This window comes from Magnolia sinica, chromosome 19 (assembly GCF_029962835.1).
Source record: "Magnolia sinica isolate HGM2019 chromosome 19, MsV1, whole genome shotgun sequence".
NCBI classification, from domain to species: Eukaryota; Viridiplantae; Streptophyta; class Magnoliopsida; order Magnoliales; family Magnoliaceae; genus Magnolia; species Magnolia sinica.
Genome location: NC_080591.1, coordinates 64,249,826 through 64,394,004, shown reverse-complemented (window position 1 = coordinate 64,394,004; position 144,179 = coordinate 64,249,826). Strand labels below are relative to the sequence as shown.

The 144,179-nt window shown below is 40.0% G+C and overlaps 2 protein-coding genes across 2 annotated transcripts; one reads left to right on the top strand and one right to left on the bottom strand.

Moving 5' to 3' along the window:
• The first annotated feature begins 24,218 nt into the window (after nt 1-24,218).
• On the top strand, nt 24,219-59,349 carry LOC131235720 (protein LEAD-SENSITIVE 1). Its single transcript, XM_058233039.1, has 3 exons — nt 24,219-24,372; nt 24,568-24,641; nt 58,461-59,349. The coding sequence occupies exons 1-3, from the start codon at nt 24,353-24,355 to the stop codon at nt 59,144-59,146; spliced, it is 780 nt and encodes a 259-aa protein (XP_058089022.1). The 5' UTR covers nt 24,219-24,352; the 3' UTR covers nt 59,147-59,349.
• A 903-nt stretch (nt 59,350-60,252) lies between these two features.
• Nucleotides 60,253-63,529, bottom strand: LOC131235718 (secoisolariciresinol dehydrogenase-like). Its single transcript, XM_058233038.1, has 2 exons — nt 63,213-63,529; nt 60,253-61,186 (listed from the first exon to the last, which is right to left on the bottom strand). Exons 1-2 carry the CDS (start codon nt 63,248-63,250, stop codon nt 60,400-60,402), a joined length of 825 nt encoding a protein of 274 aa, XP_058089021.1. The 5' UTR covers nt 63,251-63,529; the 3' UTR covers nt 60,253-60,399.
• Nucleotides 63,530-144,179: the final 80,650 nt, after the last annotated feature.

Genomic DNA, 144,179 nt, shown 5'->3' with positions numbered 1-144,179 from the left:
TTTTAGGGTTTGAACTCTAGGTGGTGTGCACTAAATTTTATTAATTAAAAACTATTGTTAGCATTAGTGTTATAATTTATATTAGCTAAAGTGATGCTAACAATTATTTTGGTGAAAATGCATAGTATGCCCTATCATCAATGATAATGTCTAGTAATGACAAAATAAGACACTAATATTTAATAATGATAGTTCTTATATGTAATAACTAACATCAATATAGATAGTTTATCAGCTGCCATTCATTTATAATAGTCATGATTCTAATAATGATGGAAATGGTAATAATGATAAATTTTAATCAAAAGAATTTCATTCAGGAAGGAGAAGGTGAACTCACCTTAGTCGACTTGGGTTGAGTCAACTCAACTCACCACCACTCGCTCTCCTTCACTTCCTTCTTCTCTCTTCTTCCACTCCCTCTTTCCCTCATGAAAGAAATCCAGCAAGAGTCTGGACAGTCCAAACCCAACTTAACTCGGCTGGATTCGGTTTCGGTCGAGTCAAACTCAACAGCCTTGGTTTCCATCTCTCTCTCTCTCTCTCTCTCTCTCTACTCTTCTCTTCTCTCCATTTCCTTCCTCTTCTTTCTTTTCCCTCATTTCTTTCTTATTTCTTCTTTTTCTCTTATTCATCTTTCTTCCATTCCTTTCCTCCCTGCTGCGCTCAGAACGCGGTCTAGCAGCAAGTCAGCGACCAATGATTGCCGAGGGAGACGATCGCCATTAATGGCAGATCGGAAATGGAGCTCCATCCCTTCGAAACGGTGCTGCTGGAGGGTCTGTATCATCCCTTTGGAGCTTGTGGATGCCTCAAATCGAAGCTCTAGGAAGGTTTTCCTGGTGGGTTCGGATGAGGAAGATGGCGACCGTTTTTTAGTGCAACTACAAGGAATGCATTTGGATCTCACCACTGCTCAACCCTCCCACTTTTATTTGCTCGCCCTAGCCTCCCAAAGCCGTCGAATCATCAACAAGTGGTTCAAATTTTCCCTGGCCAAGACCGGTTATGAAACCGTGGGTAGAAAACCACCGGTTTGTCTTTTGGTTTGCTAGGAAAACCCTAAGTAATGGATGGCTGAGATGTGTTGCATCTCACGGCTGAGATTGAGAGAAGCCAGCTGTGAGGGTTGCCAGCTCGACACTACGAAAATAGGATTTCCATTTTTAGAAAGATCCACCGCAAGTCATACCCTTGCTCATGTTGCTGTGGACATGAGTGTGTTCCTGAATGAGAACATATGACATGGTCTTGGTCAGGACGTCCAGCCCAACACGATGGACGGTTTGGATCATTGAGATGGCCCCTTATGGTGGGCCACCAATCCAAACGGACAGACGTCTGCCCGCCCGCTGTATAAACCAGAGAGAGAGAGACCTCTTTATTTCGGGAAGGGAGCTCTGACCCGCTCGAGGTGGTACGGTGCACAGCAGGTGTGCCAAGCAGTGCACACACACTCTGCTAGGTAGGGTCCATCATGATGTTTGTGGGAAATCCACCCCGTCCAATCTATTTCTTTGTCCCAAGCAGGGCCTCCTACCAAAAATCATGAAGATATAAGCTTTAGGTGGGCCATACGGGTTGATTCCTAGCTCTAACAGTAGATTCTCGTTGATCTAATGGTCAGATTATTCTGAAATTGAATGTCAACAGCTAAAATAGTCCCTGGAATTTACCGGACAATTGGGTCCACATGTTGTAGGGACATGGTGGTGGAAACCACGGTCACTTCCAGTTTCTGAATGTTTCTTCACGCTGCTGTTCAAAATAGGTGGGGTCCACCTGTGATGATCTTCCAGAAGATCAACTCCATTCACCGTCTTTGGCACACCGTGCTAACCCATGGTCCAAAATTAGAAGTAGATCCGAACTTTAGGTGGACCGTACGATCTGTTAACGCATTAATTGGTATTTACCGTCAAATCTCGTGCACGTAGAAATTTGAATGAATTGAGATATTTTTTGAGAAGTCCACTTTACTACTTGTAGTTGTACGATCCGCTCTGTTCATTGTTTTTAACATGCTCTACTAGGATTAAGGTCAAAAAATGGGGCAGATCTGTTGATCAGGTGGGCCGCACAGTATGTTTTAGCTTCAACGGTAATATCTAATTACATTAATGAATATTTACTATCTTACCATTCATTTCTCAACCAGCTTCCGACGTCCATTACGTCGAAGTGCGCCGTCTGAATTTCTTGAATTTTGGCAGGCATTCTTTAATTTTCGTGCTCTTTCTCTTAGTCCAATTTAGACCCCAATCTGCCAAGGATGTCCAAGATGCTCCTTTAGTGGCTTGCATACTCCGTAATTCAAAATAACATTTGTACACCTCCGATTGACAAGTTACCAGGTAGTTGGGACTTAAACCCGAAGATCTTCACAATGACTGATTCATCCTGATATTCAGATGGCCCATTTGGCGGATCCAAACCCGATGGACGGTCAGGTGACTTGTTAAAAATAAGGAAGCTTTATGGTTAGCACTCTAACCATACATATGGGTGGATGTATGGTCAGTTTTGTGAATAGGTAAACACAAAGTGGGTTTCCAGAGTGATTAGGGGTAAGACTTATATAACGTTAGATTCGAGTGACTTTCTTATACATGAAAGTTTCTCAGATTCTGATCCTAATGGTGGGCTAAGCATATTCATATAGTGTGAATAAGATGGACGGATCAGAATCTTGATCTGATAAGTGTACGAACGGATGTAGAGGTCAAGCAGTTGATTTACTGTGATTTAAGGCCTGAAATTCGACGTGTATGGTTAATTTTTAGTAATTAGGCATGTTATAAAATTTTGCATCAAACGGATAGTGAAAACCACATGATCTAGAATCAAGTGGCCTAGGCAATGGCGTTTTCGTAATTATTACTGATATGAGAGTTTTGTGAAATCTAATGGCTCCACATGGTTTTAGGCATGCTTCTAAGCAATTCTTAGAAAAGAATGTATATCTAAATTGTTATGGATAGGGTGTTATTTGTCAATTCCTTTAAGGGAAGACACATACGTTAGATCTCATGATAGGGAGTCTTACCTTGAACTCTACGGTCAGACGGCTTGATCTATGAAAGAAGATCATTCCCAATGGTTCAATTTTTGTTGGGGAATGGATGTAGGGTTAGGATAGCTAAGTTAGTGTCGTACACATGTACGTATCAAGTTAAACTTCATGTTAACACTCGAGGATTTTCAATACTTGGGTATTGAAAAGTTCGGAGTGTTACAACAAGGGACACCATGGCGAGTGCCAGCCACACCTTGAGGGATTGGATAACCCTTCTTAGGTCTTCATTTGCGATCTTCTTCACCTTCTCTGGCAGATGGGCAACGTTCGAGTTGAACTGTGCAAATGATTTATTGACTCCCCTGCCAGCACTTGATAAGAACCCAAAACCACTCTCCATGGCTAAGAAAATGGGAAGATGGCTTGTAAACTAGGTGAGAATGGAACTTGGATACAGCGTAAGGACAAATGAGCCCTTGGGTCTCTTTATGTATGAGAGAGAGAGAGGACAGCCGAGCAAAAGATCTCCGTTCCGCATACCCTTTCACATACCGTAGAAGAGATTTCTAAGAATATGGGTGTCGAACCATGATGTTGGGATGAACGTGATGAGGTTGATCACTATCTTCCTCAAGGGTAACTACTCCGAATCCACGGAGCTTCTCTGGTCTCCTCACAGAGATTCCTCGAATCCATGAGAAAAAAAAATTAGAAAAGAATAGAAATAAATTCTAATAAATTCAAAATAGATTGAATGATGAATAAAATGAGTTTACACCCCCCTACATAAGGATACTAAACCATGGAAGAAATTTCAAATTTCAACTACAACTAAAACTCTTAGAAATCGTGACTTGCAATAAATAGTAAACTTACTATTTACAGGCGTTCGTGATTCCTACTAGACCTCATGGTTTTCGGCCAAAAATAGTAAGTGTCATATTTGTCTTAACCATACTATTCTCCTAACTATTCTAAGCACTTTTCCTGTTGGACGCAACTTCTAAAACTCAAAGCACGAAGAGTAATAATCAAACTAAAACTTACTATGAATAGTAAAAATGAAAATTCGACCATCGATCTGATGGAATCTCGCAAATTTGATGTGCACAACCTAGCGTATCACGTTGGATGGCTAAAGTAACTTCTCCTATCCCAAAATCATATGGTACATTGGATAACTCTTTTCGGTTTGCGAGATACGCCCATTTTAAGGTTCTAACAGTCCAGATCACTTCTACCTCTGATCAAGCCTTTTCTCGTCCATCTTGAAGAAATTTTCCGTGACCCACTCTACAACAGATTTGTAATCAATGGTGATTTCCAACCCTTCAGTTTTGTTTGGCAGCAGAATCCCCTTGTGTCCAAAAATAGCAATGCATTAAAGTTATGTAATTTGCATTATGTAATGTATTTACAAGAGTATGAATTGAATGACTAATTCAAATTTAATATCCCTAATTAGCATACATATGTGATGTTTGATACAATGACGGTAACAAGGTCATAAAAATATATCTTTCAGCCACCGTCCTCCCCATCGTCCATTTTCTACCTACCTCACTGTCACTCAGCGACGCTGCCTCCAACCTAATGCCCCTAACCACCTCCCCCACCCCGGAAATCCTGCCCTTAACCTACTGCACCTAATCCAATAGCCCCTATTGCCCAACCAATGAACCACCTTTATCTTCGTTGGCCTTCGCCATTCACAACTTACCTCCACCTCTTCCCACCATAATCTTCCACTGATAGCAATGCCTCACTTTCTTCTTCTTTCTGTCACCAGCGGCAGCGAACCAACAGCCAGTAGCCGCGTCCAATCATCCACCAACGGTGGCTACTAATAGCCACCAGCAATGGCGTTTAGCCACCCCAAGTAGCACTCTCCCCCTGTTTTTAGATTTTAATAGAAAGTTGCTAATGGGATGTGTGATGGTCGCCGGAGATGGTGGTGGTTTGATGTGTTTTACTTGAAATCAGGAGAGAGGGAGAAGGGGGTACCATCTACATAAAGTACAATAGGAGAATGCATGCCAATTTGGAGAATAATTTATACCCACCTACGATGTATTCAAAGACGACAACGATGGTCAACACTAGCCACATGGCAAAAATTTTGAAGTTGTTGTACAAAGGCCTAAGGTATTAGACAAGGGACACCAAGGTGAGTGCTAGCCACACCTTGAGGGATTAAATAACCCTTCTTAGGTCTTCATGTGCAATCTTCTTCACCTTCTTTAGCAGATGGGCCACGTTCGAGTTTAACTGTGTAAACAATTTATTGACTTCCATGCCAGACAGTTGTTAAGAACCTAAAACCACTCTCCATGCTAAGAAAATGGGAAGATGTCTTGTGAACAGGGTGAGAATGGATGTTGGAGAAAGCCTAAGGACAAATGAGCCCTTGGGTCTCTCTATATATGAGAGAGAAAGAGGACAGCTAAGCAAAAGATCTTCGTTTCACATACCCTTTCACATATTGTGCAAGAGATTCCCAAGAATATGGGTGTCGGACCACCCACCCAAGAATATGGGTGTCGGACCATGAGCCAAGGATGAACGTGATGACATCGATCACCGTCTTCCTTAATAGTAACTACTCTAAATTCACAAAGCTTCTCTGGACTCCTAATAGAGATTCCTCGAATCCGCGAGAAAAAAAAAAAAAAAAGAACAAGAAAAGAATAGAAATAAATTCTAATAAATTTGAAATTGATTGAATGATAAATAAAATGAGTTTACAACCCTTTAAATAGGGATACTAAACCTTGGAAGAAATTTTAGAATTAAACTAAAACTAGAACTCCTAGAAATCGTGTCCTACTATAAATAGTAAACTTATTATATCTAAGCGATCATGATTCCTACTAAACCTCATGGTTTTTGGCCAAAAAATAGTAAGTGTACTATTTGGCTTAATCATGCTATTCTCATAACTATTTTAAGGACTTTTCCTGTTGGACACAACTTCTAAAATTCAAAGGATGAAGGGTTATAATCAAATTAAAACTTACTATAAATAGTAAAAATGAAAATGAAATGGAAATTCAACCATCGATCCGATTGAATTTGGCAAATGAGACATGTGCAACCTGGCATTGGGTGGCTAAAGTAGCTTCTCCCACCCCAAAATCATACATGACACATCAGATAACTCATTCCGGTTTGCGAGATACGCCCGTTTTAAGGTTTTGATGGTCTGTATCACTTCTACCACCGATCGGGTCTTTTTTGGTCCATCTTGGCAATGAAATTGCTTGTGACCCACTCTACATCAAATTCATAATCAATGGTGATTTCCAACCCTTCAGTTTTGTTTGTTAGCGAAATCCCCTTGTGATCCAAAAATAACAATGCATTAAAATTATGTAATTTGCATTATGTAATGTATTTACAAGTGTATGAATTTAATTACTAAATCAAATTTAATAGCCCTAATTAGCATACACATGTGATGTTTGATACAATGAAGGTAATAAGGTCATAGAAATATATATTTCAGCGACCATTTTCCCATCTCCCCATCACCCATTAGCCACCTCTCTCACTGTCACTCAGCGACGTTGCCCCCAACCTGACACCCTAAACCACCTCCCCCAACCCGGTAGTCCTACCCTTAACCTATTGCACTAACCTAACAACCCCTATCGCCCACCCAACAAACCACCTTTGTCTTCGTTGGCCTTCGCCATTCACCGCTTGCCTCCACCTCTTCCCACCTCCATCTTCCACTGACAACAACACCTCACTTTCTTCTTTGTTCCACTACCAACGGCGATGAACCAACAGCCAGCAGCTACATCCAATCATCCACCAACGGTGGATACCAATAGCCTTTAGCAGTGGTATTTATCCACCCTAAGTAGCACTCTTCCCCTATTTTTAGATATTAATAGAAAGTTGCTAATGGGATGTGTGATGGTTGCCTGAGATGGTGATGGTTTGATGTGTTTTACTTGAAATCAGGAGGGAGGGAGGGAGGGAGGGAGAGAGAGAGAGAGAGAGAGAGAGAGAGAGAGGCCCATCTACATAAAGACTACAAAAGCAGACTGCAGGCCAGTTTGGAGATTAATTAATACCCACCTACTTTGTATTCGAAGACGACAATGACGGTCAACACTACCCACAAGACATAAATTCTGAAGCTATTGTACAAAGACCTAATGTAATAGACAAGGGACACCAAGGTGAGTGTTGGCCACACCTTGAGGGATTAGATAACCCTTCTTAGGTCTTCATGTGCGATCTTCCTCACCTTCTTTAACAGATGGGCCACGTTCAGTTGAACTGTGCAAACGATTTTCTGAGTCCCCCGCCAAACACTTATTAAGAACCCGAAACCACTCTCCATGGCTAAGAAAATGGGAAGATGGCTTGTGAACTGGGTGAGAATGGATGTTATAGAAAGTCTAAGGACAAATGAGCCCTTGGGTCTCTCTATATATGAGAGAGAGAGAGAGACGACAATTGAGCAAAGGATCTCCGTTTCACATACCCTTTCACATACCGTGGAAGAGATTCCCAAGAATATGGGTGTCAGACCACCCACCCAATATATATGTGTCGAACCATGACCCAGGGATGATCGTGATGAGGCCGATCACCATCTTCCTCAAGGGTAACTACTCCGAATCCAGGGAGCTTCTCTGGACTCCTTATAGAGATTCCTCAAATCAACGAGAAAAAAATAGAAAAGAATAGAAATAAATGCTAATAAATTCAAAATTGATTGAATGGTGAATAAAATGAGTTTACAACCCTTTACATAGGGATACTAAACCTTGGAAGAAATTTCGAAATTAAACTACAACTAGAACTTCTAGAAATCATGACTTACTATAAATAGTAAACTTACTATTTATTGGCGGTCGTGATCCCTCCTAGACCTCATGGTTTTTGGCAAAAATTAGTAAGTGATATTTTTTGGCTTAACCATGCTATTCTCCTAACTTTTTCAAGCACTTTTCCAGTCAAACACAACTTCTAAAACTCAAAAGACGAAGAGTTATAATCAAACTAAAACTTACTATAAATAGTAAAAACGGAAATTCGACCGTCGATCTGATGGAATCTCACAAATTCGACGTCCGTAACCTGGCATAGCACATTAAGTGGCTAAATTAGCTTCTCCTATCCCAAAATCATATATGGCACATCAGATAACTCATTCTGGTTTGCGAGATGCGCGTGTTTTAAGTTTCTGACGATTCGGATCACTTCTGCTTCTTATCGGGCCTTTTCTGGTCCATATAAGTGATGAAATTGTCCACGACCTTCTCTACATCAGATTCGTAGTCAATGGTGATTTCCAGCCCTTCAATTTTGTTTGGTAGCGGAATTCCCTTGTGATCCAAAAATAATAATGCATTAAAATTACGTAATTTGCATTATGTAATGTATCTACAGGAGTATGATTTTAATTACTAAATCATATTTAATATCCCTAATATGTTTGATATAATGATGGTTATAAGGTAGTTGAAATATATATTTCATCCACCGTCTTCCCATCCCTGTCACCCTCTGTCCTCCCCATCACCCATTAGTCACCTCCCTCACTGTCACTCGGTAGTGCTGCCCTCAACCTGACGCCCAAACCACCTCCCCCAACCTAGCAATCCTGCCCTTAACTTACTGACCTAACCCAACAATCCCTATCGCCCACCCAATGAACCACCTTTATCTTCTAGTCTTCACCATTCACCGCTTGCCTTTACCTCTTACCACCTCGATCTTCCACTGATAGCAATGCCTCGTTTTCTTCTTCGTTCCGCCACCTGTGGCAGTGAACCAATAACCAACAGTCGTGTCCAATCATCCTCCAACAACGGCTACCAATAGCCACCAGCAGTGGTTTTTAGCCACCCCAAATAGCACTCTCCTCCTAATTTTGGATTTTAGTAGAAATTTGCTAATGGGCTGTGTGATGGTCGCTTGAGATGGTGGCGGTTTGACGTGTTTTACCTGTAATCAAGAGAGAGAGAGAGAGAGGCACCATCTAAATAATGCCTACAAAAGGAGAATGCAAGTTAGTTTGGAGATTCATTAATACCCACCTACGGTGTATTCGAAGATGACAACGATGGTCAGAACTACCCACATGACATAAATTCCGAAGCCATTGTACAATGGCCTAAGGTAGTAAACAAGGGACACCAAGGTGAGTGCCAGCCACACCTTGAGGGATTGGATAACTCTTCTTAGGTCTTCATGTGCGATTTTCTTCACCTTCTTTGGCAGATGGGCTAGTTTCGAGTTGAACTGTGCAAATGATTTTTGGACTCCCTGCCAGACACTTGTTAAGAACCCGAAACCACTCTCCATGACTATGAAAATGGAAAGATGGCTTGTGAAATGGGTGAGAAAAACCCTTTGTATTTTGAACTTTTAAAATGCCCATCTTGATGAATCCCCATTTGAAAACCAATTAAGCCTTTAGTTGTAGCTTTTTAACCAAACCCCTCACATTACATTGGTAGCGTCATTGGAGCATCAAGTGCAAGATAGCGGATATAAGAAGTGAAAGAAGTCTGACTTTAAAGATCGTGGGAGTACAAGAGAAGCTGATTGAAGCACAAGAGAGCATCAATCAAACATCTTAAGAAGGCATTACAAAGGGGCTCAATCTGTTAAGTTGTTAATTTTAAGAGTCCATATACTCTCTCCTTATATAGGATTGAGTATAAAGTTTATGACCTAAACTCACATAGGTTCTTGTGTAGGACCGTATTGTCACCAATATAGGTTAGTACGTGTAAGTCCTTGTGTAGGCCTCCGATGAGAATGTACATTTATCAAGTCCTTGTGTAGGCCTTCGACTGGAGTGTACGTTTGTAAGACCTTTGTAGGCCTCCTACGAGAGTATACGCTTATAAGGTTAGGGGTAAACCTATTGAAAACTCCTAAGATAGTGAATACCAATACACTCAAGGAGAGTGCGTATGTTGGGAGTGGAATAGAGAAACCAAACTACCGTATGTGTTTGTGTTTGTGAATGTCAATTAAGCACAATTTTATTCATGCTTGTGATTGTTTAGTTAAAGTATATGAATGCTTGAATTGGATTGTATGTTAGACACTTAATATGTAAAGCACACACATGTACACTATCTATATAAACTAGTTGCTTAATTAGCACATCTATTGTAGTATATGTGATTGGACTCACTTTGGCTTGAAAGTCTTCATGCTAATTGACTTAGTTTAAATTGACATGTTAGTTTAAGTAGGCATTTGTGCGTTTATTTGTAGAAATTTTTTTCCTAATCACCCCCTCTATGACTTAGCTATAATTATCTACCTCCACCAAGCTTCTGTGTGCCGTGATAAACAATCTACGCAAGTTCATACTCTTGCTAGATGCCTACATAAGGACTTACACATGTACACTCCTGTTGAAAGCCTACACAAGGACTTTCACATATACACTTCCATCGAAGGCCTACACGAGGACTTATACACGTACACACCCCGTGTTTGGTAGCGATACGATCATACACAAAGACTTTTTGGATCATAAACTCTATACTCGATACTACATAAGGAAAGAGTATGCAGACTCTAAAATAATAACCTTACTTTTTTTTTTAACAACACGCACACACACCCCACACACGCACGCCGTAGTGGAATTTCACCACCTATGGGTACTTGAACCCTTGACCCGGTGTTGAAACTCCTGAGAGTCTACCACCTGAGTAAGAGTAAGGGCCCAAATAATAACCTTACTTGTTAGATTGTGACTTGTTGATGCGCCTTGCTTGAGAGCTTATTCAATCTTGAATAGGCTTCTCGATTGCTCTCCCGATCTTTAAAGTCCATCTTCTTCCACTTCCTTGCATAGGTTACCTTGCATTTGATGCCCTAATGAGGCTACCGAGGTAATGAGAGGATGGTTGGATCTCCTACAACTAGTGAATAGTTGGTTTCCAAATGGGCATTTACCTCGATGGGTATTCTAGAGAATTTAAATAAAGATTTACATATAAGTTTAGTGTCTAATATTTAGAAAATAGGAGAGAACATGAACACTTTTATAATGGAGCTTGGAATGCTCATTAGAACGATTAATCATAAGAAGGGTGTCATGAATCTTTTTGGTTTGGAGTTAAGATAGGAATAATGAGTGGGGAATCACTTAGCATCTAATTGCATAAAAAATCCATCCATTTGCCTACAGATCAAATGCCATTTTATGGAGAAAATGTTTGTAATGACTATTTCAACGGCACTGTTGATATGATCAAACAGGCCATTGATTCGATCAAACTTCCCTTCGATAGGATCAAACAATCTCTCGATAGTATTGAAAAAACTATATTTTCAATAGATAGCTTGCTAGACTATTTCTTTGATGCTATTGAGGACGTCTTTAATTGATGAGTCTTATCAATGGCCTATCGATAGGATCAAGATTCAGTCAAAACTCTTGATTTGGGTTGTTTGTTTATCAGTAGTTTAACATCTCTAAAGCCTAATTAACTATTATCAAATAAATGCTCATAGGTTATGGGATCATCAAGTGAAGGTTTACCTATTAAGAATCACTCATCTAAAGGCTAATGTTGTTTTTGACACGAAGGGGTCTAAAGTTTGGGTTACCGAGGCACCTCAATTTACCCGTTTCTTCACTCCTCAATGCTCATAGTCTTCTTGTGTCTTCGGTCTTCAGCTTCCAAGGGCTCAAATAACTTGCTAACACACTGACATATATAATTAACAAATAAGTATGCTTACATGTATATAGACACCCCACCCTAGGCTGATAAGCTGATTAAGTTTAAATTGATTGATGGTCAACCAAAACCCTAATAAAAAACCCTAAACCCTAGGAACCCCAATTATAAACCCCAAAACTTAACATAATTATCCCATTCAACCCCAGACAACCCTGTCAACCTAGCCAACCCCAATCCTAAACCCTAGGAACCTAAAACCCTAGAACCTTGAGTCAGCTCGATGAGTCAAATCACCCAATCAACTCGCTGAGTTAACTCACCCGATCAACCTACCTAGTCGACTCACCTAGTTAAGCCCAAAACCAAGCTTGAACTAAAGCTCGAAAGCCAGCCCAATTAGAGAAATATGCAAAACCTTAAAGCAACAACCTTTTCAGCAGAGCCTCCACATCCTTAGAGGAGGCTGCCTGCCAAAGAAGGGAGTCAAAGTGGGAACCGGTAGTAACCAACTCGACACTTCCTCTCTTTGGGGTGGCGTCCCTCAAGCATGTGAAAACTCCCATTTTTAGACCCTAAATGTGCGGTTGAGGTATATTTACTCCGATGCTCATCTCCTTATCCAAAAGTACCCCTTTACCACCTCATCTAACCAATGAGATGACACCATGTGACAATCTCCAATCTTAGCCCGTCAACCACCTTTTGCCCTTAGGATCACTAACAATTACCAGAAAACTAGGTTTGGAAGCTATAAATAACCCCCTCCCCTTCCCATTTCAAGCACTCGCTTACTCCCATCTATTACATCCAGCAGATCCTTAATTATCCCTCCACTAAGGAGTTTGAGAGTGAGAGAGAGAGAATCCATTCTTAGTTTAGCCTAGCCTAGCTAGAGTCTGAGCCTCCTGAGATATATAAGTTCAGATCTGAGCCGCTCGATTTAGCCTTGCGATATTACCGTTCATTTAACAAGTTCCATTCAGTTTCATTAAAGTAACGCAATAACATTGTGCAACACTCATTCCTTTCTCAACCCCTTTGCTCATCATATACATCAATATTACATCGCATCTCATTGTTTTCTCGCATATGACTGGCGGGCATATGCTCTGTAACTTGCTGATATAATCGGAACTGGTCCACCAGAAACCTTAGCTAGTTAGCCGTAATTTTATCATAAACATTAATACAACATTATGCATCCTATACATCCCATTTCTACATACTTTGCACCTTGCATTCGATTGTTTCAAACGTATGCTCTGTAGCTTATTGATATAATCAGATCCTGCCCATCGAAAATTTGGATCGATCAATTATCATTGTCATCCCATTGCATTACATGTATGCAAGAAGTAGCCTTATTTTTTAGAAATTAGTCAGATCTTGTGAAGTAAAGACCAAACATCTGTACGGACAGAGTGGGTGCCTAACACCTTCCCTTTATGTAACCATGGTCCCTTACTCGGAATCCTTGAAATATAAACTCATGAGTTATCTTAGGGTTAAAGATCTTCGGATTTTCAATCCTAAGTATTTATATAGGTTCTAACCAACTGTAGGATCCTAATAATTGGTTAGCAATGACTCTGGTAAAATATAATACCCTCTTACCCTCAAATGAAAGTCCCCAATTGAAACAATCAATGGAAAAAGAGAGTCGATCTCCCATTTCTTGAGAAATTCACCCTCCAACGTCCATAATGTATAACCTAATTAACAAGTTGAATGTCAAATAAACATTATAATAGGCCCTAAGGAGTTTTTAATAGTGGACATTGAATCATTATTGTTTTATTGTGATGTGGTTCACTTAGACTTAGATTTGCCTTCTTATTTTTTTTTGGATCAAGCCCTAAAGTTATTTAGAAAAATAGATGGCCAATATGGATAAAACACATACATCATTGTCATGCTTACTGAGGGCTAATGGCAGTGTTGCTGACCAAATAACATATATTTTCAATGATAAGCGTTCAATCCTCACTGCCTTATGTGGTGGCCGGTGGGTTGTATTTAAGCTTTGAAGATGCTTCATTGTTTTGGTCTTATGTTCTAAATTGGTCTCCAGGCAAAAGTTGATATAATATATATCATGGTTGGGGTCATCGAACTTGGGTGGCGTCGGCCGACCACCAAGGTTGGTGGTGTGTTCCACAACACACTCGGATGAAAGTTTACTTGACCGAACGAGAAATTTACCACTGTATGACCCATTTATGGCCCATTTACCCGCTTAGGCCCACTCCTTTTTACTTGACCAGAATAAGCCCCAGCTATACGGATGACTTGCTAAAGGTCGAAAATGCCCCAGCTTTTTCCTTCAAGCAGATTGACTGGTGCTTAAAGGCTAGGTTACCTATAGCTACGGATTATAACCGTAGCCATTGAAAAAAAATTAATCTGGGCGGCAATATCGTCGACCTCTGGACATCTGTGTGATAGTGCCGCCCGATTTTTTTTTAATTGGGTGGGTCCCATTGTGGGCCCCACATAATTTTGAATGGACCCCACACTCAAGTTCATGATTTTGGTGGGCCCCATATGCACCTGTGCACTTTTTTTTAAACATGGATAACTTTATTCTACCTACATTTTTCTCTAATACATATTTATATAAATATGTATATATAAGCATATAAAAAAAATTTCTCTCTTTTTTTCATTTCTTTCTTTATTCATTTAACAAGAATATCTTCTAAACCAAAATTAGTTACTTGATGTACCCTATATGATTTTGGGGTAGGAGAAGCTACTTTAGCCAACTAACCTGTTTATTTTCTAAGATTCCATTAGGTCGATGGTTGAAAATCCATTTCATTCACTTCGCGGTCAATTTCAATTAGTTCGCGGTCAATTTCATTCATTTCATTTACTTCACGATCAATTCCATGCATTTCACGGTCAATTTCGGTGATTCCGCTTCACTTCACGGTCAATTTCATGTATGTCACGGTCAATTCCCTTCACTTCATGGTCAATTCCATTCATTTCATGGTCAATTCCCTTAACTTCACGATCATTTCCATGCATTTCACGGTCAATTCCGGCGATTCTGCTTCAATTCACGGTCAATTCTATGTATTTCACGGTTAATTCCATGCATTTCACGGTCAATTCCCTTCACTTCACGGTCATTTTCATGCATTTCACTGTCAATTCCGCCAATTTCGCTTCACTTCACAGTCAATTTTATGCATTTCATAGTCAACTCCCTTCATTTCACAGTCAATTCCATGCATTTCACGGTTAATTTTGGCGATTCCTCTTCACTTCACGGTCAAGTCAATACATTTCACAGTCAATTCCCTTCACTTCACGGTCAATTCCGTGCATTTCATGGTCAATTCCCTTCACTTCACGGTCATTTCCATGCATTTCACGGTCAATTCCGGTGATTTCGCTTCACTTCACGGTCAATTCTATGTATTTCACAGTCAATTCCCTTCATTTCATGGTCAATTCCATGCATTTCACGGTCAATTCCCTTCACTTCACGGTCATTTCCATGCATTTCATGGTCAATTCCGGCGATTCTGCTTCACTTCACGGTCAATTTCATGCATTTCATGGTCAATTCCCTTCACTTCACGGTCAATTCCATGCATTTCATGGTCAATTCCCTTCACTTCACGGTCATTTCCATGCATTTCACAGTCATTTTCGGCAATTCCGCTTCACTTCATGGTCAATTCTATGTATTTCACAGTCAATGCCCTTTATTTCACGGTCAATTCCATTCATTTCACGGTCAATTCCCTTCATTTCACGGTCATTTCCATGCATTTCATGGTCAATTCCGGTGATTCCACTTCAATTCACAGTCAATTCTATGTATTTCACGGTAAACTCCCTTCATTTCATGGTCAATTCCATGCATTTCATGGTCAATTCCAACGATTCATCTTCACTTCACAGTCAATTTAATACATTTCACGGTCAATTCCCTTCACTTCACGGTCAATTCCATGCATTTCACGGTCAATTCCCTTCACTTCACGGTCATTTCCACGTACTTCACGGTCAATTATGGCAATTCCACTTCACGATTAATTCTATACGGAAATAATATTGATATCATTGATAATATCGCTAATAACCGAAAATATCGGTATCGCTACAAGTTTCACTAGCCAGGGATACGGAAACAATGTCGATATTGTCAATAATATCGCTGATAACTGGAAATATCGGTATCGCTACAAGTTTCGCTGGCTAGGGATACAAAAACAATATGGATATTGTCGATAATATCGCTGATAACCGGAAGTATTGGTATTGCTACAAGTGAAGGGGATTGACTGTGAAATGAGTGGAATTGACCATGAAGTGAAGGGAATTGACCGTGCAATGCATGGAAAATGACCGTGAAATGTATTGAATTGACTGTGAAGTGAAGGGGAATCGCTGAAATCGACCGTGAAATGCATGGAATTGACCATGAAATGAAGGGAGTTTACCGTGAAATACATAGAATTGACCGTGAAGTGAAGCAGAATCACCGGAATTGACCGTGAAGTGAAGGGGAATCGCCGGAATTGACCGTGAAATGCATGGAATTGACCGTAAAATGAAGGGAGTTGACTATGAAATACATAGAATTGACCATGAAGTGAAGCGGAATCACTGGAATTGACTGTGAAATGCATGGGATTGGCTGTGAAGTGAAAGGAATTGACTGTGAAATGCATAGAAATGACCGTGAAGTGAAGGGAATTGTCCGTGAAATGAATGGAAATGACTGTGAAGTGAAGTGGACTCACCGGAATTGACTGTGAAATGCATGGAAATGACCGTGAAGTCAAGGGAATTGACCATGAAGTGAAGGGAATTGACCGTGAAATGAATGGAAATGACTGTGAAGTGAAGTAGAATCACCGGAATTGACCGTAAAATGCATGGAATTGATCATGAAATGAAGGGAATTGGCCGTGAAATGCACGGAATTGACCGTGAAGTGAAAGGAATTGACCGTGAAATGCATGGAAATGACTGTGAAGTGAAGCGGAATCACCGGAATTGACCGTGAAATGCATGGAATTGACCGTGAAATGAAGGGAATTGATCGTGAAATGCACGGACTTGACTGTGAAGTGGAGGGAATTGACCATGAAATGCATGGAATTGTCCGTGAAGAGAAGGGGAATCGTCGGGATTGACCGTGAAATCCATGGAATTGACCATGAAATGAAGGGAATTGACCGTGAAGTGAAGGGAATTGACCGTGAAGTGAAAGGGAATCGCCGGGATTGACCATGAAATGAATGGAAATGACCGTGAAGTGAAGGGGAATTGCCGGAATTGACCATGAAATGCATGAAATTGACTGTGAAATGAAGGGAATTGACCGTGAAATGCACGGAAATGACCGTGAAGTGAAGAGAATTGACCGTGAAGTAAAGGGGAATCGCTGGAATTGACCATGAAATGCATGAAATTGATCGTGAAATGAAGGGAATTGGCCGTGAAATGCACGGAATGGACCATGAAGCAAAGAGAATTGACCGTGAACTGCATTGAATTGACCCTGAAGTGAAAGGGAATCGCCAGGATTGACCGTGAAATGAATGGAACTGACTGTGAAGTGAAGGGAATCGACCGTGAAATACAAGGAATTGACCGTGAAGTGAAGGGAATTGACCGTGAAATGCATGGAATTGACCATGAAATGCATGAAATTGACCGTGAAGTGAAGGGAATTCACCAGGATTGACGGTGAAATGAATGGAAATGACCGTGAAGTGAAGGGGATTGATTGTGAAATGAATTGAATTGACCGTGAAGTGAAGGGGAATCATTGGAATTGACCGTAAAATGCATAAAATTGACTGTGAAATGAAGAGAGTTGACCGTGAAATGCACGTAATTGACCATGAAGTGAAGGGAATTGACTGTGAAATGAATTGAATTGACCGTGAAGTGAAGGGGAATCATCGTGAAGTGAAGGGAATTGATTGTGAAATGAATTGAATTGATGGTCAATTCCCTTCACTTCACAATCAATTCCGTGCATTTCACGGTCGATTCCCTTCACTTCACGGTCATTTCCATTCATTTCACGGTCAATCCCGACGATTCCCTTTCACTTCACGGTTAATTCAATGCATTTCACGGTCAATTCCCTTCACTTCACGGTCAATTCCCTTCATTTCACGGTCAATTCCATGCATTTCACGGTCAATCCCGACGATTCCCCTTCTCTTCACGGTCAATTCCATGCATTTCATGGTCAATTCCCTTCACTTCACAGTCAATTCCGTGCATTTCACGGTAAATTTCCTTCATTTCACGGTCAATTCCATGCGTTTCACGATCAATCTCGACGATTCCCCTTCTCTTCACGGTCAATTCCCTTTACTTCACAGTCAATTCCGTGTATTTCACGGTCAATTCCCTTCATTTCACGATAAATTCCATGCATTTCACGGTCAATCCTGGCGATTGCCCTTCACTTCACGGTCAATTCCCTTCACTTCACGGTCAATTCCGTGCATTTCACGGTCAATTCCTTTCATTTCATGGTCAATTTCATGCATTTCACGGTCAATTCTAGCGATTCCCCTTTACTTCACGTTCAATTCAATGCATTTCACGGTCAATTGACTTCACTTCACGGTCAATTCCCTTCATTTCACGGTCAATTTCATGCATTTCATGGTCAATTCCGGCAATTCCCCTTCACTTCACGGTCAATTCAATTCATTTCATGGTCAATCCTCTTCACTTCATGGTCATTTCCATTCATTTCACGGTTAATCCCGGCTATTCCCCTTCACTTCACAGTCAATCCCTTCACTTCATGGTGGTTTCCATTCATCTCACAGTCAATCCCGGCGATTCCCTTTCACTTCATGGTCAATTCAATGCATTTCACAGTCGATTCCCTTCACTTCACGGTCATTTCCATTCATTTCACGGTCAATCCTGTCGATTCACTTTCACTTCATGGTCAATTTAATGCATTTCATGGTCAATTCCCTTTAATTTTGATGATTGACCGTGAAATGTATGGAAATGACCTGAAGGGGAATCGCCGGAATTGACCGTGAAATGCATGGAATTGACCGTGAAGTGAAGGGAATTGACCATGAAATGCATTGAATTGACTGTGAAGTAAAGGGAATTGACCGTGAAATTCATGGAATTGACCGTGAAGTGAAAGGGAATCGCTGGTATTGACCATGAAATGAATGGAAATGACCGTGAAGTAAAGGGAATCGACCGTGAAATGCACGGAATTGACCGTGAAATGCATTGAATTGACCGTGAAGTGAAAGGGAATCATCGGTATTGACCGTGAAATGCATGGAATTGACCGTGAAATGCACCGAATTGACCGTGAAGTGAAGGGAATTGACCGTGAAATGCATGGAATTGACCATGAAGTAATCACCGGGAGTGACCGTGAAATGTATGGAATTGACTGTGAAGTAAAGGGAATTGACCTCGAAGTACATGGAATTGACCATGAAGTGAAGGGAATTCGCCGGAATTTACTGCGAAATGCATGGAATTGATCGCGAAGTTGATGAAATTTACTATGATCTGATTGAAATTGACCGTGAAGTGAATGAAATTGATCGCGAAGTGAATGAAATGAATGAAATTGACTGTGAATTGATTGAAATTGACCACGAAGTGAATTAAATGAATTTTCGACCATCGACTCGATGGAATCTTGGAAAAGAACTGTGTTGGTTGGCTAAATTTGCTTCTCCTAACCCAAAATCATATGTGGAACGTTAAGTAACTCATTCTAGTTTAGGAGATATGCTTGTTAAATAAATAGACAAAGAAATGAATTAAAAGATAGAAAAATATTTTTATATACTTATATATACATATTTACATAATTATGTATTAGAGAAAAACGTAAAGGGCAAAAAGTTCTCCTTGTGAAAAAAAAAATTTTGCTAGACTTCGGCGACACTACCGCCAGTGTGGAATCTTTGTTGCTTTTATGGGTCCCATCACGAGGTCTGTGTTATATCCAAACCGTCCATCTATTTGGTGAGCTCATATTAAGGCTTGAGACGAAAAATAAGACAGATCCAAGTATCAAGTGGACCACACTGTAAAAGGCAATGGGGAATTGAACGTCTACCATTGAAACACTTTTAGGGGTTACAGAAGTTTTGGATCATTATGAAATTTGTTTTTCCTCTTCATCCAGGTCTTTGTGACCTTATGAATAGATTGGATGGAAAATAAATGTTATGGTGAGCCCTACAAAATTTTTAACGGTGAAAATCAATTTTATCGCTGCTCTTTGTGGTGTGGTCTAGTTGATCTTTGGATATGATTTTTTAATTTTTTGGATAATGCTCTGAAATGATCTTGAAATATGGATGAACGTTGTGGATATAATAAATACATAACTGTGGGGCCCGTGTAATGATGATCTCTTTTGAACCGTTCGTACAACTCGGAGTTCGAGGAGCGTAGCGCTCATCTTCAAGCACCAGTTGATCCGCTTAAAGGTAAAAGCAGGGGGCATTTTTGACCTTTGGCAAGTCGTCCGTACAGCTGGGGCTTATTCTGGTGAGGTAAAAAGGAGTGGGCTTAAGCAGCTAAATGGGCCATAAATGGGTCGTGCAGTAGTAAAATTCTCTAACCGAACGGATTGGACATGACACCTCACATAGTTTGGAGAAATTTAAGACTGTGGACCCCACCTTTTATCTAGCAGGTTTTACGAAGCAATACAAACTTCCTTTGGGAACTTAGACCTACTCGTACGGACAACAAATTTGAGGACGAAAATACCCCTCCTTTCACGGAAATGGATTGGGTACTCCCCATGCCCCCAGCCAATGGCGGATGGTCAGTGGTCTGTGGGCCCCACCATGATGTATGCTTTTCATCCATGCCGTCCATATATTTTTCCACATCATTTTATGGTATGAGACCAAAAATGAGGTATATGCAAATCTCAAGTGTACCACATTACAGGAAACAATGTTGAATGAGCGTCAACCATTAAAAACTTTTTGGGGGCCCATTGTGATATTTGTGAGAAACCCTCCCCATCTAAGTTCATTCATAGGGTCACAAAGACCTGGATGAAGAGGAAAAACAAATTTCATACTGATCCAAAACTTCTATAACCCTTAAAAGGGTTTCAATGGTAGATGTTCAATTCCCCATTACCTTTTACAGTGTGGTCCACTTGATAGTTAGATCTATCTTATTTTTCGTCTCAAGCCTTAATATGAGCTCACCAAATAGATGGACGGTTTGGATATAACACAGACCTCATGATGGGACCCATAAAAGCAACAAAGTAAAAAAAAACAATCTCCCAGACAGTCTGGGAGATTTTATTTTTTTTATTTTTTACAAGGAGAACTTTTTATCCCTTACATTTTTCTCTAATACATAATTATGTAAATATGTATATAGAAGTATATAAAATATTTTTCTATCTTTTAATTCATTTCTTTGCCTATTTATTTAACAAGCATATCCCCTAAACTAGAATGATTTACTTAACGTACCACATGTGACTTTGGCTCCACTCCTTGAACTGCCTCATATTTACTCAGCCGCGTTGTGCATTGGTCAGACAGAAGTCGAGTTCGAATCACGACAGGATTCTGTTTCGGCAATTGCCCGATGTCGGTCACATTGAGCTTGGGTTCGTTCGGACTGAATTAATTCTCGGTCGAATCGAATGAACTCTGAAATTCATCGTCCGTCATAAGAGCTTTTTCTGCACTTTTGTCGGGAAATTGAGCGGGCATTTCCACCGAAATTGAATCTGCAGTAGGCTTGAATTAAGACCGCACATTTCCATCGAAATTGAGGGGGCCAAATTGGAAATTGAGCGGGACAAACTGGAAATTGAGTGGGCCAAATTGGAAAACTAGAAATTAAGCGGGACAAACTGGAAATTGAGCGGGCCAAACTGGAAAACTGGAAATTGAGCGGGCCAAACTGAAAATTAAGCAGGCCAAATTGGAAATTGAGTGGTGCAAATTGGAAATTGAGCGGGCCAAACTGGAAATTGAGCGGGCCAAACTGGAAATTGAGCAGGCCAAACTAGAAATTGAGCGAGACAAATTGAAAATATAGTGGAACAAAGTATAAAGTTCATTTCATCATCTACCAAATTACAAAGTATGCTATACATCCACCCATGCACTTCCGGCAAATATGCAGAAAAATTTCAAGTATGTGCATTTCAGTCCGAGTTCTTTATCTAATCACGATAGCCTTGAGAGGGTTAATCCGAGGGATGGGTTGATAACCCAATATAATTTTAATCGACCCTTTTATAGTCAACCCATCCCTCGAATCAACCCTCATAAGGCCATCGTGATTAGAGAAGGAACTCAGACTGAAATGCACAGACATAAAAATTTTCTGCACTCCAAGATTACTGTAAACCTCAACAATGTATATCCAATGCTTGCCTGTCGCACTCAATTTCTAGTTTTCCAGTTTGTCCCACTCAAATTCCAGTTTGTCCCGCTCAATTTCCAGTTTTCCAGTTTGGCCCGCTCAATTTCCAGTTTGTCCCACTCAATTTCTAGTTTTCCAGTTTGGCCCGTCAATTTCCAGTTTGCCCGCGAAGTGATTGAAATTGACCACGAAGTGAATGAAATGAATTTTTCACCATTGAACCCGATAGAATCTTGAAAATTAACTAGGTTGGTTGGCTAAATTAACTTCTCTTACCCCAAAATCATATGTGGTACATTAAGTAAATCATTCTAGTTAGGAGATATGCTTGTTAAATAAATAGGCAAAGAAATGAATTAAAAGATAGAAAAATATTTTTATATACTTGTATATACATATTTACATAATTATGTATTAAAGAAAAATGCAAGGGATAAAAAGTTCTCATTGTAAAAAGAAAAAAAACTCCCAGATTACCGTAGCACTACCGTTGTACCGGTGGTAGTGCCGCGGCAGCCCGATTTTTTTTTTTTTTGCTGTGTTGCTTTCATGGGTCCCATCATGAGGTTTGTGTTATATTCAAACCGTCCATCTATTGGGCGAGCTCATATTAAGGCTTGAGATGAAAAATAACATAGATAACTATCAAGTGTACCACACTGTAAAAGGCAGTGGGAATTGAACGTCTACAATTGAAACCCTTTCAAGGGTTACCGAGGTTTTGGATCATTATAAAATTTGTTTTTCCTCTTCATCTATGCCTTTGTGACCTTGTGAATAGATTGGATGGAAAATAAATGTTATGGTGGGCTCTTCAAAATTTTTAACAGGTGAAAATCAATTTTCCCATTGCTCTTTGTGGCGTGGTCCAGTTGATCTTTGGATATGATATATATATATTTTTTTTGGATAACGCTCTGAAATGATCTCGAAATATGGATGAACGTTGTGGATATAATAAATGCATAGCTGTGGGGCCATGTAACTTCGATCTCTTTTGAGCCGTTCGTACAACTCTCGGTTGGAGGAGCGTCAGCGCTCGTCTTCGAAAAGGAAGGGAGGGGTATTTTCGTCCTCAAATTCGCCGGCCGTACGAGCAGGTCTAAGTACCAAAACTAAGTTTGTATTGTTTTGTAAAAACAACTGGATAAAAGGTGGGGTCAACAGTCCTAAATTTCTCCATAGTTTGAGAAAAACCTCGATACTCTGGCAGACTTCGATCAATGATACACTAGCATTTGGAAATTATATAAAATTTAGGAATATGCTATACAAGCAGTCAAATTCATTCGTTCAAATTGTGATCCCCAGTGTAGGTGAACTGTGAACCAAACAGTAGGCATATGCGATTATCTGAATATCGGATTGCTGAACCTCTATCGAACGGCTAACAATGAAAAAAAAACTCTAACGGTCCTATTTTCAACAAAAACTGTCCACTAATCAGAGGTTAAGATTGTTCGACCAATCTGAACATAGGATTGTGACTGGGAGACAGTGGCCTGACAATCGACTCGGTTTTATTTGAGTTAATATATGCCACTGTACAATTTCTGAGTGCCTGCGTATCAATCGTCGCAAACAGCCGGAGTATCAAATAGCTCGTCATCTCGCTGATGATATATGCGTATCCGACCTGAATGCATGCGTATCTATGTGTCGTAATAAGATGCAGCCAGCGTCTAAGGTTGGTAGCGGATTGCGTGGTGTGCCACACACCACCAAACCTGGTGGTGTGTTGACGTCCCTAAATTCGGTAGCCCCGCCCATGATATATGTGTTATATCAACACTCGTTCATCTATTCCGAGAGGTCATTTTAGAGCATTAGAAAAAAAATAGGCACATCTAAAGCCCAAGTAAACCATACCATATAAAGTAATAGAGATTCAACGCCAATAATTAACAACTTTCTAAAGGGTTACAGAAGTTTTAGATCTAGCTGATATATTTGTTTTCCCTTTATTCAGATCCTTGTGAACTTATAAATAAGTTGGATTGCAAATAAACGTCGTAGTGGGCCTTAGGAAGGTTTTAAGCGGATGTTAGTGACGTCAACACACCACCGACTTCGGTGGTGTGTAGTGTAGCACACCACGCAATCCGCTTCGGCGTATCAGATAACACGCTTTTCCGTGTATTGCTTTCTTCCGTTTCTGCTATTTCCTGCCAACTTCTCTTTCCTGATCTCTCCAGAAATTTCATTTCTCATTCTCAGAGAGAGAGAGAGAGAGAGAGAGAGGGAGGGAGGGATGGGATTGCTCTCCAACAGGTACAATTTCCCGTCTTTATTTGAAATGATTTTGGGTGTGTTTGGTTGAACCAAATTTCATGAAATTTCGCATCGAATTAGACCGATTAATCAAGAAATATCACGATATTTGGTGCAACCAAAAGCACCCTTCGTTAGAATCAATATCCAATGGTGAATGAGGTTTCCTTTCATTAATTCATTTGAAATTGACAGGGTCGATAGAGGGAGTCTGAAGGCAGGGGATCATATATACTCTTGGAGGACCGCTTACGTTTATGCCCATCATGGTTCCTTTCTTTCCTTTGATTCTTCTACCTTTTTTTTTTCTCCTGTTTTGATTGCCGATTGAATCTGCAAGCTTTCGTTTTCTTCTCATTGTTGGCTTTGGGGGTTCTGTTCGGAATCGTTGCGAAATTCATGGCTTTAGGTAGCCCCTTGAGTCAACCCCTACTTGGGTCGGTCTGGTTGCGAGTCGACTCAGGTCCGAACGAGTGGATCCGAGTCACTGATGGATTTCTCGTTAGTATAGTTCTAAAACTCGGTGATCCGATTCGATCTTGGCTGAGTCAACTTGATTCGGCGGGATTTCAAGCAGAATCAATGGGAAACTTGCTGGCGAGCTCGACTTGGTTGTGAATCAGTCAAACATGTCGAGTTGGCTTGTTGACTTGGACGATGGGCTCAGCATTACTTGATCCCAGTCAGTTGCTAGGTGATCACTTTTTATTATAAAAACTGAATGGCAGACCGTAAAATTTGGATCTATGACCTCAACCTCATTAGTGAGGTCACTTGCTTTTTTATTTTTTATTTCTTACTTTGTGAAATAAAATATCTATTATTACTGCCCTGTAATAAAATTCTGTTTCAAACATATGGTTGGCAAAATAGGATTCAAAGCTGAACCTAAATTGCTAGGAGAAGGAAATTATTATAGTATTTATGAATTATGAGTAACAAACTTGTTAAAGGGAGCAAGGATCCAAAGCCGGCAACATATTGTGAACCATTAGTGATCCTTTTATCATTCTGTCCTTAGCTTACTTTGACTTTGAAATGTTTCTAAATGAGGGCTTGAGAGTGGGAACTTCTCTGAGAGAAGATTCAAGAGATTATTTTGGAGAGAGAGAGAGAGAGAGAGAGAGAGAGAGAGAGAGAGAGAGAGAGAGAGAGAGATTTTCAAAGCTCGCGACGATCTTCTCATGGGTGACATGACGGATCTTTATATCGATCCAGGAAGAAAGGGAGAGGAAAACCTTTCCTCCCTAGTAGGGGATGTGGGTCTCGATCTTACCATCAACCTAGCAGGGATGAATCAGGATTTGGCAGACGACACTTCGACTCTATAAATAGAAGTAGGAGGGAGCATTCGAGAGGAAAGGGGATAGACCACCTCTAGCTAGAACTATCGTAAGAGCGAGTTGATTGTGAATCAGCGAGGTTTTGGATCCCAATAGTCAAGGGAAGGAAAAGGGCTCAAAGGAAGAGCCATAACAAGACTTACGAATAGCTGAGGCAACTCCCTACTCTTTTCGATGATCGATTTCCAGAGGAGTAGATGAAGTTGAACTTCTCCCATGTGTTTGGTCGGTTTGATCTAGTAAGGGAAGTCGTTATCCCTTAGGTTAGGGTTGATCTTCATATTAGGGGATTTTCTTTTGTTTGTATGGATAGTGAGGAGGATCCCTCCAAAGCTATTTAGGGTCTAAAGGGACAAAGGTTTAACGGGAAAGAGATTAGGGTTCAAAAGGCCCATTATGGGCTGTTGGAGGTGAATCAGGACCCGAGGGAAGGGGGGAGTATGAGACTTGTTAGGGAGACTCCTAGGGGGTGTCCGTCATCTTCTAGGGAGTTCCACCTTTCGACTCCTATTTCCTTAATTCCTAAGGTCAAAGGTTCATGAGTTTCCTAGGAGGGCGATGGGGTTCAATAATCTTTGTAGGAGATGTTGATGGGGAAATCCTCCCTTGATAATTCCAAAGGGGACCCTGGTGTTGTCCTCCCTAACCCTTCATTGGTGGTGGAGGTGGTTTTGGTGTTAACTTTGAAGTCGACTTCTGTTGTTCTCGAGATGTAAATCCACCCTGATATGATATATGAAGCCTGGAAAAAATCTTCAATGGCGTTAGACGCTTCACCCAGATTACTTTGCCTTTGACCTCGAAGTCTAGTTCGAATTTAGATCTTTGTTACGAGTTGGGGAGGAATGATTTCATTCTAGCCACCTAAGTCCTTTCACTGTCTAGATTTGTTTTAACTAGCGAAGAATATCGATAAGGTAATCTTTTGCTCGTTAGATGAGTTGGTAGACACAATGTAGTGTGTGTGAGTTATCCAGGGTTCAATCCTTGGTAGTGTCACCTTAAAAAAAAATGAATATCGATAAGGTAGTTTTCGTTGAGTGCATCCATCGGGACGGACCGGTGGTCTCAATTTGCAAATGGGAGGAATGGCCTAGATTTAAGGTGTCGGATGTCTAGTTCTTGTTTCATGAGATTCTGTTAGAGCTCTGGTGTGAGAAGGTTTTTGTGACTTCAGGCTTGTGTTTTGGTGAGATGATTGCCATCAATGAAGCCATGAAGAAGTGGAAGGAGCTCCATTTCTCTAGGATTTGTAACTGTCTAAAAAAATTGGTAGTGGTGCCTAAGCTGATCTCAATCATTGTCGGGGAAGATAAATTTTCCGTCGGGGTCTCACGGGGGAAGGGTCATTGTGTGTTTGAGTTGTTCGGTGAGCTTCCTTCCAATGTTCATGACGGGAGCCACCCAAAGCTGCTGAGGTCCTATTGTATATGAGGGTTGTTGTTGCTCAAATCTGGTTGATCCTATCTTACCTCCAATGAGTTGCTGGGTACCTACACTTTAATGGAGAACAAGAAGACATTGGGGGCGCTGGTTGTGGCTGGGGACCCTCCGATGCCTAAGTTAGGTCTATGGACTCAAAGTAGGCGTAGTAGAATCGGGATAGTTGTGCGTACCTTTTCCTTGAAGAGGAGGATGTATTTATAGGTGCTCTTAGGCAATTCCCATATTCGAGTATATCTATAAGATACACTAGATGGACCCGTATTGGAATCGGAATTTGTTCTCAGATATTTCTTTGATTATGCCTTGATTGGCGTGATCTTCGGTTGAGTCCTCGCGGGGAACCCTTCCGGCATACAGTGCAGGATTTTCTTTAGATATTTCCGTTTTATGCTGAAGGTCGGCATCCGAGGTCGAGGTTGGCATCCGACCTTGAGGTTGGGTCGAAGGTTGAGGTCAGCAGCATCCGACCTGAGGTCGTCATATAAGGTCGGGGTCGGCAGGTCTGCGGACGAGATCGGTGCTTGTAGTTGAGATCCATAGGTTTGTTGACAAGTTTTATTCTTAAAATGGTTAAGTGTCTTAGTTTGGTCGTTGAGTCTCTTTGTTTGGCTCATCTTCCCTATCCCTTAGGTATTTCAGAGAGTCTACTCGGATGCTCTCCTTTGAATTTGGCCTTGAGGGAGGTTGTCGACCTTGAGTCGTCCCCGACCCACATGGAGGAGGAACGGGAGGCCACTGCAGCTGTGGGGCCGGAGATTGCGGCAGGGAGCAGCTCGAGGCACCATGCTCCTGAGTGGGCTGTAGGGTCAGCAGCTCCTGCACCCATTCCTCATCATATGGCGATGCTGGCTCACTAGTGCAACTGCCATGTGATTGAAGAGGAGATCGGCTCCATGCTCGCCCTATAACCCATTGGGTGGGGTGGTGTCGATGTTAATCAAGTTAAAGACATCTGCCCCCTTTTTATTTTTATATACGGTTTCTTTCTTGTTGGTTGACATCTCGTAGCTCTCCCTTTTTGTTTGCAGGGTGCTACCGGGTTTCTCGCCTCTCGCCATGCTTTCCTCGAGCTGAGAGGCTGCCTTGACGAGACAGTTCGGAAGCTTGAGTCTGCTAGGGCCGAGCTCTAGGCCATGGCTGCGGAGTTGGAAGCGGTCGTGGGGGCCCATGCCAAGGTCGAGGCCTTGCGGGAGGCCTTGAGGGTCGCTGAGGAGGACAGGACTACCAACACTGCTCTGCTGATCGCAGAGTAGCGGGAGAAGGCCGAGCTGGCGGCTTGGGTGGTGGAAGTGGAGTCTCGCCTTTTTGCAGTGGAGGGTCGAGCAGTCGATGTGGAAGCTAGATTGACGGGGGTTGAGGCCTCGATCCCTGCGAGGGAAGCAACAGCTGTGGAGACGTTCAAGGCTTTCGAGTAGTGCACGGCTGAGCTAGAGGAGATCTTCAACCTTGGCTTTCAGCGATGCCGGGAAGACGTTCGACAGAGTTATTTGGACCTGGACTTGCATTGCTTGGATGATGACGCTCTCGAGGACCCTTCTGCTGCCCCTACTGAGGCCGAGAACCCTCAGGGATAGACCTCCCTTGTATTTGTATTTGTATTTGTTTTTTGTGTTTTTGTTTTTGTTTTTGTTTTTTTGTTTTTTTGTTTTTTTGTTTTTTGTTTTTTGTTTTTTGTTTTTTGTTTTTTGTTTTTTTTTGTTTTTTGTTTTTTGTTTTTTGTTTTTTTTTTTGTTTTTGTTTTTGTTTTTGTTTTTGTTTCTTTTTTTTGGTACACTTTTCATTAAATGAAAATATATTTTTTATTAATCCAATCTTGTGGTTCCGTGTGATTGGTTTGTTCGGTAGTTACGTGCATGGACTTTTTACTTGGCATCGAGTGTGTAGAATTGGTAGGTCGAGGAAAAGAACCTTCTTCCCTTTAGCCGAGGGAGGTTTCTCATAGTTGAGCACATAGTAGGTTGAAGCAGTGTTTGAAATATCGATACTATCGGCCGATATATCGGCTTATATTATCGGTATCGTGGTCCAGCGATATGAAACCCTTTGGAAGATACTAAAAAATTGGAAAATTTTATAGAATACTTTGTATTGATCGATATATCAATAAAAATTGCATAATATCACCAAATATCGTTCGATATCGCTAAATATTGTTCTAAATATCGTGTGATATTAATGACACTATCACTTTTATTAGGATTTTATTTCTTTTTTCAAGAAATTTGCTATACAACACCTGCCCGGGGCTACTGTAGACAACTTCGGGATGTTGGGAGAGCATCATTATCTGAAAAAAATGAAAAAAAAAGAAAAACTTTCAGCAGTAGATTTCGGTACTTATAAATAATGTTCGCAATATCGATACAATTGGCCGATATATCAGCCGATATTATCGTTATCGCTGGCCAGTGACATGATATCAGCCGGAAATCCCTCAGAATTTTTTTTTTTTTAAAAAAAACAGATTTCTATGTATCGTGCGATTTATTTCATGATATTGCACCTTTTTTTGCGATATCGAAGATATTATCTATAGATTTATTCCTTTTGGCTTGCATAATTACGGAAAAAATTGAAAAAAAATGGAAGAAGAAACAGGAAAGTGCTTTTAATTCAACAATCTCGATTTCTTACCTTTTTGCTTCGAACAGAAGAAAGATTCAAATTGCGCACGAGGTTTCGGCAAGAAATTTGTCAAAAAATCCTATAGATTTGGGTTTGAACGAGGGAATTTGGGGAATTTTGAGAGATTTTAGGGTTTTGCTCCTTCCGGAACCCCTTCTATTTCGAAAATGGGATCGAATTAGCTACTAACAGGTAGAGTGGCGCAAATAAAGTGACGTCGGCAAGTTTTGTGGGCCCCACCATGATGTATGTGTTGTATCCACACCGTCCATCATTGTGGAGAGATCATTTTAGGGAATGAGACCGAATGAGGCAATCCCAAATCTCGAGTGGACCCCACCACATAAAACAGTAGAGACAATGATGTCCACCATTGAAACCTTCCTAGGGCCCATCGTGAGATTTTTTTTGTGATCCAACCTGTTAATAAGTTAACACGGACATGAACGAATGGAAAACATAAATATTAGCTTGATCGCAAACTTCTGTGGCCCCCAAGAAGTTTTTTAATAGTGGGCATTCAATCCCCATTGTTTTTTGTGGTGGGTCCACTCAAGCTTTGGATCTGCCTCATTCTTTGGCTAATGCCCTCAAATGATCTCTCCAAAATGATGGATGGTGTTGATATAACGCATACATTTTGGTGGGCCCACAGAACTTGGTGACATTACTTTAGTAGCCAATGTCTATGCAACTGGTGTGGTACGTGTCCTGCGCGCTCATGCTCCTCATCCTTGAGTTGTACGTTCCAAAGGAGATCAATGTAACATGGCCCCCAAAATGATGTATTTATTATATCCACACCGTTCATTCATTTTCCAAGATCATTTTAGAGCATTAGCCCAAAAATGAGTCATACCCAAAGCTCAAGTGGACCACACCACAAACAGAAGTAGGGACAATTATTCTCACCGTTAAAACATTTGTAGGGCCCACCATAACGTTTATTTTCCATCCAATCTGTTAATAAGGTCACACAGACCTGGATGAAGAGTAAAAACAAATATCATATTACGTGATACAAATGATATATTTCATGCGATAACCGATACGTATTTGTATCCCAAGGTTGCGATACATTGTGTGATACCGATATTTCGGACACTGGGTTGAAGAACCTTTTCCCTTTAACTGGGGGAGGTTCCTCATGGTCAAGCATGTCGGCCGCAAATTTTATTAGAAAGATAGTCAAATCGAAGAAAAAAACCTTCTTCTCTTTTATTGAGGGAGGTTCCTCATAATCGAGCATGTAGGTCACGACAATAGTAGAGAAAATAGTAGAAATGAAAGAGAGAACTTTCTTCCCTTTAATTGAGGGAGGTTTCTCATAGTCGAGCTCGAGTATCTTTTGCCGAGGCGGTCAGTCGAGCACAGTCGTTACATCTCTCATGGATAGTAGATCTTTAGATGCTCAACATTCCATGGGTGAGGTAAGAGCTGCTCATCCATTTCTTCCAGTCGAAGTCCCTGGTCGGACATACTGGCCACCCTGTGGGGTCCTTCCCAGTTCGACCCTAGGGCTTTCGAGTCGGGTTCCTTAGTATTTTGGAAAATTTCTCAAAGGACTAGGTCTCCTGCTCAGAACTTGTGTATCTTGACCCTTGAGTTGTAATGCCGAGTAGCCCTGTGTGGATAGGTGGCGACCTTCAGTCGTGCTTTTTCTCTCATTTCTTTAATTAGATCAAGGCTTAAAGTCATCTTCTCGTTGTTTTTGCCTGAGTTGAATAGCTCGGTGCGTGTTGAAGGTACTTCACTCCTATCTCTGCTAGTATGAATGCTTCTGCGCTGAAGGCCAGAGAGAACGGGGTTTCCCCAATCGTTGTTCAGGCCGTCGTTCGTTATGCCCATAGGATGTGTGGTAGCTCGTCGGCCCAGGCCCCTTTGGATTTTTTGAGTTTGGTTTTTAAGTGATTTTTTATGATTTTGTTGACGGTTTCCACTTGTCTATTAGCCTAGGGGTGTTGAGGTGAATAGAAGGCATTGCAGATGCTAAGCCTTTCACATAGTCCTTAGAAATGGGCATTATCGAACTGCCTGCCGTTTTCCTTGATGATGGTGTGAGAGATGCCATATCTGCAGATAATGTTTTTCCAGATGAAGTCGGTGGTTTTCTGCTCGGTAATTTTAGCTAAGGGCTCGGCCTTAGCCCACTTTGCGTAGTAGTCGACAACGATGATAGCAAATCTAGTTTGTCCCTTGCCCATGGGCAGGGGCCCTATGATATCAATGCCCCACTGTGCGAAGGGCCAGGGGCCGGTCATTGGGGTCAACTACTCGGGAGGTTGTCGCGGTATCGCGGCGAAAAGTTGGTACTTGTCACATCTCCTTGTGTACTGCTTCGCGTCTTTGTGGATGGTCGGCCAGTAGTATCCCTGTCGAATTACTTCATGAGCTAGAGCTCTTCCTCCTGAATGATTGCCGCAGATGCCTTCGTGAATTTCTTTTTGGACATACTCGACCTCTTCCAGTCGTAGGCATCTTAAGTATGGCAATGAAAAGCCCCTCTTGTAGAGTACATCCCCCAATATGGTATAACGAGCTGATCTATTTCTGACCTTGCTGGCTTTGAGCTTGTCGTTGGTTAGCTTGCCCTGTCGTAAGTAGCGTATGATTAGATCCATCTAGTTCAACGATTGGTTTATCGGGAGAGCCTCCTTCTGGTGGGGTTGGTTGATACTGGGCTCGGGCAATAGCTCTATCGGTACTATCTTGGCGAGGTCATCGTCGACTGCTGCGACCAGTTTTGCCAGAGCGCCTGCTTTAGAATTTTCTGACCTGGGAACTAGGATGACGTCGCACTTGTCGAACTCGCTGAGCAATTCTTTCGCTTTCTGTAGGTAGATGATCATTCTTTCTGGTATTCCATGGTGATTTGATTGACTATGAGTTGAGAATAACTGTAGACTTTCAAGGCTCGAGCTCCTATTGCCTTAGCTAGCCTGAGCCTGGTGAGGAGCGCCTCATATTCCACTTCATTATTGGAGGCTGGAAATCCGAATCTCAAGGCGTACTGTACACTGGTTTGGTCGGGTGCGATGAGGATCAGACCTGCTCCACTGCCCTTTGAGTTCGATGATCCATCGATGTAGAGAGTCCATTCCCGTAAGTTGGCTTCCAGTTCGTTCTTTGCCTCCTATGGGGGTACAGGATATGTGAACTCGATGATGAAGTCAACCACGACTTGTCTTAGAATGGCAGCTCGGGGTCGGTATATGACGTCGAACTCCGCGAGCTCGATCACCCACTTCACCAGCTGCCCTGATGCTTCGGGCTTTTGGAGCACTTGACGGAGCGGTCGATTAGTTGGGATAATGATGGTGTGAGCCTGAAAGTATGGTCGAAGACGTCGCGATGATATGATCAGTGCCAGCGCCAAATTTTCTGTGTCGAGTTATCGTGTCTCGGCCTGGACCAAAGCTTTGCTGATGTATTATATGGGGAGCTGTTTGTTCCTGACCTCTCGTATCAAGGCCGAGCTGACTGTTGTGGTCGAGAGCTAAATATAACAACAGAGGTTCTCCTGGTTTGGTTTTGGAGATTAGTGGAGGCGACGCTAGATATTCCTTAAGCTGTTGAAACGCTTGCTCGTAGTCGCTTGTTCAGGTTGGCTTCATGTTTCCTTTTAGTTACTTGAAGAACGGTAGGCACCTGTCTGTAGGTCTGGAGACGAACCTGTTCAGAGTTGCTATCCTACCTGTGAGGCATTGGATTTCTTTCGCAGTTCTCAGGGGGCTCATCTCCAGAAGTGCTTGAATTTTGTTGGGGTTTGCCTCTTTTCCTCTCTGATTGACTAGGAAGCCGAGGAACTTTCTTGAGCTGACGCTAAAAGTGCACCTATTTGGGTTCAATTTCATTTGGTATTTTCTCAGGATCATGAATATTTCTTCCAGGTCTGCCTCGTGATCTATTGCTTTAGTACTTTTGACCAACATATCACCGATGTAGACTTCCATCGTGCTACCAATCTATTTGGCGAACATTTTATTGACGAGGCATTGGTAAGTCGCCTCGGCGTTCTTCAGTACGAAGGGCATTTCTTTGTAGTAGTAAAGTCCTTTATCGGTGATGAAGGCTATCTTCTACTCGTTATGCTTATGCATGGCGATTTGATTGTACCTTGGTTACGCATCCATGAAGCTGAGGAGCGCGTGCCCGACAGTGCTATTGATCAACTGGTCTATCCTCAGGAGAGGGAAGCTGTCTTTCGGGCATGCCTTGTTCAGGATAGTATAGTCGATGCACACTCGCCATTTCCCGTTAGCCTTCTTCACCAAAACGACATTCGCCAACTAGTCGGGATAGTAGATTTCCTTAATGAACTCGGCCTCGAGGAGTTTGTCGACCTCCTCACCGATGACTGTATGCCTTTTCGGTTCGAACATGCGCCGCTTTTACTTACCGGTTTGTGGTCGGGGTCAATGTTCAGTCGGTGGACCATCACTTCCGGATCTATGCCAGACATGTCTTAGTGGGACCAGGCGAAGACATCGGCGTGTTGTCTCGACATGTCGACGATCCTAGCCCGTTGCTCTAGCTCCAACAACGAGCCGACTTGGACTGTGTGGGTCGGGTCGCTTTCGCAAAGTGATATCGACACGGGGTCTTCTATTAGCAATCCCCTTTCGGTAGATTCCTCCCGTCGATCTAAGGAGGTGATGTGCGTTGTTTACTGTCGCTGCGTTTTTGCTCGAAGCACTGTAGAGTAGCATTGTTGAGCCTCATGTTGATCACTATTGACTTGGCCAACACCGTGCTCGGTTGAGAATTTCATTGCGAGGTGATAAGTGGACACCACGGCCCTCATGGTGTTAAGAGATGGCCTGCCCAAGATTACATTGTAGACTTCCTTGCTTGGCTTCGCAGGAGAGAAGATTACCTCGATCATAGTGGTTGCGCCAGCAGTTACGGGGAGTAGTATACTCCCCTCGGAGGTAATCGTCTCTCCTGTGAAGCCAAGCAAGGGAGTCTGGACAGGTCGTAATCTGGACCTCCCGACTCGTATCTTATCGAAGGCTGCGGTGAACATAATATCGGCCGAGCTGCCGGTGTCGACCAATATCTGATGCATCTTGTGGTTAGCCACAGTCATGGTGACTACCAAGGCGTCGTTGTGCGAGTGGAGTCCTCAAGTGTCTTCCTCTGCGAAGGTCAAGCTACATGAGCTCAACCTCGTTCTTTTGTAGTCTTGCTTGTATTGTAGACATGATGCTCCTTGTCGCTGTTGCTCGTGCTGCGAGCATGTGCTCGGCATGCCCTATTTGAGTCTCCACCACCGACTGGTCCTCTGAACATGGTGCATATCTCACTTGTTGCTTCGTTGTTGTCTGATCGTCGTGTCGCTCTTCTTGCCTGGCTGTTCGGTCATCCCTTCTTTTGTTGATGAACTCTCACAGATGTTCCTTTCGGATGAGGGACTCAATCTCTTCTTTGAGGTCAAAACACTCCGTCATATTTGCGACTGTGATCTCGGTGGAAATGGCAATATATCCACTTCTCTCTTATCGGCGTCGGCCTTCATCCTACTTGGCCATTTCAAGATTCTTTTATCGCATACTTCTATGAGTACTTGCTCTGGCGTAGTGTTCAAGGAGTGTAGGAGTGGAATCGGCTCTCTGGTCGTCTGCCAGTGCGATGGCTTCTGCTATGCTCGTCCTCCTTTTTCCTCTTGTTATTAGCAGCAGACATCTCCTCTTCTTCTTTTCACTTCTTATCCTTCGCGGAGATGTTTCCACCTCGAGTAGCTCTCTGTGAGCTGAAGAGCTCCTCTACGTTTGAATACTTTTGAGCTCGGTTGAGTAGGTTGGCTAGAGTCGTTGGGGGGTTCTTACCAATCAAGAAGAGGAACTTTCCTTGCTTAAGGTCGGCGATCATGGTGGTAAGAGCTATCTAGTCAGAGTAACCGTCGACCTGGACTACTTCAATGTTGAAGCGGACGATGTAATCTCTTAGCAACTCATCCTCCCTATGAGTAATCGTAAGAAGGTGAGTAGACGGCTTTCTCCTGTCTTTCCTGCCAATGAACTGTGTGATGAAGGCCTTGCTGAGTTGAGTGAAGGAGCTCATGAAAAACTCTAGGTGTTCGGCTGGGTCTCCCGATCCCGAGTAGGGGGTGATCTGGGGCATCTAGAACCTAGACGTTAGCTAGGATCTCATGATGTCGTCCGTGAACAGGGGCTTGACTTCCTTGAGCATGGCGTCCACGGATGCTAGGGCTTTCGCCCAGCATGCTTGCTGGATGTCTCCGAGCTGATCTTGGATTTCCTTCAGTTTAGCTTCCCACGGAACTTCGCTTTCTGCAACGACCTCAGGAGCCTTCCCACGCCTTCTCTTCTCTAGAGTGGCGCAAATCGGACTCGGTGAGCTCGGTTGTTCCCATTGTTTGCGTGAGGGACCCCTTGCATCACGCTGGTCGGTCCTTTACTGCGTATGAATTGTGAGGTACTTGCGGAGATCGACATTGCTCGGTTGTCACCACCACTTTCACGCCTTGGTTGGGGAATGGATGCTGTCTCTCCAATATCCACATTATTTGATCCACATTACTGGCCAAAGTCTTGACTTGGTTCTTTAAAGAGACGAGCCGACCTCCCTATTCCGGGATCTTTGTGTGACTACTGCGGGAGGGGGGGTCGGCCTGGTGATTTGACTACGGTGCCCGAGGGTTCTTAGGCAGTTCTTCCAGCATTGGGATCGGCTCAGTAATGGTGGCCAAGGTTTTTCTTCTTTCCTTTAGCCATCGCAGGATAAAGGAAAAAGTAGATACGTAGCTTTGATGTAAAGGAAACTTTTGGATGGCTTTGCTAACATTCCCACAGACGGTACCAAACTGTTGTTGCTCAAATCTGGTTGATCCTATCTTACCTCCAATGAGCCGCTGGGTACCTACAGTTTAATGGAGAACAAGAAGACACTGAGGGTGCAAGTTGTGGCTGGGGACCCTTCGATGCCTAAGTCAGGTGTATGGACTCAAAGTAGGCGTAGTAGAATCGGGAGAGTTGTGCGTACCTTTTCTTTGAAGAGGGTTTATTTATAGGTGCTCTTAGGCAATTCCCGTATCTGAGTAGATCTGTAAGATATGCTAGAGGGACCCATATTGGAATCGGAATTTGTTCTTGGATATTTCTCCGATTATGCCTCGATTGGCGTGATCTTCGGTTGAGTCTTCGTGGGGAACCTTTCTCATATACGATGCAGGATTTTCTTTAAATATTTCTGTTCTACGCCTGAGGTTGGCATCCAACCTAGAGGTTGGGTCGGAGGTCGCGGTCGGCAGCATCCGACCTTGAGGTCATCATATAAGGTTGGGGTAAGCAGGTCTGTGGACGAGATCGGTGCTTGTAGTCGAGATTTGTAGGTTTGTTGACAAGTTTTATTCTTAAAATGGTTTAAGTGTCGTAGCTCGGTTGCTGAGTCTCTTTGTTCGGCTCATCCTCCTTAACCCCGAGGTATTCCAAAGAGTCTACTTGGATGCTCTTGTCACCACGTGTCTCATACATTAAGTTAGCTCAATTTTACCCATAACAAGGGTTATCCTAAGCTATGCTCATGCGGACTATTGGGTTGGTGAGGCACACATGCCAGATGAGGCTGGGATCCTTGGAGTGTGTGGAGGCCTCTATCTCGGATGTTCGTAACATCCTTGCATTTGACCTAGAGGCGGGACAACTATATCTTTCCGTTCATCCCTCTGTCCTCCATGATGATTCATCTTCCCGCCTTCTCCCTCTCTCAAGGTCGTCTTTGGGCAAGAATCGTTCTGTGGATCGAGGAGATCTCCCCTTCGCTTCTTCGGATGGAGGATTGGTCTGATCTCTTGCCACGTTGCCCCACTCCTGTTTTAAGCCATCATGATTTGCCTATGCTTGCACCTATCTCGATGCCAGCGGTCCCCATCTCGGTCCGAAGGGTTGATGGGATCGGACAACTATCTATGGTGGTCTCATAGCCATTATCATGTACCGCCAGTTGACCTTCTCGAGGCCCGCCTCGAGCCGTGGCCCTGCCATGTGGAATAAGGAGATCGACCTTCTGCTGTCCTTGCTTAGGAGCAGGCTTGACACCTTACTTGATGGTGATTGCTTAGGCGCCTTGATGACGCCAGTAGGCCGTCTCATTGATCGCCCTTAGGATGGTTGAATCCTAGGGAGCCTAGGTCTGCTTGTGTACCAGGTGTTCTTTTGCCCTCTGCGAAGCAGGCTATTGACATAAGTGCTTTTATGGTTTCTGATGACGATGCTCTTCTTGAGAAAAAAGGTCCCTAGTCTCTGGTCTTATTGGTCACACGTATTTGTTTCCTGTTGCGGATGGGACTTTCATGAGTGCGATTCTCCTCGTTCTTCCTTTTATACCTTTAAGGATTGCTTAACCCCTTTCTTGTCCTTTGCCTCCTTGATCTTGTCTAGTTCTCCTTCCAGGTCTCCATGGGTGTCTAGTGTCTATAGGGGTTAGGGTTTCAAAGACTTTCGGCCTTTAGCTGTGGTGGCTTATTCCTTTATGTTTATGGGGGATGTTGGTTGGGGTGAGTTGTTCGATCCTGGTATTCTAGTAGATGCTTTGGTTGTCTCTCCTTTGCACTTTTGGAAGATGCTTGAACCCCCATGGGCACCTATTGCCTTTTGTCCTTCATTTTGAGTGTGTGGAGGGTTTGGTTTAGTAGAGAAAAAAAAAAAGGGCCAGGGACACTATTTGCTTGGGATGGTGTTTGGGGATCAGGATGAGGATTACATAGCCCTTTTTCATCTTGTTGCTTAAAGAGGTTTTCAGTTATCTCAAGTTCTCTCTTAAATGGTCTTTGAAAATGGTCAAGGGTTGTAAAGAGTTGTTTAATCTTGGGGTGTAGTTGGGTGGGTAGATGGATGCCATTCCTTGTAATGAGAGGAGGGAGGGATTAGATTGGTTCCCCAATGAAGATTCTCTCATGGAATGTCCGAGAGTTAGGTTGTCCTCAAAAGTGTTTTCATGTCAAGGAAATCTGCTCCCACTCCAAAGCCCATCTTGTTGTCATTTAGGAATCCAAACTCTAGTTGGTTGATAGGGGTCTAGTTGAATCTGCCTAGGGCAGTAGTGGGGTTGAGTGGGAGTGATGAGGACATCACATCATGTACACCTTTGTCTATGTGTCAGAGGAGGCGGGCCCCGGTTTCTTTGCGTGGAAATGAATGACTAGTAGTATGGTGGTTTTTCCAATTGGGTTCTTAAGAATGATCTGGTGGATCTCCTAATGAGGGATGTTAAGTTCATGTGGTCTAATGATTAGGCCTCCCTGATCATGTCTTTGTTGGATTTTTTTGGTCTCCCTGGAGTGGATTCAGATATTTCCTCTCACTCATCAAAGAGGTCTCCCTAAAATTATTTCAGATCATTGTCATGTTATTCTTGAGGGTGATGAAATAAATTGGGGTCTTATGGCTTTCAGATTCGAGTTGGGTTGGTTCATGGTCGAAGGTTTTCATTCCTTGATCTTTGAATGGTGGTGGTCGTTTGCTTTTGGGGGTTAGCTGTTTTTAAGTTGTTCAAGACATTTCACATGCTGAAATCCAAGCTTAAATCTTGGCATCAGGAGGTCTTTGGGCAAAGGGTGCTTCAAATGTCTCCTCTCTTCAATGAGATCCAGGCCTTGGACATTAAGGAGGAAGGAGGTTAGCTTTCTGAAGCTAACAATGCATCCAGAGATAAGTTAACTTTTGACTATTGCTCTGGACTTAAAGAGGATCAAATGGCAAATTATCTCGATGGTTTGGTTAAGTTGATAAAAGCATTTTTTTATTTTTATTTTTTCATTATTTTTTTTTTTCATGGGATAGCTAGCACCACGGTTTGGGCCAATTGCATCTCTTCCCTCATGGTGGATGGTGAGAGGGTCATTAAATCTATGACTCTATTGTCAATTTCTATTCTCAATCTTCTTCTTTTGGATGAGAGTCGGAAGTGCCTGTTCTAGATGACATTGATTTCATGGGTCTTTCTTTGGAAGAGGCTGCTTCTCTTCAAAGGCCCATCCTTCTGGAGGAAGTCAAGGAGGTGGTCATGGATCTTGGAAGGGGCAAGGCATTGGGGTTGGACCGATTTCCCTTGGCAATTTTCCAGTTTTTATGGGACTTGGTTAAGTTGGATTTGTTCGGTTTTATTGAGTATTTTGTTGTTTATGGTTATCTCATTCCTGAGATGGGCTATTCTTTCTTAGCCTTATTCTAAAGCTTGAAGGTGCGGATAACTTGAAACATTTCAGCCCAATCAGTTTGATGGCAACCCCTATAAAATTGTTACTAAAAATTCTCAGTTGAAGGATAAGGTCAGTTCTTCTGAAGGCTATTTTGCCATTCCAAAGTGCTATTTATCTCCAAAAGACAGATCCTCGAATGCTCTAATGGCTCATGAATGTCTTGATTCCCGCCATGGGGTAGGCAAGCAGGGTGTTCTCTGTAAATTGGTCCTTGAGAAGGCCTATGATCATGTTCCTGGATTATATGCTTTTTTCGGTTGGGTTTGGCAAGATATGGAGAAATTGAATGTTTGCCTGTGTTTTGTTTGAATAAGTTTTGCGTCCAGATAAATGGCTCTTCGCTCAGCTTCTTTAGAGTCTTACAGGGTCTTTGGCAGGGGAATCCTTTGTCTCCCTTCCTTTTTGTTGTGGTTTTGGAGGCCTCGAGCAGAATGTTGTCTAGGGGTCAGTTTGCTGGTCTATTTAGAGGCTTTGAGGTTGCCAATTTTGCACAACGCATCTTCCATCTCCAATTTGCAGACTATATCTAGTTGTTTTATGAAATTAGCGAGGCCATGGTGGACAACTTGAGCATGATTGTTTGTTGGTTTGTGATTGTCTCTGGCCTTAAGGTGAATTGGAACAAATATGAACTTCTTGGGATATATATGCATAGGGAAACATTATCTTGGCTAGCTGGCATTTTTGGCTGCTGGGTTGGATCCCTTCTTCGTATATGGGTCTTTGCGTGGGTAACCGAGCGTCTCATTTGTCGGACAAGGTTGTTGAACGGATGGAGCGTAAGCTTTCTACTTAGAAGAGTAAGCTCCTTTCTCTTGGGGCAGGATTACTGTAATCAAGCTTCTCTATCAAATCTTCCCTTGTATTCTTGTCTCTTTTTCGGTGCCCCAATTTTGTCCTTCTCTGGGTTGGTAATCTCTGTCAGGATTTTTTTATGGCAAGGAGGTTCAGCCTCTAGGAAGTCCCTTTGTTGAATTGGAAGGAGTCTTGTCGACCTTTCCTTGGGGGGGGGGGGGGGATTTGGATGCTATTGCAGGTATGTGGGGATCATTAATTAGTGCCAAATATGGTACTTCTTAGATGGGCTGGTGGGCGAAAGCCTCATCCCTCTATTGGGTTGCCCTTCTTTGGAAGATGATGGCCTGTTGCTATTAAAGTTTTTGAGGGCTTGAGTTTTCCAGTTGGAGATGTCTTCAATTAGATTTTGGGATGATGTGTGGTGTGGAGATTCTACTCTCTGCTTGTGTTTCTTGTCTTTGGGCTGACCTCTGCCCTTATAAGAGATGTCTCTGTGACCAGTTGCTTCTCTAGCGTGGATGCTGGAGGTGTCTGGGTCCTCTTTTGCCTTAGAAATTTAAGGGATTCTAAGATAGATGACTACGCATGTTTTCTATCTCGGTTGTAGGTTTTAGTTCTTCTCCTGGAGTTTGAAACTCTCTGTGTTGGCAACTGGACAAGTCTGAGTTCTTTCTCGGTGCCGCCATTTTACTTGTTTCTTTCTTAACCTATTGGTTGTAGGGGTCCAAGTTATACGGGTGTAGCCTAGTTGTACAGTTCCCCTATGAAGCTTGCTTCATTCTCTTCTCTTGCTGGGAGAAACTGAATCCCCACCATTGATGATATTCACAAAAGAGCTATGATCTCGCTCAATGATAAAAGATGTGGAGATCGTTGATAATCTCTTTATCCACTAGGTCATGCTGAATTCTATCGAAGGTCTGTGCCAGTTGTGGCATGTGAACGATGGTGGGAGGCTGTCCAAGTCCAAATGGGGAGTCCCCTCTAGGCATTTCTTTGGGCCTTATGGGGCGAAAGGAAAAATCGTTGCTTTCATAATAAGAGTGATTTAGCTGTTGGGGTTTTTAATAGGATTTTGATGTTTATAAGGGAATGGGTCCCTCGATGTTTGGTTTGTTATTTTCTTGGGGGTGATGATGAGGACATCAGACCCTTTAAAGTTTATCAAAGACGAAAGTGGTCGACGAATACATCTTTATGGCTCGATGATGGTTCGTGGCACAACCAATGAGGATTTTGAAGACATTACACGTGTCCCTGGATTAATTGAAGGCCTTATACTAGGAGGACACACATGTAAGATAAGTTGGAAGACTGATCTATTACGCATGATTTTTTTAAAATTTATTTTTAGAAAGCTTTGTTTTGAACAAATTTTTTCTTTTGTTATAGGGGTAGTTTAGTCAGTTTCTTTATAATCCGAATTTTATAAAAAGGGTGCTTTCTACACTAAACCTAATGATGTTTTTTTAATGAAAGCTTGGTGCCTCCTCCTCCTTTCTTTTTTTAGAAAGCTTTGTTTTGAACTTTTTTTTTTCTTTTGTTATAGGGGTAGTTTAGTCATTTTCTTTTAAATCCAAATTTTATAAATAGGGTGCTTTCTACCCTAAACCTAATGATAATTTTTTAATGAAAGCTTGGTGCCTCCTTCCCCTCTCCCTCTGTGGTAAGTTCTTCTCTTCTCCTAATCTCTTCTTTTCTTCTAAATTCTATTTTTGGCCCTCCAACCTTCTTCTTTTTCAATGCCTAGTATTCTTTGATTGCTATTGACCTTGAAAATATGAGAATTGATCCCAACCATCTCTCAGATTTTCCAGCTGTCCCTATTCCAAAAATCCTTTGATTTTCTGGACTAGAGAAGCTGCATTGATTGTTGGATTGAAGCCATGCAAGATCGGGAAGTCCCATCCCTCGCTGGATCCAATCCACGCATGATTTGAATACGGTACCGCAGGATTGTGATGATGGTCTGCAACCATTTCATGTTTCCTTTGTTATTATCTTTTTTATGATGTGGAATATTGAATATTTTAATTGATTTGCTTAATTTATTTTGCTGGATAATTTCTGTGCTCACACATGCGTTCTAGTTTAAACCGTCCTGCATCAAGTGGCCTTCGGGCTTTGTTGTATATTTGTTTTCCTTTTCTGTTGTTTTCTTTTTCTTGTCGTCTGTTTTCTGTTTTCACTTGGCCTTTGGCCTTAATAAATTTCAGCATCTTTGGGGAAAAAAAAAATTTCCTCTGGTATTCTTATTAATTTAGTTATTAAATGTTGATTTGAGTTTTTGGGTTTTTGAACTATGGTTCGTAGGAACCATAGTCTCGTGATTATGTGATGCAATCACATCTCATCCGACGCATGTATGCTCCAAATAGTGTGCTGAAGAAGAGGCCAAGATGGGAGCCCACTTAAGCACACTGCACGCATGGCAGGAGTGTTAGGTGTTGCAATTTCCTCTGTTGTATAAGCTTCGGAGTTGTTTCTTTTTCTCTTTTAAAAGGTTCAGTTGTAGTAGATTAGGAATAACAATCTTTAATGACTTATAAATAGGCTCTTATGGCCATATGCATGGAGAGCTTTCTATGATTTGTTTATTTATTAATTTATTTTTTAAATAAGATTTGATGGGAGTTCTTCTTATTGTAGAAGAGGATATGTAGTTTTTGATCTCTTAGAATAAATGCTAGAGGACTGTGAGCCCTTCTCTCATTCTTCTTCTTCTTCTTCATCTTTTTTGTTTTCTTTTGTTTTTTGTTTTTTCTTTTTGTTTTTGTTTTTTTTTTTTTTTTTTGTTTTTTTTTTTTTTTGTTTTTTTGGTTTTGTTTTGTTTTGTTTTGTTTTTGTTTTTGTTTTTGTTTTTGTTTTTTGTTTTTTGTTTTTTTGTTTTTTGTTTTTTGGTTTTTTTTTTTTTTTTGGGAATCAGAAAAAGGTTAGGGATTTTATGAACTTTTCATTTTTTTCTTGCTGTAACTGTAGGTAGGTCCGGCGAATGTTTGGGTGTAGCATGGGCTATTTTTTGGGATGGATCTAGGTAGAAACATGGGATGGATTTGGCTCAAGTTATGAACAGTTGTGGCTGGAATCTGGAAAAGGTTTTTGGTTGAAATGTGGTACGGTATGGGCTCTTTTGGGGGTAGTTGATGGGATAGTTTTGGGGACTGATTACAGTGCAACTTATCTGGACTGTTCTAGTTCAGTGAATTGGACTGCAATGGGCTGAATTGCCGGTAGATTTTGGGACAGATTTCCAGGGCAGTTGGTTAAAGTTTTGAGGCTTAAAATTCGACAAGTCAAGCAAGGCTTTAGGATCTTTTATTTATTTATTGTTATTATTATTTTTTTTTTCCAGATTTGTGGCTGTGAATGGGATGAGATGTGGAACAGTTTGGGGCTCTTTTGGATGCAAAGTGGGATCTGATTTGGAGAAAAATTAAAGTATTGGTGTCTGAGAGGGCATTGTATTCTAAAGCATTCTCAGGTCACTCCATATCAGATATGAGCTTGGAAGGGCCTTCTTCAGTGTTGGCCTTGCTATCCCATCTCAGATTGACGGTGGTATGGTCCCCTCCCCCATCTGGCTGTCTCAGGATGACATTTGTGGCTTCTTTTGGGCAATTGGGCCAGACGGCAAGGCGGGCATGGGGGTGTCTTGAAAGATTCAATTGGGAGGTATTTAGGGGTTCTCTGGGTCCTCCAACTTGCACTCTCCCCCTCAGGCTGAAGCAATCACTCTTAGGGAGGGTCTGTGTATTCTTTAATTGCTTCTGTTTATTCCCCCCAAAATCTTCTAGGGGTTCTGGACAAATTTTTAGTGTTGGTTTTTTAAGGGGAAATCAAGCAGATTTGGGGGGAAAAGAAGAATAGAGAAAGACGAGAAATAAATCCCTCGTAAGAGCAGAACTTGCTCTAATACCAAAATAATGCAACTTGAATCAAATAAATTGAAAGTAATCGCAAAATAAAATTAACTTTCCAGGCTAGGCTTAGACATGCATGTGCAAAGATGCAAAGAAGAAAAAAGACTGAGAGCAGGCCTCAACAGTCACAAACCCCGTCCTCTTCTATTGCAAGAAAAATTCACCTCAAATCTTGTTGGAAGAAAATATCATAAAAAGCTCTACATACATATGGCCATAAGAGCCAATTTATAAGTGATTGAAGATTGCTATTCCCAATCTACTCCAGTTGGATTTTGTCAAACAGAAAAAGGAACAACTAAAAAGCTTAAACAGGAGAGGAAATTGCAACACGTAAGAGACTTCTGCCACTTGTTCTTAAGTGGGGCCCCATTTGGACCTCTTCTTATGTACGTGTGGCATGAGATGTGATTGCATCACTATGGGATTCTTCTACTAATGTATGATGGTGATTAAGGCTGAAAATGGGCAGGTCCTTTCTGTCTGTTTTTCCTGATCTATCCCCCATCGACCTAAGTTTGTTGCTTATTGCTGACCTATTAGGCACTCTGGAGTGGTCCTCGTCTCTAGCTTCGATAATGGGGCAGCTTGATGGTGGCAGCAGCAGTTCTATTGATTTAGTACAGAGATATGCTCCAGTGCTCCTTATTGCAATAGTACACTAGTCCATTGATCTAGACTGTTCATCAGGTCCAACACATGTTTCATGTGCTACTGTGGAAACATCAAACTGTTCTGAAAAATATTAACCATTTAATTAATGGCCTTTAATATGGATGGTCAAGACCATTTATGCAAAATAGGTCGAATTAACTTTTTGATCCATCCATGATGGGGACATCACGCGCACACACGCACGCACACCGCCCCTTACGCACGTATGCAAGGAGGAGGGCCTCACTGTCGATCTAGCTCGATGACGACGTCCAGGGAAGGCCTCCTAGTTAGAAGACGGAGTTTTGGTTCAAAAGAGTGGGTCTGATAGTCAAGTAAAGCCATCATGGGATCTCATGATCATGGCCCACTAGTCGGATTAAGTTCATATTTTAGGTTTTGATTATTTATGTTATTTAGAATATCATGAACGCTTTAGATTTCTTTGGTTAGTTTTTATTTTGGTTTACTTCATCGCCAAGTAATAGGTTGCGCACATGGCGCGAGTTTTGAAGTATAAAGTTTTCTTATAAATAGGCATCCCTTTAGTTCTTTTGATGAATGAAGATTAATACAAATTCTTGCAAGTTTTTTTCTACTCTTTGAGTTTCTGAGTTGTGGAAAAATTCAAGTGGGTGCGAAGTCCTCCATTTTCGAAGGGCTAACTACCGTGGTGCGAATCCACGTCTATCCCCATCCGCCCCTACCCTCTTCCATTCATATACCTTACCTTCTACAGCCATCCTCGCCTCGAATTCATCAGTTTTGCAGCGGATCTTCTCCCTACAGCCAGTTTCAAGAATCTGGCCCTGCAGGAGGGTTGAAACTTCGGCGGAGCATCGCGCACAGCTCGTAGCTCGGATCGCCTTGAAACTTTGGGGGTTTGGAGCCCACCCTTGGCCGACCAGGGCCAATGAATCGATTCCCGGGTGTGGGACCCACTCACACGTGCGGTCAGGCTAGTGCGCAAGTGCGCTAGGCACTGGCCCGCTCTCTGTTCGCGGGAATTGTCTCCCGATTTAGGTTTTCTCTTATTTTCCCCTTTTCATACCTATTTTCATAAACCCTAACCCTAGATTACATTATCCTTAATTTATTTACCCCCTTTTTTTTACCCTAGGATTCCTTGAGTTGAAATTAGTGAATCCCTTGGATTAGGGACTGATTATTGTGCATGTGTGGATGATTATTTCTTATCTTTGAGTATCGTCTGGTTCATAATTTTTATTGATCCATTCCTAACATGTGTAGGCCTGAACCCGCATAGATTTCCCTTAATTGAATGTTTGGACTTTCATGTGGGATATGGAATTTGTGTAATTGTTTCTGAACTACCGTTATCTTAAGCCTGAAATCTCGCACATCATATTTGAGTTTCATGTCCTGCATCAAATTTGGTATCAGAGCCTAGGGTTCTTATAGGGGAATACATTACATGTTTATGGTTAGTTTGTCTAAGTCCATGCATCCAGTTCATCACATATAGCTGTTTAGAAGACCGTATTCCCTGACATTAGTTGCTGAAATTTCTGTTAGCAGGGAGTTAGCAATTCGCATTGCTGTAAATTTCTGCTAGTCCTTTATTTCGACAACTATATTGCTGGATTTTAGTAACACTGCGTGGTTTCCCTCATATAGAGTCTTATAGGATCATTTTAGTCCCATTTAGTTGCATATAGTCGTCATAGAAAGTCCTTAGGTGGAGTTAACAAGTGTATGCCCACACGTATGGGTCATGGTTTTGGCTTGCACCCTACACTAAACATGGAGCAACTGCTAGAGTCACTAAACAAACTGTCCCAGCAGATCGAGTCTTTGGGTAAGCGCTGAGAACAACATATAGACCAATACTTTGATCAATTTGATGTGCGCATTACCCAACTAAAGGCCTCCACTGGGACAAACCCCCACAATTGGGGTAGGTGTCTAATCTCAGGCAGGTAGCCAGGAGGATAGACCAATGAATGAAGTTGGCCAAGGAATCAGTCATGGGCATGCACCCATGCACCCACCCCATTAGGGACATCAAGATCACTATTTTGAGTAGTACAACATGCACGGCCTTGTGGCTAGAGGGTGCGCCAGAGGCTAGTGTAGAGTTACCCACTGAGGCCATTCCAGTAGTGGATGAGTTCCGTAATGTCTTTCCTGATGATCTACCGGATGAGTCTCCCCCTAGGAGGGATATAGAGTACACTAGAACATGGGACACCGTGATACCTACAGCCGAGTTTGCGTTTAATAGTTCTGTCGATATGTCCACAGGTCTGTCCATATGAAGTCATTACTGGTTATAAACCTGAGAAACCTATTGATCTTCTCCCTATGTCACTGTCTCATAGGCTGTCAGAGCTTGTAGAGCCCTTTGCGCATCACATTCAATCATGGTATCAAGAATTCAGGCAGAAGATCACTACTAGTAATGAGCATTACAAATTTTCTGTAGACCAACATAAATGTTTTAAGGAATTAAATGTAAGGGACTCTGTGATGATCCGCATTAGGCCAGAGCGGTACCCTCAGGGAACCGTTAAAAAATTACACGCGCATAACGCTGGATCATCTAAAATTATAAAACGAAACAGTCTTAATGCGTATGTGGCAAATCTTTCACCCTCCATGGGAATTAGTTCCATATTCAATGTGGATGATCTAGTTGCATTTTAAGGGGCCATTGATACATTGTCCAGCCTTTCGCCTAACCATCCTAATTCTTTAGACCTTTCCCTTGATCCATGGCCCCCTCTCGACCCATTTTCCTAGCCTTTACATTCCATGCTTACCCATCCCGACCCATTTTCCTAGCCTCTACGTCCCATACCTACCCGTCCCGACCCATTTTTTCAGCCTCTATCTCCCATACCTACTCTTCCTGACCTTTCTTTCCAGCCTCTACCTCCCATACCTAACCTTCACACACCCAGAGAGGAAATAGAGGATGTCATGGACCATCAGATAGTTTCAACGTTGGACGACGAGTTTTAGAAGCACCTGGTTAAATGGAAGTCACGCCCAGCTTCAGACAACATGTGGCTCACTGAGGAGGAGCTTCAAAGACTTGATCCTAACATCCTGCAGCGGTTCAAGAGTTTTATTTCGCCAGTGGCGAAATCGTCGCAGCCGGGGAGAATTGATTGGGGCATCACGCGCACAAGCGCACCCACGCCGCCTCCCTACGCACGTACGCAAGGAGGAGGGCCCCACCGTCGATCTGGCTCGATGACGACGTCCAGGGAGGGCCTCCTAGTTAGAAGACGGAGTTTTGGTTCAAAAGAGTGGGCCCGATGGTTAAGTAAAGCCCATCATGGGATCTCATGATTGTGGCCCACTAGTCGGATTAAGTTCATATTTTAGGTTTTAATTATTTATGTTATTTAGAATATCATGAATGCTTTAGATTTCTTTAGTTAGTTTTTACTTTGGTTTACTTCATCGCCAAGTAATAGGTTGCGCACATGGCGCGAGTTTTGGGGCATAGAGTTTTCTTATAAATAGGCATCCCTTGTAGTTCTTTTGATGAATGAAGATTAATAAAAATTCCTGCAAGTTTTTTCTACTCTCTGAGTTTCTGAGTTGTGGAAAAATTCAAGTGGGTGCGAAGCCCTCCCTTTTCGAAGGGCTAACTACCGTGGTGTTAAGCCACATCTATCCCTATTTGTCCCTACCCCCTTCCATTTATATATATCTCACCTTCTACAATCATCCTTGCCTCGAATCCATCAGTTTTGCAGCGGATCTTCTCCCTACAACTAGTTTCCAGAATTTGGTCCTGCAGGAGGGCTGAAACTTTGACGGAGCACCGCGCACAGCCCGTAGCTCGGATCGCCCTGAAACTTTGGAGGTTTGGAGCCCACCCTTGGCCGACCAGGGCTAAGGAATTGGTTTCCCGGTGTGGGACCCACTCGCATGTGCGGCTAGGCTAGTGCGCACGTGCACCAGGCCCTGGCCCGTTGTCCGCTCGCAGGAATTGCCTCCTGGTGCAGGTTTTTTCTTATTTTCCCCTTTTCATACATATTCTCATAAACCCTAACCCTAGATTGCATTACCCTTAATTTATTTGCCCTTTTTTTTTTTTTTTTTTAAACCCTAGGGTTCCTTGGGTTGAAATTAGTGAATTCCTTGGATTAAGGACTGATTACTGTGCATGTGTGGATGATTATTTCTTATCTTTGAGTATTGTTTGGTTCATAATTTTTATTGATCCAGCCCTAACATGTGTAGGCCTGGACCCGCATAGATTCCCCTTAATTGAATGTTTGGACTTCCATGTGGGATATGAAATTTGTGTAATTGTTTATGAACTAACGTGATCTTAAGCCTGAAATCTTGTACATCATATTTGAATTTCATGTCCTGCATCAATCCATTTGTTCTGTCCTATCCAAGGTGTTTTGTAGTGGTAACGGTGGGCGTAATGGTGCCCACCGTTAAGGATACGCTGAATCGGTGTAACAGGCGATACGAGGGGCGTAACGGGCGATATGCCCCTGTATTTGTAAAAAGAAAATTTGTTGCTCCAAAAAATTTGGAAAAATATAAATATTCCAAATATGCATTCATTTATAACACGTTTATGCTAGTGTAACGGTCCAATCTTTGGTGAGAATGTTATATCAGGCTATCTGATGGATTTATGAACTTGACAACCCGGAATTAACTATAAACCTTTTATATTTAGTTTTCTAACTATATAATATCTATATAAGTTTGCTATAATGAATGTAATACCAAAATATCTTATATTTTCAAGTTTTACTTTTATTTATAGTGCTAGTGCATTTTGCATACTTTGTGACTCGCATACATTTCATTTTTCATTTCAATATATAGAGTTTAGGGACTTTGTATCCTATTATGTAATTCATATACCTAACGATTTGATATCATTTTGCCCCATAGATCTTTAAAAAAATTAAAATTAAGTTGGGGTAAATAGTGTTGTTGATTCGGGGATGATTTGGGGACCATTTGATGCGCTAAACTAGCCTCAAATTAATGCAATCTATTGGAACTTATCCCACTAATGGATTGGTGGACATTTATTGGATTGTGAAAAATGAAAAATATCAAATGGTCCTATTTCAAAAAACAACTGTTTGCAAACTAATGGTGAAAATTGTTCAAACAATTTAATTTTGGGGTTGTGACTTAGCAACAATGGTCCCAAAATTTAATTGGTTAATTTTGAGTTGATATATACCTCATGAATAAATTTTTAGGGCCACGTACGTGGGGTCCACTCGATTATGTAATATATATTCATGTCATCCATCCGTTTGGCAACTCATTTAAAGGCATTGTAAAAAAATGAGGTAAATCCAGATCTCAGGTGGACCACTAGTGGGCCAGGCGGGCCACCTCGATGTATTTGTACATCCATGCCATCAATCCGTTTTTCCAACTCATTTTAACACATGGTTTAAAAGTTTAGGTAGATCTAAATCTTCGGTGGTCCACTAGTGAGTATCCCCTTAAAAGTGGGGCCCACCTCAATGCATTTGTTGTATATCCATGTGGTCCATCCCTTTTTTCCAACTTATTTTAGGGCATGGTCCAAAAATTGAGGCTGATCCAAATCTTAGGTGGATCACAAAATAAGGATTTAATTCCAACCATTAAAAATTTCTCAAGACATTATTTATTTATTTATTTATTTTGGGATCAAGCTGTTAATTGTGTTCTCCCTTCATCAAGGTCAAGGTCTATGTGACCTTATCAACAGGTTCGATGGAAAATAAACATTATAGTGGGCCCTAGGGAGATTTTAACGGTGGGCATTCAATCCCAATTGCGTGGTCCAATTGAGATTTGGATCCCTTTATTTCAAGGATCGTGCCGTAAAATGAACCCGAAAAATTGATGGACGGCATGGATATACTACATATAAATCAAGGTGTGCCCTACATAACAAAACAGTGCAAGTGCACTGTGCTGCATGCACTGCAGAGTATTAAAAAAAATTAAGTGCATGGCTGTGAAACATTTGCACAGCCCATTCGTTTTTTCTAAGAGGGAAAATGAAAAGAAGAGAGGGAAATTGAAAAGAAAAGAGGGAAAGAAGAGGGGGAACTGGAGAGAGAGAGAGAGAGAGGAGGGCAGCAACAACTGCTGCCACAGCAGCCCAAAAAGAAGAAGAAAAGAAAAAAAAATGTATGTTTTTTTTTTTTTCCTTATTTTTTCTAGGGTTATGGCCCGTAATAGTTGTTACAGTACCGTAACGGCCGTTATGGCCCGTTACAAACCCAAAAAATAGTGGTGCCCTGTTTCGGGGCCATATCCCGTAACGGTATCAACCGTTACCATTACGTATCGGCCGTTACGGCCAATACGTAACCGATTTTGAATACGTTGGTCCCATCATTGTTTCCTTCTGATTATAAAGAATCACTTTTTGCCAATCATAGCCATCCTGTCAATGGTCTGGAGAAAGGATGGCTATACAAATAAGGCCAAATCTAGGATGGATTTGATCATCCGATCAGTGTGATTTTTTCGTGGTAGCCCATGACATATGTCCTGAATTTGATGGACAGTTCAGATCGATTGATGGGGTATCCAAGTGAACTGATGCAACTAGGATCACTACTACTAATAGTGCTTTGTGAGCACTGGAGCATTTCTCTTTAGCATAATAGGTTTTGAAGTTTGTTGGTCGACCAGTTTGATGAATTAATAGTTTTGATAAGGGCATTGCTGTACTCCTGTAAAGCGTGAACTGATTAAAGTTGTGAATTAGCTGCTATATTAGTATTGAAAAGTAATTAGCAGGAGGGTTCTTCTTGCGTGGTGTTGCCATAACCTGTGGTATGTTTGGCATGGAACTGATGTTATGTTGTTATTGCCATTGTGGATTGGTAGACCTCGATGATCGTCTAAATGCCCTTATATTAGAATAAAACAATGGGTTGAAAAAAATAAAAGCCTTCCAAGTTGAATTCTTGAAGAGGAAGATGGAGAACAGTGGTTGTTGCAGGAATGGTGCACCCGGGTATTTATAAGTGTAATTCTGAGTAGTTTTGGATTTTTTTTCCCCCTATGGTTCAATAATTCCATCCCTTAATTGAAGATAATCGCGGAAAAGTGCATTTTCCATGAGAAACAATCCTGTGCTTTAGGTCTGATTGGACGGTGGGATTTCTCAGTCCTAGATCAATTGGGATGGTTCTATATTGCCTACACTTCTGTGCTAGAATCATTAGAAATGCCCTCTTTGAGTAGTTCATAGAATCATTGATAGGGATTCATTTTACATGTGTTTTAAAGAGGGAAAGGTAGTGGGCACTATTGATGCAGGAAAAAAGATCAGTATTGAAAAGGCGGAAAATGGAAAGAAAAAAGCGAAGGAGAGGACTGCCATGTACACAACCATTTACCAAAAGGACTTTAGCTTCAACATATGGTGGTGAAGACCCATTATATTTCAAGCCAGTCCTTGCGATTTGTCAAGAGGCACTTTCTGTGGATTATACCAGTCCGGTGGAGATGAGTGACTAAATGACAATGTTGGCTTAATCTCTGAGAATGGGCCCTAGGTTGTGCATTCAATTGTAGACATTCAACTATCCTTTCCTATCATTGCATATTAAAGCATGATTCCCTACTTGAATAGAAAATACCATTTAAGTCATTCACTAGTGTATTCATGTGCACGGATCTTGTATGACCACTATGAATGTGTTGAATCCTTAATATACATATATCCTTACTGCATGTGGACAAGCGCATCACATGGTTCTGAACTAGGGAAGGGACACTGAGAGACTAGAATACCTGTTAACACATGAATTTCATTATGTATGTCTCACACACATGTGAATTGTGGTAGGTTTATCTTACCTAAATTGCATGTCTTATTAGAGCACACGTCCTTGCATCTTGCATCTTTATCTTGCATGAAGATGTCTCAAAGCCGAAGTCCTCTAGACGGGTTGCTTACATAGCATCCCTCTCCTCGCTTTCCCTTCTTTTTGTTGATTTTTCTTTTTTGTATTCAATAATTGCCTACTTCCTGTGAATTGTGGTAGGTTTATCTTACCTAAATTGCATGTCTTATTTAGAGCATGTGTCCTTGCATCTTGCATCTTTATCTTGCATGAAGACGTCTCAAAGCTGAAGTCCTCTAGACGGGTTGCTTACATAGCATCCCTCTCCTCGCTTTCCCTTCTTTTTGTTGATTTTTCTTTTTCCGTATTCAATAATTGCCCACTTCTTGTCCCTCTTAATGAAGAGTGGTAATTGCCGGCAATGCATACAAGTCTTTTTGATAATTCGGTGGACCACTCCAATAACCAAATAAGGATACTAGGTTTTAAGTACAGGGAAAATAGCACCATCCTAATTTTGGGCCAAGGCATACACATTGGGCCAGTTGCTGACTTGGATCTTGCAAGAACTTCCTTGCCATATTAACAATTAGTACACATGCACTTGCATATTGCACGATTCTCTATAAAAGCTACTGTCAATATGGAAGTACATAAGCTAATGTTGATCAATGAATCTAGACTATGCATAAAGCTGAAGTCCTGTCGTGCTGCCTGTATGGGTACTCTCTCTCTCTCTCACGCTGATTTTTTTTTTGTAATTTATTAATTGACTTTTTTTATCTCCCTCTTAGTGACATCTTGTTACTGCTTTGAATGTATGTTAAGTGAGCTTTTGGTTATCTGGTGAATTGCTTGAAGAAAGAAATTCTTAGGTCAAAGCCAAGGTTTTGAATATTCTTTACATTATTCCTGTATAAGATATTTTTTAATGGCATCAGTCATCAATGGGGCGAACTGGTGGGCCAAGGAAAAAAAGGCGTCGATATACCATGTATTGGTACCAAGGTATTCAATAACAGTAATGGTGACCATAATGGCCACTGCCATTACTGTGATGATACAGGCCGTAGGGCCATTATTGGCTCTTTATATATATATAATGAAAAAACCCATAACACGTAATGGTTCCTACCATTACTGTTATGTAACCGTTTTTGAATATCCTGATTGTCACTGATATACTGTCACAGCTGATGCAGCCTTAAAAGCCCTACTTTGAATTATTTGTTTTAAAAAATTCTCTCGTTTCCCCCCTTCGTTCTTCCTTTCAACCATGAGGGAAGCTTAGAAGTTAATTTTAGACTAGATCTAGGTCTATTTTGAAAATTAAAATATAAGATTTGAGTGGGATTTGATGCATCAAAGTGGAATAGACCATTTTAGTAATATCAGAAAAAGGTGAAACCATCACTGTATTTTTTTTTTCTTGTTGTTGCATTCCTATGTAATGGGCCTTGAGTTGTGATTATTTTTGTTCAATTGGAACCTATTATGCTGACTTTCACTAAGTTAAGCTAATATACAACATTCTTATAAAAAAATGGTCCCTTACACAACATTCTTATAAAAATGTTACATTCTTCAAAATAAAAATCCCACAGGTAAGAGCATTAAGTACAATACAAATGTCACGTTCCTCAAAAATCAAATTCTCAAATTTTCAATTAGTCTCTACACTCTAGTGTCTAAAGGTCATCTACATCTAAGTACAATACAAATCCCACATGTAAGAGCATCAAGTACAATACAAATGTCAGTATGTCACATTCCTCAAAAATCAAAACCTCAAATTCTCAATTAACAGTCTCTACACTCTTAGTGTCTAAAGGTCATCTACATCTTAGTATAATACAAATCCCGTAGGTAAGAGCATCAAGTAAAATACAAATGTCACATTCCCACATGGACCACACCATAAAAAACAATGCACAAACACTTACACGCACAACATAGTGGTCCCCATGTGGGCCACACCATAGAAACAATGCACATCCACACATACGCACACCACAATGGTCCCCATGTGGGCCACACCATAGAAAACAATGCAAATCCATCCATGCACAAACCTCAGTGGCCCCCACGTGGGCCATAACATAGAAAACAATGCATAACCATAGAGATATTGAAAAATAATTGGAAAAAATGATAAAGAACAAAAAATGCACACTAACGGATATTTTAAAAAGAAAAATAAATGAAAAATAACTAATTATTTTCATTGTACATGAAAAGAAACTCACTAAGGGGAACAAACGTACCTATTGTTGTCTCAAGAGGAGATTTAATCAATGAAAACTTTGAAATTTGAAGCTCCATCGTCTTCTGGAACCGGAATTGGGGAAATCTGATTTCTCCTTCATTTCTTCTCCAATGATTGTGAAACCGCACTAAATGGACCTTCTTATAGGCTCCAACAATCGGCCAAAGAAGCCCCTTCGACGGGCTTTTGGATCGCAAGATTGAAGAAAGGGAGAAGAGGTTGCGTTCGGCGTTCGGCGAGGGCTTTCCAAGGGGTTTCGAAATCCCTATTCGATTTTCTCTTTTTTAAGTTTAGTTTAGGACTTCTTGTGGTGTGAGTTCACCACCATTTTTAACAAAGAAATGTTAAAAAAAAAAAAAGTGCAGTGTAGCGCACGCTACCTGCGCTACACGCTACGCATCCGTAGCGTATGCTACAACCCTTGTAGCGTACGCTAAAAGGGATTTACACTATTTGGCTCGCTATGTAGAACTACGGCAATGCTACGCTACGTAGCGTACACTACTGCTACGCTACGGATGCTATTTAATACACTGAGTGGGATATTTGGCTTAAATTGGTTGACTAATAAAGTAAGGGAGTTCGAGTCACTATCGGAATTTAAATATGGTTGTCTTTGGGGTTGTTTTGTTTACTGCTCAAGTCACTTACATTTGGCATGGAAAATGTGCCTGAATTTAGCAACTTTAGGCTGTTCTAGAGTTAAATCAAAGGCCGATTAGTAGTTTTAAGGCCACACCGTGGAAAAGAATGTACAATAAATGGATTCACTCCATTTCTGGTGAACTTGATGAGTGGATTGGCGTCATTTCTGCCCCTAATGATCTTCAAGGTGGTGCTAACCTTTTGCAATGGCTCTCTAATACACAAGAAGCAACTTTATATACAGGTGGATGATAATTTTGCCATCCATTGATGTTGTATCATATCCCAGCTCCAATGGGCACCGTCTGATTGACTTTACCCTGTATCCCTTTTTTGGGTCTTCCATGGATGGTCAAATTCTGGTTGATGAGCCCAATGACCATCCCCCAATCTCCAAAAGTAGGAATTGATATATCCGCCTAAACATGTTTTATTTGACAATCCTATGTGTATTGAGTCATAGGATTCCTAGCTACCCTCAGCTTGAGACGCCCTGCCAAGTTATGCATGGGTTGTGTCTTCAAGTTAGGAATTTCTTTTTGGTCAAATTTATTTGCTATTATTGGCAATGTTTTCAAAATAATTGTAACATTTTTTTTTTCTTTGAAATGTAGATAGTAATCCTATTGTAACTTGTAAAAGAGAATCAATTGCACCAAATCACTATTTTGTTGGGATTTTACTAAATTTTCAGATTATAAATAAATTAAGAAAAAAAAATAAAATCATTAATCATCTGTTTGCCACCAAGAGGCATATAGAAATGTAATAGATACCATGATATTATCAATTTCGACCCTCTATATGGTATATCCATGTGTAAATGTGTCATAATAAAATTCATGTCACCCAATTCCTGTCTACATCTTTATTCTTGGCATTTTCGAGTATAATTTCAAAAAGATAACAAAATCTCCAAAAACATCCCCTTAATATCTAGATTTGGGTAAGTATTCCCATGTAATATGATATCCATCACCATCTTCAATAATCAAATTAATGCATAGAGGGGGTTCTCAGAAAAAATAAAAATAAAAATGTGAGAATACCTTAAGGCACGATAAAGGAAATAAAAGAAAACAACAGATCAATGTCATGTGTTTTTCCCAAAATTTAACTTCTAAAACAAGCAAATGATAGAGACAAGAATAAGGTTATATCCAATGTTCGAATTATCTCCGATATTATCGAAATATCTCCGATATTATCTTTATCTCTAGCTCAGCGATACCGATAACACTGGTAGCGATACCGATAATATGCTAGTAGTATTAGAAATTCCAGGTATTAACAATGTATCGCTAAGTATCACCAACATATCTATATCACTAATGTAATCACCAATATTTTCAACTATGTAAATTCTAGGTGTCGCTTGTATTGCCAATGCATCAATATCGCGAATGTATCGCCAATATTTTCAACTATGAAAATTCTAGGTCATGCTTGTATCATAAGTGTATCGACGATATTTCAATAGTAAATTTTTATTTCAAAATTTTCTTTTCATGGGCACATGGTTGTATGTAGTGTTTAATTTGTCATTGATAATATTGATAATATCTAGATATTATCAATATTGCAACATGCACGATATTGAGACCACAAGCTTTCGTTTCCTTTCCAATTGTTGATGATTTCTTGGTGAAATATCACCTGTTGTTGATATTTTGCAATATCAATGGATGTTTGGATGGAAGGTTGGATGGTTAAATAGGCTGGATGGGATGGTTGGACTGATTTCTTACAGTAGCACATGCTTTAAAGGCCCCATTAAATGGAAACTTGTTATGTATGTATTCTTTTTACAATTGTTTTATTTCTATATATGCAAATATGTCCATTTAAACATCTTTTGAAGTTTCGCTGAAAATTCCACCGTTTTTCCTAAGTTTCCCTACATTTCCGGTTATTAGCGATATTATTGGCTATATCGATATTGTTTCTGTATCCCTGTCCAGCAAAACTTGTAGCGATACCGATACTTCAAACACTGGTTATATCTTAATAGGGAGGGCACTCGTATGTTCTGAAAGAAAATTGAGAAAAAGAGAGAAAAGAAACGAAAAGGAACATGTTTGCACAAATTCCAAATGGCAGGGGATAGGGTTATTTCTAGCATAGGAAAAGATAGGGGTAAGTGTAAAAAACCCAGAAGGAAATCTCTCTCTCTCTTTTTTGTTAACCTAAATAAACCTGAATAACCACAAATCTTGTGAGTTATATTTGACCAACGAGCTGTTTGGCCTTATTCTCTCATATTCTCTCATCGCATCTTATTGTTGTTATTCTTCTCAAATTTCCGGCTGCATTATATGCTCTATAACTCCTCCCATTGCAACACAGGCATCTATGTTGGGGAAAATGAAGTCATCCACTTCACAAGAGGAAGGGGTCAGGAAGTTGGAACTGGGACGGTGCTCGATGTCCTCCTCCTGAGCTCTGGGCCGAATCGATATCAACTCTGCCCGAATTGCTCCCAACAAGAAGACGGTAATGGAGTTGTCTCTTCTTGCCTGGACTGCTTTCTTGCAGGTGGGGTCCTATACCGCTTCGAGTATTCTGTCAGCCCTGCTCTCTTTCTTGCGAAAGCTCGTGGTGGAACATGCACCCTTGCTGTCTCTGACCCAGACGAGATTGTAGTTCACCGAGCTACCTACTTGCTCAACAATGGCTTCGGATGCTACAACGTCTTCAAGAACAACTGCGAGGACTTTGCCATCTATTGCAAGACTGGTCTCCTCGTCCTCGACGAGGGGACGATTGGTCGGAGTGGCCAGGCGGTGTCAATCATCGGCGGCCCCCTTGCGGCTGTCATGTCGACACCCCTGCGCCTCGTCACCACTAACATATATGGGATGACAGCGACGGCCGTTGGGGTCTACTGTGCGAGCCGCTATGCTGCTGATATTGGCATGCGGAGGGATGTGGTGAAGGTGGATGCTGAGGATCTGACGTCGAGGCTGGCAGCGGGTGCCCTGCGGGTCGTGGAGGCCAGCAGCACAGCTGCGGTGCTTCCAGTCCGATGTTAGCTCCTCTCTGTTTGGGGTTAGATATTATTTGATGGGAAAGTGATGTCTTGGACATTGGTTTAGGGTTCAATGGAGAGATGTTCTGAACCTTGACGATGGCTGATGATCATTGTATTGCTTTTATGTATTGGTATCCATTGTGTTTTATGTTTGCTTGGAAATGATTATAAGGATTTAAAGTTCATTAAGAAAGTTTATTATGGTATAGGGTGGATTGAAGCTAGGGCTGTCAATTGGTTACTTGACCTGCAGAGACCCAATGGACCCAGCCTAATTTTAACGTGTTTGGGTCCCATTTTTTGGACCTGTTGAGGTTCAGGTCACATATATTGGAGCTGTTTAAAAATAGGTTCTAGTTCGTTTTAGGTCGATCCATGTGATGGAGCCTATTAAAGTCAGGTTTGGGTTGGGTGCAGTAAATTTTTATAGTAAAACTTGAGTGGATCCTGGTGTCGAAGAACTAGACCCGGACATGGTTAGCCAGATAAGGTAAACTATAGGATCAGACCCACATGGGGGGAGATTCTACTAGAAATGGACAGAGTAGAGAGTGGGATTTGAAACCATAACATCACAAAAAGGAAGCAATGTCCCTAAACAATGAGCAACTGTGTGGTTATTGATACGAGTTATGTTCTATATAAATACTAAATTTAGTTACTTTTATACGTCTAGTTTACATTTCTAATATTTTTAATTTACAATAATTATATATTGAGTCGTGTCCAGCCTTTGAGTCAACCCAAGTTGGTTGAGCATTGAGTTGATTTTTTTGATTTTTGAGATCTGCATTAGACGGGCCTGTTGAAATGGAAAGAGAGAGGACATTGGGGCTCTGTGTTATTAGCCTGGCCTGCTGAATTGCATTAACTTGCCACTCTTTCGTGGAACTTATTCTCTTATCATTTTTGCAAGGCCTGTTTGGCAAGACGCCTAGGAATGAATTCATATCATTTTAGTTAATCATAATTATATTGTTAGTTATCACATCATCACTGCGTTTGATTGGATGAAATATCAAGAAATTTCATTTATTTTAATCAGGTCCAATTCGGTTCATGAGAATGACTTTCGGCATGTACCTTGAAAGATCACAAGTTTCCTACTAGTACTCAAACAAGAACAATTTCATTACAAATACTGTTTATTCCAGTGTTTTATTTGGAGAAACATCTCCAGGCCAATACAAAGGGACGGTGATCCTATCTTTGAAATGTTTAAATCAAGTGGCCTGGCCGATTTATCACCAAACTTCAAGGGTGCTGATTGAATAGTCCAAAATCTGTTTTAACAGAGCTGAAACCACCATCAATCACCAAGTTTTGTCCACTCACGTATCCAGACTCGTCACTCCCGAAGTAGACAGCGGCTAATGCGATGTCCTCCGCTGTTAACACCGAGCCATGGAGGTTAAAGAAGCCGCTTATCCAATTTTCCAACTCCTCCTTGTCTTTGTTAACGTAGGACTTCACCAAAGATGAGGCGACTAGGAAAGGCGATATGCAATTCACCCTAACCCCGAACTGCCCTAACTCCGCAGCTGTACTTTTTGTGAGCCCTACAAGAGCATGCTTTGATGCCACGTATGCATGTGATGCAACACCACCAATGACCGTCGCCACACTCCCGTTGTTGATGATGCTACCTCGTTTGGCTGGGACCATGACACGAGCAGCATGCTTGGTGCCCAAGAAAGCCCCCGTGATGTTGACGGCAAGGACCTTATCGAAGTCAGCCAGCTCATTGTCTGTAATCTTCGCCTTCCATGGGTCTAAGATGCCAGCATTGTTGAACATGATGTCAAGCTTCCCGAACTTAGAGATGGTACGGTCGACGGCGTCTATGACATTTTTTTCAATGGTGATGTCGCAATGAATGTATAAGGCGGTGTCGGACCCTATGTCTTTGCACACTGAATCACCTAAGTCGTCTTGGATGTCAGCGATAACGACTTTGGCCCCATGTTGCGCGAAGAGTATGGCTGTGGTCTTGCCGATACCGGTGGCACCGCCAGTGATTAATGCCACCTTCCCTTCTAATCTGTTAGATTTTAGAATATCACAATCACAAATCACTAACTGCGTGAACAAGTTGTAAGGAGATTCACCCAAGAGGGACTGAAGAGGGATGCAATGGAATCGACTCGAAACTCGGCCAAATCAACTTGATACTGACAATTAATTTGCATAAGAAGAATAGAGGCAGATTAGCTACTGAACCCGACATTAGAGAACTCACTACTGGAATGACATCACCATGTTATGTGGGCCCCACCATGATGTATGTGTTGTATCCACTACGTCCATCTATTTGGAAATACCATTTTAGGGGATGAGCAAAAGAATAGGGCAGATTCAAAGCTCAAGTTGGCCCTTGGACAGAAAACAATGGGGACAGTGACGCCCACCATTGAAAGCTTCTTAGGGCCCGCCATGATGTTTATTTGAGATCCAACCTGTTTATAAGTTAACACAGACATAGAATAAGGTGAAACACAAACATCAACTTGATCGATAACTTCTGTGGCCCCAAGAAGTTTTTAAGGGTAGTCGTTCAATCTCCACTGTTTTCTGTGGTGGGGTTTACTTAAGATTTGGATCTGCCTAATTCTTGTCTCATGCCTTAAAATGATGTCTCCAAATGAATGGACAGTGTGGATACAACACATACATCATAATGGGCCCTAGAAAACATGGCGGAGTCACTTCAGCAGGGAGGCTCCCTACTGTCATTCAGTAGCTAATCCGCCGAAGCGGATTGGTTGGTGTACCACACACTAGCTATATAGCTGGTGTATTGAGGTCAGCAAGTTCTGTGGGTCACATCATGATGTATGTGTTATATCGAAACCGTCCATCCATTTGGCAAGCTCATCTTAAGGCTTGAGCCGAAAAATAAGACAGATCTAGGATCCTTACTCTTGCTTGGGTGGTAGACTCCCAGGAGTTTCAACACCCGTCCATAGGTGGTGAAAGCCCACTACGGCGTGAGTGTGTGTGCGTGTGTTAAAAATAAAAAATAAAAAAAGAAAAAAAGAAGAAGACAGATCTAAAGATAAAGTAGACCACAGGACAAAAAGCAGTGGGGGATTAAACGTCTACCATTGAAATTTTTTTGGGGGTCACAGAAGTTTCAGATCAATATGAAAATTTTTTCCTCTTCATCCAGGTATTTGTGACCTTATGAACGGATTAGATGGAAAATAAGCGTTATGGTGAGCCCTGTTATTATCCCCACTGCTATTTTTGGTGTGGTCCATTTGAGTTTTGGGTATGATTATTTTTTGGCTAATTCTCTAAAACAATCTCAAAAATTTGATGAACGGTGTGGATATAATAAATACATCATTGGGGGCCATGTATCTTTGATCTCCTTTGAACCGTTCCTACAACTCGGAGCTCGAGGAGCGTCCGCGCTCGTCTTCGCACCACACGTATCTACACCAGCTATATAGCTGGTGTGTGGTGTGGTCATTCAGATTGTCCACCATGGGTCGCTCGATTACTAGTAGGCACGCCCCTCTGATATAACCAAGCTTGTAAATTTCCTTTGAAATTTTTTTGAAAGGGGTTAGAAGGTGAGTGATTTGAGTGAGTTTGCTCGAGTGGAGCTTCTGACTCGGCTGAGTTTGGCCTTCTTCAGCTGAGAATTAGGCCAATCTAAAACTCAGGCCAGAGACACGTTCAAAAATAGTTGGGATGGAGACGGCCACCATTAAAAACCTCCCACATTGTTTGTGCGAAACCACTTTATTTATTTATTTTATTTTTTATAATAATATTTGATCCAATCTGCTTAGAAGATGCAACCGATGGGGATGAGTGGACATCTAAAAATTCAGGTGGGTTGCAACAAGCAATGTGAGAGGTTTTAGGATGATGTTGCATCATGTGGCTGACATGAGTTTTGCATTAGCCTGATTTTTGGGCTTTAAGGAAAACTTGGGGGAGTGCCTGCAATGGATGGGTTGGCTGTCATGTACGCATTATGGTGGGCCTCACAAATCTCGTTTGTAGGTTAAGCTTGCCGGTCGTGACCTTGATGGAGATGAGTTCAGGATGCTTACCTTCTTCCAGTGGACAAGAGAAATTTGCTTCCGCTCATTGTCTGGCTCCTTTTCTACAACATGGAAGGCTATTGGTCTTTTCTACAGTATGTAAGGCTTTTGGTGGTAGCTTCTTTATAGCCAAAAGGAAGAGCTGAAAGTGATTCAATCAAACTCGCAAAGCCAAAAGCTTGTGCATGAAGTTTCGGTTATTCGCTTCCTTGTTTTGGAAATTACCCTGATTAGTGAAAGGAAAAGTGTTATCATTGCAATTTTACCACTACTAAGCCAAACATGAGAATCGTTGGCTAGATGTAGAGCCTTCAGAAGACAAGTGAAAAAAATTGTAATTATTGTGGTTCTTTGTGTTATTATCATAAAAATCTTGAATTTAAATAGCAATATTAGTATGTATTGGTGATGATTTTATTGTACAGTAGTACAAAAATGTTATCATTACAATTTTACGGTCAATAATATAAAACAGGACTTGACCATTAAATGCATTTGTTGTTAGGAGATGTGAAGTAATTTATAACCATTGAACATTTCCTTTATATTACACCAGAAACTAGTGAAAGAAACAGGTCCTTAGCCACCAAATCCACATTAAAAGATGCACCGGCTGGACAACTTACCGGCCCATAGAGTTTGAACAAATCACTTCTAATTCATCCACACCTTTTTGCTGCTTAAATTTGGACCATTCTTTCTTTGATTGAATGTCCCACAAAAAAAGTGATTTAGGAAGAATTTACATTGAAAGAAAATGGTAATATTCTCAAAGTGTTTAGTAATATTTTTCTTTTACAGTAAATGGAATTGTAAGTAATTAAAAGATCGTGATCGGCGAATTGCCTCATATGGTCAGGTATGTGGGTTGACTGAGATGCCTTTGAGAAATCCACTCTGTCCATCAATTTCTCAAATTCCTGATTTACAAAAATCAGGCAGCTCTAAAACTCACATGCGCTGCATGATTGGATGTTTTTAGTCTTGAGTTCAAGAAACAGATGACAATAAATCAAAGGTGATGTTAGTTCGATTTTTGGTCTTAGAATCTATCCACCGGGAATCTCATTGGTTGAGCTTTAACTATGGGGCACGCATGGTACTTAAATAATTGAGTGTGGTTCATTCACATAGGCTCACAATTGTACAGTTGTTGTACATATAACTCCAAAATAAACTTAACACATACAGGTTATTTAATTAGATTAATGGACCTCTTACAGCCTTTGGTTAAGAGACATGTTCAACTGGCCATTCGTTGTCAACCAATGGCACCATCTAAGATCCTAATTGTCCAAATCTACTCTGGCTATAATTCCTTAATTTGATTAATTGGACAATACTAGCTGCTTATTGCACCCCATTTTGTTTAGGGGAGCAAAACCTGTGCCGGGGCCAGAGTGTTGACTTGCGGGGCTCTCTTTGTGTCGGCCATGGTTTCCCCAAAATTATTGTAGAAAGTGACTCCAAGAGATTCACATGTTTAACAAAGGCTCCACAAACATGTGGAGAATGTCGTAATGGAGTGCACGAGTTGAATTTCTCGAGTGAAGCTGAGGTGAGGATGAGATAACACGCCACAGGAAACGAATGGAGTTGCCAACAGTGTAGTCACATTAGGTAGCAAGTCCCAAATGGATTGAATCTTCCATGATGTGTTGGAACTTCCTCAAGTCATCCGAATGAACCTCTTCCTCTGTAGAGTTGGTCTGGAGAGTGTCCGGAGAGTTTCCGATTGGATTAAGGTCCTTTGTTCTTGACTCTTTTGTTTAGGAGTATATGATAGGCCGCCCCAGTGTTTTTCTGAGGCTAGGGTCAGTGGTGTATAAATTCTTATAAGAAATAAATGGATGGTTCTCTTTTAAAAAGAAATGCCAATTAATCCAACGTGAAGTTAGTTTGATTTTTGATGGACAGGTTATACGATTAAATTGATGGACTCCTCATAACCTTTGATTAAGAGACATCCTTGTTGATATTTTTCAACTGCCATTTAGTGTCAGTCAAACGCACCATCTACGATCCTAATTGTCCAAATCTATGGACCTCACCATAAGAAACAATGTGATTAAACTTCTTGTGGGCCATAGAAGTTTTGGATCAAGTATATTTTTTTCATTCATCCAAGTTCATATGACTTTACGAATAGGTTGGATGGAAAATTATCATGGTGGTGGGCCACAGGAAGCTTTCAACGGGGGGGTCCCTATTTCTACTAGTTTTGTGGTATGGTTCACTTGAGATTTTCATATACCTCATTTTTGGGCTCTTGCGGCAAAATGTACTCCTAAAAATGAATGGGCGGTGTGTATATATAAAACACATGGAACATGGTGGGGCTTTTCTAACACCGATCGATGTCGGTACCTGAGGGGTCAGTGCATCGACTCCCTTTGAAAGGGAGCCGAGTAGGTCATATGCGGGTAACATGTCAGTGGGTGCTACCTTGACTGTGGGGCTCACCTTGATGCAAATGTAGTGTTTGTCCATGCCGTCCATCAATTTTCCTGGCTCATTTTAGAGTGTGGTTTAAAAAATGAAGCAGATTCAAATCTCCAGTGGACCGAACGGTGGCAATTGAATATAATTATTAAAAATTTCTTAAAGGCCACAAAAGTTTTGGATCAAGCTAATATTTGTGTTCCCCCCATCATCCAGGTCTGTGTGATCTTATCAGAAGGTTGGATGGAAGATAAACATTGAGGTGAGCCTAAAGGAACCATTTACAGGTAGACGTTCAGTGACTACAGTTTCCTGTGTTATGGTCCGCTTTAATTTTGAATATGTTACATTTTTGGGACCATGCCCTAAAATGAGCTGGGAATACTGATGAGCAACATGGATATACAACGTATACATCAAAGTAGGCCCCACTATCAGGTAGCACCCACCAAAAGTTGGACGCGGATCTCCTGCAAAAGCAAAGTTTTGGTAACTTAGGTGGGGCCCACCATGATGTTTGTGAGAAATCCATCCTGTTTATCCGTTTTTTGATCTTATTTTAGGATAAATCGCCAAAATATGAGCCTGATCCAATACCCAAGTGGGCCGAAAACATGAGGATTGAATGTCCACGGTTAAAATATTCGTAGGGCCACAGAAATTTTGAATCAGAATAATATTTGTGTTTTCAGTACATCCCCAGTAGGAATGACGTTATGGACTATATGGATGGCATGTAAACATCACTGTGGAACCCAGGGAAGTTTCAACGGTAAGAATTTCCCTACTCACCTTTTCCTGTAGTGCGGCCTATTTAAGTATTGGATCCTGTTCACTTTTGGGCTCAAGTCCTTAAATGAGCTCAAAAAACGGATGGACGGGGTGGATGTCTCACAAACATCACAATGGGACACCAGGGTTTCCAGTGCAGGAACTCCCAGCCAAAGGTTTTCCAGGCAAGCCGCGTCGCTAAAAGTTGTTATCCTCGTTCCACCAAAACCGCGCATGCATTCCGTGGTGACCCTCGACTCCATGTTGGAAACATTGTACGGGTCCACCACAATGCATGCATTTTATCAACGCTGTCCATCCATTTCTCCATATCATTTTAAGGCACGAGTTCAAAAATAGGAAGATTCAAATCTCAAATGGACCACATGATCGAAAAAAGTGGTGATTGAATGCCCACTGTTAAAAACTTTTCAGGAGCATAAAAGGTTTGTATCAAGCTGGTATTTTCGTTTTCTCTTCATCCAGGTCTGCGTCAAAGAAATAATGATTACACCGGGCTTTAAAAGGTTTTTATTGATGAGTGTTTAATCACTGTCGTTCTTTATGGTCTGGCCACCTGAGATTTGAATGTACTTCATTTATGGGATCATGCATGAAAATAATATGGTGATTGGATATGAATGTAATTCATTTTTGGGATCATGCAGATCGTTCAGGAGAACGATCTGCTAAATGGATGGACAGGTCAATAAAATACAAATAACACAATGAGGCCCCCAAAGCACTGACCAATGCTTTCTCATAACTCAGGTGTGCTTGTCTTCAAGTGGTACCAATTCAAAGGTTATGTTTATCCTATGAGGAAGAAATAGTGCATGGTCGATGGTGTGGCCATCTCACTAATGCACTTTGATCACAGATCTAAGGACTACACCTGTATTATCACCTACTTGTGTCATTATACAATCAATTTATTTAACTGCATGGAGTAAACATGAAAGATTCATACTACTAATTTATTCAGCTTTATTAGGTGGAGAAAGTATATATATTTTTTCATTGAATTGGACATTCTTCTATTCAGCTTTACTCGGCGGAGAAAGTATTATTATTATTATTATTTTTATTGAATTGGACATGGGTGTGCTAAATTTGGAGGTACAATAATAACATATTTTATATTGTAATCTACATTTATTATAGATTATTGCAGGTAGCATTCCTCTACTGCCCATAAAGTCCATCAGGTGTTACACGAGTAACACGCATTAGTGGGCGTTTCCTTGACCTTGGGGCCCACTTGGTTGAGTATTACATATACATGTTGTCCATCGGTTTTTCCCACTCAATTATGGCAGAGTCCCAATAATGAAGCTGATCTAAATTTCACGTGGATCACATCACAGGGGACCAATACCACAGAGTCTCAATAATAAAGTTGGTCAAAATCTCAGATGGATCACATCACATGAAACCAATAATGAAGCCAATCAAAATCTCACGTGGATCACATTGCGAGAAACAATTGCTATTGAACTACTACCATTAAAAATTTCATACAGCTCACTAGAATGTTGATTTTCCATCCAAACTTGTCAATAATGTCACATAGACCTTGATGAAGGAAAACTTAAATATCAGTTTAATTCAAAACTTTTGTTAAACTTTTCAATACTCTGGTATTGAAAGTTTTTGAGTGTTATCATGAAATTTAACATAATATGTACATGTGTACGGTACCAATCTAGTAATCCTAACCTTACACCTATTCCTCAATATGAACTTGACTATTGGAAATAGTCTCCATTAAGAGATCAAGTCATTTGACCGTTGATTTTAAGACAAGACCACTCATTGTGTGGTTTGATATATGTATATTTCCTTAATTAATTAGGTGAATGGTTCTTTATTTATAATGAATTAGATATAAGTTCTTTTGTAAGAATTATTTAAAAACGTGTCTATAACCATATAAAACCATTAGATTTTTCAAAACTCTCATAGTAACAACCCGTAATTCAGATTCGAGTGAAATCCCTTATCATGGCCCACCTGGGTTTTGAAATTGCACCATCCTTGGTCACATAACCTAGTGGGACTTATAGAACATATTAAACGATATAGATTCGTTAACCAGCACTGTGGACCCGACAAATGTGGTGTGTACATGTGGAGTGCGTGCACTCACTGCACATCGAACTGGGAAACCCAGTCAAAGTGGGTTTGACCCGTAATACAAATCCTTCTTCATTCTTCCCGCCGAAGCGGACGGACGGACAACATTCGTTTGGGACGTGTCATGACCCACCATGATCATCCCTTGGGATGATCCAAACCTTCCATTGAGTTCAGGAGCCACCTCTGTCCCAATCCTAGTTATTGTCACGTGATTCTATGCACGTGTGTGCACACGATTCTCAGCAAAGGAGGGATCTCTGTGCTGCATCATTAACAGACAGAGTCCATTTGAGAATGCTGGTGGCCCACCATCATGATGATCTGAACTGTCCATTGGATCTAGATGATGGGTCTGGCCATAGACAGGCTAGTCCCACACGTAGATACACACATGTGCGCACATAAATGCCAGTGAAGTCAAGCCATGTGCGGCTGGATTTTCTGAAACGGAAAGCTTCCGTGTTTTCCTCCCTTCCACACTAGAGATTAGCGTGAAAGCCTCTCCTGAGATCCCAGTCATTCAAAATCCTCCTAAAACAAGTTTCGAAAACCCCCACGTTAGTAGAAGAAAAGCAGGAAAATGCGGCAGTCTGCCATCTTCCGCAGGAACAAAAACATAACCTGCGGAGGATCGCGTCTCAAGAACCCATCAAAGATTAAGATCCGGACTGTTAAAACCTACCACACTTAGAATCCAGAACATCTAGATGGAAGCCGACCAGATCTAGAACAATTTGAGAAAGAAAGAAGAAAGAATTAAAAGGAAGAACTGTCGGTTTCCTTGCTGCGCAAATATAACCGCAGTCCTATTTTTCGGTTACGCAGACAGATGTTGCGTGAACCCTCTGGTTTCCTTCCTGCGCAAATGGAATTACACAAGAAGGTTCTCAAAGAACCTAGAAACTCCCCTAAGCCTATATATTCCTCCTCCCCTTCACGAGTGAAAGAAGCAAAGGAAAGAAAGAGAGAGAGAGAAAGAGAGCAAGAAAGAGAGAGAGAGGAAGATGAAGTACCCGGCGACAAGGAGAAAAGAAAAGAAAGCCGCTTTCGCTAAAATCGTTGAGCCTAGACTCAAACCCAGGTAGACCATAAACTGTCCCTCCTTTTCCCTAGATTACTCTTTCCTTTCTTTCAAGGGTTCAAATCGGAATATCCAAAATCGAGTCGAAGCAAGTCGACTCGGCCAGGAAAAACTTGTTGGGGGCCTTGCACAAAACCTTAGGATCTAGCCTCCCGAAACAAACTAGAATTATGCAATAATAATGCAATGAACTAAATCAAAATATAAACCACACCATACTAGGGATTTTTAAATGGAAAACCCTCAAGGAGGTAAAAACCATGGGACCTCGTCCAGATCAACAATCCACTTTAAGGTAGAACGTTACAACTGATCACAAGCACACACCGCTTGGATCAAACCTTCTTCACTCATGCATGAGTGAATAAACAATAAGAGAAACAAAGAAGACGGAGAGATCTCACCGATTACGAGGACGTGAAAGCACTAAGATATGGTAGATCACCTCTATGAGCATAGCCTCTCTTCCACAAGCTTCCTCTCTCTCTTTCTCTCTTTCTCTCTCACATATTTGATAACCCTAAGCCCTTTATCGAAACCCTTACAAAGCTTTAGGAAACCCTAAAATGCCCTGGAATATACCCCAATCCCGCATACACCCATTTATATAAGAATAGAAAGAAGTAGAATTAAAATAGAAATTTTTTTTTGCAAATCTGTGTTTCTGCAATCGCATCTGTGGAACTCTTCGATGATATCGAAGGTCTCTCGATGACAGCCTTCGATATCATCGACGGTCCTTCGATGATATCGAAACATGACCAAAACTATCCGGCGACCAGGGGTGAAAAATTCAACAATTATCGATGTCATCGAAGGTCTCTCGATGACAGCCTTTGGTATCATCTAAAGTCCATCGATGATATTAACAGGACCAAAAAATTGTCCAGTGACTAGCGGTAAAAAGTCCAGCAATTATCGATGATATCGAAACTGGTTTGATTTCATAAAACCTAGCAATGAGGAGAAAATCCCCATCAAATCTCCCCCTTTTCGACTCAAGACGAATTCACCTTCTTCATGCCAGCACGGTTTCTACAAACCTCAAACTTACCCTTAAGCAAAGCCTAGGTCATTTTGTCTGACCCATTATCATCCATGTGAACCTTTTCACGCTGTAACACCTTCTGTTCCAAAGTATCCCTGATCCAATGATACCGAATCTCTATGTGTTTTGACTTTGAGTGTTGACTTGGATTCTTACTAAAGTGTATAACACTTTGACTATCATAATAAACCACATGCTGCTCCTGCTTTAGGCTAAGTTCCTGTAGGAACCTCTTCATCCAAAGCATCTCTTTACATGCCTCTGTGACTGCAATGTACTCGGCCTTTGTCGTCAACAATGCTAAGACCTTTTGTAGCTTGCTCTGCCAAGAAACCGCTCCCCCTACAAACGTGAATATAAACCCTGATGTAGACTTTTTAGAGTCTATGTCACCTGCTATATCTGCATTTATATAGCCCTCTAACAAAGGTTTTCCGTCACCATAGCATAGGCTCAACCTGGATGAGCCTCTTAGATACCACAATATCCATTTCACCGCTGCCCAATACTCTTTGCCTGGATTGGCAAGATACCGACTGACAATACCAACCGCATATGCTATGTCTGGGCGTGTACAAACCATATCATACATCAAATTTCTTACTGCTGACACGCAGAGTATCTTCTGCATCTTATCCATCTCTGCCTTCGTCTTGGGACACTGCATGTTGCTCAATCTGAAGTGACCATCCAGTGGACTACTGACCGGCTTCGCTGTATTCATATTGAACCGCTCTAGGACTTTCTCAATATACCACACTTGTGACAGCCAAAGCTTCCTGCTGCTTCTGTCATGGCTTATCTCCATTCCTAGGATTTGTTTAGTCGAGCCTAAGTCTTTCATCGCAAATGACTTGCCCAACTCCTGTTTTAACCTCTCGATCTTCTTGATGTCTTTTCCCATGATGAGCATGTCATCAACGTATAATAGTAGAACTAAGAAATTACCATCTGAGAACTTGCGTGTGAACACACAGTGGTCCGACTCTGTTCTGTCATACCCATGCTTCAACATAAATGAGTCGAACTTCTTGTACCATTGCCGTGGAGCTTGTTTCAGCCCATACAAGCTCTTCCTCTGCCTACACACCATATGCCCCTTACCTTTGACTTCGAACCCCTCTAGTTGGTACATGTAGATCTCTTCTTCCAAGTCACCATGGAAAAAGACAGTTTTAATATCTAACTACTCTATCTCCAGATCCATGCTAGCTGCCAACCCAAGTAACACCCGTATGGATGTCATCTTCACCACTGGTGAGAATATCTCTTCGAAGTCTATACCTTTCCTCTGACTAAAACCTTTCACCACAAGTCTGGCCTTAAACCTCATCTGTGAATTCTTCTACTCAATCTTCTTTCTGAACACCTGCTTGTTGCTCAAAGCTTTCTTGCCCTTAGGCAATTTTACCATATCATAGGTGTGGTTCTTATGAAAGGATTCTATCTCCTCTTACATAGCTTTCAACCACTCCCCTTATGCTCGTCGGCTAGGTCCTCAGAATAATCTTCTAGCTCTCCCCCATCAGTCAACATAATGTACTCATGCGGCGAGTACCTCTTGAACGACTGTCTGTCTCTATATGACATCCTCACCTGTGGCTCAACAGGTGGATCAAGTGGGGGCTGCTCCCTTAGTCCATCCTCTGAAGGAACTCCATCGTCCTCTGTACCTTACTATAGTCCCCCGTCATCAGGCACCACAGGAGGAGTAATTGGATCCATGTCCTCTAGCTCACTTGAACTAGGCTGGTTCTTCTCTGGCTTACCAATGTCTTCTATACACTAATCTTTAAAGAAAACTACATCTCTTCTCCTAACGAGCTTCCTCTTAGTGAGATCCCACAATCTGTAACTGAATTTTTCATCACCATACCCCAAGAACACACATTGCCTGATCTTCATATCGAGCTTAAACCTCACGTCCTTTGGTACGTGAACGGATGCCCTGCATCCAAACACCCTGAGATGACTGTACAATGGATCTTGTCCAGTCACCTTCTCATGTACTTCTCCATTCAATGGGGCTGTGGAGACCTGTTTATCAAATACACCGCTGTATGCATTGCTTCTCCCTAGAACGTCTTGGGCAACTTCACATAGGATAACATACATCTGATTCTCTCAATAATGGTGCGATTCATTTGCTCAACTACACTATTATGCTGGGGGGTCTTGGGAACTTTCTGTTCATGCCGTATACCTAGGGACTTGTGGTACTCATGAAAGTCGCCAATGTATTCACCACCATTGTCAGTGCGGATGCACTTTAATGATCTACCTATCTCTCTCTCGACCATAGCATGAAACAATTTAAACACACCAAAGACTTCGTCCTTGGATTTTAAAGCATAAACTCAAACCCTCCTAGATGCATCATCTATAAAAGTGACAAAATACAATACCCCACCTAAGGTTTTTGTCCTTATAGGACCACAGACATCAGAATAAACCAAATTTAATGTATGCATTTTATTAACATGAGAAGCAGTTTTAACGAATGAAACTCTATACTGTTTCCCTGATAAACAATGAAGATAGGTTTTGAGAGGTGTACCTGTTACGTCTGGAAGGAGCCGCTTCCTCGCTAGTACCTAAAGCCCTTTTTCACTCATGTGGCTTAGACACCTATACCACATATCAATAGCTGAATCTTTCACTGCGTTTAACCCACCCTTGCACATATTGACACTTGCCTTGTAAAGGGTGCAATACTTATTTCCTCTGTCCACAATCAATGAGTCCTTGATGAGCTTCTAGTACCCACCAGTAAACCGTCTTTCATAGGTATCATCATCCAACCTTCCTGTTGACATCAAGTTGAGGCGAACGTTTAGGATATGCCTCACATCCTTGAGAACCAATGTGCAGCCCACATCGGTCTTCACACAAATATCACCGACCCTTACGATCTTCAATATGCCAAAATTTCCCATCTTCACGGTCCTATAGTCACCTGACTTGTAGCTTGTGAAGAAGTCCTTATGTAGAGTCGCATGAAAAGAAGTTCCTGAGTCAACCACCCAGTCGGTATCCTGACTCGTAGTCGTGAGACATATATCATGATCTGCTGAAAGAATAACTACAACATCGCCATCTGAAGTGACCGTAATGGAATTTGATTCTTCTTCCTTCTCCTTTCCTTTTTTTTCTTATCGTTCTTCTTACTACGACATTCATGCTTGTAGTGGCCCTTCTTGCCATAATCAACATCTTTTCTGTTACTCGACTTGCCTCTTGATTTATCTCGGGCCTTACCACCATTCCTATTCTTTCCTCTCCCCCATTCCTATGTCACAAGAGCCTCTTGCTGAGTAGACCCCTGAGACTTCTTCCTTGTCTCCTCATTGAAGAGACAACTGGTTACCTGTTCATGGATATCTTTCCATCTGGTGCGGAGTTACTTAGAGACACCACCAATGTCTCCCAACATCATGCAATAAACTAAGCAGTAGCAAAGCTTGTAATTCATCATCCAGGACCATCTTCATAGCAGAGAGCTATTTCACTATATTGCTGACCTTATTCATGTGCTTGGCCACAGAACCACCATATTTGAACTTGAGATTCACAAGTCACCTTATCGGAAAAATTTTATTACCGGTTGTCTTCCTCTCATACAGCCCTTCTAATTTCAGCCATAAGCTAGCAGTTGAGGTTTCTGTAGACACATGGTGGAATAAAATTATCCAGCCATTGTCTAATAAACCCCACCGCCTTCCAGTCCATCTTGTTCCAATCATCATCATACATATCCTTGGATTTTACTGATATGCCTAAAATTAGAGAATATAATCCTTGCAATAAAGCAAGTCCTCCATCTTATCCTTCCATATGGTCCAGTTAGAACCATTGAGGCTGATCATCCTTAATGAGCCACCTTCCATAATTCAAAACCGATCCTACCCGTTCAATGAACTTAGCTCTAATACCACTTTGTTGGGGGCCTTGCATAAAATCTTATGATCTAACCTCCCAACACAAACTAGAATTATGGAATAATAATGCAATGAACTAAATCAAAACATAAACCACACCACACCAGGGATTTGTACGTGAAAAACCCTCAAAGAGGTAAAAACCATGGGACCTTGTCCAGATCAACAATCCACTATAAAGCAGAACATTACAACCGATCACAAGCACACACTGCTTGGATCAAACCTTCTTTACTCACGTAGGAGTAGATAAACAATAAGAGAAACAAAGAAGACGGAGAGATCTCACCGATTACGAGGATGTAGAAGCGCTGAGATATGGTAGATCACCTCTACAAGCATAGCCTCCCTTCCACAAGCTTCCTCTCTCTCTTTTCCTCTCTCTCTCTCACACCTTTGATAACCCTAAGCCCTTTAGCAAAACCCTTACAAATCTTTAGGAAACCCTAGAATGTCCTGGAATATACCCCAATCCCGTATACACCCCTTTATATAAGAATAAAAAGAGGTAGAATCAAAATAGAAAATAATTTCTGTAGAATCTGCGTTTCCACAATCGTATCTGCGGAACTCTTTGATGATATCGAAGGTCTCTCGATGCAGCCTTCGATATCATCGACGGTCCTTCAGTGATATCAAAACAGGACCAAAACTGTCCAACGACCAGGGGTGAAAAATCCAACAATTATCGATGTCATCGAAGGTCTCTTGATGACAGCCTTCGATATCATCTAAAGTCCATCGATGATATTGACAAGTCTAAAAAAACTGTCCAGCAACCAGCGGTAAAAAATACAGCAATTATCGATGATATCGAAACTCGTTCGATTTCATCGAACCCAGCAATGAGGAGAAAATCCCCATCAAAACTCAGATGAAGACTCAAGTCAAATCGAGATAAGATTAATCAGTGGAATTCCCAAAATTCATACAGATAATTAAGAAGAGTTATAAAAAATTCTAACCGTTCAGACTGTTAAATGTTAGGTTAAACTCCCAACCCTACAACGTATACTCACATTTGAGGAAGAAACAAATATTAAAGGTGAGGGATTCCTTTGAACTTACATTAATCTGAATTGGTATGGTTTATTCTATTCCCTCACATGCTTTGAATCCTCCATACAAATATTTAAATTTACTGCCACCAATTATTTACCCTTCCAGAATAATGGTTAAAATGCGGTGTTAATTATATATATGTGACCTTTTTGCATTTATGTGAGGGTTTTTCTCCTTTAATCTTACTTGATTTAAGATGATATTATCTTATCTTTTATATGCTTTCATGATACCGTGAACTTCTTTGTAATTGTTTAGTTTACCAACATCAATTATTTATCCTTTAGGAATTTTGATATGATTTTAATTATGCGCGATCTTTATGAATTTATGTGAGGCCATGGATACAAGCCATGCCCTTGCTTTTACCAATTTTGTTGAGTTAGTCCTTGCTACTCTTCTCTTTGTTAAGTTGGTTGTTGCCACTCTCCTCTTTGTTGAGTTAGCCATTGCTACTCTTCTCTTTGTTGAGTTGGCCATTGCCACTCTCCTCTTTCTTGAGTTAACCATTACTTATTGAGTTGGCCATTGCCACTCTCCTCTCTGTTAAGTTAGTCATTGCTACTCTCCTTTTTTTTTTCTTAACCATGTGCTATTTAACTTTATGGCTTGGGCAGGTGCCTTGAAATTTCAAAGCCTCCGTAATTTGAATTGTATCTCTATCAATGCAAGTGATGTGTTAGAGGTATTATAACTAGTGACTCAATATTTATCGTGGATGTAATGCGTTATGGGTAGCGACCCTCTTGGTCGACATGTAATTACGTGAGTTGGTTGTCATGGTGTACGATCGATGTAAGTAAATCGTCATGCGTGTTACATCACTTTTTTGAGATTAGATGTCGCAAATAGTCGCTCTATTTGCACATCGTGTTACATAAATTCTCCATCCGCGTTGTTGTGTCACCTTGAGATGTTCGCATATATCCACGTTAATGTTAGATATGCCAGTGAATATCCGTACATAGTTATGGGATAAGGGTCGAGTTGGGTTTGCTACAAATTGTATTACATATTGTGATGATCACTATGTATGATGAGCTACACACACTTTACTAGGCATGCATGTCATGTAGGTTGTTTGTGCATACTGATACCCCTCATAGTAGTGGAGTACGTGATGTATCAGAATCCTTACATTACTTTTATGAATCTCTTGAATTAATGTTATTCTTAAAGGATAACCATCACTATGAGTAAGGTGTTGGCATTCTCCAACCGTACAAATGATGCAGGTGATGTACAGAATGAAGACCTAGAGGACCATCTCCCTATGGAAGATTATACTGAAAGAATAAGAAGATAGTTTTATGATTTAGTTTTATACTTCCACTACGAATTCGATAATGTAATAAGTTCCCATTGAGAGGGCATTTGATAATTTGTTTAATTCTTTTACTTTGATGAAATAATAGATACAGTTAATTTTATTCTCGTGAATGATTACCTTCATGAATGCAGCTGGATGTGATCTGAAAAAAAGGAATAGTAAATAAAATTTAGGGTGTGACTTTTAAAGCATCTAATTCATTCAATTATTAGCACCCATTTTTCTCGGGCACGAGTATAAACTTTGGCTGTGAAAATTTGGAATGTTATAGTTGGTATCAGAGCATGAGAATGAGATTAACTAGGCTCGACGGCATGGACCTTCATTAACTTTAAGTGACTAGATTAAAATCATAAATTCAATACCTATATTTAAAAGTATTTCCCTCAAAGTAGTTAAGAAATCAAGGAAGGTCTCCCATCAAACATACTAGATGGTGAATTTAGAAAATATGAACCTAAGTACCCCCATAATAGGTCCCTAAAATTCTGAATAAACTTGTTGTAAACAAAAATTCATCTTTAAATAGAGTCACAAGCAAGAAGAACAAATTTCCCTTATGGGAATAGAGACTTTCTAATTATTCTATAAATTTTGACTATTCCAACAAAATTCTAACGTGTTGTGAAATCTCCACTAAAATTTCACCTCAATTGGATCTGTATAAAATTCCATAAAATTCCGACAGTAGCAAAAATCGGTAGAAATTGATACTGGACAGCAAGCTTTTATACACCTCACAAGGGTGAAACACCTCATAAATCGTGGAATATTGCTTCATGAAATTTTTTAGAGTGTCAAGAATAAGTCAGGGTCTTAGGCTCTAAATTTTGAATAAATTGGACGTATGGATTAGAAATTAAAATTCTGGGATTGACAGGCTGTCAATGTAAAACAATTTTGGGAAGTTACAATGTTCATATAAAGGACGACACTAAAAGCTTAAGTTCAACGAGGAATGGATAATTAGAGCCTATCCCTACTCCTATGATGAAACAACAAATTTCATGATACTCCCCAAGGATTTAAAATGATTGAGACCATGGATTTACGGAACCATATTCGAGTAAGGAATAGGCGGTTTAATCCAATCAACGAATCTCAAGGACGAGATTTTTATTTATGGGGGAGGGGGGGGTAGCATTTCAATTTCATATAATCCATTACAAGCACATCTAGACATGTACATCTATCTCATAAGGAATATAGAGAAATATTAAACATAATGGATCAGTGTAAATGGAACAAATAAATAAATTTTAGAGACAAATTTTGTTTAAAGGGGTAGATTGTAACACCTCAAACTTTTCAATACCTAGGTATTGAAAGTTCTCGAGTGTTACCATAAAATTTAACCTAATATGTACATGTGTACGGCACCAATCTAGCAATCCTAACCTTACACCTATTCCTTAACGTGAACCTGACCATTGGGAATAGTCTTCATTCATAGATTAAGCCATCTGACCACTGATTTTAAGATAAGACCACCCATCATGTGGTTTGATATATGTACATTCCCTTAATTAATTAGGTGAATAGTTCTTTATTTATAATGAATTAGATATAAGTTCTTTTGTAAGAATTATGTAGAAACGTGCCTATAACCGTATAAAACTATTAGATTTTCCAAAACTCTCATAGTAACAACACGTAATTCAGATTCGAGTGAAATCCCTTATCATGGCCCACCTTGGTTTTGAAATTGTACCATCCTTGGTCACATAACCTAGTGGGACCCATTGAACATATTAAACGGTATAGATTCGTTAACCAGCACCGTGGGCTCCACACATGTGGTGAGTGTACATGTGGAGTGCATACACTCGCCGCCCACTGGACTGGGAAACCCAGTCAAAGTGGGTTTGATCCGCAATACTGATCTCTTTCTTCCTTCTTCCCGCCGAAATAGACGAATGAACAATATCCGTTTGGGATGTGTAATGGCCCACCAAGATCATCCCTTGGGATGATCCAAACCGTCCATCGAGTTCGGGAGCCACCTCTGTCCCAACCCCAAATATTCTTACGTGAGGCTATGCACGTGTGTGCACATGATTCCCAGCAAAGGAGGGATCCCGGCGCTGCAACATTAACGGACAGAGTTCATTTAAGAACGTTGGTGGCCCACCACCATGAGTACCCTTGATGATCTGAACCATTCATCGGATCTAGGTGATGGGCCTAGCCAAAGATACGGTGGCTCCACACGTTGATGCATACGTTTGCGCACACAAATGCTAGTGAAGTCGGGCTATGTGCGGCTGGATTTTTTGAAAAAGGAAAGCTTCCTTGTTTCCCTTCGTTGCACGTTGGAGATTACTGTGAAAGCCTCTCATGAGATCCTAGCCATCCAAAATCCTCCCAAAACAAGTTTCGAAAACCCCCACATCGGTAGAAGATAAGCAGGAAAGTGCAGCAGTCTGCCATCTTCCACGGGAACGAAAACGTAACCTACGAACAATTGTCTTAAGAACCAATCAAAGATTAAGATCCGGACCATTAAAACCTACCATTCCAAGAATCCAAAACATCCAGATGGAAGCCGACCAGATCTAGAACGATCTGAGAAAGAAAGAATAAAGAATTCAAACGATGAACTGTTGGTTTCCTTGCTGCGCAAATAGAACCGTGGTCCTATTTCTCGGTTACGTAGACAGATGTTGCATAAGGGAACCCTTCGGTTTCCTTCCTGCGCAAACGGAATTACGCAACAAGGTTCTCAAAGAACCTAGAAACTTCCCTAAGCTTATATATTCCTCCCCTTCACGAGTGAAAGAAGCAAAGGAAAGAAAGAAAGAGGGAGAGAGAGGAAGAAGAAGAAGTACCTGACGACAAGGAGAAAAGAAAAGAGAGCCTCTCTTGTTGAAATCGCTGAGCCGAGACTCAAACCCAGGTAGACCATAAACCGTCCCTCCTTCTCCCTAGATTACTCTTTCATTTCTTTCCTTCTTTCCTTTCTCTCAACGGTTCAAACCAAAATATCCAAAACCGAGTCGAAGTAAGTTGACTCGGTTAGGAAAAACTTAGATGAAGACTTGAGTCAAATCTATTTAAGATTAACCACAGGAATTCCCTAAATTCATATCGACAATTAAGAAGATTTATGAAAAAATCTAACCATTCAGACTGTTAAATGCTAGGTTAAATTCCCAACCCTGCAACACATACTCACATCTGAGGAAGAAATGAATATTAAAGGTGAGGGATTCCTTTGACCTTACATTAATCTGAATTGGTATGATTTATTCTATTCCCTCACATGTTTTTTTTTTTTTTTTTTAAATTTCTTTTACGGAAAAACTTATAATTTCATTTTAAAAAGGAAAAGACTATACAAGGCTCTACACAATCTAAACAGACCCCTCACAATAAACGAGAGGGCCAAATGCAAGAGGGCACATGTGACCACCTATCTACAAGAAGTGCTGAAAGGACACAAAAAAAAAATGACCGAGCTAGTCGTTAGATCTAAGCGCTCCTAGCCCAACCCTATCCAAAAAGATCATACCATGTACTACCAGAGGAAGGCACTTGTAATTGAGATAGATCGAAGACTGTTGAAGGAGACTCCCTTCCCGAGCCAAACCATCTGCTGGACCATTGTCTTCTCTGAGAATGTGAGCGAAAGAAAAAATTCCCAGTCGGAGTAACCGGTTAATTCTGAACAACCAAGGATTCCACTTCCAAGGGGTCTTGGAGTGATTAGTGAGGCTATTAATTATCAATTTAGAATCAGACTCAATAATAACCCTGTCCAAACCTCTTCCCAAGCAGAGTATCATCCCGTCATGAATAGCGTGGAGTTCTGCCATATTATTAGAACCGACCCTATAGCCCGTGGAGAAACCGAACAGAAAAGTCCCATTTTCATTCCTACAAATGCTACCCCCACCTGAAGGACCAGGGTTACCCATTGCCGAACCATCAACATTTAATTTAACCCATCCCGGGGTTGGCTGACTCCATTTCACCAGAGGAGGCATTTTGATTTTGACTCGTAATCAAATTCTTGGGTCTCAACCCGAGGTTCCAGCCAACATCGTCCAATAACTCTATGCTAAGGACCAATTTTGCCCACCATCTGATATGAGTCACTGAAGTATTGAAGAGCATAGGGGTATTGTCATAGACTGCGTTGTTTCTGGAGTGCCATATCTCCCAAAGAATCAGGATAGGTAGTAGAAATCTGACCGATCTATGCGCTGCGCAAGGAACCGAAGCATTTCTCCAATGGCACAGCTTTCCTGCAATCGAGCTGTGGAGCAGTGGAGGGATACCACACATCAAGCCAAAAGAAGTCCAAAGGGCCTGTGCGTGACGACCAAAAAGAAAGAGGTGGGGGATTGATTCCGGTTGAGGGGAAACTTCCATACCTTGAAGACAACATCTGCATTTAGAGGCCATGGCAACGCCTTTCTCTTGAACTCTGTTATCGACTGGGATCGCATTGAGAATATCTCTCCACATGAAGATGGAGAATTTTAGAGGGAGAGAGCGAAGCCAGATCCATCTAGCCCACTGGGTGGGTGGGGTGGGGGATCGCAGCAGCTTCCAGGCTGATCAAAGCGAGAATGTGCCTGACAATTGGTGTGACCAGATGCTCTCAGGAGGATCATCAGTAGTAGAAAACCCCTCGTTGATTATATCGTTTGAAAGGTGTTAGGGAAGGAAGGAGAAAACTCGGGATGGAGGGAACGACCCAAAACAACCTAGTACATCTCTCACTTTCACCTTGAGCTCTGTACGGACAGGACAGTCGAGGAGGCATTGAAGGGGGCCCCTGCCCAACCAATTTTCTAGATCGCCATTGCCAACTGACCACTGAATTAAATATGAAAGAATAGGAAAAAGGGATCTAACTTTCTTCCAAAGAGGAGATGTGTTTGATGACGAGGGCACTTGATCATTGGCGTGGATATCCTTGGCATATTTATTATTCATAAGCCTTGCCCAAGGGTTAGAAGGCTCTCCCTACTTGACAATCCACACTAACTTGAGGCGATGAGCTACCATGACATCTTTCAGCCTTCTGATACCTAGCTTGCCTTCCTCGATGGTTCTGGCAATCTTTTTCCAAGCTAGCCAATGGTGTTTCCTATTTCCATCAGACCAGCCCCAAAAGAAATTAGAAAAGCTTCTTTCCATCTTGTCGATCACTTGGCTTGGGATATGCATTGTTGACATGATGTGGATGGGAAGGCTGCTCAGAACATGACGAATAAGTGTTACTCTCCCTGCTTGAGATATCAGTCTACCCGCCCATCCAGATGCTCCCCTGTCCACCTTGTACATTAAAAACTGAAAGGCCACAACTTTGATTCTTCCAGTGCAGAGCGGAGCACCCAAGTAGATAAGATCGTCCCTGGCTTTCTAAAAATCGAGAGTACGTTCTATAGATCTGATCCTGGCTAGAGATAAAGCTTTTGAACATATGAATCTACTCTTTTGTCTACTGATGTTTTGACCTGTAACTAATTGGAATAAAGCCAAAAACTGATTGAGTTGAAGGAGTGATTCCCTTTTACCATTGGTGAAGAGGAGAATATCGTCGGCGAAGAGGAGATGGGACAGGCTGGGGCAACCCCGACGAATGGAAAATTGTTGGCACCCACCACTCCTGACCATCAGGTTGAGATTTACGGAGAAAGTCTCCATAACAATGAGAAAAAGTGCCGGGGAGAGGGGGTCCCCTTGTCTCAAGCCCCTGTATGATTTGAAGAAGCCTGTTGGTTCCCCATTGATAAGGATGGAGAACCAGTTGTTCCCCTAGCAACTTTTCATGATCTGAACCCATCTCTGACTGAATGCAAACTTAAAGAGCACTTGTTTCGGATAATCCCAACTTACCCTATCATAAGCTTTCTTAAGGTCGAGTCTAAGAATAAGGTTGCCTCCCCTAACTTTTCTATTTATATCACGAATTAACTCTTGGGCAAGTACTATATTATCTGCTATCGATCTCCCCTACACGAAAGCACCCTATTCCTGCGATATCATCTTAGGTAATAGAGAGCTTAATCAGTTAGCTAACAACTTTGCATAGAGTTTATAAATGATGTTACACAAGCTTATAGGGCGAAAATTAGCAAAGCATGCTGTTGATGGGGACTTTGGTATAAGGCAGATGAGGTTTGAAGTGAAAGCTCTAGGGAACGCGATCCCAGCTATCAGGTCCTTTGCCGCTTTAAGAATATCTTTGCTTATAATGTCCCAGCAAGTAGCATAGAAAGCCACCGAGAAACCATCAGGACCCGTGGCCCCGTCTCGAGGCACAGAAAGGACCGTCATTTTGACCTCCTCCATCGAATGAGGAGCCAATAATGAATCATTATCCTGATGGGTGATAACCTGAGGAATGGCCTGGAGAAAATCAGCATTGAAACTGATTGGTTCAACTTGGTAAAGATCCTCGAAGAATTTGATCGCTTTGGCTTTTATCTCTCGGCTAGAGGGGATCGATTCCCTAGTCGATTTCTGATGGAAGAAATGGTGGATCTTCTGGCTCTTTCATTGGCAGAGGAATGAAAAAATTTAGTGTTTTTATCTCCCTCAGTGAGCCAAGAATTCCTGGATTTCTGTTTCCAAAAAACCTCCTCCATGATCTAAAGTTGGTTGAGCCTGTTTTTTTTACTTCAATGTACTAATGGGATAGATCTTCAGAAGGGGCAGATTGCATGCGGAAGTTGATTCCTTCCAGTTCTTCTTTAGCTATCTGAATCTGTTGGAAGACATTTCCGAATGTTTCCTTGTTCCACATTTTTAAAAGTTGTTTTATTTTTTTCAGCTTAAGTTGAACATTAATCATTGAATGTGGGGAGCATTCACCCACCCAAGCCTTTTGAATAAGCTGCAAAAAAGAAGCATGCATTGTCCACATTCTAAGGAATTTGAAAGGCCTGACCTTTGGAGGATCCTGGGAGGGGAAGACGAGATGCAGTGGAGCATGATCCGAGTTAATACAAGGAAGGTGTTCGACATGAAACAATGGGAACGCGGTCACCCAGGAAGAGTTGAGGAGCACTCTGTCTAACCTTACCTTGACTCACGCATTGCCTCTGTTGTTGCACCAAGTAAACCGATTTTTGACGAAACCTGCATCAATAATGCTGGAATTGTGAATCATATCTGTAAAATCTTGCATACTTGTTCTATCAATAGCTCGGCTTCCTCTTCTTTCATCAAGATTAACCACCGCATTGAAATCGCCCGCTATAGCCCAGGCATCTTGTGTCAGTCTGCCAAGATTCTCAATCTCACTCCAAAGCACTCTCCTTTGGAGATTGCAGCATTTAACGTACAAAACCGAGAGAGAAATCGAAACACTTTTGGAAGGGGGGACGAAGGATAAAGTCAACATATGATTTGAAACCGAGGTCATCAGGGCATTTAACTGATTTCGGAGGAAGATCCAAACTTTACCCCCCTGATTAGTGTTTGAAACTGAGCAATGGTAACCTAACTTTAACCCCAACGCTACCTTTTTACCGTCAGGCAACATGGGTTCTAAAATTTCCGGAAGATAGGGATTGTATTTCTTCACCATCTGTTTGAGGGATTTAATCATAAGCACATTGCCGACACCATGTGCATTCCATATAATTGCGTTATCCATTTGTAACACATCTCGAATTTACTGCCCTTCTCTTCCTTGCGCAGTCTTGAGCTCCAGTTTCCTTTAGTGTAGAGATTCTTGTGTCTCCTCCACATTCTCCCTGATTGATCCACTGTCTGCCGTGACTTTCCTTCTTGAGCAATTTTATTTGCCAAAACCTGTTGACTGCTTTCTTAGAGTAAATTGGGGTCCTGTTCCAAATCTCCTCCCCACTCCTGTCCCACGCCCTGATATGTAGCTGGGCTTTCGTAGCCTTCTTTTGGATCCTCGTCAAATGCGTTAACAGGTTTGATTGCTAAGGAGAAATAAAGAGAGAGGTCCACTTCGAGTGCTGCTCTCTCCTTAAGGTTATTGTTCCAATCCAATTTTGTAGTTGGAACTGAATGACTGCCCATACTGGTCACCATCCTGTGGTTGTGGAGACTGCCTCTCGCAATTCTACTTTTATCAAGATCTGCCACCCACATCTTATTAATGATCTCTGCAGTCCTAATTACTGGAGGAACATTTTCTTTTCCACTCACTTGAAACCAGCTCAACATTTTCTATTCCCTCATATGTTTTGAATCCTCCCTGCAAATATTTAAATTTACTGTTACTAATTATTTACCCTTTGAGAATAATGTTTAAAATGCGGTGTTAATTATATGTGACCTTTTTGAATTTATGTGAGAGTTTTTCTCCTTTAAACTTACTTGATTTAAGATGATATTATCTTACCTTTTACATGCTTTCATGATACTGTGAACTTCCCTGTAATTGTTTAGTTTACCGACATCAATTATTTATCTTTTGGGAATTTTAGTATGACTTTAATTATGCGCGATCTTTATGAATTTACATGAGGCCATGGATACAAGCCTTGCCCTTGCCTTTACAAATTTTGTTGAGTTAGTCCTTGCTACTCTTCTCCTTGTTGAGTTGGCCATTGCCACTCTCTTCTTTGTTGAGTTAGCTATTGCTACTCTTCTCTTCATTGAGTTGGCCATTGCCACTCTCCTCTTTCTTTAGTTAGCCATTGCTACTCTCCTCTTTGTTGGGTTGGCCATTGTTAGTCTCCTCTCTGTTGAGTTAGCCATGTGCTATTTAAATTTAGGGCTTAGGCAGGTGCCTTGGAATTCCAAAGCCTCTATAATTTGAATTATATCACTATCAATGCAAGTGATGTGTTAGAGGTATCACAACTAGTGACTCAATATTTATTATGGACATAATGCGTTATAAGTAGCAACCCTCTTGGTGGCACGTAATTCAGTAGGTTGGTTGGCATGGTGCACAATCGATGTAAGTAAATCATCATGCATGTTACATTACTTTTTCAGGATTGGATGTCGTCAATAGTCACTCCATGAACACATCGTGTTATGTAAATCCCCCATCCAGGTTATTGTATCACCTTGAGATGTTCGCATAAATCCATGTTAACTTTGGATATGCTGGCGAATATCTGTAGTTATGGGATGCGAGTCGAGTCGAGTTTACTGTAAATTGTATTCCACATTGTGATAATTACTATTTATAATGAGCTGCACACACTTTGCTAGGCATGTATCTCATGTAAGTTGTTTACGCATGCTGGTATCCCTCGTAATAGTGGAGCACGTGACGTATCAGAACCCTTTACTTTTATGAATCTCTTGAATTAATGTTAATTTTAAAGGAGAACCATCATTATGAGTAGGGCGTTGACCCTACCCAACCAAACAGATGATGCAGGTGACGTACAAAATGAAAACTTAGAGGACCATCTCCCTATGAAAGATTATACTGAAAGAATAAGAAGATAGTTTTATGATTTAGTTTTATACTTCTGCTACGAACTCAATAATGTAATAAGCTCCCATTGAGGGGGCATTTGATAATTTGTTAAATTCTTTTACTCTAATGAAATAATAGATATAGTCAATTTTATTCTTGTGAATGGGTACCTTCATGAATGTAACTGGATGCAATCTGAATAAAAAAATTGGTGTGATTTTTAAAGCATGTAATTCATTTAATTATTAGCACCTATTTTTCTTGGGCATGAGTATAAACTCTGACTCTGAAAATTTGGGATATTACAAACAACTTGTCGAAATTAGGAAGCACTAAGATTGGTGTTGCGGACAAACGATGTTTGATCTTATGAAAGCTCTTATATGCCTCACTGGTTCATTGAAAAAGTTATTTATCCATACAATATGTAATTGTGCTAAAATTTCACATGAATCGATGATAGAAGGTTGTTAACCTGTGAAAACTCCTCACCTAATGAATGTTTGTCGGCATCGGCCATTCCCTAATGGCTCGTACCTTTTCATTGTCCACACGGATGCCCGTGGATGTTACAACAAATCATAGGAACAATAGACTGTTCGTGAAAGAGCTACACTTCTTCAAGTTAAGGTACAACTTGCTAATTTGTAGGACTTGCAGCACCTGCCTGAGATGTTTCTTATGCTGTCTCATCCTGGATATATTTTAGTATGTCATTAAAATATACTATCACAAATCGGCCAGTGAACAGTTTTAGAACTTGATTTATCAAACGCATAAAAGTACTTAGTGCATTCGTTAGACCGTAGGACATGATCAGCCATTGATATAACTCTTCCTTGGTCTTGAATGATGTTTTCCACTCATCACTATGTCGGATACGAATTTGATGGTACTTGCTCCTTAGGTCTAGTTTAGAGAACACCTTAGCCTCATTTAGCATATTGAACATGTTATCCAATCGCGATATTGGGAACCGATATTTGATGGTAATTTTATTGATTTCCCTACTATCGACACACATACGCTAGCTCCAAATTTATTTATTTATTTTTTACATTAATAATGCTGGTATGACACATGGGTTTATGCTTTCTTTCAAGAGACCCTTACGGATCAATTCCTCCACTCACCACTTAAGTATCTTATACTCCTTTGGACTTATCCGAAAATAAAGGCGGTTGGGTAGGCTAGTCCCAGGGACAAGGTCTATGTGATGTTGGATGTCCCTCATGGGGGTAATCCATTAGGTAAATCTTCAGGCCAGACTTTTTTGAATTCATATAGTAATAGTCTTAAACTTGGAGGAATGTTTGAGGGTTCCAATTCCTTGCCCTTCACCACTACGGCATATACCTTGTTAGTTTCCTTGGATTCCTCCATGAAATCCTACATGGTCAGAAGGGAACTCCCCTTCACTTTAGAGGCTTCGGGTGGTTCTATAGTGCCATAAGGGCAAGGATTTTTTTTAATATTATCCTTAACGAATACGTAGACATTGTCTCATCCTCAATGGGTTGCATCATGGTCCGATTGCCAGGGTTTACTGAGTAAAATATGCCCACTTCCATGTCGAATACGTCACAAAGTATTTGATCTTTATAATTATTTTCAATTGAAAATGAGATGGTACATTGTTCAGTTACCTTGTTCTCATTTACCTTTTTTATCTAGCCAATTAAGTACGGGGAAGGATGTTTTGTCATTGGTAGCGGCAACTTGTCCACCATCACTCTTGAGATGATGTTCTCACTACTACTATTGTCTATTATCACATCATAGACCTTTCCATTGACAGTGTACCATGAAAGGAATATATTATGTCGCTGTGGATGTAATACCTTCTGTAGGGTATATAGTAATCGCCTCACAACTAAAGATTCGCTACGATCTTGGACCATCAACTTATCACCATATGCTCCTTTCTCAGTGGCTTACTCTTGTTCATCAAGACCAGGGTCTTCTTCTGCAGCCTCACCATCAGTGCCCCCTTCGTTTATGGCTAAGTATGCTGCAAGACATTGAGGACAGGTGTTTGATAAGTGTCCCGATTGGCCACAACGGTAACAATTATTCAACCTTGATCTAACGTAAGGATTTGGAATCCTACTCGGGCCCGCTATTGTAGGTGCTACACGTTGAGGCCTAGATGAGCCACTTCCCGTATCACGGTTTGTAGTCGCGGGAGGTTGAGAACGTTCTCCTACTAGTTTTTTTCCTCGTGTCAGCACTGGATCCTGCACGGGACCCGTTATGAGACTCTTGCAAGCTGCATTTCTGCCCTACCTGCCAACTGAACTGCTTCATCCACGGTCCCAATCGGGTGCATCTGAACTCAATCTTGAATTGTTGATCGTAACCCTCATATAAATCGTGCCACCTTCTGTGACTCAGATTCTGACAGATCGTTTCGTGTTACCAGCCGCTGAAATTCTTTAGTGTAATTTGTGATTGTTCGATTTCTTTGTCAGTAATTCTAGTATTGTTGGATTAATATTTGCTAGTAATCATTGGTGAGGAATTATGATCGAAGGTGTCTCATCCGTGGCCATGATGAGATGGGCGCGTTGTTCTGGCTGGCACATGAGAGTTATAATTGTTTCCACCATGCAGAAGCACCATATTTTAATTTAAATGCTACCAATTTTATCTTTTATGATCTGACATATCTATTGTAATACCTGTATCCTAGCTCGTACCGTTCCGTATGCCTCTGTGGTCCTCCCGGTCGAATTCTGACGTCCCGCGACCTGTAGATTTCATTTGTACTTGACCGCGAGTCACACCCTATTCACCCGAGTCGGTTCGACCCGAGACCTATGCCATTGCGACCATGTCGTCGCTACGATTCCGATGCCGCGTCTCGTGCGTCAATCCGACGTCTAGATCCCAAGATATGACCCGTGTACGATCATAGCGGTGGACCGCACGTTGCGGGCCATGGTGTACACGTTTCCCCATAATCATAATGAGGATGATGTCATCCTAGGGATGACATCACCCTATTCTACAACCTAACCTACCCCCCTTACCTAGCCTACCCCATAAATGCTCTCTTTTTTTTAAAACTCATTATTACACCTCTTACAACCCATCCTTTCACTCTCTCTATCCTCTCACTTTCTCTCTCTTCTTCTTCACTTCCATTGCTAGCCATGGACGTCCTAAGCAAGCTCCATTTCCAACCCTCTTACCTTTAGATCCCTCCTAATCTAACCCTTAGAAGCCCATCTCCACCATTGGAAGGAGTCCTGGAAGGCTTATGAACCCATGGGAAGAAGAAGAAGGAGAAGATCAAGTGGGTGTTTCTCTCTCTCTCTCTCTCTCTCTCTCTCTCTCTCTCTCCCTCTCTCTCCCTCTCTTGTTCATTTGTTTTGTGTATGAAGATGTGATTGTGTGGCCCACTTAATGAGTTGTGAATGTCCAAACCGCTCATCAAATGGACCTCACTTTGATGTGTGTATTGCCCACATCATTCAACTATTTGGGTGACCCACCTGGAAAACATGTCTGTAGGTGGGGCCCACCTTAAAATGCATGTTTTAGACAACCATCCAACGTCCAGGGACGCTGGACGTTGCCACCGTGAAGTATGAGGACAGTGGGTGTACTATCGTCCAGAGAAAAAAAAAGAGGGGCTTTTGGGATGGGCTGTTGATGCAGGCCCCACCTTGGTGTATGTATAAAATCCACGCCATCCATTTCATTCCTCGGCCCATTTTAGACGTTGATCCAAAATATGAGGCTGATCTGACAATCAAGCGGGCCATACCATAGGAAATAGTAGTGGTTACCATTAAAGAAACCATCTTGATGTTTTTATTTGCTAAATACGCTGTATATTGGTCTTGTTTGGCTTGTCTTGAGCGGTAGAAGCTAATGGGCGGGACGGATTTCCCTGATGAGGGCCCCACCTATAAAATTTTCCAAAATCATAAAAAAAATAAAAAAAAAGAAAGGTAAAGTAGCAGCAGCTACTGCTGTCAAAGCATGCAGCAGGCGTTGCCTGCGGCTAACGGATGGGCGGATGGGCTGGGGCTCACGGCCCCAGCTGTGGGCCCCACCGTGATGCGTTTCGACCATCAACACTATGAATTTGATGGGTCCCTACAAACAAGGTGTCCATCCCAAAAATCAGCCTTATACGGGACTCAGGCGGGCCACACCATCTAAAATCATGTGAAAACATGCCTAAACATATAAAATCATTTGGTGGGGCCTACCGGAGTTTTGGATGTGATTGAAACTTGGTTTGGACCTCTAATTTTATGGGACACATATAATGGACGGAGTAGATCTGGTTAATGTGGGTCCCACCTAGGATAAAAGAAAAAATAAATAAATATACATGTTGACGTCCAGAGGAGTCTGGACGTCCAACGTTAAATAGGGAGGGCCCCCTTGGCCCTAATTGTGGACCCTACCATGATGTATGTTCTACATCCATGCTGTTCATTTAATAGGTCCCCTTTTATGATGCGTTGGTTCCAAAAATCAGTCATAAAAAGTTCTCGGATGGCCCACACCATCACCTTTCATTCGGTGGTATGCCAAGCCACATGGAATCAACTGCTGGGGTCCACATGCAGCTTGGATCCACCTGAAACTCGGTTTGGACCCTTAAATTGGTGGGACACACACAATGAATGGGTTGGATTTGTGAACTACATCATGGTGGACCCCAGGACCACATAGCCGTACCAAAAGTTTGGTGGACAAATAAACATTACAGTGGCTCAGTCCACGTGACCTTATAAACAGGTTGTATGGCAAGTAAACATTGCAGTGGGCCCCTGGCCCATGTAACTTTATCAATAGATTGGATGCAAGTAAACATTGCAGTGGGTTCCATGATCGTGTGACCCCATCAACAGGTTGGAAGAAAAATAAATATTGTAGTGGGCCCCAGGTCTATAAGACCTTATCAACAGGTTGGATGCAAATAGATATTATAGTGGCCTAGGTTGGATGATAAATAAATATTACGGTGGGCCCAAGGTCCATGTGACCTTATGAATGGATTGGATTACAAATAAATATTACAGTGGGCCCTAGGCCCATGTGACCCTATGACTAGTTTGGATGGAAGATAAACATCATGTTGGCCCCAGTTTGGATGGATAGTATGTTGGGCCCTAGGTTGGGTGAAAAATAAACATTTTGGTGGGTCTTACTTAAGATCTATTTATGTATGTGTTGTGTCCACAATTGTGGACCTCCATCATGGAACATGTGACTTATCTATACCTTCCACCCCTATGGGACCCACCATGTGTTTCATCCAACCGTCCAACCATTTTTGGAAATGATCTTTTTTTTAAGGTTTAGGACGAAATAAGACAGATTTATTTATCAAGTGGACCATAGTGCACGGTGAGGATTGAACGGCTATCTTTGAAATCTTGAGACCTTATGATTAGATTAGATGGGAAATAAATGTTATGGCGGGCCTTGAAAATTTTAGTAGTGGAAATCATTATCACCACTTATATTTGAGTGTGGCCCATTTGATATACATGGGGCCCATTGGTGTGGCCCATTTGATGTATATATGACCATGTTATGAGGCCTACTTTGATGTATGTTGTGGCCCATTTGTCAGGCCCACTTTGATGTATTTTTATCCACGCCATCTAGGGTAGGCACCCCATTATGATATATATTAGGGCTCATGGGTCGAGGCCCATTAGTGCTGCCTAGTTGATACAACCCACTTGATGTGTACGAGGCCCATTAGTGCGGCCCATTGATGCAAGGCCTATTGTGACATGTATTGGGCCCATGACGCATGACCCATTTGATGCGTATAAGACCAATGGGTAGGGCCCACATATTATGTATTTGAAGCCCATGAGTAGGGCCCACCTGAGGTTTATATATGGGCCCCATTAATGTGGCCCACTTGTATTTGAGGCCCACGGGTTGCGGCCCATGGGTCGTGGCCCATTGTGATATATACTCGGCCTATACGTCGTGGCCTATTGAGATGTGTTTCCGACCCATTTAGTGAGGCCATTGTGAAATATTCCTACTCATGTGATGAGGCCCATCGAGATATATTTCTGGCTCATTGATGCGGCCCACTTATTGGATTGACGCCCATTGATGCGGCCCAATGATGCGACCCACCGTGATGTGCATATTAGGCTAATGGTGCGGCCCAATGTATCGACCCACGGTGATGCGTAGGCCCATGTGCTGCGTGTATAAGGCCCACCTATGATGACTATTTGAGGCCACCTGTTGGATATTTGGGCCCACCTTATGTTTGACTCTACATGGGCCACTACTTGGGAGCAATGTTGGTTAAATGTCCACTTTGATGGGCGATGATGGTTGAATGTTCATATTGTGACCTTCCCATAGGCCATGTTCGACCAATTAATGAAGCTGATTATTGATCGATTCTGATTGACGTGACTGATTTGCCGATTCTGATTATCGACTACTGATTATGATTGTTATGGTCGATTGGCCGATTATCGATCAAGGCCAATCATCGTGGCCGATTGTGGATTTTGATTGTGATGTATATTCTGCCCGTAGGTTGAGGCCCTCTATGATGTATAAAGGCCCATGGACGTGGCCCATTGTGATGTATATGTAGCCCATGTGATGCGTATTAGCCCCATGTGACGCAGCCCATTATGATTGTACGAAGCCCATTGTGGTGTGTTTGAGGGCTAGGCTGTGGAGCCATTGTGATGTATGTTAGGCCCATGTGAAAGGCTCATCGTGATATGTATTAAGTTCTTGAGTAAGGCCCATGGTGTTCTATATTTGGCTCTTGTGTGAGGTCATGGGTCCACTATATGTTAGGATCCATGAGGGCCATTCCTTGGGGGGCAATGTTGGTTAAATGTCCACACTATCGAGGTCGATTGTTGATGCCGGTTGCTGACACCGATTATGAGTATGTGACAGCATAGCATCATGATACATGCTCATACGCATCATCTGCATGTTTGTTATGAGATGTGGTTGATCATTACATATGTCATTGAGCATGTTGTTATGAGACTCCCTGATAGGCCGAGGTTATCTCACATGAGCACGCGGTGTGTGCAGGATTGATGCATGACTGGATTGTATGACTCATGCATCTAGCATTATGATTACTATACGCCCTAGCGACATCAGGGTCGTAGCCTTCACAGGCATATCATGGAGGCCAAATGGGATACTGAAAATGTTTGGATCTAGCATACGGGCGTAATAGATGTCCCTGGGTGAAAATCCCTAAACCTCCGTGGCTAGGAGATGCCCCAACGTCGAGACTGAGTGGATACATGAGCGCCCGAGTGCTGAATACCAGGAGGCCGCGTTTCCCACTGTGTCATGGTCGGTTGGGAGGGGGTGTGGCCTTACCTGCCCAAGGGTAGGGGGCAAGACTAGGCTGAGTTTGACCAGCTCGTGAATGGGTCCGCTATCGACATGCCGGATAGGTATTGACAGACTATTGGTCAGGCGGATAGTGAGGTTTCTTACGCTCATTTGGACTGTGCGGCTGGGAGAGCGGCAGTGCCATTTGGAGTGTATTAAACCCCGGTGATGATCCCAGAGATGAACCGTACTGATATGTGGACTTAGTGAGTAGGAGTTGCATACTCATTCATTCATTCATCATTCACTATCCACTCGGGCTGGTGGTGCGTAACTATTTGTTACGTGTACCTTGGAAATTTCGGTTGGGGCGCGCGACTAACCTGAGATTAGGAGTTTACCACATTGGGTCTGACCATCCAAATTAGGTATGGGACTAGTTTGGATAGAAGTCCATTGTGATAGACCCCATAGCCTGTGATACTACGTACTACCATACCGACTTCACACTCCAGCATGGTCATTCCATTTGCACTGCATGTTGCATTACATCCGCAGCATATGGTATGGTTGACGCTATTCATTTTACTTATCAGGAATGTATATTGCATTGCATCCTCTGAATCTGATATTTGGCTCTCTACGACTCTTCATTTGCATACTGATTTGTATTGTGTATTTTAATATTGTATGATTTATGCACTTATCAATATTTCTGCTTACTCTGATAATTCATGATCTTGTCAGTATTTCTGCTTACTCTGATAATTCATGACCTTGTCAGTATTTCTGCTTATTTTGATTATGTACGATTTATGGATTACTAGTATTTTCGGTATTGTATGATGATGACATTGTTTTGAATACTTGGCACTTACCTTGTGCACACACTTTCACCACCCTCTAAGCTTTCTATAAGCTTATGCACGATAGATGCGTGCAGGTGTTATTAGGTTGCAGCAGCGTTGAGCTTGAAGTGTGCAGTTGTATTCTGGAGCTTTGATTTCGATATATGTATTTTCCCTTTCAGCATTGTACTCAAATGATTATATTAGTGGATATGTGATGATGATGTTGCCTTTGTGAATTGGGTAATCTTGTGATTATGCTTATTATGAGTTAAATGTAAAAAAAAATCCTCCTTGTAGGATCCCAGGATCGGAATCTGGCGTATGGACGCTAGGACCCGAGAATGGGGTACTACGGAGGCTGTCGGCACCGGATTCGGTGATCGGGATTCCTGCAAATCCGATTTTCAGGTTTGGGGCATGACATCCATATAATCAAAATATCTCTCTATTTCAGCTAGCTAATTGAGGAAATCTTCTATGCGTAATAAATCATTAAAACTAGGAAGTTTAGCTTTATCTCGGTAGTCTCTTTTAGTACGATCTAGATCATCCCCTCCATGGATTGATCATCAGCCAAAGTCTTCATTAAGGTCCTTATCACTAGAACTTGAATCATTTAGTGTAGCCCTATGATTTACCACTGTTAGTGCTCTATAGAAATCGGGGTTGTGTCGTACAGCAACCACAGGCGGTGGAGCAACCATAGGCGGTAGAGCATCGCCTAGGGCTTAGGGCAGAAGTAGCCTATCTGCATGACTGTTTAGCATTGCCTGCAGCCCCTGCATGGTCAACTGACTCTCCTGGTGGAAAGCTTCAATTCTTTCCTTAAGATAACAAATCCTTGGATCACCGTCCACAGGATTTTGATTTATACCTTCATTGTTTGCCATTGGCCCGAGGTAAATCCTCGCTTTGATACTAATTGACGTAGGGATGAATATGATGAGGTCAATCACTGTCTTCCTCAAGGATAACTACTCTGAATCCACAAAGTTTCTCTAGACTCCTCACAGAGACTTATATCCACGAGGAAAGAAAGCAATAAAGTAGAAATAAATTCTAATAACTTCGTAATTTGATTAATGAATGAAATAAATGATTTCACACCCTTTAAATAGGGATACCAAGTAATGGGAGAGAAATTAGAAGAAAATTACAACTAAAACTCCTAGAATTCGCAAAGTTACTATAAATAATAAACTTATTATTTATAAACAGTCGTGATCTCTACTCGTGTGCAAGGTTTTTGGCCAAAAATAGTAAGTGTCATATTTGGCTTCACCAAGCTGTTCTCCTAATTATTCTAAGCTCTTTTCACGTTAGGCACAACTCCTAAAGCCCAATGGATGAAGAGTTATAATCAAAGTAAAACTTACTATTTATAGTAAAAATAGATTTTAAATAGGAAAACAACCATCGATCCAGGGGTATTTTGTAAATACAGTTTACACAACCCGGCAAAGCCAGGTTGGGTGGCTAAAGTAGCCTGTTCTACCCCAAAATCATATATTTTACGTTCGATAACTCATTCCAGATTGCGAGATACGCCCGATCTATGGTCTGATGGTTTGGATCACTTCTATCGTCAACTAGGCCTTTTCTGATCCATCTTGGCCATGAAATTGTTTGCTACCCGCTCTACATCAGGTATACTTGGATACGCTTGATTATTAGGACTGCATTTCAAGGGCTGGAAAAGCTGATGGATCATGTGGATATGCAATACATACATCAAGGTGGGCCCTACCATCACGGAAATACCCACTCATGTGTTACTCGGGTACCCTTATTCTACGACGGATTGTATAGTATAGAAATCTACATGGATGTCGGCTTGTGTGTTTACATGGGCCCTATGTTGATGTATGTGTTATATCCACTATCCATCCATTTTTTTTTTCCAAATAATTTTATTGCATAAGCCCAAAAAATGATGGGACTTAAAGCTTAAGTGGACCACATCATAGAAAGCAATGGGAAAAATAACGCCCACCATTGAACCCTTCCTAAGACCCACTGTGATGTTTATATGCTATCTAACCTGTTCATAAGGTCAGACAGACCTAGATGGAGGGAAAACACGAATACCATCACAAATATAATCTTAATCTAAAAGTTCTATAGCCCTAAAGAAGTATTCAATGGTAGCCGTTCAATTCCTAATGTTTCTTGTGGTGTAATCTACATGAGGTTTTAGTAACCCAAGTGAGATGGTCATAAGGTATCTTAAAAAAACCTATGATCTTTGTCTCCATTACCAAAGACTTCCTGTCATAGTGGAAGGATATAGTGATGATGATTGGAATTCAGGATGAGATGATTATAAATCTACACAGTTATTGAAAAGGAGAGCTTAATAAGTTCTGGGGGGGTTAAAGTTCTCAATTACGAAAGTATTTAAATGCTGATTCCAAATAATTAGTAAGACAACCTTCATCTAGAATTTAGGCAAGACAACCTTATTTCATGAATTTCTTTAAAATCGAAACCTCAAACTTTTTAAGAGTAAATAAAAATAAGATATTACAATCATTCACCACTTTAATTGAAATTTAAATACAACCATTCACCACATAAAAAGTAAAATCTTTCACCACATAACACAGAGAATTATAGTGGTTCGGTGTTCTAAAAACTGTCTAAAAATAGCCACATCTACTCCGCTTCCAAAATTACTCTCCATGTAATTTTGGCTTTCACTATGAAAAAGGTTTTTCTAGGGTCATCTTAAAACCTGATACAATTCTTGTGATTTTCATGGGCTATCACAATCAAACCCCTCACTGAGATTTTCAGCCTATCTCAAACAAAACCTACATTGAGATTTTCTGGCTATCTTAGAAAAAATAAATAAAAATTAGAAGGTTTACTTATCTTCACTATAGAAGACATATCGGAAGCTTGTAGCCTAAGAACCGCTTTCTTGAATGTAGATTGTTCCTTGTTCAATTAGATAGAAAGGGTCTAAGGTTCTATTGATTTTAATTAAGTTCAAACCAATGGCTACTTGAGTTAATTCTCTTAAATCTCAAAAGAAGAGTATAGTTTACTCTCTTTAGAATCAGAATAGAAAGATCTGAGATTAAGGGAATTAAACAAAAGCTATAAATAAAATTTATAAATATTATTCAAATAGCTTGCTAATAACTTGAGCTTCTCTCTCTATTGTAAGAGGATTTTGATAATTAACTTAGATATGTCGGATTGAGAGAGGAATTTAATTTATAAGCAAAGAAGTTGAATCTTTGACTAGCCCGAGCAGAACAGATTTAGTTCAACGAAATTCGGATCGCATTGTAAGATCTATCCAATATTCGACTGGCTCGAGGACCAGTTCGACTAGTCGAAGAGCTCTATTCGACTAGTCAAAGTTGGTCTTCGATTGGTCAAATTTCTAAAAATCTGAAATGTTGTAATTGCTAGACTTGAAGTCAAATTTTCTCGAGTTAGTTAAAGGACAAGCATCGACTGGTCGAACCAAAAATTCAACTAGTCGAATTTGCAACCAAAATTGGTTTTTTACTTCGACTTGAACTTAGATTAGCCGAGAAAACTTAGATTAGTCGAACCAAACCTTAGGCTGGTCGAATTTCAAGCAAAAACACTGCATGAAAAATGGAAAAAGATGACGGATTTAGAGACGGTTCTGGACCATCTCTAAAATTGCTTGGTTTAAAGACGCTTTAGAGACGGCCGTAAACCGTCTCTAAAATTTTAGACGGCCCTTGACCGTCCTTAATATTGTCTTAAAATGTTGAATGTCCAAAAATCATTTAAGGCAGTCAGAATCCGTTGTTAACTGCGGAGAAAAGACGGCTATCGACCGTCTGGAATAAAGGACGGTCTTTGACCGTCTTATATGTAGTAATTTGAGGTGGTCAAAGACCATCCGCTTTAGAGACGATCATTGGCCGTCGTTTACTAGTAATCTGAGACCGTCAAAGACTGTCTACATTAGAGACGGTCACTGGCCGTCTTTTACTAATAATTTGAGATGGTCAATGACCATCTCCATTAAAGACGGCCCTTAGCCGTCTTAAAGTGGTCGTATGAGACAGTCCTTAGCCGTCTTAAAGTTGTCGTATGAGACTGTCAAAGACCATCCGTATTAGAGACGGTCCTTAGTCATCTTAAAGCGGTCATATGAGACGGTCAAAGACCATCTGCATTAGAGACAGTCCTTAGCCATCTTAAAGCGCTGATATGAGAATTTTTTTTTGAATAAATTAACAATAATTAACAATATTTAAGAATAAAGAAAAAAATTAACCATGTTTAAGGAAAAATAATTAACAATGTTTAACAATAAAAATTAACAATGTTTAAAAAAAAAAATTAACAATGTTTAAGAAAAAAATAATTAACAATGTTTAACAATAAAAATTGACAATGTTTAAGAATAAAAAAATAATTAACAATAATTAAGAATAATTAATCATAATTAACAATAAAAATTAAAAATAATTAATAATAATTAACAATAAAAATTTGAATAGATTAACAATAATTAACAATGTTTAACTAAAAAAATAATTAACAATATTTAAGGAAAAAAATTTAACAATGTTTAAGGAAAAAATAATTAACAATGTTTAACAATAAAAATTAACAATGTTTAAGAAAAAAATTAACAATGTTTAAGATTAAAAAAATAATTAACAATAAAAATTAATAATAATTAACAATAATTAACAATAAAAATTTGAATAGATTAACAATAATTAACAATGTTGAGTTTAACTTAAAACAATAATTAACAATGTTTAAGAAAAAATAACAATGTTTACGAAAAAAATAATTAACAATGTTTAACAATAAAAATTAAAAATGTTTAAGAAAAAAATAAAAATAATGTTTAAGAAAAAAATAATTAACAATGTTTAAGAAAAAAATAGTTGAGAAGCTTAGAAAAATAATTAACAATGTTTAAGAAAAATTTAGATTTTGAAAAAAAAAATTGTGATTTTATAAAAATCTAGATTTTGAAAAAAAATAAAATTAAGAACTTTGAATAATGTTGAAAATTTTGAAAAAAAATGATATTTTGAAAAAGAAAATTTTTAAAATTAAGCAAAATGGTGAAAAAAGATAAAATGTAAAAAAAATATATTTAAAAAAAAAGAAAAGTGACACCCACCTTTAAAAACTTCTAAAGGCCATGAAAGTTTTAGATCTAGCTGATATTTGTGTTTTACCTTATTTCATGTTTTTTTTAAACTTTTGAACAGGTTGGATTTCAAATAAAAATTATGGTGGGCCTTAAGATAGTTTCAATGGTGGGAATCACTCTCTCCACTGTTTTCTGTGGTGAGGTCCACTACATGTTTTTATCTGCCTCATTCTTTGGGTCATGCCCTAAATTAATATCTTAAAATGGATGGACGGTGTGGATACAACATACATCATAGTGGGGCCCAATATATGATTATAAATGTGTTAAGGAAACCCTTCTCCACTACATTTAAGTGAGTTACTCATTACCCTTACCAGAGTAAACTCTATGGGGTCCACTGTTATTTATTTATTTTATCCACTCCATTCATCCATGTTAACAGATAATTTGAGGTCTAAAGAACAAAAAGGAAGCATATCCAAAGCTCAAGTGGACCACACCACATGAAATAGTGTGATTGAACCTCTACTATTTAAAAGTTCTTGGAGGCCATAGAAGTTTTGGATCAAGCTGATGTTTGTGTTTTCTATTCATTCATATATTTTTGATATTATGAACAACCTTTAACCGTTTTTGGACAATCTAATCAGTTCAAATTGAAGAGTAAATAGCTTTAAATGTTTAAATCAAAATTCACTCAAATTGTTGATCAATCTTGTTTGCCCAATATCTTTCTCATATATAGTATGATCGAGGCGAGTAACCGTTTTTGGATGTTGGTCGGTGCTCTATGGGTCCCACCATGATGTATGTGTTTCATCCATGCCATCCATCCATTTTTACAAATCATATTAGGGCCTGATACAAAAAATGAGAGGGATATAAATCTCAGGTGGACCACACCACATGAAAACAATAGTGATTGGATAACCACCATTAAAACCCTCCTAAGGCCCACTGTACTTTTTATTTGACATCCTATCTGTTGATTAGGTCATATAGGCCTAGATGAAAGGAAAAAAATATCAGATTGATCCATAACTTTATATGGCCCCCAAAAGGTTTTTAATGGTCGATGCCCATTCAAAATTGTTTCGTATAATGTGTTCCAGTTGAGATTGGGATATACCTTATTTTTTGTCTCATACCATAAAATGAAATGAAAAATAGATGGATGGCAAGGATGAAACACATACATCATGGTGGGGCCCATAGAGGACCGACCACGTGACCCATGACCTCGTGAGAGAGACCTGAAGTCTCTCTCGCTCTCTGTCCTCTCTCACTCTCACTCTCGTGCCCTCTCTCACTCTCTTGCTCTCTGTCCTCTCTCTCTCTCTCTCAGATGGACGATGTGGACGAAGTGGACCATACCATAGGAAACAGTGGGAATAATGATTTCCACCATTGAAATCTTCCTATGGCCTACAGTGATTTTTATTTGTCATTGAACCTCTTCAATAGATCACAAATACATGGATGAAGGGAAAACTAAAATATCAACTTGATCCAAAACTTCAGTGGCCTCCCAAATTTTTTTAATGGTAGACTGAATGCAATCCCTAAGCGTACGGATCAGATCCAAACTCCAGCCGATCCAACACTATGATTTATGTGTTTAATCCATGTCGTCCATCTATTTTTGAAGATCATCTTATGGCATGAGACCAAAAATGAGGCATCTTCCAATCTGAAATGGACCACATTACAAGTAATAGTGTTGAATGAACGCAACCATTTAAAACATTTTGGGGGCCATAAAAGTTTTGGATAGAGATGATTTTTATTTTTCCCCTTCGTCTAGGCCTGTATGACCTAATAAATAGATTGGATGCCAAATAAACGGTACAGTGGGCCTTACGAGGATTTAAATGATGGATATTCAATCACTATTGTTTTCATGTGGTGTGGTCCACCTGATATTTATATACCTCTCATTTTTTGGCCCCGCCATGATGTATGTTTAATATACACACCTTCCATCCATTTGGAGAGATCATTTTAGGGCAATGTCCAAAGAACGGGTTAAATCCAAAGCTCCAGTAGACCCCAGCACAAAAAACAGTGGGACAGTGACGCCCACCATTAAAAACTTCTAAAGGCAACACAAGTTTTATATCATTGAATGGTGGACGTCCAACCGTCCAGCATATTCTCCTTTTGTGGTCCACTTAAGACTTAATTAGGGCTTAATTTCGGGGATCTATCCTAAAATGATGTGGAGAAATGGATGGACGACATGGATGAAACATATCCATCATGGTGGGGCCCATAGAGCTCTCCCATTTCCAAAGCTATTTTTACCATTTTTCTCCTTTAAAAAAACTGCAAGTTTTGTACAGAATGTAAAATGGTGGTGACTCGTTTATGAAATTAGTGGAAATCATATAGAGTTATCCAGACCATTCAAATAATTCATTTAGTTATAAATGTTTAATATTTTTAATTTTATTATTAATACATCTTAACTATCCAGAAAATGGTCCCTCTTGCATGTACGGTTGTTATCAAGTTGTTTGTTATAAACAATGGTAAACTAACACTTGTTCAGATTTGAAATGTTTATGTGATTTAGAAAAGGGACGCCAAAATGTTGAGCGTCATTTCCTATTTTCCTATTTTCATCGAGCGGGAGTTCAACTTTCCATCGAGCGCATCTTCAACCTTCAATTGGCAGTGGCCTCTTCCATTGAGCAATGTCTTCAACCTTCCATTGAGCAGGTCATCTTCCATTGGCAGCATCTTCAACCTTCCATCGAGTAACGTAAGCTTTTCTTTTCCCATTCCCTCTCAGTCCTGCTTTCATATGTTGAAGATGAAGAAGAACTATTTTTCTTGTTGGGTTTGTTCTGTTTGCTTTCTTGCTATTTCTCTTATTGGGTTTTCTTCTTCTTCTTAGTTCTCTCTTAATTTTTGGGATTTTTGAGATTATACAAGCTGATGCTGTTGGGTTTCGATGGGTGTTTGACTAATGCGGGATAATCTTTCCGAGCATCTTCTGCTATGGCAGTGATTCTAATGGGTAGAAATGCAGAATGTTGTTTTCTATGTATGTTGAATTGTGATTTGTAGTTGTCTATTTATTGTGCTATTGTGCGAAATACGATTATCAGTTCAGACTGGGAATTGGTAATTTTGTGTCGGATGGATTATGACTTTTAACTAGCATGTCCTACTCGAAGCTGCACTCACGGGGCACTTGCCAATGTGTCACGTGTGTATGGAATTTGAACTGTTCATCGGTGGGCCACAACGTGCAGATGCTCTGGTCCAAAAATAGCATGGGTCATTCTTCCATCATTGGGTGTCCATGCGCGTGTGATGGCAATGGATGGTTAGAAATGATTGTTGATAACCCACTTCCAACTTATGGGTGTGGATGGTTCTTAGGTGGGTCCTGCTTGATGAATGGATTGGATCTTGCACAGGTGAGCCATGTTGTCATTTGAGCCAGCCAGAGCACCTGGAAGTCTAGATATATTACTTTCTGGAGTACAGAAGAAATATGAGTAACTTGTATAGATGGTGTTTGAGATCCCTTATGGATGACTCCGTTGATATTAGAATCAAGTTAATCAGGCTCATTCGAGTTCTTCTCAATATGCCTCTACTTCACTAATCTACAATCATCAATTTTGATTTTCTTGTTCTTGATTGTGCCTTGTAATATTTTTTTTTCAATCAGCTATGATGATTGTGTGTGGGCGTGCATTCTTTAATCAACTATGCTCTTAGTGTCATCTGATCCTCAGCACCTTATCCTTGACATGTGCGTTCTTTAATGAGCAATGTCCTTGGTGTCGTGTATGTATGTATGCACGCATTCCTTGGTGTCATCTAATCCTCGGCATCTTTTCCTCGACATTGATGATTTTGTGTGTGTGCTTGCATGTGTGTGAGAGTTGTGGCTTGCAAGCATTCTTGATGACTTGGACTAAAGAAATGTTCATGAGTACTTAAAAGGAATGGTGAATTATCATAGGATGCATCTTTTTGATGTTGTTAGAAGGAATAGTGAATTGTCAAGATTGAGGATTTCACCTTGTCTTTCATTCCCTGTCCTTATAAAAGGGCGGCTCTCTGCTTTTTCTTTCTCCTTGATTTTTCCGTAAGACTTAGCTTTTCACACTTTTTTTCCCGGAGGAATTCAAAATAGCATGTAAAAGTGCTTATTGGGGTGAAATAGATTGTGTCTCGTCCACTTAAGTGCTGATTTCTTGAGTTTGATGGAATCCTTCAATATCTGGGTCACTTGGTTTTGAGAGCTCACATGGTCTTTCCTTCTCACTATGTCCATTACTTGTACCCAATCTTTTAGACAGTGCAACCACATTTAGTGAAAAAGCAATAGAAAAATGGTGAAGTATAGGAAAAGAAAGACATTGCAGGGCAAAGTTAGTGGGATTTGGTTGTGGGAGTGTAGAAGTGGCTGTAATAAATGGCTAGCAGGTTTAAACACTGAAGAAGCAGAAACATACTTTCCACTTTGAACCAATATACTTTTCAAGTGGCATTGAGAGATAATAGCATTAATGTTCTAAAGAACAATCAGGAATCTTATAGCTGGTAATTAATAACAGCTTGGACAATGGTCATTCTCTCCCTTCATCTCTACATTTTTTAAAATGATCTATACTTTGTATTCAAACAACTGTCATATCTGTTATGAAGAAAAGAATAAGAAAATCACCATTATGAAGGTTGTCCTAATGGTTATTTTCCATAAATTTCTTCTTTTTTAAAATTGATCTTTACATCCTAGTTGTTATAATACACTATGACTAACAATCCAGAAAAGAAAGACTATGATGGTTACTATTATTAGCTATTGCATAAGATTCATAAATAACCAAACCTGTTCTTAAAAAAAAAGAAAAAGATGAGTTTTTGCATTCGTTGACTTTTTTGCAGATTGATGCTTTGCACTCTGGTGGTCAGTCCCCCCCCCCCATGTTTGGTTTTGAATTGATTTTGGAGGGTTTGGTAAATTGTCTTTAAGAGAAGGTAGTTAAATGTTAGCTATATGGTGAGGGGACTCTAAAATTTTTAGAGAGAATTATCATATACATGATTTGCAGATAGAATTATGGTCCCTTGACCATCACGGTGGGCTACAACAGATAGATGATAACGGATCACTGAAATGTGGACCCTGCCTTTCTACGATGTTGGCCAAAGGAAAACCCATTTACTTTAGCATATAGCTGACATTTAATGGGCATTCTTTGTTATGACCATCTTTGATTGGACGAATTATATGATCCTTGACCTGAGGATATGCATGCTATCTCCAATTTTCATTTATACAAGTGGGATCCATGGTCAGTGCTCTAGACAACTGATCTGACAGACACCAAAGTGGGTGGATTGTGCCCACAATATCTCCTTAGTGGGACAGTCGTGACCCACTGATTGGTAGATGGTTGGTTAAGGAAAGAAATACATGGCTTTAAACATTTAAGAGTAAAAGAAGGGCAAGATATGTGATGGTTAGGACCATCAAAGCTTAGGTGATTTTTGGGACATGTTGAGTGAAGAGGGGTTGATCATATCTAGCTGTTGGATCACTAACCATGGACCTCACTCATACAAACTGCCTTGGATCAATGATCACACACACACACACACACACACACACACATGTTCTGACCAGAAAAAAAAATTGCAACTCCACCCAATCCAATCTGTGTAAAAAATTGCTAAAATTAGGACAAAACTTTGTGTTAATGATTGAGTTTTTCTTTCTTACTAAAATCAATACCGATTCACAGCTCGATCACAACAGTTGAGCTCTAGGCCCACTATTTTGTGTGCCCGACATCCATTCCCTAAATTAGGTATACCCGAGACTTTAGGGCATAAGACAAAAATTCATCTCCATCCACAACTGAGTTGGGCCTAAACACAAGAAATAATGCAAGAGGGGACACCAACCATAGGTTATGTGTGTGGCCTGAATGGTGTGTATATTCTATCCAATCCGATCATCAAACTAGTCTAATTAGGATGAATAGATAATAATCCAAGACCACACATTGTTAACATTGAAGCAAGGCATGGAACTTTGAAGGACTTTGTCAGCCCTCTTGAGAGGCTATGCATGCTGGCCTTCTTAGATGGTAACCCTCTTGAGAAGCTATGCATGCCAATCGTCGATCATACCCAATCATTAAGTGATCAAGTCCGAAATTCACAAATGCAAAAATTTGAGTTGAACTATGATGGAACTGTGAAGCATTTTGGACTCAATATCGGGAGTCTAATCGAAGGAGTTGCCTATGTAATTGCTATCCCAGGTGTGGTTTTTTGCTTCTTCTCTTTTCAAGATCATCAAGTCATGTTGATGATATACAAGTTATGTTTCCTGTATGATGATGCCCTCCTTTGTAGCAATTTTTTTTTTTTTTTTAGAATGGTTTTTGCTTCTTCTCTTTTCAAAATCATCAAGTCATGTTGATGATATACAAGTTATGTTTCCTGTATGATGATGCCCTCCTTTTATCATCCTTGTTGTTTTTGCTATGTATAATTTTGAATGAATTGGGTCATTTCTTCTTTTGCAAGTTGCACATTTTCTTTCATTGGTATGAAATTTCATGTAGTTCTTGTTGCAATATGTGAGGAGAATGACAAACCTTCCTCTTCAACCGAGTAAGTTCTCCAATATGAATACTGAAATTTAAAGTCATGTAATTGCTTATTTATTTTGAACCATGTGTAGCACTATCATGCATCTGATTATTGTTAAGATATTCTCTCATTTTCTCATTTAATGATGAAAGGAAAATATCTTTGTAAAGAAATCCCCAAAACATGTATTTTAAACTGTGATCAAGACTAGAAGTAAAGCATGATTGCAATAGTGATTGCAATTGTGTTAGCTAGTAGCTGCTGATATTATCTCTCAATAGTGATATTATCTTTGTAAAGAAATCCCCAAAACATGTATTTTAAACTGTGATCAAGACTAGAAGTAAATCATGATTGCAATTGTGATTGCAATAGTCAGTCTGATATTATCTCTAAGTAATTTTCCAATGTTATCCTGGGATTTGTATTGACTTGTGTAAAAAATATGCTTTTTATGATTCTAAGGTGATTGTGGAGATCTACTAGATATTATAATCTCATTGAATAAGTTGGGTGTTTCTTAGAATTTTAGTACATGTAGAAAAATCCTGATTTGGGTTTTCCTACATGTATATCATGGTGGGCCCCATCGAACCCCTTTCGGGGCTGAGTTACACAACGCAATCCGCACCATCATGACATTCATGTATGGAAGTGGATTAACTTGTCCTGGGACTGTTATTTTGATGGTTGTACCTTTTATGGATCTAAATCTCTACCTTTTTTTTTCCTATGCTTATCTCTCTCTTATGTGATATATCCTATTAAAAAATCCCTCATGGCACGGATCTCCCAAAATAGAAGACTACTAATGACGTGCACATGACTAATTGCAGCATATCTTGTCAAAAACCTTTTGTCACCAAGCATTTAATGGTAGGTAGTATAGATTATTTAAATATTAGTCTTGAGTCGTGTCCACTGTTGTTAAGCATGTGGAGTTTGGACACAGACTCCATGTTGGCACAACTCAATGTCTCCGTCCATAAATAACGCTTGTTTATGATTTGACCAACTTTCAAATATATATGTCCTTTTGAACCTTCCTTGATTGCATAAGTGGTTGAACCATCTCTGTATGTTACACATTATTTGTCATCCACTAGTTTCTGTAAATGATCCATGTTGTATGTACCTTCTCTTCAAATGTGATCTTTTCAGCAATTTCTAATGGTAAACTGATTTCATGAATCCCTTTATATGCATCCCTAGTAATCACACTCTAAGAAGAGAACCCTGATCCCCAGCAGTTTCGTAATTTTGGAGTCCTTCTTGATTAGGGTTTGGGCTGAAAGTACGAGTGCTAGAGCTAACGCTTTCGGAGTCTGAACTCATTCTTTTAAAAAATAGAAAAATAGGAATATTAGTAAATATGGATTTTTTTTGTTAAGAAGAAAATGGAAGATGGATTGACAAAACAAAAAAGAGATTTTTTTTCCTTCTTCTTCTTTGCTTCAAGAGAGAGAGAGACAGAGAGGTGAGAGTGGGGAAATATAGGGAGAGAGTGGGGGAATGAAGTGGTCACGTGAGATTTGAAAATGGTGAGTGTAGTTTGGTTTAAAAATGACATTTCACATGTGTGGCGTGCATGTCTATGAGAGGTGTCTACGGACACGCATTAGCTAATGAACGCAATAGTAGCGAGTTTGCAATAGATTTTTTTTGACGATTTCATCATTTGGGGTCCCACTAAGAGGCCCACATGCGTGTTGTTAGGTGTTCAAGCAGAGTTATCAATGATTGTTTCGAACCTGACTATGGTATTTGTTTTGTTCCATCTAAATTTAGAATCCAGGAATCTACTTTTTCCAAAAGAGAACTGTTGAAGTGATTTGCATGAGAGAGATTGAGGTCAACAACACAAAGTTTCATTTATATATTTCTTCACAAAAGTGCATGTATTAGTAAAAGGGAAAATAAAATCACTTGAAGAAAGTATTCTCTAACCTTTGTAACCTAGCTTTAGAAGCTTGTTTTAGATTATGGAGTGCCTTTTTTGGTTTACATGCATGCCTCAGCTTCATATGATCATAAAATTCCATAGGTTGATCAATATATATGATGAAACCCTACTCTCTCACAACAATGTAAGAATAACAACACTCCAGATGTGCATATCCTTTATCTTTCTTGTATGTAGTTACATGTCGAATTTCTTCATTCTTTTATTCATTACACTCAATTCAGGTATGGTTTGCACCAATTCAAGAGACTGTACATTAGGCATTCAATATATAAGACTGGAGTGAGACTGATTAGGCATTTAAATGTGTTGCAGGATGTTGTTTGAATTGCTTGTCCTAACAGGTGCACAAGTTGGGATGGATTGGACTTCTATCTTGAGAAAATGCCATGATTTTAGGTAGTTATTATTGTAATGGAAAGTTAAAAAAATTAAAAGAGAGAGAGAGAGAGAATGAATTCATGGAAAGAAATGTTCTTTATCATTAGGGTTGCTTTCGCCGGGTTTGATGCAGAAATCGTCGCCAACTTCATAGAAAGACAAATAGCATCAGTGGCCACAGATTGTAACCTAGATTTAAACAAGGTTCGAGATGCCATCAATAATGCTAACAGAATCCTCCAGGTCAGATTGTTGATTGGACCTGATTTTATTTAAATGATCTTGATAATCCATTTTATTTAAATAAGTAGACCCGGATGTGCGTCAGAGTAATCCGGATGTTGAGTAGTGGTCTCGGGAAGGTGGGAACCGCTATTATGACCATGATGAAGCTGTCCATTTCCTATGGACAAATTGGACGGGCCTGGCCATTTGGACAGGCCATGCTTATGTATTTGTTCGAAATTAATGGAGCAGACCCGGATGTGCGTCAGAGCTATTTGGATGAGTGGGGGTCCCTCGAAGGTGGGAACCACTGTTATGACCATGATGAAGTTGTCCATTTCCTATGGACAACATTGGAGTGGCCTGACCATTTGGACAAGCCGTGTTTATATCTGTATTTCCAGGGATCACACTCTTAACCTAAACCACACCCTAAACCTATAACCTATAACCTAAACCTAAACCTAAATCTATACCTATAACTTATAACATAAACCTAAACCTAAACCTAAACTTGCAACCTATAACTTAAACCACCTATAACCTACACTTACAACCTACACTTAGAACCTAAACTTAAACCTAAACCTATACTTATAACCTAAACTCAAATCCCTAAACCTTAACCTATAACCTAACCCAAACCTATACTTATAACCCAAAACTATTCTCAAATCCCAAAACCTATAACCTAAACCTAACCTTTCCCTAAACCTATAACCTACACTTATATCCTAAACATAAATCTATAACTTAAACCTAACCTAAACCTAAACTTATTCTCAAATCCCAAAACCTATAACCTAAACCTAAACCTTAACCTAAACCTATAACATATAACCTATAACCTAAACCCGAACCCATTCTCAAATCCCAAAACCTATAACCTAAACCTAAACCTTAACCTATAACCTATAACCTATAACCTAAACCAAAACCTATATCCTAAACCAAAACCAAAACCTATAACCTAAACCCGAACCCAAATTCCTAAACCTCAACCTAAACATATAACCTATAACCTATAACTTAAGCCTATACCTAAACCTAAAACCTTACTTATAACCTAAAACTATTCTCAAATCCTTAAACCTTAACTTATAACCTAACCTAAACCTATACTTATAACCTAAAACTATTCCCAAATGCCAAAACCTATAACCTTAACCTAACCTTTCCCTAAACCCAAACCTATAACCTAAACCTAAACCTATAACCTTAACTCAAATCCCTAAACCTTAACCTATAACCCAACCTAAACCTATACTTATAACTTAAAACTATTCTTAAATCCCAAAACCTATAACCTAAACCCGAATCCAAACCCAAACTTGAACCCGAATTCTTAAACCTTAACCTAAACATATAACCTTCAACCTATAACCTAAGCCTATAACTTAAACCTAAACCTAAACCTATAACCTAATCCTAAACCTATAACCTAAACTCAAATCCTTAAACCTTAACCTAAACCTAAAACCTAAACCTAAACCTATAACCTTAACTCAAATCCATAAACCTTAACCTATAACCCAACCTAAACCTATACTTATAACCTAAAACTATTCTCAAATTCCAAAACCTATAACCTAAAACCGAATCCAAACCCGAACCCGAACCCAAATTCCTAAACCTTAACCTAAACATATAACCTATAACCTATAACCTAAGCCTATACCTAAACCTAAAACCTAAAGCTAAACCTAAACCTATAACTTAAACCTAAACTCAAATCCCTAAACCTTAACCTAAACCTAAACTTATAACCTTAACCTAAACTTATTCTCAAATCCCAAAACCTATAACCTAAACCTAAACCTAAACCTTAACCACTAATCTAAACCTATAACCTAAACTCAATTCCCTAAACCTAAACCTAAACCTATAACCTTAACCTAAACATAAAACCTAAACCTAAACCTAAACCTATACTTATAACCTAAACCTATTATTATAACCTAAACCTATTCTCAAATCTCAAAACCTATAACCTAAACCTAAACCTTAACCTAAACCTATAAACTTATAACCTAAACCTAAAACCTAAACCTAAACCTAAACCAACACTTATAAGCTATAACCTAAGCGTATAACCTAAACTTAAACCTAAAACCCAAACGTAAACCCGATCTCGAACCCGAACCCGATTTCCTAAACCTAAACCTTAACGTATTCTCAAATCCCTAAACCTAAACCTACACCTAATCCTAATCTCAACTTCCCAACCTAAACCTAAACCTAAACTTGAAAACCCAAAACTAAACCCGAACCTAATTTCCTAAACCTAAACTTATAACCTTAACCTAAACCTAAACCTAAACCTTAACCTATAACCTAAACCTTAACTAATAACCTTAACCTATAACCTAAACCTATAACCTAAAACTCAATTCCCTAAACCTTAACCTATAACCTAACCTAAACCTAAACTATAACCTAAAACCTAAACCTAAACCTAAAACCTAAATGTATTCTCAAATCCTTAAACTTAAACTTACACCTAATCCTAATCTCAACTCCTTAACCTAAACCTAAACTTGAAAACCCAAACCTAAACCCGAATGAACTTTTTGCAATTCTTTATGATTATGAATTATGATTATTTATTAGTTCAATTTTTTTTTATTAGATGAAAGACAAAAAGAAAATTGTTGCTAATTTTTTTCTTTTTCTTTAATTTTTAATGCAACAAATTTTCTGACGACTTTTAGGCCGTTCATGTTGTCCTAAATATTCAAATCTGAGACGGTTGATATCCATCCTTTTCATGTTCATCAGAGATGGCTTATAACAGATCCTTTTAAGCACGGTCTAAGACCGTCCTTTTAGTTCCATTAGAGACTACTCACAACTGTCCTTTTTAAGGACGATCGATGACCATCCTTTATAAGGACGGTCCATGACCATCGTTTTATGGTTCATTAAAGACTGCCTATAATAGTCTTTTTTACGGACGGTCATAGACCGTCCTTTTTACAGACGGTCCAGGACCATCCTTTTAAGCTTCATAATAGACCTCTAATGTCTACCTTTATAGACGGTCCATGACCGTCCTTCTTTAGAGACGGTTTATGGCCATCATTTAAGTAATACGACGCCCCAAAATATGATGGCCCTTGCGACGGTCCAAGACCATCCTTTATGGTCTTTTGAGACGCTTTTCGACCGTCCTTTTTTCTCTATTTTGGCATAGTGAAACAAGTATAAAAATACAATTTTAAATGAATTTGAAAGCACCTAATCCTAAGGTCTTTCTTGGGTTTTATACTACCTAAGATATATGAAATATCTAATCTTCTTTGACTTGAACTCGATTATGGACTTCATCTTGACTTTTGAGGTTGATCTATTCTTGAACATTAGTTGATCTTTAACTTGATCTTCTCTTGAGAATGTATTAGTCTTGAGCTTAATCTTCTCTTAATCTTGACCTTGATCGTTTCTTGATCTTAAGCTTGATCTTTTCTCGATTATGGACAAATCTTAAAGATCTCTTGTCAAGTTATTTTGGCTTTACAAAATTTGACAACTTAAGTGTGCTTTAATCATTTTAGCACTTACAATCTCTGTCTTTGTCAATTTCGTGACAAAACAATTAACATTACAGATATAAAAACACACACACACACACACAGCATTCCATAACTTTTTCCATAGCATTCGTGCATAACATTCATGCATTCTCCATTTTCACTAGTATAATTATAACCATCTCTCCCCCTTTTTATCACAAGTTGACAGAGGAAGAATGATATAAACAACAAGCAAGCATTGATAGACTTTAAATATTCAGAAGAAGCATATGAGATAGCTACGAAATTGGTTAAGTAGAAGTAAGCATATGAAATAATAAATGTTAGGAAAGTAAATGACATTGAAAATTAAAAAAGTGTTAAGAAAGTCTTAAGGGAAATCATTTAAGAACTATCACAAGAGTAAAGTTTTAAGTTACATAACCATCAAAATAAGTTTAACCAGAAGATAATTAGACTCAATCCAACCTAGAAGAGGAAGGAGTAGGCATCGATGGGTCAAGTTGATTCAAACTCCGGCTGATGCAATGGAAGTACTTCTTTATGTACTTCATTGAAGACTTGTGGGTTTAAACCAAATTTTCATGTGATACATGCAATGCTTCAACCTTCTCCTCCAATGATTTGAGATGCTCATCAACCTGGGAGGGCTAGTTGTTGGAATCATCTGGATCATCTGATTCTTCCAATTCATCGAAAATGTCATCCATGGTTGTGTCTTCAGGTTATTGTGCTTCCTCCTCTTCTTCATTTTAACTAGGAAGAGGTTTTAAGTTCATCTTATTCAGATTAGCATTATTGAATGAGAGTTCGGATTTCGGTGCCTTAGCCGATGGGATTTTAACATTATATTGTAATGCAAGGCAAGTCATAAGATATGCAAAAGGAATCGAACTATGCTTGGGATGCAAGCGATATTGAATAATGATGTAGCAAATTAACGATGGAAGACAAACACGCATACCTGACACAACTGAATGAAAAACTCTAACCATAAAGGGAGTAAGATCAGTCTTATTCCCTGATCGAGGATAGACATTCGAAATAAAAATTCTATGTAAAACTCTATACTTAGGGAGCATTTGGTTTGCTCAGAGGGCATTACTCGATCTCCATTTGGCATTAAAGTGACACAACTCTCATGTTATCGCTTGCTTTTCAGAATTGGACATTTTTTCAGTTAATGTGGCTATAAGTATGTCATCTTCCGCAACATTGATTTCCATCAACGCCGAAATAACTTTCGGTATAACTAGGAATGTCCCTTCAACAAATTTAATCGTGAATGTTAGGTCATAAGGGGATACATCACAGATTGATGCATACATTCCTTGTGCAATGGATCGGTAAGCCATTCCACCCTAATCTAAAATATGTTCCCAACCGACTTCTGTGAGAGTGGGAACTAGAACAAAAGGAGAAATATGATTAACATTGACTGATCTTTCAATGATAATATCCTTTGTACGGAAATCCTGAATGTGCTTCGAATCCTCTTCAGGGGCTCATAGGGTTCTCACACCAATAGGAGTAAATCTGGATGATGAGCTAGCATAATTTTATGTGCCGTTTTCTTTGATCGATTCTCTATATCGGTTTGCAAAAAATAGAAATCAAAGAAAGTGAAAGGAATGAGACTAGATCATTTTTTAAAGAAAACTCAATGCTTGCCTCTGAGAAGGCGAGAAGTGTGAGAACTCTTCATTAGTTGAGATGTATTCGTCATAGAAGTGCCCCATTATTGGAAGACCTACCATCATGTATATATCCCAAAGAGTGATGTTGACTTCACACAATGGTAAGTGGAAAGAGTTGGTGATTTGACACCAATAGATGAGAAAACCCTTGAAAAGTATAGGGTCTTTGTATAAATACTCAAAAGTGACCTCTATAGCATCATAGAGGCCAATTTCTATCAGTGTAGCAGAATGCTTGCCCAGAATCACCTTTGCCTAGTCAGTGTAATAATTACGTGAGGACAAGAAACCGTGTGTACAAAATTCTTCATTCCCCCATAGAGAATCTTTATCTCTGAAGCGCTGCAATACCGTCTCATAGAAAGCAATGAGGATTATAGCAGGGGTGAGGCACCGCATGGGGTGAATATCTTTGATTTGTTGCTTTGATAATCTTTCCGTCAAAATGTCTTCCAACATTCTCGGTTCTTTCATAGACCAATTGGGTGTATACATTAGTCTATTTTGAGTTATTCTGTCCGTAGGCTCACTCTGAAGAATGGACGGATGGTGGCATATATTCCGTGGAATAACTATTAGCATGTCTCTGAAAGGGCTATTGCACTTTATAATACCCTCTTGGAATTTCAAGCTCTCCTAGGAATTCTGAAGCTTCTTCTTCTTATGTTCTTTAATCTTTTCGTAGAGCTCATGGTTCTTGAACTTAGTATGTTTCTTTTTGGAAAAAGAAAGGGAGGCATATTTTCCCCGAGGGGCGGACGTGTGTCATCAGTATGGAGATGGGCTGTTAATTTTAGCCATTTTTCCCAATCGACTTCTCAATCTTGCTTGGGAGGTCTCTCTATATCTCCAACTATGATAGCTTTGCGTATCGAAAAAGATAATGCGTCGATTCGATCTTGAAAATTGAAAATAGGAAGAAATGTCTCTGAAAGCTAGGCGTTTCTTAGTCACTTTGATCCTCTTCTTCAGATGATCTTCATGTACAGGAGGAGAAGGAGAGGGTTCAGGGACTTGAGAAGGGTTCGGAGAAGATGGAAGTTCGGCATGAGAAGGCTGGTCTGTTAGTGGTTTTATGAGACGGTAAGTTCTCTTTATTCCAGCCATCTTGGGAAAATTGAAGAAATTTGGCTAAGTCTGGAAAAGTTGAAGAAGTTTGACTAAGATTTAGGAAGATTGAAGAAATTCAGTTAAGTAGAAGAAATTTAGCTAAGTGTTGGAACTTAAAGAAAATTTGTCAGAGTTTCAGAACTCAAAGATATTTACACTAAGGGCACATAGTTGCGCAGGTGCAGAGTTGCCCGGAACAATCAAGTTGTGCGGTTGGGAAGAGTTGCACAAAAATCTAACCTAAAAGTTTTGAAACGAGAAAAAAGAATAAGTTCCTGTATTTATAGTCGATCGAGACCCGACTCGAGTTGCGCGGGACCCGATTCACTTGAGTTGCACAGGTCCACACAACTCAACTCTCAAACAGAGGAATTTTAATCCTTCAAATTTGAACTAATGATCATTAAAACATCAGATCAAGGGGGCATCTGTTGGAGCATAAAATTTGATTAAAAGAGATGAGAAAAGAAGAGAAGAAAGAAATAAGAGAAATAAAGATGAAAAGTATTGAGGACTTAAGTTGTGCTGGAGATCATAGTTGTGCAGGACCGCGCAACTCATTATAGTAGCGCGAGACTACACAACTCCTGTTTAGAGAGATCAACATGTTGCACGTAGAAGATGCGAAGTGGGTCCCATGGCACAAAATTCAAAGATTTGCACATGTGAAGTCTATAAATACCCCCTACCCCTTCATATGATAGATTGGAATCACCGAAGAGAAGACTTCGATACCTCTGACAGGTATTGGAGTGATAAGGAAGAAGAATAGAGGACCGCGCAACCAGATTAGTTGTGCAGGTCCACACAACTCTTCAAACCCGCACAATTCTCTGACTAGTTGTGCGGATGACTCATGTGTCAAATATTCTATCGAATTATTGTAGTCTTCTGAAATATTCGAGAACTTCCTAATATTACTTATAAAGATATGCATAAGAGATGTGGATATGCAGATCGAGATCCACACAACTCTTCTTTCATGAAGATATGAATATTATGAGCCAAAATGCTGCCAAAATCGACATTGAGCTTATTCAATACTTGTATTCTTTAATCATAAGTATTTTATCTTGGAATCAAAGGATGAGAATGATGTAAATGAATTCAGAATAAATAAAATGTGATGATTGATCTCTTCATTCTTTCTTTGTTATTATTTAGTAAATTAATCCCCAAATCAAATACCTTTCATTTCTATCAAAATAATGTCAAAAACTAGACCGATGACTACCCTATGATCTGTCCCAAATATTGATTGTCGGATGTCACAAAATCTGGTCTCTTAAACCACTGGACAGTCCATAAATCTGCCACAAATCTATCCATTTAGGGACAATAAGATTGACCTTAAAAAAACTGTACATGTTGGACAACTCCTATAAGCCACAAATTTATACACTTTTGGACCTTTGATCAACCACAGAACTGTCCATGGTTAGGACTCTTGAACAACTTCAAATTTTTCCTCATGTGGATCCTTATTGTCCATTTTAAATGGTAATTCTGGATGTCGAATCTATCCATTTTGGATAGTGATTCGGGATGTCAAGTCTATATATTTTGGGTTTTTGCATCTGAACAAACCCATAAGGCCCTGTTTGGTTGCCAGTTAAAAATGAATTCATCTCATTTTAATTAATTATACTTATGTATTAAAGATAGTGACTGTTGGCAATTAAGATTATTTTTAATCTCTCATATGTTTCCATGTTTTTTTTTTTTTCTCATTTTGGCTATTATTCGCTTTAAATTCTCATAAGCAAGTTAAGTCTTCTTGTTGGTTCATCCACACTTAAAAGTTGCTTTTAGATAGCCTTGATATGTGGGTCTCACTAGGTTTTCCCTAGTATTTCACAATCGCCGGGTGGAATAATGGAAACCCATGATGAAGAGACTCATTAGTTTGTTAAGCATTCATCAGTGCAAGTGTTTCTTTATCCTTGATTTGTGAGAAAGAAACATAGTGTGGCAAAGAAAAATGTTTTTCTTTTAAGAAACTAAAAGAAACAAAAGAAAAAGAAATTAAAATGAAAAGAAAAAAGGAAGGTTCTATATATGTTTTTTTGTCCTTTTTTACTTTCTTAATTCTTGTTACGTGCTTGATATACAATCCTTTGGTTGCTCCGATATAGTATACGTTCAATAAATAGCATATTCAGGCAACCAATATTCATTTGTCTTGTTTGTTTGTGGGAACTAAAATATGCATTTTAAAATTTACAGTCTTCTTTGACTTCTTGACATGTTTGTTCTCTTAAACTTGGAAATAGAGACTTTGGTAGTGATCGTTGCAAATGGGTACCAATGTTGCTTGGTTGAAATGATGTGTGGACAAAGAGACTAGAGATAATTATATTGTTCGAGCTAGGAGTGGACCACATGGATGAATTTTCTAATGTATTCGAATAATTTTGAATAATTTCAACTTATTGTTGTATATCTTTTCTTATAAAGTTGTACGATATTTGTTTAATATTTATTTTTAATTGTACTGCAATATTCTTTAGCTTTTAAATTTTTTTTAAAAATATAAGTTTCAATCGAAAAATATTTTTATTGGCTATTGCCAATAGTTGCACACCTTCTACCTAGAAATTGAAAATTTGCAACGGTTTTCAACCGTCCTTAATTTTTTTATGGCGCCCTATTTAAGGAATGGTTGAGAACTGTTCCAAAATAAAAAATTTACGATGGTTTTTAACCGTTCCTAATTTTTTATGATCCCCTATTTAGCCACAGTTAAAAACCGTTCCTAAATGGTTCAGGAACGGTTTTCATCCATTCTTAAATTGGGATTTTGGTGTAGTGTGGGTGTTTTCCCTTTTATATGATATTATGATTACTAGTTCCCATTCTTTTATTATAGTCTTAAATTTCATTGCATCTACATTTTGATTTCTTCCTTTGTTAACTTAAGACAAAAAAGGGGGAGAAATAAGATATATATATATATATATATATATATATATATATATCTTCTTATTTGTTTGTGTAATTTTATGGAATTTCTTTCTGTTATGTGATGAAATAAAAATATCATATATGCTTATGCTTTTGAATATACTTGAGATTATGTTTGGATGGCATAGTGCATTATATATTTCTCAAGGAGAGCTACGGGTGGAGTACGAATGATTGGTGTGGAATACAGATTATTGTTGAATCTTCGGGGTAGCTTCAATATTTTTGATAGTTGAGATCATGAGTTTTGTATGTATGTATGTTGGTGTATGTATCGTGTATGATATATATGTATTTTGTCATGAAATTGACAAAGGTGGAGATTGTAAGTGCTTATATGTCTAGCACACATAAGGTTATAAAATTTTGTAAGACAAAGATACACAGTGATACCGGTCAAATTGCAACTACACTACATCTCGTGAAGATCAGCTCAAGATCGGCTTATCATCTCAAGATTAGCTCAAGGTCGGCTTATCATCTCAAGACATCGTTCGGTTTCAAGTTTATCAAGATTAGAAGATCTCTATATTAGCTAACCAATAAGTGACATAACCTTAAAAAGATATTAGCTTAGTTGCTTTCAAAATTTGTTCAAATTAGATTAACTTTGGTGTAATTTTACTAAAGTTCGGCCATCCTAACTTCAGGTTTGGCCAACCTAACTTCTTTGGCTAACTTAACTTCAAGTTCAGGCAAAATTTCATATTTGAATATTAAAAAAAATCTATTACAAATTTTCCAGCCTAACTTTAGGTTCGGCTAGCCAAACTTGGAGTTTGACCAGCCTGAGGAGAGCTCAGGTCAAATTCCAGCAAAGGATTCTCAGATGTTTTAGAGAATTTGGCCAGCCGAATTTTCCCTTGGGTTAGCCGAATTTTAGATAAAACTTATCCCACATAATCTGATAGCCATTGAATGAAATCGTTTGGAATCCAGTCAGCTGAACTTATTCTTATGCTAGCCGAATTTTCAAATCCTTTGGCTATAAATAGGGACCTTCTCTCATTCTATTTTATAACAAAATTCACTTAAAATCTTTTGCAAGTAAGAGAGAAACTCAGGTCCTCATCAAGCTATTTCTACGGTATTTATAAATTTATTTATGCTTATTTAATTTCCTTTCTCAAGTAGATCTCAAATATATTTTTAGAGAGTAGTCTATACTCCACTTGAGAATAAAGAGAATTGAATCAGTAGCATTAAGGTTTTCATTTCATAAAATAGTTTAGATCCCTATACTCTTTCTGGTTGAGTGAATATTGCCTCCTTTTGTAACACCCTGAAATTCGGGGGTCGAGCATAACTCAGCTCCCGAGTTCCAAAACGTCACTTATGCAACATATTTAATGATGGATGTATGTTGTCTGTATTAGTGCATAAAACATGGAATAGATTAAGCCCAAACACAGATATAATTCAGGGATAAGTGAATAAAACAAGCGGAAGACTTATAGAAAAATATGTGTACAAGTGTAAATCCCTGAAGTACATATATAAACCAGGTCGTATGAAAGTGTTACTTATCAAAATTAAAGTATCAAGTTACATCATTTAAATTCCCAAAAATAATCCCAGCATTCCGTGCATCAGACCAAGGCTCGCTAGAACCCGTCTGAAAACTACATATAGGAGAAAGTAGCCTCATCATCATCCATCTCCCGCTCTGCCTCAGAAGTCGCATCAACATCTACAACATCAGAATCTAAGACAGAGTCTGGTGGGTGTTTAACACCGCCTCAGAACGTGGGAGTGAGTGCTCCCCAGAACAACTGGATTTAGCGATGGATCCCAGACTTCAGAGTAATGTAGCGCTAACTAATCTACAAGTTTTGAGCCATGCAGATACAATTTAAAGTGATTGATGCGAATTTCACAAGCAATCGAGTATAGCGCTAATTACCCCAAAAATAACTACTTAAGGAAAGATTAGCACAAAAATTCCAAGGTCGTTACACCTTTACCTTCAATAAAGAAGATTATTGCTACAAACTTCGATTGCATCTTTGAATTATCATTTAAATATAAGTACATTGTCAATTACTTTATTTTATTTAGGTTTTTTCGAGATAACTCAAAAATCTCTTAGGGTTTATTTGTAATAGCCTATGAAAATCACAAAATGGGCTTTATTGTGGTGAGCCCCTGAAAATCACAAGAATTGTATAAGGTTGTTAAAATGTACCTGTGAAAACCTTGAAATAGTGAAAGCCAAAATTATGAGGGTAGCAATTTTGAGATTAAAGTAGGCGTGGGTTTAAGCACCAAACTACTATAACCCCTTGTACCTCTTTGGTGATTTCTTATTTCATTATTTGTGGTGAATATTATATTTATTTTATTATGTATGGTGAATGCTATATTTATTTTATATTCTCTTGCTAGTTTGAAAGATTGATTTCAAAGACGTAGTTTGAAAGATTGATTTCAAAGATGTCGTTAAATAAGGTTGTTCTACAAATTATTTGGAAAAAAGGTTTCAATATTTTTGGCGATTGAGATTATTTATTCCACTTTATTGCAAAATATTTGGTATCGTCCTATTCACCCCCTTTTAGGACATCGATAGCTCATCTTTTCAAGATTTGAATATAGTCGGGTGATGAGTGGGAAATGATATTTAAGACCAAGAAAGGGTTGTATGAATGGATGGTTATGCACTTAATCTTCCGAAAGTGCCTAGCATATTCATGAGATTAATGAACTAAGTTCTGAAACCGTTCACTGGGTAGTTTATTGTGGTCTACTTCGATGATATTTTGATATACAGTCAAGATAAAGCAAGCCATATGAAACATCTACAGAAGGTCCTGCAACAGCTCATTGAAAATAAGTTGTATCTTAATTTTAAAAAAAATGTAGCTTTTTAACTGACAACTTGTTGTTTTTGGGCTTTGTTGTGACATCTGTGGGCATTTGAGTGGATGATGAAAAGGTGAGAGTCATCAGGGAATGGCCGGTTCCAACAAACATCTATGAGGTACAAAGTTTTCATGGATTGACGACATTCTATCATTGATTCGTGAAATTTTTTATCATCATTGTGTCACCAATTACGAACTATAGGAAGAAGGGACAATTTCAGTGGACAAATGAAGCTGACAGGAGCTTTGCTAAAATTAAGTGCATGTTGTCCACAACCCCGGTTCTTGTACTTTCTAACTTTGATAAACTATTCAAAGTTCAATGTGATGCTTCATATGTCAGAATTAGGGGAGTTTTGTTTGAAGAAGGTAGGTCGATAGCCTTTTTTAGTGAAAAACTTAGTGATGCACGTAAAAAGTGGTTGATCTATTACCTCGAATTGTACGCAGTGGTCCAGGCATTGCGATATTTGTGACATTACTTAATTTAAAGGAAGTTCATTCTTTACATAGACCATCAAGCTCTCAAATTCATTAATAGCTAAACTAACATGAATCGTGTGCATACTAGGCAGATTTTATTTTTGTAGGAATTCACATTTATGTTAAAATATAAGCCTGGGTAGTAGAACAAAGTGTCTGATCCACTGAGTTACCATACAACTTTATTAGTCACTATGAGTAATAAGGTTATCGAGTTTGAGCACCTCAAGGATATATATGCCGACGACGGCTACTACAAGGACGCATGGGTTAGATGTGAAGAAGGTTACCCCAGTGACCTGCATATGCAAGATGGGTTCATTTTCAAAGGGAATCAACTGTACATTCCCTAAAGCTCGCTGTGGGAGTAGATCATCCAAGAGTTACCTAAGGGTGGCCTTAGTGGACACTTTGGATGGGACAAGATGCGATCTCTCATTGAAGAATGATACTACTGGCTATAGTTAGTATGTGACATGGGTAGAGGAGTGTAGCTCTATCATGATTGCTAAGTCTCTAACGATCAATCTTAGAATATGGGTCTCTACACCTTGTTATATGTATCTAACAACACTTAGGAGGACTTATCTATGGACTTCGTGCTAGGTCTTCCATGAACACATCATAGCATATATTTGGTGTTCGTGGTGGTAGATCGTTTCTTGAAGATGACTTCATCCCTTATAAGAGGACCCTCAATGCGACACACATGGTGAATCTATTCTTTAGAGAGGTCATGCAGCTACATGGGGTTCACAAGACTATCACTTCCGACCGTGATACGAAGTTCATTATCCACTTTTGGAGGACTTTGTGGAATTGGTTCGGTACACTACTTTAATTTAGCAGTGCCTACCACCCATAGACCAATGGACAAATTGAAGTTATAAATTGGATGTTGGGGAACCTCCTTCAATATATTTCAGCAGAAAAACTAAAACAGTGGGTTTTGGCCTTGGCTCATGCGAATTTTGCATTAAAAAATATGGTGAATTGCTTGATAGGGAAGTCTCCATTCTAGATTATTTAAGGTCGAGTGCCTCGTCACATGCTTAACTTGGTCCCTTTGACCAAGCTCAAAGGCATTAGTGTTGTAGGAGAACATATAGTGGATAGGATCATGGGCATTCATACATAGGTGCAAGAAAAGTTGCATGCCTTGAACGACAAGTACAAGGAGCAAGCTGACAAGCATCGACAACAAAAGGTGTTCAAGGTGGGCGACCAAGTTATGGTCCATCTACGCAAGGAGAGATTTCCGACCAGGATATACAACAAGTTGAAGAATAAAAAGATCGGACCAGTACCGATCCTCCATAAGATCAATGACAACACTTAGATTATTGATCTTCCAGATGATAGAGATCTCACATACTTTCAACATTGCGGACCTGATTGAGTATCACACGCCAAAGTAAGACAAGAACTCAAGGACGAGTTCTTCTAAAGTAGAGGGTACTAATGTAGAGTGGGTTACAGATAATTTCATGGACAATATGGACCAGAAAAGACCTAGTTAGCAACAGAAGTGATCCGGACCATCAGATCCTTAAAATGGGCATATCTTGGAAACCAAAATGAGTTACTGGACATGCCATATATGATTTTGAGGTAGGAGAAGCTACTTTACCCACCTAACACACTACGTTGGGTTTCCCACTAAGAATTTGCAAGATTCCATCAGATTGACGGTCAAAATTTCAGTTTAATTTTGTTTATACTATTTTTAGTAAGTTTGGGTTTGATTGTAACTCTTCATCCATTGGGCTTTAGGAGTTGTGTCCAACATGAAATGTGCTTAGAAAAATTAGGAGAATGACATGATTGAGCCAAATAGGATACTAACTATTTTTAGCTGAAAACCATGAGGTCTACTGAAAATCATGACCATCTATAAATAGTAAGTTTACTATTTATAGTAAGTCACGATTTTTAGGAGTTTTAGCTGTAGTTTGATTCCAAAATTTCTCCTTAAGGTTCATGGCTTTATTTAAGAGGTTGTAAACTCTTATTTATTTATTTATCATCAAGGAATTTTTGTGAATTTTAGAAAATTATTTTCTTATTTTCCTCGTGGATTCGAGGTATCTCTGTGAGGAGTCCAGTGAAGCTCTGTGATTCAGAGTAGTTATCCCTCTGAGGTATCTCTATGAGGAGTCCAGAGAAGCTCTGTGATTCAGAGTAGTTATCCCTCTGAGGAAGATAATGCTCGACCTCAACACACCCTTCCTTGTGTCAAAATATGTGCACCATCGTTTCATTCCCTAGGTGCAGTTACATGGTTTAAAAACTTGCTGAGTCAACTCAAAACTCGGCCAAGTAAACTTGATTCTGATGATTTGTATAATAAGAATAGATGGGATGACATGTAAACTATGGTAGTCCTCACACTTAACTAATGGTGTGGCTTACCTAAGTTTTTGACAAGGATGGAATTCATTCAGGTTGTCCACCATGGGTCGCTCGATTATTAGGAGGAACGTCCCTCCATGCTTAGGCATAGCTAGGCTTGCGGGGTTCATTTGAAAATTCTCTTAAAGGGGTTAGAAGGTGAGTGATTTGAGTGAGTTTGTTGGAGTCGAGCTTTTAACTTAGCCGAGTTTGGACTTCATCAGCTGAAAAATAGGCCAAAATAATTGGGATGGAGGCAGCTACCATTAAAGACCTCCCACATTATTTTGGTGATACCAATTTATTTTTTGTTTTTGTTTTTGTTTTTTTTTTTTTGCGTTTGTTTTTGTTTCTTTAATGTTCTTTTAATATTTGAAATGCATTTAGAAGATGCATCTGACAGGGATGAATAGACATCTCAAATTTCAGGTGGGTTGCAACAAGTGATGTGAGAGGTTTAAGGATGATGTTACATGGTGTGGCTAACATGAGTTTTATATTAGCCTGATTTTTGGGTTCTAAGGAAAGCTTGGAGAGCACCTGCAACGGATGGGTTGGCTGTCATGCATGCATTATGGTGGGCCTCACAAATCATGTTTGTAGGTTAAGTTTACTGGTCGTGACCTTGATAGAGATGAGTTTAGAGTGTTTACCTTCTTCTAGTGGACAAGGGAAATTTGCTTATGCTCATTGTCTAGCTTTGTTTCTACATCAAGGCTATTGGTCATTTCTGCAACATGTAAGGCTTTTGTTAGTAGCTTATTTATAGCCAAAAGGAAGAGCTAAAAGTGATTCGATCAAACTGGCAAAGATTTGTGCATGAACTTTTGGTTATTCACTTCTTTGTTTTGGAAATTACCGTGATAAGTAAAAGGAAAAGTGTTTGTTGTAATTGATGTCTTAAATCAAGTCTGTTACTGGGCCTGTCAATGCCATTGACAGACTGTTCAATGCTCGATCCAGTCGAGATTTTTCAAATTTTCTATAGTGAGTCCCTGTTCACAATCCTAAGTGGAGGGTTGCGATGTAGTAATAATCTCGGTAAGACCGAGGTCAAATCCACAGGGACTGGTCTTGTACATTTCTGAAATTAACTAGAAGTAGAACTATAGGAAAATATAAACCTAATTCTGAAGTATTTGAGAAAGTAATTGTAAATAAAGTAATTAAAACTACTAAAATTAAAGGTGGGAATTGGGGTGCCAAGGATCCACTTTAGTGATCAGGGAGCCCTCTTACTTGATTTAAGTAACACAATTAGAATTGGAGTCCTATCATATCCAATTGGAAAATATATCAATAAAACCATTTCTGAACTTCCATTGACCTAATTCTCAATGAAGGAGAACTATGATAATTGGCATAGATTCCATCACCAAACCATGCTCAGGAAACAATGGCAAACAACAGGATTTACCAATCCCATAATCTCAAAGCAGGAGAATTGTGAAAATTAGGAAGGATTCCATCACCCTACCATGCCCAAGGGACGATGGTGAATAACAGGACTTACTAATTTCACAATCTAAAATCAGGAAAAGAAGATACTCAACGTATTGTAGATTTACTGTAATTTGAGTCACAATAAACCATTAAAAATTGAAAGTATTTCTTAAATATTAAATTAGAATCCATGAAGTTCAACATAAACATGAATTAAAGCAAGAGAAACATCCCATCATGCTACAAGCTTCACCTCTTAGCTCTAGCTAAGAGGTTTAGCCAACCATAAACATGATTGGATTTAAAACTCTAGAAGAAAGCATGAAAACAACTAAGGAAGAAGAAAAACTCTTGGCGACGGCTTCTTAACCCTTTTGCTCTACTCCTTAAAGCCTAAAAGATACCTAGGAACATCCTAGGGAGTCCTGTTTATAGCTGTGGAACTCCAACTTTCGCACCTATTTGGAAAACTCTAGAAACTGCCTCAAATTTATGTAGTTTTTTAAAATAGACTTCACTCTGTGCAGTTCTCCAAACTAGACTTCACTTTGCGCCATTTCACAAAATGACCTAGAGTTTCAGAATATGTTTTTTCAGGACAATTTCAGGATTCCATTTCTTCATTTTAAATCTTTGATTCTCTTCATTCCTCACTTGGTTTACTTATCTTTGGCATGTGAATTCTTTAATCTTGGTCTCCTAAGATCCATCCCTTACCTTTGTGATTCTTGAGCATCAAATCCATGCTTTTAGCACCCTTTTTAATCCAAGCTATTAAATTCACCTTATAACACAAACACAAGTAAAATATAACATTAAGCATTATCATGTTCATAAAACTAAGATATAAATGAGGGATAATATGCAATAGTTGACCCTTAACAGTCCCTGACCTATCTGGGCACTTTTTCGATGCCATCGAAGGGTATTCAAGTTCACAATCAATGACATCGAACATGGCTCAATGCAATTAAGATATTTCAAAAAATTCGGTTTTGTCTCTGGGCAGTTTGAGTGTTAGTTTGATGTCATCGACTCGACTTCGATTACAATGAAGGATAAGTTTCGATGACATCGAAGTGTGTTCAATGCCATCGAACTATTTTGCATAGATTTATGTAAAGTTGTGTATTTGTTTCCTATTTTGATTGTGCTTCCTCCAAAGGTTATATATTGGAGTGCAATCGGAATTAGGAGTGTATTGAAGTGTTTTAGGTTTTCTAAATTGTCCAAGGTTTTCAAAGGATGTAACAAGGGTGAGATTCGAGGCTGTTCGAATTGAGTAAGCTCTATACTTTGTAATTCTGCTTTCATAGTGATCATTTGTCGATTTTTGCCATTATTTTTTCTCGAAAGGGTTTTTCTACGTTAAAATCTCTACGTACTTCTCCCTTTTTCTTGCTCCCATTGGATTGTTATTCTAGATCTAACTCTATGTGCTTTTGTGGTCCCCTAGCAAGTGGTATCAGAGCTAACGTTGGGGCGTAGGCTTGAATCTAAAGGATTAGTATTAATGGAAAATGTTTAGTATGATATTCAGAAGCAGACAAGAAAAAATAATTTTGAGTTATGGAAGGTTAAGATGATTAGCCTGTTAACTAAGTAAGGCGAAGATGAGGCTCTTGAGTAGAGTCGACTGTCTATGAGTGATGATGACTTGAATACTCTTGATAAGAAGGCCTTATCCTCTATTTGATTATGTCTCACAGATGATGTTCTTTACAATGTTTTGAGGGAGAAAAACACAACGACTTTATGGGCAAAGTTAGAGGACATTTATGCGAAAAAGTCCCTTGAGAATTGCCTACACTTGAAGCTATAGTTGTTCAACTTCAAGATGGTATAAGGTGGAGACATGGAGGCCCACATTAGTACTTTTAATAAGTTGATTTGCAAATTGCTAAACATGGAGGAAGTGGTTAAAGATGAAGATCAAGCATGTATTTTGTTGAATTCTCTTCTAGCATCGTATAAGTCATTGAAGGACTCATTGTGCATCCATAAATCATCCCTAAGTGATCTCATTCCTTCAAGGCAAGGTTATGAGAAAGATAAATGGTAGTGTAGGGACCTCTTCTGATACACTGCTTACAAGAGGTAGGAATATTGAGCGAGATACAAGATCTTTAAGGTCTATATCTAAATCTAAGGGTAATGGAAAATGCAAGTTAAAGTGCTAGAATTGTGGGATGACTGGACACATGAAGAATGATTGTACAAATCCTAAGTTGAAGACAGAAAACTTAGAGGCTTCTTCGAGGGAGGCCAATATTGTCGCATCTGATGAAGAGACAAGTACATTAAGGTGTTGTTTGTGTTTGTGATCAAACACTTGTATGATGATCATAGAGACGAGTGGATTCTTAACATACAAGCATCATATCACATGACTCCTCATCGAAGTTGGTTCGCTAGTTACAGAGAGTACGATGGTGGACAGGTCTTTATGGGCAATGATAATGCTTGTAATGTTGTGGCTATTTTTATGGTGCGCATCAAGATGTTTGATGGGATGAAGCATATCTTGACTGATGTCGGGCATACTCCTGATATGAAGAAGAGTTTAATTTCTCTTGGCACACTCGAGGCTATAAGGTGCAAGTTCATTGATCTTAATGATCTCCTTAAAGTTTTAAAAGAGGCACTCGTGGTTATGAGAGCAAAGAGGCATGGAAACCTTTACAAGTTGATTAGAAGCACTCTAGTAAGTGGAGCGGTGCGACCGTTGCGGATTTTATGTCTGAACGTATGTGGCATGCTTGTTTGGGCCACATGAGCGAGCATGTGTAACGCCCTGAAATTCGGGGGTCGAGCATAACTCAGCTCCCGAGTTCCAAAACATCACTTATGCAACATAATTAATGATGGATGTATGTTGACTGTATTAGTGCATAAAACATGGAATAGATTAAGCCAAAACACAGATATGATTCAGGGATAAGTGAATAAAGTAAGCGGAAGACTTATAGAAAAATATGTGTACAAGTGTAAATCCCTGAAGTACATATACAAGCCAAGTCGTATGAAAGTGTTATTTAACAAAATTATAAGTATCAAGTTACATCATTTTAAGTTCCCAAAAATAATCCCAGAGATCCCACGCATCAGACCAAGGCTCGCTAGAACCCGTCTGAAAACTGCATATACGAGAACGCAGCCTCATCATCATCCATCTCCCGCTCTGCCTCAGACGTCGCATCCGCATCTGCAACATCAGAACCTAAGACAGAGTCTGGTGGGTGTTTAACACCGCCCCAGAAACGTGGGAGTGAGTGATCAACTCAGTGGAACAATAAGGCACTGGTTAACATGTTATCAGTTCAATCAAACAGTAATGATAAAGCAGAACAATTAAATAAATCCTAAGTACTCTTGTTAATGCAAGGATGTATGCAATATGATGCGTGCCCTCACGCGTACACCCTCAGCGTCTTCATCTTACGTTACGCATGACATCGCCTCAAAGTGCGCCACATCTACAAAGCACATGCAAATGCGGTGCATGGATATGATTACCAAGTTGTTATTAGTCCATTTCACACAACAGGATTGGGAAGCTAAGATACCTTCCTCATATCATCATCCAAACAGTGATCCATACTAGGGTCGTCAATCCTAGACATCTCATACGATCATATGTTTGAGGTCGTAGCAAAGGGCTCGTCACCAATCAATGCACGCCTTTCATGCCCTTACTACCACAGTTCGGCTCGTCACCTCCTTGCGGTATCCGGATATGATCGAGGTCACTGCAAAGGGCTCGTCACCAATCAATGTAGGCCGACAGCACGAACATAGTGTCCCATACCACCATAATCGACTCACGAGTTTAGTTGCTCACTGGTCACTACGGGGAGGCTCGTCACCCCAGCGTAGGCCGACAGCTCGACCACGGTGTCCCATACCACCATGTCCGGCTCATGAGTCTTAGCGGATCGAGGTACCATGGTTAATAGGATTTCACTGGTAAGTTTGGTACCCTAGATTCAAGCAGTAGCGTCCATACATGGTGAACATACATCGGACAATCGGGTTACTTGACGAACTCGACTAGCATGAGCGCACGTTGAGTTGAGCGACATAGAGTGCGCAAACACTCCGCGTGGCCAAACCACTACCGACAACTCTAATACGGCTCGGGTTCATCTAATCACGTCCTACGTGGCGAAAGCAACCTCAACCACGAACATAGAGTCGATTACTGATTTTCTGGACTAATGCATAGTCCCACACACCTTACACTACAACAGATATTCATATGAAATGAAAAACAGTAATGGAACAACAACTTAAATCATGGTACATACGCATCTGAAGAATATCAACTTAACATAAATGTAAGCATAGGTAATGCTTGAATTTAAATAACATGGAATGTAACTTGCATAAAGGAAATCATGCACATCAATAGGAGTGTTGAGAATCACTTCTCAACGCCCGCAATTAGTGTAATAAATTACACTTTAGATCATTCATGCATTTCTACAAACACTTAGCATACATGGAACAACATACATGACGTATGTTGAAATACATGCATTTAGACAATTCCTTTTACCAAGGAGTTGTCATACATGCATCTAGCATACATACATGACAAATAATCATGGCAACCACAGGTGCATATTTTATACGTATACGGTACTTTATAAATACACATAGAATACACAAATCTCAATATAGCACATGCATATCAGGAAAGCAACGTAAACACAACATTTGGCATGCGAAATCTCATCCATAACAAGAATAAATCACTAACTGGCGTTGAAAGCCTTGAAAACCATAACCTATACACTTAAAGTCCGCACCTTAAGCAAAGAAAGAAACACCGAACTGATTTAGACGAGTTGTCTTCGTCAACGGCGATAGGATACCCTAAAACAAGGATAGAAATGAGATACAACAACACCAAGACTAATCTAAGCTCTAACATAGGTTATGGTTAGATTAACTTAGCCCAAAATGAACTCAGAATCGTCAGAAGAACGATTCAAAGTGAAGATTCAAAGATGAAGAAGAACAAGGAAGAATCCAAGATGATTCACCAACTTATCTCTCTCACTTTCTCTCTCTTTTCCACTCTCTTTCCAAGCTAGGGTTAGAGAAAATTCGTATGGAAAAGAGGGCTAGGGTTTAAGGACTATAAATAGGCCTATTATTTATGAAAATAATCCCAGGGACAAGGTATACTTAGGTTATAACCAAAACATGCCTTCCTCGATCCAACGAAGCACTTCTGGTGGGCCTATAACCACGAAAGGTCGGACTTAAGCTCCTTGACCATGGATCTAGGTCAAGCTGAGTTTTCGTACCGACCGGCTCTTCAGATCAGCCGTGGCAGACCACACTCAATTCAACGGTCACAAAATCTCGATCAGGTCCACAAGCACTAGAATATGCCTGGGCCAACTATCCTGATCAGAGGGTGAAATTGGGTCAGAATCCAACGGTCAGATAGCTTAAAATCGTCGCGCAAGCGACACGACTCAGATTTCATAAAAACTTATTAAATTCCAACCGTTCTCACACTCTTCACTCCGAACTCAATCAAATCGACCCAGAACATCACATGGACTTGATTTTCGAGGTGATAGTCAAGCCCAACTCGGTGACCGCAACAGCCTAAGATCATCTCTATCGGACTTTCGACGCGCGGTCCAGGTCCAATCCAGATCTTCTAAAAATTCCCCAGAACAACTGGATTTAGCGATGGATCCCAGATTTCAGAGTAACGTAGCGCTAACTAATCTATAAGTTTAAAGCCATGCAGATACAATTTAAAGTGATTGATGCGAATTTCACAAGCAATCGAGTATAGCGCTAATTACCCCAAAAACAACTACTTAAGGAAAGATTAGCACAAAAAATTCCAAGGTCGTTACAGCATGGCATGAAGGTACTTTTTTATCAATGTTTGATTCCAGGTTTTAAGAATTTTGATTTAGATATATGTGAAAATTGTATATATGGTAAATGTTAGGGCACAAAAAATGCACGAGTTGATAGGAGTTTGGTTTGTTGCGCATCAAGGATCCAAGATAGGCAACCTTGCCCATTACGCAACCCTCTCTCTAGAAAATCTATTAGAAGTTAGTAGCGGGTTGATCCGAGTACCAAATTCCAGGCGCTTGCCAATGAACTCAATGCCCTGATCAAGTAGAAGTTCGAGATTCACCCGGAATGGATGATACCAAAGAACTCACCGCCCTAGTCGGGCAAGAATTCACTGTGTCAGGATTAGCCGTACTATAACCATTTTCTGTGCTGCCCCGAAACACTAAGAACAAATATATATATATATATATATATATATATATATATATATATATATAAATATAAACTTTACTCTAGATAGTGGGGGAACTGATGTGTGAAATACCATAAAGTTAAATACATAAATAAATAAAATAATTATATGTATATAAATCTTAGGGTCGAGATTTTCATTTAAGGGGGGTAGATTGTATCATCTCGATTTCATATAACCAATTACATGCACACCCAGATATATACATCCACCTCACGAGGAATATACCGAAATATTAAACATAATGGATCAGTGTAAATGGAATAAATAAATAAATTTTGAGGATAAAATTTTGTTTAAGGATAGCACCCCGAACTTTTCTATACCTGAGTATTGAAAGTTCTCGAGTGTCACCATGAAATTTAACTTAATATGTATATGTAGATGATACCAATCTACCTATCCTACCCTTACATCTATTCTTTATCACGAATCTGATCGTTGGGAATAATCTACATTCATAGATCAAGCTATCTGACCATTGATTTTAAGATAGGATCATCATATACCTAAATATTCTCACTTTTCCATCATAACCAATCACTCAGTCAAATATGCATTGCTAAATAGAGACATCTAACCATCCACTTTAATTTTGAACCACCCGATCATAGTAAACTAGCTACTTGATCTCTACATCCACTCATATACAATTAAGTTGATATTTTAATCCTTTCATCTTGTTCATCACCTATGAATTTACTTAACCCACTATTAAAACTACGATATGAGAAACTTACACATGTGAGCAAAGACACTCGAATCTAACGATACACATGTTCTACCCCCTAATCACTCCAAAAACCCACCTTATGTTCTTCCGTTTACAAATTTGGTCATACATATACCTATATACACTATTAGAGTATCAACCATTAAGTTTTCCTATTGTAAACATGTCATCTGACCATCCATTGTGTGGTTTGATATATGTACATTCCCTAATTAGTTTGGTAAATAACTCTTTATTCATAATGATTTAGATATAAGTCATTTTGTAAGAATTACTTAGAAACATGCCTATAACCATGTAGAACCATTAGATTTCCTAAAAATCTCATGTCAGAAATAATTACGAAAATGCCATTAACTTATACCCCTGAATTTTAGATCACATGGTTCCCACGAACCGTTTGATATAAAATTTTATACCATCCTAATGTATCATAAATTAACTATACATGTCAAATTTTAGTCCTTAGATCATTGTAAAAGTGACCCAATTAACAAAGAAGCCCCTTAACAGTTGATTTTGGTGTCCATCGAGTGAAGAAACTTCGTGAGTAGTCGTGGTAGGATATTTTCCTTCATATGAATAGCTTGGATTGCCCATAATATGGACCAAGCGTAAAATATAAAGACTCCACTTCGGTAGGCATTTCCTTAGGTGAGAAGTTATCCTTTTAAGGCCCATCAACTCCTTATAAATCTAGATCTTCTGATTTAACTACTTCCTTCTATCCATCGTAACTCAAATTTGGACCACACTCTAGTCTTATATGACTACAAGGTTAAACAAAATTTAGACCCCAATCTATCTTCCTGTACCATTGAACGCTGAAGCCAATTCCTTCCCTTTGATGCAAAAGGTGATATTTTAGATCTAGGCCTTTTCTACCATTGATCAACCACCAAATTTTTTTTAAATGTTTACCTATCTTGACTACATATTTATCCCAAAATTGGGCCATAATTATTAAGTGTGGACCATTAATTGAGATCAAGTTTGTTTTAGCATCCGTTAGGAGAATTTTCAAGATTGGCCAATCTAAATTTCAGATCACCAAGAAAATCATATACCCCGGCTCTATTCGAAAACCCTGACACAGTAGGTGAATTAGATTTAAAGAAAGACCGTCAGAAAAGAAAAAATTGGAGAAAATCAATCCAAGTGTGATGTAAGCGCCCCCCCCCCCCTCCCCTCTCATACACCCACTCCCTTTTAAAAAGGAGGGGGGGTGCGTTCCCCTCTCCACTCACACGCCCACCTCTCAAATGTCTAAGGAGGGAGGGATGGAGAGAGAGAGAGAGAGAGAGAGAAGAAAAGAAAGGAAAGAAAGAGAGAGAGAGAGAAAGAGAAGAAGAAAACGAGACGGCCAGGATAGTTGCACGCCGAGCTATCATCGAGGTCTGGTTTGACTCCTAACTTTCTTCTCTTTCTATCTTCATCTTCCCTTTCCAAATTCAATCTACCCCTCAACAATGGAATTTTGTTTTCGAGTCAATGATAAGAAGGGCCTAAACATGATAAGTTGAAAACTTATCAGCTTAGACAACATGTAAACTTGTCCAAGGAATAGTTTAGGTCTAGTTTTCCTCTTGTCTAATCTGAGGTCTATATCAAATCAAACCAGGTGGATTATAGTAGAACCTGATCGTATGCCTCTGATCATTTAACTTAGTAAGAGACTACGCCACCACTAGAGGTAAGGGATTCCTTTAAGCTTACATTAATTTAAGTTGATGTGAATTCTTTTGCCTTTTTACATGCTTTCATGATATTATGATTCTCTCCCTACCATTGTTTATTTACTACCAACAATTATTTATACTTGAAAATTTTTGCATGATGTTTATTATGAGTGATCTTCATTATTTTTGTGGGGTGATGGATATAAGCCTTGCCCTTACCTTTACTAATTTTGTTAAGTTAGCCCTTGCTGCTCTTCTCTTTGTTGAATTAGCCATTGCTACTCTCCCCTTGTTGAGTTGGCCATTGCCACTCTCCTTTTTGTTGAGTTAGCCATTGCTACTCTTCTCTTTATTTTATTAGCCTTGTGTTATTTACCTTTATGGCTTGGGAATGTATCTTGGTATTCCAAAACCTCCAAAATTTGAATTATCTCTCTATCAATGTAAGTGATGTGTTAGATGTATCACAACTAGTGACTCAATATTTATCGTGGACTTACACGTTATGGGTAGAAGCCCTCTTGGTCAGCATGTAATTACATGGGTTGGTTAGCATGGTGTATAATTAATGTAAGTAAAATGCTATGCGTGTTACATTACTTCTTAGGATTGGATGTTGCAAATAGTCGCTCCATGAATACACTATGTTACATAAATCCCCCAATCACATTATTGTATCACCTTGAGATGTTCGTATAAATCTACGTTAATGTCGGACACGGCGACAAATCTCCATAGTGTGAGAATGCGGGGTGAGTTGGATATTATGAACTTTTTCCACATTGTGATAATGATCACTACGTATGATGAGCCGCACAAACTTTTCTAGGCATATAGTCATGTAGATTGGTTGCGCATGCTGATACCCCTCGTATTGGTGGAGTATGTGATGTATCAGAACCCTTACATTACTTTTATGAATCTCTTGAATTATTGTTAATCTTAAAGGATAACCATTACTATAAGTAGGGTGTTGACCCTCTCCAACCATACAGATGATGTAGGTGATGTAAGATTGAAGACGTAGATGACTATCTCCCTATGGAAGATTATAATAAAAGAATTAAAAGATAATTTTATGATTTAGTTTTATAATTCCAATGTAAACTCGATAAATGTAATAAGCTCCCATTAAGAGGGCATTTAATTATTTACTGAATTCTTTTACTCTAATGAAATAATCAATACAGTCGATTTTATTCTAGTGAATGTTACCTTCATGAATCTATCTATTTTTTTAAAAAATAAGGTTACAAATTTTAAAGCATCCAATTTATACATTATTAACACCCGATTTTCTCAAGGATGAGTAGAAACTCTGACCCTGAAAAATTCAGGATGTTATAAGTTGTGCGGACTCGTGCAACTCAAGATGAGATGTGCAGACCCGCGCAACTCAAGATGAGTTGTGCAAACCCGCACAACAAGATACACTGTATATGGGTGTAACAAGTGTCCCCACAACTCTATTCTTTATAGTTTTGTGAATTCTTTCATGGTCCGACCCCCAATATATATATTCATCGAATGTCAGCTTGAGGTGAGGATCTTAGACCCGCACAACCCCTCTGTCACTCTGACGGATGTGAAACACGCCGAAATGTAACCAAAATTGTCATTGGATTACTTCTCTTTCATGTCATTGTGCTGGTTCATTGTACTTTATTTTAGAATCAAGGGAAACATGAGGATGTAATTGAAACTCAGAATGAATAAAATACATTGCGATAATTGTTCTTTCATTCTTTCTTTGTTATTATTGAATGATAATTTCTCAAATCAAATGCAATCGTTTCTCTTTGAAACAAAATGACGACTCTGTTAGGGATTTGTCGACGGAGTTTTTCGACGGATCGTCCTTGGATAATGTAACACCCCATACTTTGAGAATTCATTAGCTATAAACGAAGCCTTCATCATAACTAATACCCTATATTAACCGTTGAAAAATGTGAACTCGACATACGCAGGATGGGGATTCCCGTCGACATTAGAGCCATCCATCAGGGTCTCAAGGAGCCAGAATACTCCCTACGACAATCAGAAAGGTGAGACCACTCGAACACTCAAAGTTAAAGCCATTATGCCAGTTAATTCTGGTGCAATACACTTGTCACTAACACTTTAGAATTCGTTAGCTACAAACGAAGCCTTCATCATAACTAATACCCTATATTAACCGTTGAAAAAGTTTGTCAGGCCTACCTGATCGGTGGATCACGACCTATGGGCCAATGATGGCCCAAGGATGTATGTAACGGGCCACCCAGGACTCACCATCAACCCAAGGTGAACCAGGATCCTTGGGTAATGTCCCCCAATACAAATGAACGGAGTAGATCATGGTAATCACACTTTAGTGGGCCTCTACGTAATGCATGTACACTAAGAATGCTTGGGCACGAGGTGTACTAAATCCACTGGCTCGGTCAAATAGCGCTGACCGAGCATTTCTCAAATATCTTTCGCCCTTCCTCTCTCTATTTTCAAACCGACCCACTTCAAACCTATAAGTGGGCCACCACGATTGTTTTCTGAGCATTCTAAACCGTTCAAATCCTTCATGGGACCCACACCATCAAAACGGTATAGCCGTTTGATCACTTGTAAATGGACGAAGGAGATTGAATGCCACCGTCCAATCCGTGCCAAAAACCACCTGACCCAAGCCTGTGGAGAAAGAGAACCGCCCTTCCTCTTTGGGAAGGGCAAAGCTCGGCCGTCCACGATAAGGACAATCACAGCCGTCCATCTCTCTCTCGCTGACAATAAAATGAGGTCACTATAGCCCTTGAATTCACTCCAAGTGAGAAGGAGAGAGTGAGGAGAGGAAACCCACCCCCCTGTTTTAAACATAGGTAAGACGGGCAGCAACTGCCCCTGGAGAACCGTCTTCTCTTTCATTTTTTTTTAAAATTCTTCTTCTTCTTCCTTATAGCTTCATGTCATATGTCTTTGAACCGGAACCATGCCAAGCAAATGGTTGGGTTCGGTCCAGCCACAGTAACGTCGGGATGAGCCAAACAATGGCCGTTTCAGACCACATTACAGGCCTCATGACGAGTCTGTTTTGAGCTCTCTGTAGAGTTTCGAAACTAGCTCGGAGGGCAAGCCAATCAGTGGCAATAGGCGGACTGTTGAGACTGTCGTTGAGTCCCTGTTTTGTTCTGGAGCTGACCCGATCCATGGCTCTGTTTCAGTGGGGAATCTGACCCTATTACAACACCGGTTTCGGCCTGACCTGAGCCAATCAATGGCAGCAGGGTGAGCTGAGAAATCGTTAAGCTGAACCTCTGTTTTGGAGCTTAAAAACTGGCCAACTAATGGCCATACTTTCAGGGTGTATCAGTCCAGCAACGACAGCATTTCTTGGGTTGGAGAACAGTTAAGAGAAGGCCCTGCTTTAAGTTGAAGCTGATCCAAACGGTTGCTCTGTTTGGAGCTGAACACAAGCCATCCATCAGGCCACCGAATGACCCTGTTTCGGGTTTTGTTTGAGCTAAAAAAGGACACCGATGAGAGCTCTGTAATGACCCTGAAAATTTTGTGCTAATCTTTCCTTAGTAGTTTTTTTTTTGGGTAATTAGCGCTATACTCGATTGCTTGTGAAATTTGCATCAATCACTTTAAATTGTATCTGCATGACTCAAAACCTGTAGATTAGTTAGCGCTATGCTACTTTGAAATCTGGGATTCATCGCTATAGCCAGTTGTTCTTGGGAATTTTTGGAAGTCCTGGATCGGACTTGGACCGCGCGTCGAAAGTCCGATAGCGATGATCTTAGGCTGTTGCGGTCACCATGTTGGGCTTGACCATCACCTCGAAAATCAAGTCCAGATGATGTTCTGGGTCGATTTGATTGAGTCCGGAGTGAAGAGTGTGAGAACGATTGGAAATTAATTAAGATTTTATGAAATCTGAGTCGTGTCGCTTGTGCGACGGTTTTAAGCAATCCGACTGTTGGATTCTGACCCATTTTCACCCTCTGATCAGGGAAGGTGGCCCAGACATGTCCTTGTGCTTGTGGACCTGATCGAGATTCAGTGACCGTTGAATTGAGCGTGGTCCGCCACAGCTGATCTGAAGATCCGGTCGGTACGAAAACTCAGCTTGACCTAAATCCATGGTCAGTGAGCTTAAGTTCGACCTTTCGTGGTAATAGGCCCACCAGAAGTGCTTCGTTGGATCGTGAGAGGCCGGTTTTGGTTATACCCTAAGTATAGCTTGTCCCTGGGGTTATTTTCATCAATGTTAGGCCTATTTATAGACCTTAAAACCCTAGCTCTCTTTTCCATACGAATTTCCTAACCCTAGCTAAGAAAGAGAAAGTAAAAGAGAGAGAAAGTGAGAGAGAAGTTGGTGAATCATCTTAGATTCTTTCCTGTTCTTCTTCATCCTTAAACCTTCACTTTGAATCGTTATTCCGGCGATTCTGAGTTCATCTTTGGGTAAGTTAACCTAACCCTAATCTATGTTAAAGCTTAGAATAGTCTTTGTGTGTTGTAGCTCATTCCTATTCTTGCCTTAGGTTATTCTGTTGCCGTTGACGAAGACATATCGTCTGAAATCAGTTCGGTGTTCTTTTCTGGCTTAAGGTGCGGACTTTAATCGTATAGGTTATGGTTTTTAAGGCTTTCAATGTCAGTTAATGATTTATTCTTGTTATGGATGAGATTTCACATGCTAAATGTTATGTTTACTTTGCGTTCCTGCTATGCTTGTGTTATTTTGAGATTTGTGTATTCTATGTGTATGTATAAAGTACCGTATGCATATAAAATATGAACCTGTGATTGCCATGATTATTTGTTGTGTACTTATGCTAATGGTATGTGCGGCAACTCCTTAGCAAAAGGAATTGTCCAAATGTGCGTATTTCAACATACGTCATGTATGTTGTGTTATGTATTCTAAGTGTCTGTAGAAATGTCTAAATGATCTAAAGTGTAATATACTATACTATTTGCGGGCGTTGAGGAGCGATTCTCAACACTCCTATTGCTGTGTATGATTTCCTACATGCAAGTTACATTCCATGTTGTTTAATTTCAAGTATTACTTATGTGAAAATCCATGTTAAGTTGATATTCTTCAGATGCTTACATACCATATGATTTGGGTTGTTGTTCCATTACTATTCTAAATTGTAGATATGAATATCTGTTGTAGTGGAATGTGTGTGGGACTATGCATTAGTCCAGGAAATCGGTAATCGGCCTTAATTTCGTGGCTGAGATTGCTTTCGCCACATAGGACGTGATTAGACGAACTCGAGACGTATTAGAGTTGTCGGCAGTGGTTTGGCCACGCAGAGTGTTTGCACACTCTATGTCACTCAACCCAACGTGTGCTTGTGCTAGTTGAGTTCGTCAAGTAACCCGATTGTCCGATGTATGTTCACCATGTATGGACGCTACTGTTTGAATTTAGGGTACCAAACTTACCGATGAAATTCTATTAACCATGGTACCTTGATCCGCTAAGACTCATGAGCCGGACATGGTGGTATGGGACACCGTGGTCGAGCTGTCGGCCTACGCTGGGGTGACGAGCCTCCCCGTAGTGACCAGTGAGCAACCAAACTCGTGAGCCGATTATGGTGGTATGGGACACTATATTCGTATTGTCGGCCTACATTGATTGGTGACGAGCCCTTTGTAGTGACCTCGAGCATGCCTGGATACCGCATTGAGGTGACGAGCCTCATTGTGGTAACGAAGGTCTGATAGGCGTGCATTGATTGGTGACAAGCCCTTTGCAATGACCTACAACTATATGATCGTATGAGATGTCTAGGACTGACGACCCTAGAATGGATCACTGTTTGGATGTTGATATGAGGAAGGTATCTTAGCTTCCCAATCCTGCTGTATGAAAAGGACTAAATAACAACTTGGTAATCATGTTCATGCACCGCATTTGCATGTGCTTTGTAGACATGGCGCACTTTGAGGCGATATCATGCGTAACGTAAGATGAAGACGCTGAGGGTGTACGCGTGAGGGCACGCATCATTTTGCATACATCCTTGCATTAACAAGAGTACTTAGGACATGTTTAATTATTCTGCTTTATCATTACTGCTTGATTGAACTGATAACATGTTAACATTTACTTTATTGTTCCACTGAGTTGATCACACACTCCCACGTTCTGGGGCGGTGTTAAGCACCCACCAGACTCTGTCTTAGTTGCTGATGTTGCAGATGTTGATTGGACTTCTAAGGCAGAGCGGGAGATTGATAATGATGAGGCTGCTTGCTCTTTTATGCAGTTTTCAGATGGGTTCTAGTGAGCCTTGTTCTGATGCGCGGGATTCTGGAATTATTTTTGGGAAATTAAATGATGTAATGTGATACTTGTAATTTTGATAGCAACACCTACATGACGACCTGGTATGTGTATGTATTTCAGGGATTCGCACATGTATACACATATTTCTTTAAGTCTTCCACTTGCTTTCTTCACTTATCCCTGAATTATATCTGTGTTTTGGCTTAATCTATTCCATGTCTTATGCACTAATACAGACAACATACATCCATCATTAAATATGTTACATAAGTGATGTTTTGGAACTCGAGAGCTGAGTTATGCTTGACCCCCGAATTTCAGGGTGTTACAAGTTCTCAGATGGCCCTTGATCAGCTTTAGTGCGGCCTCAAGGACTGACCGAGGATTGGGTCGTGAGGGGGTCCCAAACCGGAATGCTGTAACGAGTTCTGGAGAAGAACTCCAAACGCATGCAGAAGCACCTGTTCATGTGAAACGATGGTGAGCTGCGCCATTTTTGGGCCCTGCATAAATGCAGGTGGGCCACACCCAACGTCAGTGGGCCAACCCTGACTAAGAGCCCTATATTGACTGTGGACCCCACTAATTGCTGATGGATTGTTCTAATGCTTGGCCACCATTGGCCATTTGTGTATGAACTGTCCATCAGGGACAATGGTCCAAATATGGGCCATGGCCTGGATGTCCCTCAATGACGTCCAGCGCTGGACGTTCCCTTTGAAAATATATAAATCTACATATATATAGCACGTGCATATGCAGCGTCCACGCGATGCAACGTAGGTGGGGTACATCCAGGCTTTCCATCCATTCTGGCTTCGGACTTAGGGCCCACCTTGAATTGTATACGTGGAAGGTCCATGTAGAACCCACCCGGGAAAAGAAAGAGTGGTGTACGTACACACCAGGACGTGTAAACGGTACATACTATTCACCTGCCAATCAGTTCATGTAAACTGATTGCAAAAAGTTGAGATCTCATTAGCTATGATGAATCTGGGAAATCCGAATGGTCCACATGAAGCAGCACCTCACAAAACCCCTTGGTTTCAAATTTTAATTTAAACTGAAACTTCGGTGGGCCACAAGGAATGAAAACAGTTTCTTCCTTTAAATTGAAATTATTCTTGCTATGGCCCACCAGAATCTTGGGTCATGGTGAAAACTCACGCCCAGAGGTTTCTTGGGATTCTACATCTTATGGACCGTTTTGATTTGACACCCATGTTTACGCAGGACCCACACGTGAAGTAAATTGGTGGTGCATGCATGCACCAGGGAGTGAAAATATGTCAGTTCACGTAAGCCACTGCAAAATTTCAAGATCTCCCCATGGCTGATGAATCTGGAAAATCTGAATGGTCCATTTGGAGCAGAACCTTATAAAACCCCCTGGTTCCCATTTTTACGTTGAACCAAAACTTGGGTGGGCCATGATTAATGCAAACAGTTTCTTCCCTTGAAAGTGCATTTATCTTTGCTATGGCCCACCAGAGTCTTAGATCAGGATGAAAATTTACCCCCTATGGTTTGTTGGGATTCCACATCTTCTGAACCATTTGGATTTGACACCCATGTCACATGTGTGAAGGTGCACATGTGCCTAAGTGCATAGGTGGGCATGCCTCATATATTCATGCAAGGTGAGTCGTGCACGTGTGGAACCCACTTTTGTGCTCTGGATATAAACTATCCAGGGGCTGGATGTGATGCACTAGGACGCTCGATATTTATATACGTACCATATAATATACATATTGTAAACATAAATATACTATGTGATATATCTTTAATGTTTATAATATATACATACATACCATATGGTACAAATATAATATGCATGCTTTGTACATAGATATACTCTATGACGCACCCATATTGTACATAATGTATACATGTATACCGTATGATGCAAATATATTGTACATAATGTATACACAGATATACTATGGGATGTATATAGTGGGCAGGCTCATCTATATGGCAGTGGGCTACATATGGGGGCACCTCTATGATATAAATGCTTATCTGCCCATCTTGAAATGCACCCCACCAACTAGGTAACTGTATATTGTGCCCACTTATTGGGACAAGTATTGTCGGGCCTGTACTCCTCTCAATAAGCACCAAACCATCACGATTTGGGCCCTTCAACCAACCATGGCGTCCTGGAATCTTAAAACATATCAACTAATGTAAGGGATTACTTTAGGAATCTGTTCAAGTGACGTAGAAACGCTAGCTTCTCGATAGGGCTCACACCAAAGGACACCCTATAACGTATCTGGTGATGATTCTTCCCCTTGAGCTTTCCATCTTCTCATTAGCTTAAGTTATAGTTTTTATTTAAATTCATAATTGATATCTCCCTTTATAATCACATGTGTTAGCTGGTGGAAATTGAATTGATGTATTACATGCTTTATGATTATCCTGTATAATTGTTCATGCTTGTGGATTTCTTTTTATGGATTGCTTATGGAACTTAAACTGGTACATTAGTGGAAAATTTCCACATATGAATGTACACCCATACTTGGGATGTAACTTGACTAATTATGATCGTAATGGACCTTCGACTTGGTGGTTATTGAGTGATGGTCTAAATGGATCATTGATGTGGGCCTACCATTCAGAGTTGTTGTGTCCAATGGCTTTCAAGGATGGTCTTTTATCGCACAGTTCTGATACTCGCCCTATGTGGCCTACTTTGATATCGCCCTATGTGGCTTTGTTCTAGTATTTTTTCTATATGGGTTTGATGTTTTATTCTGTGCAACCATGCAATGGTAAGCCCCATATATTGTAATGTGATTGGCCACTAGTCGATGGGATTCCATTAAACATCCTAAGGTGGTAGTCTCATGGGCCGGGGATGGTGGCAACGGGACACTATGCCCGAGCCGTCGGCCTATGCTGGGCCATGTGCTCCCCGTAGTAACCTTTGAGCTTACCTAAATTGGCTGGTTGTAAATGGACTAATAATGACTTGGCTAATCATGCATACATGGCATATTTCGATGACTTGGATCACTCTGCCCTGCGATTACGCTGAATGTTGCGCTTATGACCAGTCATTCGATGATGATATTGACTCGGATTATCATGCCCTACAATTACGCTGAATGTAGCGCTGATGACCAGTCTTATTACTGGGTGACGACCCCAATGTCCGTCCGGATATTTTTCCCGAGACATTGCCCGTCTGGATGTTTTACCCGGGGCACAGACCGTCTGGATGTTTTACCTGGGTCGATCATTACATTCACGCATCCATGCATCTAACAAGACTGCATTTACTCTGTTTTGATTGTCTGTATGTTTTATACTATTTCTTACCTAATGCGGCGGTGTGTAATTTTAAGGAGAATTCACACTGAGTTGGCCACTCATCCATTAAATATAAAACCGTATAGGTAATACAGGTGGCTTAAGTGATATACCTGTTCAGACTTGATAAGGAGCGGGGTACGATCACCAGGAATGCTTGACTATATGCTTGGAGGAGCTGTGTGATCTTGTGGCTTATATTTATATGCTTTCTATTATTTCTCATGAATTAGATCATGTAATTCTTATATTTGTTAATTTTGGAGACATTGGTTTGTATAAGTCATTATGGGCATATTTGAATGATAATAAAATTTTTCTTTATGTCGATTTGTCCACACTACGCTCATTTGCTTACTCTGATGAAAGGAAAAAATATATGTACTCAAATTTGACCATCCTTTAAGGTTAACACTCGGGTTTTTGGGAAACGGGTCGTGTACTCGGGTCCTAAAAAGTCGGGGCGTTACAAGT

Excerpts from the sequence above, each read along its gene's own strand:
- LOC131235718 (XM_058233038.1), bottom strand. The coding sequence starts at position 63,250 with ATGAGCGGAAGCAAATTTCTCTTGTCCACTGGAAGAAG. Across the intron at positions 61,187-63,212 it reads CTCTTGTCCACTGGAAGAAG|ATTAGAAGGGAAGGTGGCAT; the intron begins GTAAGCATCCTG and ends AAAATCTAACAG.
- LOC131235720 (XM_058233039.1), top strand. The coding sequence starts at position 24,353 with ATGGGATTGCTCTCCAACAG. Across the intron at positions 24,373-24,567 it reads ATGGGATTGCTCTCCAACAG|GGTCGATAGAGGGAGTCTGA; the intron begins GTACAATTTCCC and ends TGAAATTGACAG. Across the intron at positions 24,642-58,460 it reads TTACGTTTATGCCCATCATG|GCATCTATGTTGGGGAAAAT; the intron begins GTTCCTTTCTTT and ends ATTGCAACACAG.